General features: G+C 35.6%; 6 protein-coding genes, 4 non-coding genes and 2 pseudogenes across 10 annotated transcripts; 6 read left to right on the plus strand and 6 right to left on the minus strand.

Annotated features, from left to right (window-relative positions):
- The first annotated feature begins 6,028 nt into the window (after positions 1 to 6,028).
- Positions 6,029 to 9,954, plus strand: LOC140016952 (polyubiquitin-like). Its single transcript, XM_072071261.1, has 7 exons — positions 6,029 to 6,136; positions 7,783 to 7,842; positions 7,926 to 8,078; positions 8,231 to 8,378; positions 9,410 to 9,460; positions 9,584 to 9,758; positions 9,840 to 9,954. The coding sequence occupies exons 1-7, from the start codon at positions 6,029 to 6,031 to the stop codon at positions 9,952 to 9,954; spliced, it is 810 nt and encodes a 269-aa protein (XP_071927362.1).
- Positions 9,955 to 34,131: 24,177 nt separating this feature from the next.
- Positions 34,132 to 35,904, plus strand: LOC113720794 (uncharacterized). Its single transcript, XM_027245459.2, has one exon. It carries the CDS (start codon positions 34,132 to 34,134, stop codon positions 35,902 to 35,904), a length of 1,773 nt encoding a protein of 590 aa, XP_027101260.2.
- Positions 34,645 to 34,751, minus strand: LOC140021786 (small nucleolar RNA R71). The gene has a single exon (XR_011825767.1). It is a non-coding gene; the product is annotated as a small nucleolar RNA R71 (small nucleolar RNA).
- A 13,819-nt stretch (positions 35,905 to 49,723) lies between the features above and the next one.
- LOC140009697 (probable dolichyl-diphosphooligosaccharide--protein glycosyltransferase subunit 3B) lies at positions 49,724 to 52,946 on the minus strand (annotated as a pseudogene).
- Positions 52,947 to 68,198: 15,252 nt separating this feature from the next.
- On the plus strand, positions 68,199 to 68,901 carry LOC113720792 (histone H2B-like; annotated as a pseudogene).
- Positions 68,902 to 73,329: 4,428 nt separating this feature from the next.
- Positions 73,330 to 73,436, plus strand: LOC140021874 (small nucleolar RNA R71). The gene has a single exon (XR_011825860.1). It is a non-coding gene; the product is annotated as a small nucleolar RNA R71 (small nucleolar RNA).
- A 6,586-nt stretch (positions 73,437 to 80,022) lies between these two features.
- On the minus strand, positions 80,023 to 80,129 carry LOC113733594 (small nucleolar RNA R71). Its single transcript, XR_003459099.1, has one exon. It is a non-coding gene; the product is annotated as a small nucleolar RNA R71 (small nucleolar RNA).
- Positions 80,130 to 80,670: 541 nt separating this feature from the next.
- LOC140016954 (uncharacterized) lies at positions 80,671 to 84,837 on the plus strand. Its single transcript, XM_072071268.1, has 5 exons — positions 80,671 to 81,042; positions 81,157 to 82,243; positions 83,420 to 83,574; positions 83,759 to 83,793; positions 84,192 to 84,837. The coding sequence occupies exons 1-5, from the start codon at positions 80,671 to 80,673 to the stop codon at positions 84,835 to 84,837; spliced, it is 2,295 nt and encodes a 764-aa protein (XP_071927369.1).
- An 18,664-nt stretch (positions 84,838 to 103,501) lies between these two features.
- LOC113720790 (uncharacterized) lies at positions 103,502 to 104,160 on the plus strand. Its single transcript, XM_072071272.1, has 2 exons — positions 103,502 to 103,506; positions 103,617 to 104,160. Exons 1-2 carry the CDS (start codon positions 103,502 to 103,504, stop codon positions 104,158 to 104,160), a joined length of 549 nt encoding a protein of 182 aa, XP_071927373.1.
- Positions 104,161 to 113,683: 9,523 nt separating this feature from the next.
- On the minus strand, positions 113,684 to 118,557 carry LOC140016961 (uncharacterized). Its single transcript, XM_072071279.1, has 6 exons — positions 118,444 to 118,557; positions 115,797 to 115,856; positions 115,561 to 115,713; positions 115,381 to 115,408; positions 113,880 to 114,054; positions 113,684 to 113,798 (listed from the first exon to the last, which is right to left on the minus strand). The coding sequence occupies exons 1-6, from the start codon at positions 118,555 to 118,557 to the stop codon at positions 113,684 to 113,686; spliced, it is 645 nt and encodes a 214-aa protein (XP_071927380.1).
- A 10,450-nt stretch (positions 118,558 to 129,007) lies between these two features.
- Positions 129,008 to 129,114, minus strand: LOC113720796 (small nucleolar RNA R71). The gene has a single exon (XR_003455524.1). It is a non-coding gene; the product is annotated as a small nucleolar RNA R71 (small nucleolar RNA).
- Positions 129,115 to 135,027: 5,913 nt separating this feature from the next.
- Positions 135,028 to 137,556, minus strand: LOC140016968 (uncharacterized). The gene is made up of 6 exons (XM_072071285.1): positions 135,979 to 137,556; positions 135,794 to 135,889; positions 135,622 to 135,716; positions 135,365 to 135,457; positions 135,183 to 135,260; positions 135,028 to 135,082 (listed from the first exon to the last, which is right to left on the minus strand). The coding sequence occupies exons 1-6, from the start codon at positions 137,554 to 137,556 to the stop codon at positions 135,028 to 135,030; spliced, it is 1,995 nt and encodes a 664-aa protein (XP_071927386.1).
- Positions 137,557 to 144,179: the final 6,623 nt, after the last annotated feature.

Genomic DNA, 144,179 nt, shown 5'->3' on the forward strand with positions numbered 1-144,179 from the left:
AACGACGTCGAACTCTTACAAGTGCTTGTAGGGCTCCTCATCTGGTAGACCATGGAAAGATGGCAAGAGATGAATTAGATCAGATTTTAGTTCAAAGGGAGTGTTATCATTCAAATTTGGAAAAGTAATGCATAAAGGTTGCTAATTTAAATTATGAGCAGCCAACTCCCTTAGTGTCTATGCATTTGCCATGATGACTTGCTCTTGGTCCGAGTCACTCGAAGTGTCACCAAACAAATCTGCTGGTCCAACTTCTGGCTCAGGTCTCTGAGATGCAGCACTTGAGTGCTCTTCTCTGAGTTGTCTGGTCTCTTTTCTTGTTCTACGCGTAGTCTTTTCTACCTCGGGGTCGAAAATTAATTCACCTGTACGAGAAAAACGAGGCATACATTGAAAAGCACCAGAAAATTAGAACAAAAGTGAACTCAAAAAGAAACAAATAACTGACACCAGTCCTCGGCAATGGCGCCAAAAATTGACAAATGTCGAACCTGTGCAATAATAAAAATAGAACCTAACTACCACCAAAAGCAGTCAATAATTAATCCTAGGTACTGGAGCAGGGACTCTAGGTGTGCAATGGGTTACTTGATTCACCATGTTTCCGAAAAGTTTGCTTAATCCGATATACCAGAATTAATTAGTTGACAACATTTTCTAAATAATAGACAGTGGCAAGTAGGGTCGTCTCCTCAGGAACTGGGGATATTTGTCTCTTTGAGATTCTAATTGGTAACGGGGGATTTTATCGGAATGATACTAAAAATAATTAAGCAATTCAACTAAAAAAAATAATTAACTAACACAAATATAGACAGGAATTAAATCAAGAATAGAATAGATAAATTCTAACAAAGGATACAACTACTCAGACACAGTCCACTCATCCGATCATTAATGCAAGGTAGGTTCACTTAATTTATTAATAGGTTAGTTATAGTCGCCGATGAGTTCTGACGACCAATTTTTTCTTAATTTATTGGTAACCAAGGTACGACCATTGATTACCCCTAACCAGAAAATACTTCTAGGTACGACCGTAGGAATTAATTTTTCAATTGCATAAAGGATTGGAAAAACCTAACCCCAATCAATAACATGCTACGAGAGTTATTTAAATCAGATTGCACGTTTCCCTATTGTATAAAAACGCTAGTTGCCACTAGTATTAATCAATTTAAACAATTACGGATTTAATTGACTAATTTGGTAGGAGATTAATAAATCGTACTAAACATCGAGCCCTTGACATTCAATTAACTAAATAATCCCATAGAAATTCAAACAGACAACGTGCAAATATTAATAAATTAAGGAACGCATGATAATTAATTCGATCTCACAAGTATTCGGGACTGCGTCGTCGCGTTGATCTTTGGCTAGACTGACAGGTGTTGAGCCTGTGTAATAATAAATACCTACTCGAGAAAAATATAAATTTTCTGTGTATAGTAGTGAGCAAGGTCGAATCCACAGGGATTGGAAAAAATTCGATTCTTTTCAAGTTCGGGACACGGGGAATTTTTTATCAGAATAAAACTAAAAATAATTAAACAATTTAACCAAAAAATAAATAATTAATTAATACGAATATAAATAGCAATTAAATAAATAATAAATAAATTCTAACCAAGGATACAACTACGCAGACACAGTCCATTCATCCGATCATTGATGCAAAGAAGGTTCACTTAATTTTATTAACAGGTTAGTTATAGTCACCGATAAACTTTGACGACCAGCTTTTCCTTAATTTATTGATAACCAAGGTACGACCTTTGATTATCTCTAACCAGGAAATACTTCTAGGTACGACCGTAGGAATTAATTTCCTAATTGCATTAAAAACTAGAAAAGTCTAACCCAAATTAATAACATGCTACGAGGGTTATTTAAATCAGATTGCACGTTCCCCTAATGTGTGAAAACACTAGTTGCCACAGATATTAACCAATTAAACAATTACGGATTTAATTGATTAATTTGACAGGAGATTAATAAGTCAAATTGCACATCAGGCCCTTGATATCCAATTAACAAAATAATCCCATGAAAATTCAAATAGAAAACATGCAAATATTAGCAAATTAAGGAACACGTAAAAATTAATTAGATCTCACAGATATGTGGGACTGCGTCTTCGCGTTGATCCTTGACTAGATGAGAAGATTAGCCACGCCTCATAAGAAACTTTCCACACAATTTAATTGATTTCAAAGACATAAATACTCGCTAATAAGTTAGAATGAAACTTTGAGTCTTCGTAGATTTTTTGAAGAAAAATTGCATACCACACAACAAAAGAAGGAATAAGTTCCTCCTCTACACAAAAGACTACCTATTCTACTTTGTAGTCTCCTCGGAGAGAAAATCTTCCTTCATGCCAGAAGCTCTCTAAAAATAAAAACAAAACCAAATGGAAAACTTCACCCCCTCGTCCACACAAGAAACCATTCTTTTTTTCTATCTAATCAATCCCACCGAAAACAAAAGCAAAAGCCAATTTTTGTTTGTCGGGTTTCCTTTGACCAAATGCACACGATCACAAGAAAGCAATTATCCTACTACTGTAAGAAAGCAAACAAAAGGCACACTATCTTTAGACAATACTAATTCTTCGCGGTCCCCACCAAATTGAGATGTTGGCTAGCCAAATGCAATTCAATTCTTCTTCATCAGCAAAAGGGATGGACGTTGGTTTACACCATGCATGTGGGCCAATTGTGTAGAGCTTCACAATAATCTTCTCAAGAAGGTTTCTGCGCCAATTTCTGAAATTGGGTTTAAATACCAAATATAAATATATGTCACAATTAAAGCAATATTTGGCAAGATCAAAGAGGAAAATTAACAATAAAATTACTAACAATTGACACCCTATCATAGACGAAAAGCTTAGCCACGCCGCATAAATAAATCCCACGCAAAGTGATTGAATTCATGAACGTCAAACCATCTTTAACTAATTAATCAAGAGGTAAAAGATGATTCTCCCGTTGGGAAATTTTGTCGAACAGTAGGCGTGCGCATGACAAGGAAAAATAAAGAAAAACTAAACTATTGCTCCAAGCTATCCTACGACTAAAAACAACCTCTAACCCTCTAGTGGTTTTGCCAAATTTAGAGAAAAAGGTGCAAAAGCGGGGCCCTCCGAATTTTCTCTTGTTTCCTATTGCTAGTAGGACTTCCCGTACCAGCCATCTCTTCATCAGTCCAAAAGGAAAAGGAAATCAGCTTTGGTCCCCTCTTGTGGGCCACGTTGATGGAGCTTTGTAGAAGACTTCCACGTGTGAAGTAATTTGCTTCAGAAAGCCCCCCCCTTTTTTAGCACCTTTCAGTCCCATTTCCTGTAGATAGGTCCAAATACCAAATATAAGTATATGTTAACAATTAAACGATATTTGGCAAGGACAATGGGGGAAATTAATAATAAAAATTACTAACAATTAACACCCTATCAAATCCCCCCACACCTGAACCATGCTTGCCCTCAAGCATGAGAACAGCAATTGAACACCAAAATTTGACAATGGCTATTGCTCCAACTACCGTATTGTCAAGATACCAAGAAAAACATATATTAAGCATCAATGGTCAAGATCCAAGAAACAATACCTCAGTTAGCTTCCAAACCACCAACTCCTCCAATTTAAAGCAAACTAATATAAGAAAAAGGAATGGTTGCTCAACATTCATCAGCAAATGGTCCAACTATTAACCAAAATCTCAACATTAAATTCACAAATCGGCAAGCTGACTCTTTCACATTCTAACACAATCTTTACTTTTTTTTTTATCACGTTTTCTATTTTTCTCTTTCTTTTTTTTTTTAGAATAACAAAAGACTTAGTTTCTAGCCATTAGAGCCTTTTGACGCGAACTCCAACATTTACCAGATGGAGGAGCCTGGTCACTCAGCTCCAATCGCTACGCGACCATGCACTCATAATAACTACTATCTTTTGACGCGAGAATCGACAGTTTAGGTGAAGATCCCTGGTTACTCAGTAGTAACAACTAGCGGAGTACAGTCAACTTTTATTTACAACCATATAACACAATAACTAAAACAACACAAAAGTAACAGCAGCCAGCCTCAAATTTCCAAACATGGAGAACTAAAATTAATAACTGGACCAATTCACATGAAAAATGCCAACAATCATTCCCTATGCCTAGAAAAGTTAACCAAAAATTAGAAAAGTCAAGCCATTACTGATATTCACCAAAGAGATGTTCCTGAACTCAACCACATTAACTTGATACCCTTTTATTACTAAAACTTGGCAATAGCAACATTAATCTGTCAAGCAATGCTACCACACTCGATTGTCGAGATTGTGTCATTCATTTTCCGTCAAATTAGATGATTTCCGTCCATTTTCCAAAGAAATCCAAAGGACAATGAAATTATGTAGGTGTTTTTAAATAATGAGGAGATTTCGTGGGTAGTAAGCAAATCACAAGAGGTCAGTGTATTTTATCTTTTTTTTTTAATTTTACAAACCAAAAGAATTCTATTCTAGTATTAGCTGTAATCAACCCAAAAGAAGAAAGACAGATGTTCTATACCAAAATGGTCCTATCCTAAATCACAACAGTACGCAAAACCAAGTTGAGTTTGACATTCAACCCCCCGACACTTTGGCACTTCAAGATGCGACTACGCTGCTACCGCTCCTTAGTACAGTAAAACTCCGAGTCACCACACACACTCACACGCTAGCCACACTGACTGTGCCCCTTCTCGCCCCATTCTCGCTCTCACCTAGGGTGCGATTTAATTGAATAGCTTGACTCGAGCTCATGAATAGCTTGATAAATTATTCCATTTGAGATTGACAGGTCGCGGTTGAACTAATCAATTGAGTTTTTTGAAGCAAGTTCGGGTATGTATATTATATATTGAAAAACTTGTGGTGTTTTATGAAATACTTGATATAATATTTAATTAATATATTATAAATATTTAAATTACTCTTTTAGGTTGGTTATTTATAATATTTTTGATCCTAATCATTTGTTGAACTCAAGTAATCAAACTTCACCATAACGAACGCAATTCCTCCACCTAGCACTTTTTCCTGCCTTAGATCTTTGTTCATTGATCGTTGTGGCAAGCTCAAGAAGTTGTTCACACCAAGGTTGCTACAATCCGTGCAAAGTCTTGAAGTACTTAAGGTCTGGTGTTGTAACGAATTGGAGGAGATAGTATCAAACGATGAAGAAGGCTACTTTAGTTTTACTTCAAGCAACAAAGATTCATGCTAAAGGACCACTATCAGTTGCCTCCCAAATCTCAAGAAATTGGCTGTGCTAGGAAATCCTAAACTAAGGAATATTTGCAAGGGGCTCCTGATTTGTAACTCTATTGAGAGAATTGAGGTAATAAGCTGCCGAAATCTGGAAAGCTTACCTCCCTTCCTACCCTCCATCAATGGACAACCTTCTGCACCACCAGCACTTAAAGTGATCCAAATATCTCTACTTGGTTGGGAGTCATTGAAATGGGACAATCCTTACATGAAGAAGATCCTTCAACCTTTTGTTCGTTATGGTGAATTTTGAGAATAATGTCAAGCTTGACAAATTAGAATTGTACAAAGATTCTTAAGAATATGCCAAGGTCGGAACTCGTATTTATCCAATGTAATTTTTGCCATTAGCGTAGAGTTTGTCATTTAATAAAATTATGATGTGTTTTATTTTTAAAAAAAAAGGAAAAAAATTCGTTTACTCGTGATTTTAATCATTTAAGCTTTTCATTGTTATTCTCCATAAGAAAGTGAAAACCATGGAATTTGGGCATATCCATGCCAACAATATATATATTCCACTTACTTTGGGACCATTTCTGCAAGAGTTCCAGAGAACACATTTGAAGATTTACATTACTAAGTCCAAAAGTATAATTAAGGTCAAACATAATTAGTCAGAAGTTTTATTCAAGTCCGGAGAAAGAAATTCCAAACTCACTTCTTTGGAAACATGGTAGTTTGATACTTGATGATGAAGTTGGCAAGTTAAGATGTTGTACACTGTTCGTGATGTTAAAGCAATCGTGGAGAGCATCATTGGCTTCCCTCTTTATGATCTGAGCCTAATTTATGATGGCAAAAAACTTAATGATTCAAAGGTCCAATCTTGTCACAATATTACAGCAGAATCAACCTTACTGATGTTAGCGCAAAATTTTTTTCAGATATCTGTCGGGTACTACAATTTAATCTTGACGTGCATCAAGATTGTTTGATCAAAGCTGTGAAGAACAAGATTTTTGATAGGCTAGGATTCCCAGTTGATTCCCAGATTCTGGAATGTAGAGGAATACCTCTAAACAGTCGTCAGCATTTAGCTAGTTACAACATTCAGAGAAAGTCCATAATTCAACTGTTTAATCTTGCCCGTTAATTGAATTACCTAAGAAAGTAACATCTTCTTTGTGCAAGACTGAAAGGTCATTTTTCAAGATTTTACTTATGATGCTAATCTCTACAGTCTTTTTGCATTTTGGATTACTTTTAACTGTAAAGAAAAATATTGGGGTGTTTTTTTTTTATCAATCGTCACTTTGTCTATAGTATCCTACACTATCCTAATCTAAGAGGGAGACACAAGTCACCCAACTGGGTCTAGAGGGGCCGGTAGGGACTGAACCACCATCAGACTAGACAGATGCACTACGCACCCGTCTGATTTTTTTTAAGAAACCACTTAATGTGGTAATTGATGGGAGGCAAAGGAGCCTTAAATGGCTTAGTGGTGGCCATCAGCCCAAAGGCTGGTGGTTAAAAAAATTGGGGTGTTGATCATAGCTTTTCATTTCTTCTAATTTTCTTGTGAAACTGTTGGTATTTGTTTTGGAAATGGGCTTCTTATAGCTAAAACAAATTTATTCCTCCTTTAAACTTGTTGCATATGAGGAAAGCCTGACAAAAGATGCTAACTGTATTAAACTCAGAGATGATTTCTGATTTAATCAGGGCAACAGTTGATGCTAACTTTTCATGATATGATCAAGTTTTTGCTCATTCGAGAAGTATTACCATGCTATGTGACTGAACAAGTCCCTAGTTGTTGGACAAGAAAACAAATAAAATTACAGATGACGATGTCTCTAATGTAATATGTTGTGTTTCTTTTCCTCCAGTGCAATGTAGCTGAATAATTACTTTAGCTTTTTTGTCTAACATAATTCAATTCAATGTGCAAATTCTAAGACAATACCTCTATACCGGCTCAAGTTGTAGTAGTGTAAAACTTCTTTTTTTTTTTGAGATTATTGGTTTGCCTTTTCTTTTCATACATTGGACATTTTTTTTCTCCCCCTTTGGGTTTAGCTACACTTTGCACTCAATATTTAAATTAGCAGACCAAGCAATGGTGAGCAATTTTTTGTTATTGTTATTCAGAAGCAATATAAAAAGGATGAAGTCTTTGTAAAAAAATATTTGGGAAGTCCATCGGAAAATCACCAATTTGACAAGAAAAAAGGGAAGATTGAAAGTCATGTACAGGATCTACAGACCAAATAGATGATCAAATAGGTTCGAGGGGTGACATCATTTTTATTATTACACATTGTTCCCTTTATCCTCCTGAATTTTACTTGAATTCATGTACTTCAGATTTTTTTTTTCTTTTGATTAAATACAAGTGCTAAAAGAATTGGAGCGTCAAAATTCTTAGTTGCAAAGCAAGCAATCCAGGGTGTCACTTTCAAATTTGAATTAAGTAGATTTTCTGAGTACTCTTTTTTTGGCTGTTGTTACTGTTTTGCAGATAAATATATGCTTGCCTGTTATGAAACCGGTTGCTTTGAAAGTGAAGAAATCAGATACAGTTAGAAAAGTGAAAGCAATGTTGAAAGAAAAGAAAAGAATATGTGAATGTCTTCTGGAATTCTTTTCTGCTGGTCATGGGAGGATGATCAAAATCTGGGCTCAGTTGGGATTCAGCAGAATACTAATCTCCATTTTTTTGTTCAAAATTTGCTGTCAACGAGACTGTTTATCAAGAGAGCATCTGATCAGAAAGTCCTCCAGATTGATGCAGAGGCTTCTGATACCAACCACAATGTTTAATATCAAATGTTTAATTGAGGCCAAAGACGGGATCTGATAGGATGTAATTTGTTGCTAAATTTATAATTATTTTTCCCTTGATTTTAACCAAATATTATTTTAATTAATAGATTCTACCTATATTTGATTAATTGTGTTAATTGTAGGGAGGTGGAGTAAAAGTGACAAAAGAGGTGATTTTTCAAGAATTACTGTCAAGTCCAGATGATTCGGGAATTTACTACGCATGGGATTTCCTAATTCGAGTCAAATATGGACATCTTTGGTGGAATTTGAAAGACTTTAATTACCTTTGTTAGTTGTAGAGTTGAATTAGAAAACATGAGTTATTATTGTTTTTATTTCCTTTTTTCTAATTAGACAATAGGCCTTTGTTATGAGTAGTAGATATCAAATAGGAAGCAAAAGAATAAGGGAAGTCCGCCGAGTCCCGTTTGATTAGTACTTCTTAGGGAGGAAAAGGGTCAGTCAGCTATATATATTAGCAGACTAGTCACTTAGATTAGGTTTTATCTTTGTTTCGGTTGGCCGCATGTCTTCACGTTGGCAATTTTCCCAACAACGAAGAACTAACTTCTCGTTTTCTAGTCGAAAGTCAACTTGAAGATTCGGTTCCAAACATCTGTGAGATCGAATTATTTTTATTTATTTATTTTATTCATTGGTATTCGTATGTTTTCTGGTTTAACTTCTTATGATTGTTTTGTTATTTGAATGTCAAGGGCCCGATATTCGAATTAATTTAATAATCTACCGCCAAATTAACCGATTAAATCTGTAATTGTTTGATTGGTTAATACTAGTGACGACTAGCGTGATTGGTCCCATGTTAGGAAAACGTATAATCTAATTTAAACAAATCCCCGTAGCGTGTTTATTGATTAAAGTTGGGCTTTTCTAATTCTTAATGCAATCGAGGAATTAAATCCTACGGTCGCACCTAGGGTTATTTCTTGGTTAGGCAAATAGTTAACGATTGTACCTTGACTATCAATAAAGTAAGGAAAAGTTGGTTGTTTATCGCGTGTATAGCAACTATAACCAATCTATTAACTAATAATTGAATTATCTTTACATCGATGATCAATTGAATGGACCGTATATAAAAAGTTGCACCTTTGCCTAGAATCGTATCTATTGTTGATTAATTCCTATTTATTTTTGTGAGTTGCTTTTATTTAGTTAAGTAGTTATTTTTATATTTTTGTAAAAACCCCCATCTCTGAATTCTAAAAGAAATAAATTATCCCTAGTCCCTGTGGATTCGATACTCGCCTATATATAAAATTTGTATTTTTTTTGAGTAGGTAATTATTATTGCACAGGCTCGACACCTGTCAGGATCCCTTGTGATAAGTTCAGTCTAATTTATTCCGGTAAGCCCCTTGAGGATGATCATGAAACCTTAGCCTCTCTCGATATCCAGGGTGAATCAACTCTTCATATGGTGCTTTGGCCAAGAGATGTATTGCCAATCTCTGTGAAAATGTAAAATGAAGAGTTGTTGAAGAGGGAAGTCAAGTCGTTGTACACTGTTCGCGATGTTAAAGCAATCGTGGAGAGCATCGTTGGCTTCCCTGTGAATGAGCAGAGCCTAATGTGTGATGGACAACAACTTGATGATTCAAAGGTCCTATCTTCTTATCATATTGCTGCAGAATCCATCTTAAAGATGTTAGTGCAGAATATTTAGATACTTGTTAAGGATGGTTTCAAAACAATTACTCTTGATGTGTGTCAAGATGTTATGATCAGAATTGTGAAGGACAAGATTTTTCACATAACAGGATTGCGAGCTAATCCCCTGTTTTTGGAATATGGGGGAAAACCTCTAGATAATTTTCAGAGTTTGCCTAGATATAACATTTAGAGAGTGTCCACACTTCATCTAAGGAGGTTTGGGATGTTTTTAATTGTATTAACCAGAAAAGAATATGATGTTGTGCAAGAAAGATTGAGACATCCTTTGTCAAGATTTTGCTTTCTGATGCTAATGGATATAATCTTGGTGATTTGTCAAAGTGGAGTTTGTTGCTTTCACTACTGTCTTGTCTTCGTGATGGACTCATTTAAAGGTTATCAAAACAGTTTTGCTGTGAATAATTCAAAGCTAAAATATCCAATTTTGTCAAAAAATGTGAAAGCAATGTTTGAGTCAGGAGGGGAGAGTAATGCTTTGTTTCAGGAGCTTTTGCCTAGAGCTGGTCATAGGATTCAATTAGACTACTAAGTATGACACTAGCTAATCATAGAATTCGGAGGGATTAGTGACTTTCAAATTATCTGAAGTAGAAGATGATAATTGGTCATGGAAGGATATATTATGGTTGATACATGAATTTGTGATCCCATCTTTGTATCAAATGTTCGATTGGGGCCAAACAAAGGGTACATTCACATAACTTTGATTGAAGATGATATTGTAGAACGTTTAGCCTTTCTGGATATTCAAGGGGAAATTTTCTATGACTTGAAGTTTCTTGTTGTCACAGAACAGACAAAATCTTCAAGGCAGATAGAATTTGTTTGCATAATGGAACTTACATTTTTTGCACATTTTTGGATAATGGAACACAAAAAAGATGGACTTTCTTCCTATTTTGCAACTTTTTCTTTTTAATTGTATTTGAATCAAAAAAATAAAAGATATATGAGACTCGTTGCGTGATTGGGAAATTTTTATGAAACCTAATCATAAGGGTGTATAATAACCAAACAATTCGACTCAGCTCGTGAGTAACTCGGTCAAAGATTCGACTTTAATTTGGTGTTGATTGAGTTCAAGTAGGGTTCTGCCTACTTGATAAGAAATTTAAGTGAGTACAAATAGGAAAACCAAAACTCAAGTATCTTGTACAATATGATTTTTTATTATTTATTGTGAAATTACATTTATGAGTAAGATATATAGTTATGAAATTTACCCCAAAAAAAAAACCAAGCTTGAGAACCTTCTGTTATATATTTTGATTCTATCCAATTCCTATATCTTCATATAGTCAGATTTAGTCGCAAGAGAAGAGAAAATTACAAACAAGCACTATTTTAACTGTAACACGAAATCCAATTTAACACACAAAAGAGGATAAACGAATTATACAACAATAATGAGTAAAGAAAAAAAAATAGTTACAGTCAAGCATAAATTTGGAGCGTGTGCAAAAAATAGAGCCCTCAGTCTTAAAAGTTAAATCAGTGTTCTAATGTTCTTGATAAATCAGTGCTGGGCAACGGAGATGTTCCTTCGCTTGCAGATGTTCATAGCAAAACGCAAGAGACCATCTTGCCTATAGCCCCAGAATTCTACCACATCACCTTTCTTTAGATGATTGTCATCAACAAGCTTATTCCACCCGCTGTTGAGAGCGTACTTGTTCGCGCTCGGCCACCTCTTCAAATTCATGTCGAAACAGCGTTGTGAGCAATCCACCACCGTGACCTTAAGAGCCTCTTTCTGATTCAGCAGCATCACTTCTGGTTCAGTCAATACTTGCATGATTTCCTCGCGAATTGGAATGAGAAATCTGCTTTGAGTTGAAGCAACATCGGACGCTTCCAATCTTTTCTCGAGTATCCAACGTGCTCCATGAGGAAGTTCTCGCTCGCGTCGAGGAGGCATTGATGCACGGCTGCTTGAAGCAGTTTCTGTTCCTTGTTCTTGATTCACTAGATGATCGTCATCAGCCAGGCCATCCTCGACCATAACAACGACGTCGATAACCTTTCCGAACAGCTTAATTGTCTTTTTCATCTTCTTTTCCATGTTTTGAATTCGCTGGACGGTGGTAGGGATCAACAATTGATAGTCAGGAAGGATGGGAATCTGATAAACGAATGGGAAAAACAGGAGGAGGACTAATGGTAATGAGAAGCACGAAGTAACGTTTATGGGCTGTTTCTATATATCATGTTGCAGACCCTAGAGAAGATCGCTTCTCCTAATCCTATACAGAATCAACTTTCCAGGATGATAACCTTCTCAAAAGCGTTTTTCTTGCGGCAATAGGAAACAGTTCGAGAGATATTCTCCTTCTTCTTGTGGGATTCGGATGCTTGTTTCCTTGAAGAGGTGAACTCTCGAAACTTGCAGCACTAATTGTTAAACAAGTAGGCAGTTGTATTTCATAAAATCAGATTAGCAACAATATTACAACACGAAAGTCAATTTAAAGTAATTAGAAAGGAAAAAAAAATGAAAACGAATTGTACTGCAAAGCAAAGTAGAAACATTTTTAATTACACTCGAGCACAAATTATATATCAATATCAATTGAAATAAAATCTTTTTACCAAAAAAAAAACAAGTTTTTCTAATACAATCTTACAGTAATACACAATTAAAAATAACTCAAAAAACATCTCATCCATACAATATATCAAATATTTCAAAAAATTTTTATAGTAAAAATTTTTTATATACGTTGTTACAGTAAAGTGGATATTAGATATATTAAAAAGAAAAAAAATAACTTTTACCCAAATGGATTAGTGATAAACAGAAAATGATAAATAAAATTGAGAGAGCAAGAAAAGGAAAATGTAATAAAAATGAAAAAAATTAAGATCATGGGATTAAACCTACATTTTCACCACAAAATGAAGCGAATGAATATCTTCCAGCTGATCTTTGAATTGACGAACAAAACTATAATAGAATAAAGGCAAGGAAAGAAGTATTTACGGTTATAAAAAAAAATAAAATAGGTGAGAATTACAGCCAACTCAAATTTAAAAATATAAAAAACCAAAGAAACACCCTCACTTTCAAACACCTTGCAATTCTCCCTTCCCTCTTCCTCCCTTATAATAAATCCATACTAAATCCCATCAACCCTCTCTTTTTCTCTCTTGGCACTACCTCATATGGAGCTCCAAGTTTTACTATTGTTTTATAAAGAAAAATAAATAAATAAATCACCAAATACTTCCAAAAAAATGTAACAAAGGCAAAGGCATTTCATGAAAGTAGAACAATTACACATTCAGCCATATAAGCCATTTTATTGATGTTGTAGCCAAATCTCAGCTAATTATTTTGAGATCTAAAAAATATCTAAACTTTATTGAACGCAACAACCCTTGAAGGATGGACTGAATTTCAATCTATGATCATAAAATTTTTAGGTCCATTGCTAGATGGTGGTAGTATAGCTCACTTATTTAAAAGTTGAATCTTTTGTTGTTGGGTTCCTAGGCCAAATCTTCCCATTGGAACGTGCAACCTTTTCTTGACTGGCTTTGGCTTAGCCTTGATAACGGTAACAGTTCAAGGAACCAATGGGGGAGGTGGCAAAGCCTCACCCTCAAGAGCCCAATCCTATTTATTGAGCAGCCTATTCTTTTCTAGCTCAGACGAGTCCATGTTCTGATTTGCCACAAAATTAAAAATGTTGTCAAGCATCAACTTATAAGAGCTATGAAACTGTATTTTCAAACAACCGTACTTTTATCTCCCCAATTTTGGATGTGGAATATACAAATTGCAGTGAAATTAGTATAAAATATTGAGAAAAGAAGAAGAAATAAACTAGTGAAATGCAAAAAGTACAATGAGGCGGGGCGGGGGCGGGGCAGGGGCGGGGGGAATTTTTTCCCCCCCGTTTAGAAACGAGGCAGGGGACGGGGGTATATTCCTCCGCCCCAACCCCCGCCCCGCCACCCGTTTGAAATATATGTATGTACATAATTATACATATAATGATATTATCAATTATACTACTAATTATACGTGTTTATTAATAAAAATTATTAATTATTTATATTAAATTTATTAATACACTTATATTAAATTCCTAACTACACTTAATACAATAACACTTTTTTCTAAAAAAACACAATAATAATTTAGTAATTGTATTGGTATCAAAAGTAAAAACTTGATTATTTTAGTTATATTTTTTTATCATATTAGATTGTATTCAAATAATTTTTGTTTAATTATTTTTATGAGTTTCAATTGTGAAGTTACAATGAATAATAATTTGGTGATGTGTTAATATTTTAGTACTTGATTATTTGCTCAAATTTAATTATAATAAATTATATAATAATTTTTTTTAACACCACGGGTGCCCCCGCGAGGGAAGTGGGGCGGGGCGGGGGAAGTCGGGGGTGGGGGACGGGGGTCATTAATAGGCAATAGGGCGGGGGATGGGGGAAGGATCCCCCGCCCCATTACCACCCCTAAATATGACACTTTCAATGGGACGGAGGAATTAATTACTTTTGTGTTAAGATCAAGATGAAATACAGAAAACCCCTTGTGGTTTCGTAAAAAATCAACGAGCTGCTTTATGATTTTGAAATACCCACATAACCTTCTTGTGGTTAAATTAAATTGGAATAGCATTGTTTGACCTGCTATGGTACTGGTAGCCCATTTTTTATTGATTTTTTTCTTTTCTTTCTTCCCTTCATTTTTTTTTTTGTTTTCCTTTCCTTTTTTTATATATATTTTTCTTCACTTTCTGTCTTCCTGCATTACCACACAATCGCCACTGCTATACTACCACCACTATCTCTATCTTCTACCTACCTACCACCACCATCCGCCACCACTCTCTCTCCTTGCCTAATTTCCCTCCTTCCATTTCCTTTTTCCTCTCCCTTCTTCTCTCCCCCTTTCCTTTCTCTCTCTCTCTATCCTTTTCTTTCTTGATGATCGGATTTGGTCACTAGAGAGAAGATTTGGCTGCAACTAAATCTCTGTTCGTAACCAGATCTTCTCCGTGTGATTAGATAAGGTCACTAGAAGGAAGGGAAATGAGAGGGAGGCATGGGAACAAAGGAGCACTACAAGAAATTTGGCCTTTTGTGACAATAAAAAGTCATCACTAAAAATCAAAAAGTCGTCATTATATGAATATAGTGATGACTTTTTCCATTGTCACATGGTTGTCACTAATTCTATGTCACAAATAGGTACGTGTGTCATCACTATGTCACAAATAGGTACTGTGACAACTCTTTTAAAGTCATCACTGAATCTTATTATTTAATGACGAGAACTAAGTCGTCACTAACGGTTGTCATTCTGTGACGAATTTTCTTGTCACTGTTTCACATATTTTTTTGTCATAAAAGGTAGCAAAAGTCGTCACAAATTTGAACTCTACAGTGACGACTTGAACTTGTCACTATCATTCCTAGTATTCAGTGACAAGAATAGTCGTCACTTAGTGAACTTACAACTTTGTTTGGAAGATCTGCAATTGTTCATTACAAATATAGCATTGTCACGGCATTTCCGACAATTATAGTAAAAAATTAAATTTGCATGATAGTGACAACTTTGAAGGTTATCACTGAGTTTGTCTTAAAGAGTTGAAATTGGCCATTACAAATATAGTATTGCCATGGCATTTTCAACAATTATAGTAGAACATTCAATTTGACAAAAGGCAAAATCAACGACAAAAGGCAAAATCAACGTAGAATATATGCCGCAAATTCATATATTTGGCCATAACACATCTATAAATTAATCAAAACAAAAGTGAACCACAAATGTTGGGTCCTAAATCCCACATAATCAATTCAAGTAGTAATGGCCAATACATATCCTTCCCAAAAGATAAGAGTACTAGATTTCTAAACTAAAACATAGACTATAGCACCAATGTCATATTTCAATCATCTCTAGCAGCATATCCAACAGTCTTCTCACGATCAATATGAAGCTAGACTGCATTGAAAATAAACTTTTCTTTAGAGTTTCAACATATCCAACTATTGTGAACTTAATAAGTAAAAAAATCAGTCAAAAAAAGAGTTTCAGCCAAAATAAAAGAATATGTGAATTTTAAGAAAGCAGCCACCCCAAGTTTATAAGACTCGTCCTTTCTATTATCAAGTTTCATCCAATTTTTGTCCATGTCCTAGAGTTACAAATCCAGAACATAAGTCACAAATTTTTATCTACACATTACAACCAGAAATAAGCATAGATAAGCTAGTTATGAAACAATAGATTTCTTGAGGTGAATCTATAAAGATATAAGTGCAATTCCTAATGTGCATAAGTAGGCAAGGGGTAAAATAGGAAAATCTCTACTTCTCTGTGTTTTTTCCAGATTATATATTAAACATACACTTTTGCTAGCTTAGACAATCATCCATGAATTTCATTTTGAAGGAACAAGGAATGGAACTGTTAAGTGGCAGCAACTGCAAATCTGTTAGTGTTGTTGCAGTTGCATCCTTTAAAAGAGAGACTAATAAGTCAAAAACAATCTATTAAAACATAGTTTAAAGAAGTTACCTGACAAGTAATGAAAAATTAGAAGAACAGAGGTAAAAACAGGCCTAATTGTCTCTTGAGTCCAGTGTAAAGCAGCTGCAAAAAAGGCAATGAAAAAGCTGAGAACCATTTTTCAATTGAGGCTCCAATGAAAAAGCTGATTAGTGAACAAATATACAGAAAATAGAACACCAAACATAATGCACCAAGTGTAACAACCCATTTAATGGGATTAGATATGTTACCATCAGGAACAAAATCAGTTGCACAGAAAGTTGAGAAAAAGAATAAACTACATGCATATAGATTCTAAGATTTAGTGAGGAAAATGGATTGAAAAACATGGTACTGACAGATTTTTAACTAGGAGTGGTAGGACTGAGTGAGGAAAAAATGGGTAAAGAGAAAATTTTTACTTGAGGTTTATATAGGTCAAGTTTATGTCATGATAAGTTCTGTCACAAAGATATTCGTGCCATCGTCTTCATTTTCTCCACCTTTATGTATACTTCAGTTTCATAATGACAGAAACTCATCGAATTAGTGAACTGTGGTAGTTGTTTAGATCAATAGAGTTCCATATTGTCCTTAATAGAATATTGAGTTTGAGCAAAACTCTTATCTGGATAAAAATTTCTCCCATTGCTGACCTTTTAGGCTTTAGCTAGTCTCTTTACAATTCCAGTTAAGTGCTGTTATGAAGACATGACAAGAAAAAAGAAGCAGAAAACAAGGAAATATACAAGTCTATTATTTAGTTTGAGAATCCTATTCAATTCTTGAATGGCATATGAAGTATGAACATGAAAGTATTAATTATACTTATAGATTGAGTAGAGCAGTAATAGCATTCATGGTTCTTAAAAAGGAAAAATAAAAAATGTGCTATGACTAACAAATTTAAGAATCTTGTCCATTTCCAAAATGTTATTTCATTTTCATAAGATTCTTTCTTCTTGATGAGACATTGTCGTATATACTGTGCTCAACTAAGCTTATGAGTGGGCCGTTAATCCATTTTGCTTTTACAATATAAATTATAAGAAAAAGAAAAAGAAAAAGAAAGAGGAGAGAGAATGAGGGTAACAAGACTAATATAACAGATGTCAAAACAAAAACTCCATTACATTTTTTGGTTTCGAAGTTAAATTGTATCCCATAATAGTGGAAAGGCAGCTGGAGCCAACCTAGTGCTATCACCAAGTAGCCAAAAGTACCTCTAACAAGTGTAGTTGCATGAGTTTTATCAGCTTCAATGGACCTTGAAGTTCCAAAATCTGACACTTTGGCTATGTGCTTCCCATCCAAATGTATATTGTTGGACTCGATGTCTCTATGATAGATGGGAATTGCGGCTGCCAAGTGTAAATATGCCAATGCTCCTGCTACTTCACTTGCTATTCTTAGTCTGAAGTTCCAAGTGAAGGAGAATGAATCATCTATCTAATTATGAATGAGGTTGGAGAGGGTGCCATTAGGGATAAATTCATAGACCAATAGAGGAACTTCTGTCTCTAAGCAATAACCCAGTAGTTTAACTATATTCTTGTGGTTGACTTGTTAAAGAACAATAACCTCATTAATGATTCAGTACCATAAAGCTTCTGTCAGTACCATGTTTTTACTTTATCTTTGGCATTAAATGCTTTTATCTAAATTAGTAGAACAATATATGGACTCTTTACAGGTTAAGTGCAATCCTATATAAAGCACATCAAAACCAACTAGAGAACTCTGTTTGCTTGGCAGAATAGTCAGCAGTAGTTGTTGACAAGAAATTCTAAAACTGAAAAAGAAGCTCCATTCATTCACAAGCAGGCCGTCATCATAGCTAAACAGATTTTCTCTCTTTGGCAGAGTGGACGAGAAGAAGATACAGCACTAGGACAATCTCTATTCAAAATAAGTAAATTTTGAAAGAGTTGCAAAAATTTCTAAACTTAAGCGGGGCTGTGATTCAAAACTTGGCCCTTCGCTGTGTCTATCCTGCATATAACTAACTTAATGCAAGTGTTCTACAAGTTACCTTTGCTGTGTTGAAAACAACATTTTTGCAGTCTGCAAGAATGCTCACAGACCAAGCAGGAAGGAAATATGAATTCCTCTTGAATGTGACGTTGGCATCTACTTTCCTATCATAGTTAGCAAGAAAGGCTACACAATCGTTTGAAGTTTCATAGTACACATGTGCCTGATCAAACAAATTCATTCTGTTTTTTGGATAAATTCACTATTTTGGATAAATATACTGCATCCTTTGCCTATTTCCGAAGACATAAACTGTAATGATCATCAGAAACGTCTATTGCATACGTCCTCTTATGAAAAACTCTTTCTCTTATCACTACCCACTATTATAGTGGGGGCAATGGGGAAGAAGTCCTTGAATTAAATCAGTCGGTTCAAATGTTCAACAGAAAAATTGGCCTCAATCTACTGTTGTCCAACTCATTATAGGAATAGAAATATCGAGTCAAGAAACGGGTTCTTCATTTTCCTTTTAAACAGGAACCAACCAATATCAAATCTAAAATTACAGAATAAAAACTCTTCAGAAAATCCCTTCATTACACAATCAACAGATATTTACAGCACCCAACACTAAACTCAAATCCAAGCACAGACTGTGATAAGCCTACACATAATGGGCAGAAGACACATTAACAAACAGCCATTAGACAGAAATGTTCGAAAATAGATGGAAAATATTGAGATCATTTACCTCAAATTATGCCGTGACAACCTTAGGTCTTGTTTTCCTTCTGATTCAGTCTTCAAATTTTGGCTTTTCCCTAAAATTCATGGTACTGGCTCAATTTAGGGATATTTGCTATCTACTACTCTACTAAAGCTGCCCTATCAGCTTGGGTAGCTCTTTTTTTTTTTTTTTTTAACAAAGATGATGGGAAAGTTTATTGAGAATGATATGTGCCTCATTGCTAAATTACAGAACCAAGAGTACCAACAACTACCATTGGACAAAAATGAAATACCATATCTCAATGGAAATATTCATAAACAAGAGTTTGCAATGAAATACCATATCTCAATGGAAATATTCATAAACAAGAGTTTGCAGTTTTGAGTAACATTAGGCCAAAATTACCTCTTGTTAGGAATCTCCATTGCTTGAAACTGAATTCAGCTGCACAGGGCAAACAATAACTTGTGCAGCATTTCAACCTAAATCATCTAAAATTGCAAAACTTTTATAACTTCTTCACTATGACCAGACACTCGTTCAAAAACCTCTCAAGCTCTGATGTATATACACTGGGAAAAGTCCGATAATGGTCAACATGAGGTGATGCACCAAAGTTGAATGCCCACACATTTTTCCCACCTCTCTTCTGTTCTTCAACAAATGACTCAACTGATGAGAATGGAATGACCTTATTAGCTGTACTATACAGATAAAGATGTGGGCAAGAAGGCCGGTTTTTTGAAAGGACAGAGATTATCTTTGTCAACTGCTGTTTGACGTCGTTCAAGTTTAGGAGATAAGAGAAGAGCTTCTCAAATGCTGACAAAAGTAAGGTTTTAACGGACAGGGGCTCCTTTTCTCGCAACTTTGAGGTATCAACTCCACTTTCCAATTGATTTCTTCCTACAGCTACAACTGATGGATAAGATGATGAATTGTATTTCTTTAGCAGGGCTGCAGTAAATCCAGCAGCCCAGACCTTGGGATCTATATTAGCGTCACCTCCTGAATCAACAATAATTCCCTTGATTTTCTCCAATAAATCTGGCCTACTTTGCAAATTCTCAAGAATGGAACCATACCTCCTCAGATGCTTCGGATTCGACCCAAGCCATCCCAACAAAACTGCAGCAAAGATTGGCCCTTTATCCCCGATGACCCCATTTTCTCTAGGGTGAATTCCATCAAGAGCGTAATTCCAGTGGAAAGATTTAGCTTTTTGGTCAGAGAAAATGCGGAAGAAGATTGAGGTGGAGAAGAATGAGTTGAGGAGAAACAGTGAAGAATTGAGGGAATGGGAAAAGCCAAATGGGGTTGTTGAGGGGTGGTGGGGAATGTGGGCGTTTGAGATAATAATGGAGTGGTGATTTTGGGGGTTAATAAACGAAACTGCAAGAGTTGGAATTGGGCGATGATGATGATGATGATAGTAAGGAGGAGGAGAAGGAAGCAGTGTGGAAAAGGGCTTTAGAGGAAGCGGCTTTTGGAGAGGGAAAAGGGAGTTGGGAAGATGGTGTCCGAAGGCAAAGAAAGAGGGAAATGAGTTTTGTCTGAAATTTGGCCAAGTGTTGAGTGTTTTTCTTCCAAATCAATTTTAAATGACGTCGTTTCTGCTTCTTTTAGAACCCCGCCTCTACTCTTTCAATTTTCAGCTTCCCGCTTCCACTATTGCATACTAAAAAATACGCGTTGTCTCTAAATTGTTGAACCTTTTTTAATAAAAGTAACGCCTTCTATCTCTTTTTCTTTTCCCAATCTTTGTGTAATTAACATTGTTTATTATGTTGAGCTTTTTCATTTCACAAGTTATATTAAAACTTTGGAATATGAAAATTTAGTATTTTTTGATTTTTTTCTTTTTTTTCTAACATAGGTTTTTTAGGACCTCTACAAAAAATAATGTTCAAAAACTAAAAGGCTTATTAAAAATATATTTATGATTCAAAAAAAGACCTTTTAATGTAAATATTTTTGGTATCAATTTAATAATTTTATCAATTATGCACGAATTGTGGTTTGACAAGACCAAACAATCTGTTTAGTTGATCAAATAACCAAAATGGTTTACTAATTCTATGTCACAAATAGGTACGTGTGACAACTCTTTTAAAGTCATCACTGAATCTTATTATTTAATGACGAGAACTAAGTCGTCACTAACGGTTGTCATTCTGTGACGAATTTTCTTGTCACTATTTCACATATTTTTTTGTCATAAAAGGTAGCAAAAGTCGTCACAAATTTGAACTCTACAGTGACGACTTGAACTTGTCACTATCATTCCTAGTATTCAGTGACAAGAATAGTCGTCACTTAGTGAACTTACAACTTTGTTTGGAAGATCTGTAATTGTTCATTACAAATATAGCATTGTCACGGCATTTCCGACAATTATAGTAAAAAATTAAATTTGCATGATAGTGACAACTTTGAAGGTTATCACTGAGTTTGTCTTAAAGAGTTGAAATTGGCCATTACAAATATAGTATTGCCATGGCATTTTCAACAATTATAGTAGAACATTCAAATTGACAAAAGGCAAAATCAACCATAACATTTAATTTGATAAAAGGCAAAATCAACGTAGAATATATGCCGCAAATTCATATATTTGGCCATAACACATCTATAAATTAATCAAAACAAAAGTGAACCACAAATGTTGGGTCCTAAATCCCACATAATCAATTCAAGTAGTAATGGCCAATACATATCCTTCCCAAAAGATAAGAGTACTAGATTTCTAAACTAAAACATAGACTATAGCACCAATGTCATATTTCAATCATCTCTAGCAGCATATCCAACAGTCTTCTCACGATCAATATGAAGCTAGACTGCATTGAAAATAAACATTTTTTTTAGAGTTGTGAACTTAATTAGTCAAAAAATTAGTCAAAAAAAGAGTTTCAGCCAAAATAAAAGAATATGTGAATTTTAAGAAAGCAGCCACCCCAAGTTTATAAGACTCGTTCTTTCTATTATCAAGTTTCATCCAATTTTTGTCCATGTCCTAGAGTTACAAATCCAGAACATAAGTCACAAATTTTTATCTACACATTACAACCAGAAATAAGCATAGATAAGCTAGTTATGAAACAATAGATTTCTTGAGGTGAATCTATAAAGATATAAGTGCAATTCCTAATGTGCATAAGTAGGCAAGGGGTAAAACAGGAAAATCTATACTTCTCTGTGTTTTTTCCAGATTATATATTAAACATACACTTTTGCTAGCTTAGACAATCATCCATGAATTTCATTTTGAAGGAACAAGGAATGGAATTGTTAAGTGGCAGCAACTGCAAATCTGTTAGTGTTGTTGCAGTTGCATCATTTGAAAGAGAGACTAATAAGTCAAAAACAATCTATTAAAACATAGTTTAAAGAAGTTACCTGACAAGTAATGAAAAATTAGAAGAACAGAGGTAAAAACAGGCCTAATTGTCTCTTGAGTCCAGTGTAAAGCAGCTGCAAAAAAGGCAATGAAAAAGCTGAGAACCATTTTTCAATTGAGGCTCCAATGAAAAAGCTGATTAGTGAACAAATATACAGAAAATAGAACACCAAACATAATGCACCAAGTGTAACAACCCATTTAATGGGATTAGATATGTTACCATCAGGAACAAAATCAGTTGCACAGAAAGTTGAGAAAAAGAATAAACTACATGCATAAAGCTTCAAAGATTTAGTGAGGAAAATGGACTGAAAAACATGGTACTGACAGATTTTTAACTAGGAGTGGTAGGACTGAGTGAGGAAATAATGGGTAAAGAGAAAATTTTTACTTGAGGTTTATACAGGTCAAGTTTATGTCATGATAAGTTCTGTAACAAAGATATTTGTGCCATCGTCTTCATTTTCTCCACCTTTATGTGTACTTCAGTTTCATAATGACAGAAACTCTTCGAATTAGTGAACTGTGGTAGTTGTTTAGATCAATAGAGTTCCATATTGTCCTTAATAGAATATTGAGTTTGAGCAAAACTCTTATCTGGATAAAAATTTCTCCCATTGCTGACCTTTTAGGCTTTAGCTAGCCTCTCTGCAATTCCAGTTAAGTGCTGTTATGAAGACATGACAAGAAAAAAAGAAGCAGAAAACAAGGAAATATACAAGTCTATTATTTAGTTTGAGAATCCTATTCAATTCTTGAATGGCATATGAAGTATGAACATGAAAGTATTAATTATACTTATAGATTGAGTAGAGCAGTAATAGCATTCATGGTTCTTAAAAAGGAAAAATAAAAAATGTGCTATGACTAACAAATTTAAGAATCTTGTCCATTTCCAAAATGTTATTTCATTGTCATAAGATTCTTTCTTCTTGATGAGACATTGTCGTATATACTGTGCTCAACTAAGCTTATGAGTGGGCCGTTAATCCATTTTGCTTTTACAATATAAATATAAGAAAAAGAAAAAGAAAGAGGAGAGAGAATGAGGGTAACAAGACTAATATAACAGATGTCAAAACAAAAACTCCATTACATTTTTTGGTTTCGAAGTTAAATTGTATCCCATAATAGTGTAAAGGCAGCTGGAGCCAACCTAGTGCTATCACCAAGTAGCCAAAAGTACCTCTAACAAGTGTAGTTGCATGAGTTTTATCAGCTTCAATGGACCTTGAAGTTCCAAAATCTGACACTTTGGCTATGTGCTTCCCATCCAAATGTATATTGTTGGACTCGGTGTCTCTATGATAGATGGGAATTGCGGCTGCCAAGTGTAAATATGCCAATGCTCCTGCTACTTCACTTGCTATTCTTAGTCTGAAGTTCCAAGTGAAGGAGAATGAATCATCTATCTAATTATGAATGAGGCTGGAGAGGGTGCCATTAGGGATAAATTCATAGACCAATAGAGGAACTTCTGTCTCTAAGCAATAACCCAGTAGTTTAACTATATTCTTGTGGTTGACTTGTTAAAGAACAATAACCTCATTAATGATTCAGTACCATAAAGCTTCTGTCAGTACCATGTTTTTACTTTATCTTTGGCATTAAATGCTTTTATCTAAATTAGTAGAACCATATATGGACTCTTTACAGGTTAAGTGCAATCCTATATAAAGCACATCAAAACCAACTAGAGAATTCTGTTTGCTTGGCAGAATAGTCAGCAGTAGTTGTTGACAAGAAATTCTAAAACTGAAAAAGAAGTTCCATTCATTCACAAGCAGGCCGTCATCATAGCTAAACATATTTTCTCTCTTTGGCAGAGTGGACGAGAAGAAGATACATCACTAGGACAATCTCTATTCAAAATAAGTAAATTTTGAAAGAGTTGCAAAAATTTCTAAACTTAAGCGGGGCTGTGATTCAAAACTTGGCCCTTCGCTGTGTCTATCCTGCATATAACTAACTTAATGCAAGTGTTCTACAAGTTACCTTTGCTGTGTTGAAAACAACATTTTTGCAGTCTGCAAGAATGCTCACAGACCAAGCAGGAAGGAAATATGAATTCCTCTTGAATGTGACGTTGGCATCTACTTTCCTATCATAGTTAGCAAGAAAGGCTACACAATCGTTTGAAGTTTCATAGTACACATGTGCCTGATCAAACAAATTCATTCTGTTTTTGGGATAAATATACTGCATCCTTTGCCTATTTCTGAAGACATAAACTGTAATGATCATCAGAAACGTCTATTGCATATGTCCTCTTATGAAAAACTCTTTCTCTTATCACTACCCACCATTATAGTGGGGGCAATGGGGAAGAAGTCCTTGAATTAAATCTGTCGGTTCAAATGTTCAACAGAAAAATTGGCCTCAACCTACTGTTGTCCAACTCATTATAGGAATAGAAATATCGAGTCAAGAAACGGGTTCTTCATTTTCCTTTTAAACAGGAACCAACCAATATCAAATCTAAAATTACAGAATAAAAACTCTTCAGAAAATCCCTTCATTACACAATCAACAGATATTTACAACACCCAACACTAAACTCAAATCCAAGCACAGACTGTGATAAGCCTACACATAATGGGCGGAAGACACATTAACAAACAACCATTAGACAGAAATGTTCGAAAATAAATGGAAAATATTGAGATCATTTACCTCAAATTATGCCATGACAACCTTAGGTCTTGTTTTCCTTCTAATTCAGTCTTCAAATTCTGACTTTTCCCCAAAATTCATGGTACTGGCTCAATTTAGGGATATTTGCTATCTACTACTCTACTAAAACTGCCCTATCAGCTTGGGTAGCTCTTTTTTCTTTTTTTTTTTTATAAACAAAGATGATGGGAAAGTTTATTGACAATGATACGTGCCTCATTGCTAAATTACAGAACCAAGAGTACCAACAGCTACCATTGGACAAAACTGAAATACCATATCTCAATGGAAATATTCAGAAACAAGAGTTTGCAGTTTTGAGTAACATTAGGCCAAAATTACCTCTTGTTAGGAATCTCCACTGCTTGAAACTGAATTCAACTGCACAGGGCAAACAATAACTTGTGCAGCATTTCAACCTAAATCATCTAAAATTGCAAAACTTTTATAACTTCTTCACTATTACCAGACACTCGTTCAAAAACCTCTCAAGCTCTGATGTATATACACTGGGAAAAGTCCGATAATGGTCAACATGAGGTGATGCACCAAAGTTGAATGCCCACACATTTTTCCCACTTCTCTTCTGTTCTTCAACAAATGACTCAACTGATGAGAATGGAATGACCTTATTAGCTGTACTATACAGATAAAGATGTGGGCAAGAAGGCCGGTTTTTTGAAAGGACGGAGATTATCTTTGTCAACTGCTGTTTGACGTCGTTCAAGTTTAGGAGATAAGAGAAGAGCTTCTCAAATGCTGACAAAAGTAAGGTTTTAACGGACAGGGGCTCCTTTTCTCGCAACTTTGAGGTATCAACTCCACTTTCCGATTGATTTCTTCCTACAGCTACAACTGATGGATAAGATGATGAATTGTATTTCTTTAGCAGGGCGGCAGTAAATCCAGCAGCCCAGACCTTGGGATCTATATTAGCGTCACTGACGGGCGCGGAGTATACATATACAATTAAGTTCATCCTAATCAAGTTTTACATTTATAAACTCCTAAATACCCCACATGCGATTTATCGCAAGTATACGAATCGTGAGCGAGTATAGGGTATTAAGGGTCGATCCCACAAGAAAGATTGCAATTACCGGTACTACTAAAGCTTCTCTATTATTTAGACTATCAATTAATTATAACAAATTAAAACCTGCTAAAATTATACAAGAAAATAACAAATGAAAGCTCCTTAGGTTGTGGTATCCCTAACTACTCATGCAAGTGCTATATTTGGATCATTAATTACTACATCTAGGCTAGTTATAGTGTAATTTCCTTATGCATTTGAATCCTACTTTCGTAGTTAATCAATTATACTTATAACTAATCCATACCTATTCTCATGGTTATGAAATTAGCTACAAATTCATTTCTTCAATGAAATTACATGAAATGAATCACTAAAAACCACATAGATGCACCTCTACTTTCGTGAGTGTACTCCCTATGTTTAGCACTTCTTGAACTAGTGTTAAATCTCAATTTCCATTGCAGAAACAACACCTTAGATAATCACAATTAATGGTACCAGATTAATCATGATTTAAAGAGCCAAAGTGCTAAATAACTTGCTCAAATCGTAGCAATCAAATAACCAAACAATTAACACTAACAATCATAGAAAGTTCAACCAAACCCAAGGTATAAACTTTAGAACCACATAATGAACACAAAATCCAGAACTTGTATATTAACTAAACTTGGAATCAAATACAAAAGATAAAGAGTTTGGAAGGAATACAACCCTTGTCACTTGAGCTTTCTTCCTTGCCTTCTTCATCCTCCATCTTCATCCTAATCTAGATAATAAACAAGAATGGAAAAGCTACACTACTCTATACTAAGCTAAACTAACACTAGGGAGATGAAAGAGCTACATTTCTGTAACTTCAAGCTTCTCCCGTATCTCTCTCTCTTTTTTTCTCCTATGGACTCCCCTCTCTCCCTTTTTAATGAATTTGGCTATTTCATGATGAAAGTTGGTCAAGGAATGAAGCTTTACACTTTCTCCTTACAGCTGGTAATGTTTCTCACATGTCTAGCATCACATGTGAGTTGGTGGAGGTGAAATTGAGTTTTACGCGTACATAGCAGCCTTTTCTGACTCTGGGCTGCTACAGTGATCCGAGCTGATACAGTACCTCGGATCCGTATGGATCCGAGCTCGGTTCCACTAACCCAGAAACAGCCAAGGGTTCGGATGAATAGTGGATCCGAGTGTGGATCACTTGCTCTGTTTTTTGCTCAACTTCAACCGATCTTTTCTTGATGTTAGAGGCTGAACCAGCTCATGTCTAAAACATGAAAGTTGTAGACTTTTGAGTTATCTTTCCAATGCATCAAGAATCACCTCATTTGGATCTGTGTAGGCTGAGATATGACCGAAATACCCTTGTCTGCTCCATGCTTTGTTCCAGTTTCGACCAATAACAATTGACTCTGTACTTCGGCTTTTTGACCTGGAAAACCTTCAAACTGGATTCAGATGTCTTCACCAAAGTTATAGATATATCTCTTATCTTCAAATTGGTTCAAGAATCATCTTAATCCGATCACTGTATCTCAAGTTATGGCCGAAATACGAAAATGTGTCAAAACTGTCAAAATACACTAAAAAGTGATAAAAACCTCATTTAATCATTTAAAAGCATTTTTCACCAATTATAGCCAAAATGATTCATTTTCTTCCAATAATATAACTAAAGTGACTAAAAATAATATAAAATATTATACAATTATTACGTAAATTAGTCACTTATCAAACTCCCCCACACTTAAATCATTGCTTGACCTCAAGCAATCCACAAATAATCAATTACAATAATTCCAGTGGTGAAACAATATAATTCCTCAAGACTTGGAAAATAATCATTATATCATTAATCAAATTACACTAAATACTCATAATATTAAGTAAAGGAAAGATAATTATACCCTAAATTCAACAAATTAAACTTAATCTCTTACCCTAACTTAATTTTACAAATAAGCAAATCACATAGTCAATTTATAGCCTTCCTCCTCCTATAATCATCTTTTTCTCAAAATTCTATAATTAAGAGGGATTTATTCATACTAATTTTTACTTAAATAGTGAGAATGCCTTTTTACGCGAAAATCGACACTTTTAGGTGAAGATCCCCGGTTACTCAACATTTCACCTATTCAAGTTGCTATGCATACTCTTAATTCAAGTACCTTTTTATACGAATGTCGACATTTGTAGATGCCAACCCCCGGTTACTCGGTACGAGAATCATTGGTGTAGAACAATTTTTATTTACTTTCTTTTCTTTTCTTTTTTTTCTTTTTTTCTTTTTTTCTTTTTTATTTTTCCCTCATAGAAAAATATATAAAAATAATCAAAAGAGGAGTATAACCTTTATCGACTATATCAATCACTTACTTGCAAAATTAAGTAAAGAGAAGAAATCTCATTAAACATGTAAAATTATAGGCATAATTTTCCTCACTTTACCAAATATACTTTCTAAAATGTAAAAATTCTAATTGCATAATAACTATTTCCGAGTTAAATGAGGACTAAACCTTCCAAAATACACATAAAGTTTCAACAATTGGAAGAATAAAACACTTAAGGTTGGAATACTTTGCCCTTTTTGAATGAAAATGCAAAAATTTGAAGAACTTTTGGGCCATAGTGAAATATTGGACAAGATGTTAGAAAAATTTTGACGGAGTTTCCCCATATAAATGGAAGAAAACTCCCTGCCAACAAACCCAATTTCAGGCAAATTATCCACATGGCAAATAATTCAAACATAACTCCAATATTTCTAAGCATTTAAATTCACAAAATATCATCACATAGAAAGTATTTGCAAGTTCAAATATTTCCTCCCCCACACTTAAACTTCACATTGTCCTCAATGTGAGAAAAGGAAAATAAATAAAGTGTAAAAGAAAATACTCCCCTTATGACTTGCGCGATCCAAATCCATGGCAATGTGATGAATTTCCAACCGTATTTGAGAAAGAATGGAGAGTTCACTTATTGCACCCTTTGCAATTGAGATGATTTGCATGAACTCTTGCCATTGCCACCTACAAAACATACAAAAACATTAATAGAACAGCTAAGACTTACTAAAAACAAGCCAACAAGAAGAAAAGTGGAGTTGAAAAGTGATCCAAGCCTTCGTTTTTAAAAGGATCCGAGGTCGTTTTTGAAAGGATCCGAGGTCGGATCATTGTGAGTGAGCTCGGATCAAGAAGTTCGAATTTTTTTCTGATTGCAGAAGTGGATCCGAGGCCTCGGATCCATTGAATCTGCACTTATTGCAGAATTTTTTGCAATTTTCAGTTTGACCTCAATTCTTCAAAATACACCCTAGATCATTTCTATGTCAAAATAAACCATTCGCGCACATGTAAAATGATCTAAACATGCATTTTAAACCTCTTTAATGCATCAAAACCATAATTACTGAATTTGAGGTATTGAGATCTTTGATCAAACTTCGCCTTTTTTGCCTCATTTGGTCACTTTTCCAAAACCTACAAATGAAAAATAACAAAATTACTCAAACTTATACTTTAAACATAAAATCACTCCAAAGTAACAGCAACTTAAACAAACATTGGGTTGCCTCCCAATAAGCACTTCTTTAAAGTCAATAGCTTGACTATTTCTCCTCATTTTTCAAGGAGGTTTAGTTAACGAATAATCCACCATTTTAGGTCGTGGTGGATCATTAAATGGTGACTTTATAGCAAAAGCCACATGATCTAATGATGTGAGAGATGGAAGTGACTTACATATTCCAAGTGTTTCATAGATATTACCTTGAACATGCACCACTTGAGAACTTACCAAAGGAAATGTCATGAGAGTATCTTGGGCAGGAATACCTTTAGAACCTATACTTTCAATGCACTCCTCAAGAGGGGTGAAAAATGAGTCCTTAAAACTCACCTCTTGAGGCTCAAAGTTAGTTCCAAAGATATTACCATGTGAAATGGACATTTGCTCATTGAAACACAATTGAGATTCATCATTTTCAGCAAAATGCAACCCATTTTCACATACAACATTCCCACCATTCATGCTAGGATCATTTTGCAAATTATTAGAGGAAATAACTTCACACAATGCATTCAATTGCTCATGTATTCTACCAAAGTAAGAAGCTAATTCATCTATTCTTTCCTCAATCCTATCAAAACGGTCGGAAGTTACATTTGCTAGCTTTTCTAATGCTAAATCAAATTGATTAGAAAAATTTTCTACAGCTAGCTCCCAAGATGCATTAGAATCATTAGCTAATAGTTCACTTTCTAACTCCCAAAGTAGAGGTGCATTAGCTAACCTTTCTATTGCCAACTCCCAAGATGGTTTTGATTCATATTGGACACTTTCAGGTTGGTAATCATAAAAATACGGATAATCACTATATGCACATTGATTTTGCCAACCATAAGCAGGAGAATTGCTCCAATTAGCACTGTATTGATCAAAACAAGGATTGTAATGCTCTAATTCATCATAATAATCCATACTTTGTGCTTGCATACATGTATTAGTAGCATGATAACCTCCACACAAGTCACAAATCACATGATAAGAATTAAAAACATTAACATTCCTCCTCTGCTCAATTTCATGCATCATGGTGTCCATTTGAACTTGTAACTTAATTACATCAAATTTTGCCTTTAAGCACCTTAAACCATCTTCAAAAGACATACATTTAGTAAATTCTTGGTTACCTCTGTTGAAGGAGCTTTGCACTTGGTAACCATCCATTGTCAAACCTCCATTTCTCAAGCATTGTCCCCCCTATTTTCTACTCTCCTTGATCCCCTAAACATGCTCTCAAAGTAGCTCAAAAACAAGTTTAGTCAAGAAGAATAGATGACCTTAAACATACAAAAACAAGACATTAAACATAAAAGACTCAACAAGACTCAAAACAAACAAGACACTTAACCAACAAAAACAAGTGAAATTGTCTAAATTAATAAAGTTGCTTTTCACATCGATATTGCCAAATCTTCCCCGGCAACGGCGCCAAAAACTTGACGCGGAGTATACATATACAATTAATCTCATCCTAATCAAATTTTACATTTATAAACTCCTAAATACCCCACACGCGATTTATCGCAAGTATACGAATCGTGAACGAGTATAGGGTATTAAGGGTCGATCCCACAAGGAAGATTGCAATTACCGGTACTACTAAAGCTTCTCTATTATTTAGACTATCAATGAATTATAACAAATTAAAACCTGCTAAAATTATACAAGAAAATAACAAATGAAAGCTCCTTAGGTTGTGGTATCCCTAACTACTCATGCAAGTGCTATATTTGGATCATTAATTACTACATCTAGGCTAGTTATAGTGTAATTTTCTTATGCATTTGAATCCTACTTTCGTAGTGAATCAATTATACTTATAACTAATCCATACCTATTCTCATGGTTATGAAATTAGCTACAAGTTCATTTCTTCAATGAAATTACATGAAATGAATCACTAAAAACCACATAGATGCACCTCTACTTTCGTGAGTGTACTCCCTCTGTTTAGCACTTCTTGAACTAGTGTTAAATCTCAATTTCCATTACAGAAACAACACCTTAGATAATCACAATTAATGGTACCAAATTAATCATGTTTTAAAGAGCCAAAGTGCTAAATAACTTGCTCAAATCGTAGAAATCAAATAACCAAATAATTAACACTAACAATCATAGAAAGTTCAACCAAACCCAAGGTATAAACTTTAGAACCACATAATGAACACAAAATCCAGAACTTGTATATTAACTAAACTTGGAATCAAATACAAAAGATAAAGAGTTTGGAAGGAATACAACCCTTGTCACTTGAGCTTTCTTCCTTGCCTTCTTCATCCTCCATCTTCATCCTAATCTAGATAATAAACAAGAATGGAAAAGCTACACTACTCTATACTAAGCTAAACTAATACTAGGGAGATGAAAGAGCTACATTTCTGTAACTTCAAGCTTCTCCCGTATCTCTCTCTCTTTTTTTCTCCTATGGACTCCCCTCTCTCCCTTTTTAATGAATTTGGCTATTTTATGATGAAAGTTGGTCAAGGAATGAAGCTTTACACTTTCTCCTTACAGCTGGTAATGTTTCTCACATGTCTAGCATCACATGTGAGTTGGTGGAGGTGAAATTGAGTTTTACGCGTACATAGCAGCCTTTTCTGACTCTGGGCTGCTACAGTGATCCGAGTTGATACAGTACTGATACAACGGTTATTTGGCGTATTTTACACTGTTATTTTGTCCTAATTTTGACTATTCACGGTGCTAAGAACTGGAATTTCACTCATATTCGACATTTGTGTGAATTGTAGGTGGTCGGCATAAAAAATGATCTCACGAGGCAAATTTCCAGAAGACCTTTCATTTCAGAGCGTGGCCACGCCTTGGAAGGTGGACGAAACCGAAAGCCGGACTGCGGTCCACGTGAACCGCGAGGAGCACGGGATTAAAACTCTAAAAGTCCCTTTGTTTCAAGGAATTGGGCCAGACGTTTTTTTTGGTTGCTTGACCTCCTGCGGCGGCTATAAAAAGATAGGAAAAAGACAGATTCGGGACATCATCTACTTTAGGCTTTAGTTTTCTTTTTCTACTTTTGGGGTCAGGCGCCCTTTTTCTTGGCTTTTGTTCTCTTCTCCGGCAGCAATTGCATAGGAGATTAGATAGCTTAAACTTTTCTTATTTTAGGCCGAATGGGTCTGACGAAAAAGACTTTTCTTCCCCTTGCTTTTGTCCTTTACGTTTGACTCTTTCACTTTAGTCTTCGGATCTGTACAATTCGTGGGGGCTTTGGCATTGAATTTGGGGATTCAGTACGATTGCCAACGCAGAGATAAGGAAGACGCTTTCTTTTTTCTTTCTTCGTACTTCACTGTTCCAGATTCTTCGATGTCTGCGTGGATGAAATTAATTAATTCGCGCAAGGTTGATACGATGAGGAGCGGCTAATTTTCTCCTCTACTCAAAGGTTGACGCGAAGGCGCGGTCCATAATATCTGTGAGATCTAATCGAATCTTCATTATTTCTTCCAATTTATTGCTATTCGTGCGTTTCCTGAATTAATTGTTCATGGGTATTTTATTAATTGAATATCAACGGCCGGGTATTTGATTTAATTTAATAGCCTACTGCCACGTTAATTAAATAGAATCCGTAATTGTTCATTTAGTTAACACCTCGTGGCAACCACCATAATTGATTTTATGATGGGGAAACGCAAGATCTAATTTAAATAAATCCTCTTAGCGTGTTTATTGGTTAGGGTTGGGTTCTTCTAGGTTTAATGCAATTGGATAATTAAATTCCTACGGTCGTACCTAGGGTTGTTATCTGGTTAAAGAAGCAGTCAATGGTCGTACCTTGACTGTCAAAAAAGTAAGGAAGAGTTGGTTGTCAGAGCTTATTGATGGCTATAACCAACCTAGTGATAAATGGATGAAATATCTTTGCATCGATGATCATTTAATTGGACCGTGCCTGAGCAGTTGATCCTTTGGGTAGAACTTTTATTAATTGCTATTTTTAGTAAATTGTGCTTTGTGAATTAGTTTTGAATTTTGTTGGCTTTATTTTATTCTTATTTTCATTTGCTTCCCATTGAAAATCCCCCAATTTTGTTCTACTGATTTGGAAAGAAATAATTTCCTACCTGCTCCCTGTGGAATCGACCCTACTTGCCATTGTACGCAAAATTAGTATTTTTATAGACAAACCCGGTATATCGGATTAAGCAAACTCTTCGAGAACAGGGTGAATCAAGTAACCCATTACACACCTAGGGTCCCTGCTCCAGTACTTGGATTTGTTCTATAATTATTTAATTGAGGTGGTAATTAGGACTTTTTAGTAATTATTATTGCACAGGTTCGGCACCTGTCAATTTTTGGCGCCGTTGCCGGGGAGCAGGCATTTGGATTATTTGTTTCTTTTCAAATTCAGTTTTTATTTTATTTTATTCTTCTTGGTATTTTTGCTAGTTTATGCTCCGTTCTTCTCGCACAGGTGAATTGTTATACGATCCTGAGGTTGAGAAGGCAGCGCGTAGGCGGAGGCAAGAGACCAAGAGACAAAAAGGAGGGCACTTATTTGCTGCAAACGAGTCAGTGGAAGACGAAGTAAGCATGGCCAACACCCAAACATTAAGGGAGTTGGCTGCTCCGGAGCTGACTCACCAGCCCTTATGCATCACATTCCCTACTTTGGCTGAGAATACTGCTTTCGAACTGAAGTCGGGGCTGATTCAACTCTTACCTTCTTTCCATGGTCTCTCTGGCGAAGAACCCTACAAGCACGTTAAGGAGTTCGAGGTGGTTTGCATTAGTATGAAACCTCCTGGGGTCACTGAAGAGCAAATTAGACTGAGAGCCTTTCCGTTCTCTCTCAAGGATGCGGCTAAAGATTGGTTGTACTACCTACCAGCAGGTAGTATTACCACATTGGCACAGTTGAAAAAGAAGTTTTTGAAAAAATTCTTCCCTGCATCCCGGGCTGCGAGTTTGAGGAAGGAAATCTGTAACATTAAACAGTATCCCGGGGAATCCTTGTATGATTATTGGGAAAGGTTTAACAAGTTGTGCACTAGATGCCCGCAGCATCAAATTAGTGAACAACTGTTAATCCAATACTTCTATGAAGGACTCCAATCAACTGATAGGAGTATTATAGATGCTGCAAGCGGGGGAGCGTTGGTAAATAAGACCCCGAGGGAAGCGTGGCTGCTCATTGAGTCGATGGCGGAGAATTCTCAACAGTTTGGCTTCCGTGAGACTAACCCTACCCGTAGGGTCAACGAGGTGGAGACGTCATCTATTCAGCAACAATTGTCGGAACTAACATCCGTTGTTCGACAATTAGTGGTGGGAAATATGCCCCAAGTAAAGGCCTGTGGAATCTGCACAAATATGGGTCACCATACCGACTCATGCCCTATGTTGCGAGAGGATGAGGCCGAACAAGTGAACATGGCTGGAGGCGTGCCCGCGCCTCGTAGGCAGTACGATCCATACTCCAACACGTACAATCCGGGTTGGAGAGATCACCCCAATCTCAGCTATGGTAGTAGGCCACAAAATGCATTCTCCAATCGGCCTCCAGGTTTTCAGCAACCTTGGCAACATAAGTCTCAACCCTCGTCCTCAAGCTCAGGGAGTTCTTTGGAAGAAATTGTCAAGAGTTTGGCCACAACTACCACTCAACTCGTCACGACCACCACTCAGCTCCAGCAGGAGACTAGGTCCTTAGTTGCAAGTACTACTCAATTCCAACATGACACCAAAGCAGGCATGAAGGACATGGAGACTCGCATGAGTCAAATGGCAACTGCCATTAATCGCCTGGAGTCCCACGTCTATAGGAAATTGCCATCGCAACCTGAGGTAAACCCCAAAAATGTAAGTGCCATGACATTAAGGAGTGGCAAGGAGGTGGAGGGATCTAAGTTGACGATTTCGAAAATCAAAAGTGAAGAGCAGATAGAAAAGGGAATTGAAGAGGAAGGGCGCATTCGCGAAGAGTCTAAGGTAACATCTATTCCTTCGATCCCTATTAAATCTAATCTAGCTCCATTTCCTTGCAAGTTGGAAAAGACAAAGAGGGCAGAAAAGGAAAGAGAAATCCTGGATGTGTTCCGCAAAGTTCAAGTAAACATCCCCCTATTGGACGCGATCAAGCAGGTACCCAAGTACGCAAAGTTCTTGAAAGACTTGTGCGTTAACAAAAGAAAGCTAAGGGGTGATGAAAGAGTGATGGTATGAGAGAATGTATCAGCTGTACTTCAAAGGAAACTCCCACCCAAATGCAGAGATCCAGGTATGTTTGCTATCCCCTGTAAGATTGGTCATTCTAGTATCAAAAATGCCATTATAGATTTAGGAGCTTCTATTAATGTGATGCCTAAGTCAATCTATGATTTCCTAAATTTAGGACCTTTAAAAGAAACGGGGATAGTAATTCAATTGGCTGATCGTATATGTGCTTATCCGGATGGGATAGTTGAGGATGTTTTAGTGCAAGTAGATGGATTAATTTTTCCTGCTGATTTTTATGTGCTTTACATGGATGATAGAAGTGCCCCAAATCCATCACCCATTATATTAGGAAGACCATTTTTGAGTACTGCCCAGACTAAAATTGACGTTAGTAAGGGTACTCTCACGATGGAATTTGATGGAGAAATAGTCCACTTTAATATTTTTGATACAATGAAACATCCTGTTAACTCTCATTCTGTGTTTGCTATGTATACCACTAATCCCTCTGTGCAAGAATTTTCTAAGTTTGCTTATAGGGGTAAATCCAAGGTTGTTGCGAACAAGTCCTATAGGATGAAAGCAATTCATGAGGTAAAAATGGAGAGAAAATTTAGGAAAAAAGTTGCACTCAATGGCCATGTGGATCCTGGAGGAGGGCCACCAATTACAAGGAAAATTCAATTACATCCAAACTAAAGAGTGGTGTTGTGTCTAACCAAAGACATTAAAGAAAGGCGCTACTTGGGAGGCAACCCAAGGCTTCTTTTGTTTTAGTTTTCTTATATTTTTGAAGTTTTTGTTAAGTGTTAGTGTCATTTAGTGGGTTGTTATTTTGTGACAGGAGTTGGCAGCTAGACATGCCCATGCTAGGTCATCACACCTAAGGAATGGAGTTTTGGAATTGACGGTCAGACGACTATAACTTCTAAGGCGTGCCCACGCCTTCCAACCCTTCCGAAAAAGAAACTTCAGTCTTCTCCTTCCTGTTGGTGTTGCGTCCGCCGCCACCACACCACCTTGTGCACGCAGCCGTCTCACCCCCCTCCGCCTTAGTATCTCATTTTCCCTCCCCGGAGCCAGGAAAGTTTCTCTTCTTTCCTCCTATTACTTTATTTTGTCTCTTCTACATTGAGGACAATGTAGGTCTTAGGTGTGGGGGGAGTGGCTTCCATTAGTTCTTTTTGCTTTGTTTTTCAAAAAAAAAAAATGAAAACATGGGATGAATGAAAAAAAAATGAAAAACATTGTAGTTAGTCGGCTTTTTGGTTATTTATATGCTTGTTAGTGTTGGGGTATGTTACTGTGATGAATGACATAATCAAAGTGAGTGGGTATGTTGTCGGATATGCTAGCTGTGCATTTTGCTTCCCTTGGCAATGTCGTTCAATGTTGAATATGCAGGAATTGACCCATTCTTGTAACTTTTGGGGAGTTTTTGAGCCTTGCTTGAGCATATTATTCTTGTTTGCTCTATTTTGTTTGATTGAGTGGGTATCACTCATGGTATTGGCATTCTAGAACTTGCTAGTTTATGCATGTCGAGGCCACATTTTTGTTGAATTGGATGCATTTGAAATGATAAGGGCATTTAGGATTTAACCCTCTTCAGCTATCTAAAAAATCAAGCCCTCATCTTATCTCCCAATAGTGAACTAATTTGAGCTTTTGTCCTTCGTTTCTGGTTGATATCCGTGTTTGTTAACCCAAAACCTCTTTAAACTTTCTTGTTTACCCCTGTGTTGTCAAGGGATGCCTGAATTCCATCATTTGTACAAAGCAAACAGAAATGGGGTTGCAAGTGCTGATAGATTAGGAGGTATATGATACTATCCTTGTGTAAAGGAGGGGAAATTGGAAAAAGGCCACTGACCAGAGAACTTTGGCTTACAGGGCGTGCCCACGCCTTACAGGACTGTCTCTTGAAAAAAAAAAAATTCCTGAAGAGACCTCGTGACCAGAGGACTATGGGCTACAAGGCGTGCCCACGCCTTGCGAGCAGTATTAAAAAAAAAAAAAAAGAGAAAGAGGAAAATTGGGGGCACTTGTACAATGGGCACAACAAATGAAAATTGCCTTGTTAGTGAAACTCCTCCAATAAAGCACTGTGGTTATTGGTGAGTTTCGGACATTCTCTTGACACTTTTCCCCCTATCTATACCTTCTTAACCCGCCTTTCACCTGAGCCCCATTACAACCCTATTAAAGTCCCTTTGATTTATGTGTTTGGTTCACTTTTAAGTGGTGGAGATGTGATAAATGTGCAAGCCTATGGTAATGGCATTCCGTGCTGTTGAATTGAGCGTTCCTAGTATTCATATATATTTTTTGAATTACAACATGTCCGGTGTGTTCTACCTTTGGTGATATTGTCAGGGACTCTAGATGCTTGTGTTAGTATAGACTACTACATGACCTCTGCTCTCTTGGTTGTACTTCTGAGCTCCGAAATGCTTGAGGGCAAGCATTGTCTAGGTGTGGGGGGATTTGATAGAACGGTTATTTGGCGTATTTTGCACTGTTATTTTGTCCTAATTTTGACTATTCACGGTGCTAAGAACTGGAATTTCACTCATATTCGACATTTGTGTGAATTGTAGGTGGTCGGCATAAAAAATGATCTCGCGAGGCAAATTTCCAGAAGACCTTTCATTTCAGAGCGTGGCCACGCCTTGGAAGGTGGACGAAACCGAAAGCCGGACTGCGGTCCACGTGAACCGCGAGGAGCACGGGATTAAAACTCTAAAAGTCCCTTTGTATCAAGGAATTGGGCCAGACGTTTTTTTTGGTTGCTTGACCTCCTGCGGCGGCTATAAAAATATAGGAAAAAGACAGATTCAGGACATCATCTACTTTAGGCTTTAGTTTTCTTTTTCTACTTTTGGGGTCAGACGCCCTTTTTCTTGGCTTTTGTTCTCTTCTCCGGCAGCAATTGCATAGGAGATTAGATAGCTTAAACTTTTCTTATTTTAGGCCGAATGGGTCTGACGAAAAAGACTTTTCTTCCCCTTGCTTTTGTCTTTTACGTTTGACTCTTTCACTTTAGTCTTCGGATCTGTACAATTCGTGGGGGCTTTGGCATTGAATTTGGGGATTCAGTACGATTGCCAACGCAGAGATAAGGAAGACGCTTTCTTTTTTCTTTCTTCGTACTTCACTGTTCCAGATTCTTCGATGTCTGCGTGGATGAAATTAATTAATTCGCGCAAGGTTGATACGATGAGGAGCGGCTAATTTTCTCCTCTACCCAAAGGTTGACGCGAAGGCGCGGTCCATAATATCTGTGAGATCTAATCGAATCTTCATTATTTCTTCCAATTTATTGCTATTCGTGCGTTTCCTGAATTAATTGTTCATGGGTATTTTATTAATTGAATATCAACGGCCGGGTATTTGATTTAATTTAATAGCCTACTGCCACGTTAATTAAATAGAATCCGTAATTGTTCATTTAGTTAACACCTCGTGGCAACCACCACAATTGGTTTTATGATGGGGAAACGCAAGATCTAATTTAAATAAACCCTCTTAGCGTGTTTATTGGTTAGGGTTGGGTTCTTCTAGGTTTAATGCAATTGGATAATTAAATTCCTACGGTCGTACCTAGGGTTGTTATCTGGTTAGAGAAGCAGTCAATGGTCGTACCTTGACTGTCGAAAAAGTAAGGAAGAGCTGGTTGTCAGAGCTTATTGATGGCTATAATCAACCTAGTGATAAATGGATGAAATATCTTTGCATCGATGATCATTTAATTGGACCCTGCCTGAGCAGTTGATCCTTTGGGTAGAACTTTTATTAATTGCTATTTTTAGTAAATTGTGCTTTGTGAATTAGTTTTGAATTTTGTTGGCTTTATTTTATTCTTATTTTCATTTGCTTCCCATTGAAAATCCCCCAATTTTGTTCTACTGATTTGGAAAGAAATAATTTCCTACCTGCTCCCTGTGGAATCGACCCTACTTGCCATTGTACGCAAAATTAGTATTTTTATAGACAAACCCGGTATATCGGATCAAGCAAACTCTTCGAGAACAGGGTGAATCAAGTAACCCATTACACACCTAGGGTCCCTGCTCCAGTACTTGGATTTGTTCTATAATTATTTAATTGAGGTGGTAATTAGGACTTTTTAGTAATTATTATTGCACAGGTTCGACACCTGTCAATTGAGTTTTACGCGTACATAGCAGCCTTTTCTGACTCTGGGCTGCTACAGTGATCCGAGCTGATACAGTACCTTGGATCCGTATGGATCCGAGCTCGGTTCCACTAACCCAGAAACAGCCGAGGGTTCGGATGAATAGTGGATCCGAGTGTGGATCACTTGCTCTATTTTTGGCTCAACTTCAACCGATCTTTTCTTGATGTTAGAGGCTGAACCAGTTCATGTCTAAAACATGAAAGTTGTAGACTTTTGAGTTATCTTTCCAATGCATCAAGAATCACCTCATTTGGATCTGTGTAGGCTGAGATATGACCGAAATACCCGTGCCTGCTCCATGCTTTGTTCCAGTTTCGACCAATAACAATTGACTCTGTACTTCGGCTTTTTGACCTGGAAAACCTTCAAACTGGATTCAGATGTCTTCACCAAAGTTATAGATATATCTCTTATCTTCAAATTGGTTCAAGAATCATCTTAATCCGATCACTGTATCTCAAGTTATGGCCGAAATACGAAAATGTGTCAAAACTGTCAAAATACACAAAATCCCACTAAAAAGTGATAAAAACCTCATTTAATCATTTAAAAGCATTTTTCACCAATTATAGCCAAAATGATTCATTTTCTTCCAATAATATAACTAAAGTGACTAAAAATAATATAAAATATTATAAAATTATTACGTAAATTAGTCACTTATCAGTCACCTCCTGAATCAACAATAATTCCCTTGATTTTCTCCAATAAATCTGGCCTACTTTGCAAATTCTCAAGAATGGAACCATACCTCCTCAGATGCTTCGGATTCGACCCAAGCCATCGCAACAAAACTGCAGCAAAGATTGGCCCTTTATCCCCGATGACCCCATTTTCTCTAGGGTGAATTCCATCAAGAGCGTAATTCCAGTGGAAAGATTTAGCTTTTTGGTCAGAGAAAATGCGGAAGAAGGTTGAGGTGGAGAAGAATGAGTTGAGGAGAAACAGTGAAGAATTGAGGGAATGGGAAAAGCCAAATGGAGTTGTTGAGGGGTGGTGGGGAATGTGGGCGTTTGAGATAATAATGGAGTGGTGATTTTGGGGGTTAATAAACGAAACTGCAGGAGTTGGAATTGGGCGATGATGATGATGATGATAGTAAGGAGGAGGAGAAGGAAGCAGTGTGGAAAAGGGCTTTAGAGGAAGCGGCTTTTGGAGAGGGAAAAGGGAGTTGGGAAGATGGTGTCCGAAGGCAAAGAAAGAGGGAAATGAGTTTTGTCTGAAATTTGGCCAAGTGTTGAGTGTTTTTCTTCCAAATCAACTTTAAATGACGTCGTTTCTGCTTCTTTTAGAACCCCGCCTCTACTCTTTCAATTTTCAGCTTCCCACTTCCACTATTGCACACTAAAAAATACGCGTTGTCTCTAAATTGTTGAACCTTTTTTAATAAAAGTAACGCCTTCTATCTCTTTTTCTTTTCCCAATCTTTGTGTAATTAACATTGTTTATTATGTTGAGCTTTTTCATTTCACAAGTTATATTAAAACTTTGGAATATGAAAATTTAGTCTTTTTTTCTTTTTTTCTTTTTTTTCTAACATAGGTTTTTTAGGATCTCTACAAAAAATAATGTTCAAAAACTAAAAGGCTTATTAAAAATATATTTATGATTCAAAAAAAGACCTTTTAATGTAAATATTTTTGGTATCAATTTAATAATTTTATCAATTATGCACGAATTGTGGTTTGACAAGACCAAACAATCTATTTAGTTGATCAAATAACCAAAATGGTTTACTAATACATGCATGAAACACTAAATCTATTTGATACAAGTACTGATTCATACACCATAAAAAATTTGATTATTGTAAATTGTAATACATAACAAACGCCAGTCATGCAATTGTCAAGATTTTTACTTAATTTCATATTAAATTTTATTATTCTTTGCCATTATTTTCACACTATGTTAATCAATAATTTTCCATATGTTGTCAAGAGAACTAAATAATGAATTCATGATATTTTTTAACTTTATAACAAGGTATTAGCTAAATTTGGAATAATTAAAAAATAGGTATACATTTTTTTTACAATACCTTCCTTATTTTGCCAATGATAAACACAAAATAAAGTGTAAAGCATAGGGTGCCATAATAGAATTAATAAAATTGGTTTATCACGTACGAGGCTAAATTGCAAAAGATAAGGTGTCATGGTAGAGTTAATGAGATTAGTTTACCACATACGGGGCTAAAATATAAAAGTTCGGTTGTCATAACATAATTAATTAAATTTATTTACAGCATATGGGCCATATAGAAAAAATTAGGGTGGCATATGGGGCTAAAATGTAATAGTTAGGGTGTCATATAGTAGAATTAATAAAATTTATTTACAACATATGGGCCATATTGAAAAAATTAAAGTGGTATGTAGGGTTAAAATGTAAAAATTAGGGTGTCATAGTAGAATTAATAAAATTTATTTACAACATATATGCCATATTGAAAAAATTAGGGTGACATAGTAGAATTAGTGAAAGTAAGTTGGGAATAAACACTTTGGACAGTGACGACTAGTTGTTGTCACTAATTTAGAACTGACAACTATATTGTGACGATATTTTAAGTTATCACTGTAGGACCAATTTCAATGACAACCTATTTTCCAGTCGTCACAATGGTGATCTCCCGCCACACTGGCTAGTTGCGCGCCATCCATATTGTGACGACTTATCCCATGTTGTCACTGTTGCCGGGTGAACCCACGATCAACTATGACGACATTAAAACTCGTCACTAAAGTTTTCAATTGTGACAAGTTTCTCTGTTGTCACAGAGAATGTTGTCACAAAAGACCAAATTTCTTGTAGTGGAGAGAAGAGGAGAGAGGACGAGGGAGGGAAAGGGAAAGAGGAGGAGGGAAAGGGAAGTGGAGAGAGAGAGAGAGATATGAGAAGACGGTGGTGGTGGGTAATGGTGGCAGCTGGTGGAGGAGGGGGGGAGGAAAAAAGAAGATGGGGGATGAATACTTTCTAAAAATTTTATAAGTATCTCAAAAATTTTAAAATTTGTAAAAGCATCCAAGATAGTTTAGGCAAAGGAATTTAAGCGCCAAATATAAAAAGAAAAAAATTAAATAATAATAATAATAATACATCACTTGTAGGTCACATATAGGTTACAAGTGAAATTCCATATTGTTTAAAGTTTAAGAGGATTATATGGACATTTCAAAATCATAAGGTGTCCAATTGATTTTTGCCAAAACCACGAGGAGGTTTTCTGTATTTTACCTTTTGTATTACCGGTTTATTTGGGATTTTATAATAAGTTGACACACATCCCACCATTTTTTATAATTATTGAATAGTTACCAATTCCTTTGAATATGAATTTATCTAAATTTAAACTTTATTAATAAATTTCCATACTTTTGATGACCATATTCTATTTTTTTTCAAAATTCTTTTGATATTTTTGAATTGACATTAAATTTGAAAACCATGAGTGTACTTAATAAGTTCAACATTAGTTGGACAAGTATTCAAACATGTGACAACTGGAAAGAACAAGAATCCATTCATTTAGTTTATGCTTGTAAAGAGCTAATTGTGATTTCATAATGCACAAATAATGCACGTGCAAATCCTACTACTTATTTTTTGAAACTTAAGGTATTGTTATGTAGAGAGTTACTTCAACATTTTTGTACTTGTTAACGAGTAAACCTGATATCTTTAGGATGCAACCATTCTAAACATGTCTTGATGTTTTAGAAAGACACATAATTTGAAGTATATAATTTGTTGGCATAGACTAATGTAGAACTTACCATTGAAAAGAGAAATTTTAGTGGCATAATTGGATCCTTAAACAATCTAATAAAGGCATGGCTTACCATTTTGCAACCGTATATCATTACAAATTGAGGAGCTAGTACACTATCCCACTGGAAACAAATCTAAAACACTAAATAGCCTCAATCGGACAACTATATGTTTACCAAATGTAAGGGAAATAATTGAAATAAGTGGAATCTCCTACACTTATCCCAAAAATTTACCACATGATTAATATTTGTACATGAAGAGGTAGTTATCCAAGGGTTTAATCCTCTGGTTGTGGAAAATAAATAAATAAATAAATATATATATATTGAAAACAACTTTCCAGACTCCAGCTCTTAAAAAGCTCCCAACTACCCATCTCTTTTTCATAGAATTTGTAAGGACCCAAAAATTTTCTTATTTATCGGATATTACAAGTTTACTTAAGCATTTATTTACTCATTTTCTCCGAATTATTCATTTCGACCATTTACAAATCCATTGATATGGAACAACGCCTCTTTTATATTTTAAAACATTTTGTTGGAAAATTCACTTTTCAAAAATTCGTTTAGTTCGAAATAACAAGTACACGTTTTCGAGGCTATACTTGAATCAGGAGTGTATTAATATTGGAGAATTAAAAATGATCAATAGTAGATTAAGAAAAGTTAATTGAGGAATTAATACTAGACTCCTGTGAGGACTCGCAAAATTTATTATTTTAAATTCCTATTTCGAGCTCATTGTATATTTAATTGCCCATTTATTCCGAATAATATTTTCTAGCCTTTTCAGACCTAAGTGACGGGTATTTTACATACGTGCAAGCTAAAAAATACCGAATTACACCCGTTCACTGCAAGTATACAGATCAACTAGTAGTTTAGGGTATATATCGGGTCGATCCCACAGGGAAGAGTGAACAATTACCGGTATTACTAAAGTTTCTTTATTATTTAGACTATCAATTAATGATAAGAAATTTAACTTACTGCACTTATACAAGAAATTAACAAATAAAAGCTCCTTAGGTTGTGGTATCCCTAACTACTCATGCAAGTGTTATATTTGGATCATTGAATACTACATCTAGGCTAGTTATGGTGTAATTTCCTTATGCATTTGAATCCTACTTTCGTAGTGAATCAATTATACTTATAACTAATCCATACCTATTCTCATGGTTATGAAATTAGCTACAAGTTTATTTCTTCAGTGAAATTACATGAAATGAATCACTAAAAACCACATAGGTGCACCTCTACTTTCGTGAGTGTACTCCCTATGTTTAGCACTTCTTGAACTAATGTTAAATCTCAATTTTCATTGCAGAAATAACACCTTAGATAATCACAATTAATGGTACCAGATTAATCATGATTTAAAGAGTTAAAGTACTAAATAATTTGCTCAAATCATAGCAGTCAAATAGCCAAATAATAAGCACTAACAATCATAGAAGGTTCAACCAAACCCAAGGTATAAACTTTAGAAACACATAATAGACATAAATTCCAGAACTTGCATATTAACTATGTTTAAGAATCCAATACAAAAGATAAAGAGTTGGAGAAGAGATAACCCATGTCACTTGAGCTTCAACTTCTCTTTCTTCATCTCCATTTTCATCCTATTCTAGCCATTATACAAGAATGGATGAACTACACTTACTACACTATCCTACACTAAGGAAATGGAAGAACTACATTTCTGCACTCTTCAAGCTTCTCCCGTATATTTCCCCCTCTCAGACCACCCAAAATGTCTCTGCATATAAACTGCTTAAGAGCTCCATTTTTCCAAGTCAAATTCCACATTTTGATTCCCAAATCTCAACTTTGTTAGGATAGTCAATAACAAATGTTTTTGACTTGAAAATAAGCCACCTTGTCTGCCCTTTTGTCTTCTGAAGCATGTGCACCGAATTTTCTTGCAACTTATAGCTGGAAAGTGGTATGAACACAAGAGAATTGACTGAGCAAATTGCAGAATTTCGGCCAGAAAACGCGCCTTTACAAAACGCGTCTACAACTCGCGTTTTGTGCACTCGCGTTTTCACTTTGTTCTTACTTCAACTGCGATTTCCTCCATGATGCAGGCCGAACTGGCTTTTGTACAAAACATCAAAGTTGTAGATCTTTGAGTTAGCTTTCCAATGCTTCAAGAATCATCCAAATCGGAGCTTTGTAGACTGAGATATGATCAAAATACTAAACACTGGTCGGAACTCTGTTTTCCACTTTGGACAGCTGAGTTGAATTTCAGTATTTCAACTTTTGGACTATGAAAACGGATGAATTGGACTTTGGTGTCTTCATACCAAATGTAGATATATCTCTTAGCTTCAAAATGGTACCAAGATCACCTTGATCCGATCATTGTAGCTCCTGATATAGTCAAAATACGAAAATATGTCTGAGTTGTCAAAGCTGACTTTTCTTGATTTTTGTCCTCAAATTGCATTTCTTCCTTTTACACTTCATATTTTATTTTCCTCACTTTAATCCATCTTCAATCATCCAAATATCTTCTCAATGCACTTCATTTGATGATTGAATCATTAAACCTACAAAATATGAAGTTTTTCCCATAAAAATCCATAAAATGCAATATTTAGCCACTTTAATATAAAATGTAGATTTTTACCAAAACCTTAGTTATTTTAGTTATAAAACTAAATAATCAAACCAAAATTAACTAATAAAACACACTAAAAATACGTAAAATAAACCCTTGTCACTAAGTACATGGTTTTATAGTTTCGTTATATTTCTAAAGTGTCTCATTTTAAAGATAAATAAAAAAAAATAAAAATATAGATAAATAAACAAATATTTTCTTACAAGCTTATTTAGCGAAAAAGTGAAAAACGTGTCTAAACACTTTAGCCAATTGGGAGTACAATAAGCTCAAAATTTGAGACCTATACAATGGTCCTAAAATAGACAATTTTAGGTTTAAACACACAAGTAATAGCTAGTGGTACGATCGTTATAAGAATTTCTCTCACTACAAGAATTTTGGTCTTCAATGACAACTACTTTTCGTCACAAAAAAGCAAAAAGTCGTCACTGATGACTTTTATTGACAACATTTCGGTTGTCACAGAGTCGTCACTGAATCTCCGTCGGTAAAAGTATACAGTGACGACTTTAAAGTCGTCAGTGAATAAAAACTTTTTTATGACAAGATATGTTGTCAATAAAAGCTACAAATTTAGTGACGACATGCTTTCTTGTCAATGATGCATGAAGCAACATAGTCAGTGTATATATTAATTAGTGACAACTTTGTTGTCAATAAACCCCTTATCAACTGTGACAACAACTTCTTATCAATGAATAGTTTTGATTCAGTGACAACAACAATTGTTTCCTACTACAATAATATCTAAAAAATGAAAACATCAGCAATGTTTAATAAATAACAAACGTAGACACCCGTTACAATAGGAAATGCCATAATAACATATTAAATATTCAAATGTCATAAATAAGTGCAACATCACACTACAAATAGTTTGATAAGTTTCAATAGAGCAAATTTTGCCATATAAGTCAAGGCTACACTAAAAAACAATTCCAAGTCCCAAAACATTTTCCGTGCTACCGAAACATTTTCTAAACTTAAGATAGCACTATAACCATAGTTTTTGAGTCGACACGTAAGCCGTACTGCTAATCTTCCAAACCTCTAAAATGAGCAATATATCTGCAATAAAATAGTAAAGTTATTAGTAGATGATAGAAAAATTAAAACAAGGAAAATTAGTTAAGGAGTCACCAAAAAATAAAGTGAATCATTTGTTTTAAGTCTCATCTAGATAGTGGCTATACAAAGAGTAGAAAAAGAGACATTATATGGGTAGTTCGGAAACAGAGTCTACTAGAGGATGGAAGTTTAATAACATTCATTAAGAGCCAAGGATTATATGGGCAGAATTGTTCCACTTCTTTATTTTAATATTAAGATGTCAAAGGACAGCAACAAACGATTCCACATTTATGAGAAACAACTTTGCAAACTTCACTGTGTTTTAGACCAAAAGTAGTCTTTGAAGCTTTGAATGTCATAGGATTTCATATATCTAAAAATATGTAACTATACATAAGGTCTAATAAACAAGAAAAAGCAGCCTTATCACCTACCAAGCACTTTTGAGGCTTGATACTACAAGTTAATATTGTCACCTACCAAGCACTTTTGAAGGATACTAATTTGTCCATTACTTGAGACATGAATCCAACTACTGCCTACAAGAATAGTGAATCAGCATATACAGCAACAAGATAAAAAGCAAGTCCAAGCACCGTACACATGATTGCAAGTTGGCTAATTGAAGAGACAAATTGGATATCCTAATAGCTGGAAGCTATAAGAGCTACACCTAGAGCCAAAAAGTCAAACTTTATCCGAGTCCATGTTAATAGTAACCTGTGGACTTATTGCCAGAATAATTACTTTTAAGACTCCAACAGTGGCAGGGGGAGAGAAAGTGCTACTACAAGAAGCAGAAACATATTCAAAACTATCATCTTTTAACTAAAGTGAGTTAGCAACTAGTGTTCATTAAGCACATTTGTCAATATCATAATTATGCAGACACAATACTTTGGTTAGGATACACAGGAATGTCAAAGCCATTATTTACAAGTGACAAATCACATACAACAAATTGTAGTGACCAAACTTGTAATTCATTGTTTGAAAACCACAAATTGATTACCAAAAAACATGAAACAGTAATCATTTTCAAGATTTTTGAGACTTTAGGCAGGCAAAAGCAAGCCCTGAGTCTTAAATACGTTTGGAATTTTTTTAATCTAGTTTTTCATTTTCTTGCCTGTACTCTGCTACCAATGGAACGCATTGCAAATTCCAGTAGTTCAAAGAAGTAGTACAACATACATGACTAATTTGTGCTGTGACATCTGCCAAAGATTGTCTTCATGACACGATTTTGTGCATTGACAGAATGATTTAGACTCATGCAGGACATATTTGCTTCATTTCGAATGTCTTTCCCTTGTTTTTCTGTCTTTAGTTTAGATAGAATCAGGATATCAACTAGCTTCACACTCAATTTTGTATCGCAAGTGGAGATTCTTCACCAAGATTCTACTCATTCTAAAGCACTTACCAAAAGATACTTCATATGAATTAAATATACATCATCAAAGCAGCCATTCAATCGAATTACTTGCCGCATGGGAAGTTTCTACTTCAATTTTAGCAGAGTCAATAGCACTTCAGAATGGATATTGCTTCAGAAAAATTAACACAGTAGAAGCAGAAAATGCAATAAACTTTAGAGATTCTTATGCAACCCAGCAAGTATTAACCATAAAACAGATAGAAGGCATTCATTCAAATTACTTGCTGCATGGGAAGTTTCTCCTTCAATTTTAATAGAGTCAATAGCACTTCAGAACAGAAATTGCTTCAGAAAAATTTGCACAGTAGAAGCAGGAAATGCAATAAACTTCAGAGGTTTTTACGCAACTCAACAAGTATTAACTGCACAACAGATAGAAATGAGACGTAATGTCAAAGTACTTACCACTTTCAACTCCATCAATCCATCAAATGGCTGATAAGTTGCTATTCCACTAATACTCATGTCCTGTCCCAATATTGATTCCTTGGCATTCTCTGCTAGCCATTCTTGAACCAAATCTAGTGACAACTGGTACAATAAACAAAAAAAATCTTACAAGTAATTACACTCCATCCTTAAACTTAAAATCAGCATATAAACAAAAGCGAACATTTAAGTGCAACTATATATTGTTATTAATGAAAAATTCTGATTCAATGATAACTCTTTATCACCATGAAAATTGAAAATTTTCCTACAACAATTATATCTATAAATGGAAAAAAATGACAATGATTTATAATTAGCAAATGAATGCATCCATTGCATTACGAAATGTCAAAATATCATATAAGCATTCAAATATCATAATGAAGTTCAACAACACCCTATAGCCAAGGTTGCCAAATTTGTCAAATCTGGGACAACTTTTAAGAAGAAAGCCAAGAAGATCCGGACCAAAGTTACCTTCCATCGTCCTAAGACATTGAAAAAGGACGGGAACCCGAAGTACCCACGCATCAGTGCTCCTCCTAGGAATAAGTTGGACCATTATCAGATTCTCAAATATCCTTTGACTACTGAATCTGCCATGAAAAAGATTGAAGATAACAATACCATGGTATTCATAGTTGACATCCGTGCTGATAAGAAGAAAATCAAAGATGCAGTGAAGAAGATGTACGACATACAGATCAAGAAAGTGAACACTATGATCAGGCCTGATGGAACAAAGAAAGCATATGTTCGGTTGACTCCAGACTACGATGCTTTGGATGTGGCAAACAAGATTGGAATAATATAAACGAATTTAGTCATTGTTTTGTTCCGATAAAAGATACTGTCTTTTAAGTGTGACAATTTGCTAGGCTGTTTTGTCGTGAAAAAAAAATACCAAATTTCAACACAAGGGGGAATTTTTAACATCAGACAAAATTTCACTAAACCTTGCCATTTCCCAATTTCACTATATCTCTTGTAGTTCGGTTGCTTAGCTAAAATTTGCAATCCAATAAGAACCTCAATAATTAAAGCTGGACATTCAAAATCAGCCCCAAAGAAAATCAAAATCAGGCCCAAACTAATGCACCAAATTAGCTCAAGAAATAAGTACTGCTATTAAACTTCAGCCTCAAAGGAATAATATAACAAGTTGATAAGGCAACAAGCACTACTATAACAAGTACTGATATAAGTACTGCTATGAACAATATAACCAGTTGATAAGACGATAAGCACAACACTAAAGGAAAAGCAACTTCAGTTCACTTGCTTAGCTAAAACATTCAAATAAACTAAACTAAACTAAACCAAAACAATCCAAACTAATGCACCACAGAGGATACAAGGTGTCAAGTATGATAACCAAAGTAATGTCGATCATGATATAAGGTGTCAAGTAGGAGCAATGTGTACCAACATAACTAGAATGTTTCTTTGCCATTTAAAAGCAAAAAACAACTTTCTTGTTCTAGATCTCTGAAATTACTTTTGCTGTTTGTCATGGTGTATTAATTCCATAGAAAACCAGCACCCCTTAATATTGTATTCCAATCAAACTAGTAAGTTAGGCAAGTGGCGGGACATTGCAAAACATTCACAATGAAATTTACTTCAAGAATGGCACCAAAAATGGGAACCATTCATGTGAAAAGAAAAGGTATTACCTCAAGGAATGCCTTCAAAACCCACATAAAAGTTAGTATTATTACTCCGTTAACAGAAAATCCAACCTACATCCAGCAAAAAGTTTGTGATTATATAGTATAAAATAATGCTATATGGAGAACAAACTACCATGTAAGACATGAAACTTAAATTCCAGGAAAGCAAGCAAAACAGATTTTACAAAGTACTTATTCTTACTCGAACTAGAAAACTACCATAAAGATCACCGTTGTGCAAGTTGATTGAGAATTACTTATATCACAAATAATATAGCAGTATCCTCTTGCACTAAGCTCTAGCACTCAAGCATCATCCTCTCTAGTCTAATTACTGAGTACGTAGTATAGCCTTTTAAAATGTTATGGAATTGTGAATCAAATTCTTCCAACTCCTGAAGAAACACCCACTACCAACTGCAAATGCCAACTTATAGCTCTAGTTCATAATTTGGCATGTGATTTGCAATTTGGCCGCAGGTTTACCATTCAAAATTGCACCTTTCCTCATTTAGTCGGAAACTTATCTCAACGCCATATCTACATGTGAAAGAAGATCTAGAACAGATACCATAGAAAACGAGAAAACAAGTGATTGCTATGCTTATTACAAGCATTTCACCAAGACAACACCAAAAAGATACATAAATCACTGCCAATTACATGATTCAATTTTTTTAGCAACAGTTGCAAATACAGAATATGAGCACAAAAGCAAAATAAAAGGTACATTGTTAATTTACACCAAAAATAAAACGTCAATTTTCCTTATCTGAAACACTAACAAAAACTAACACGGTAGAACAAACTAAAATCAAGAAACCAGAAATGCGACAAGAATGCCAACAAAAATCATCTGAACAGCCCAGGAGGAAATAAACATCACCAACCTCTGAGCATTCCTATTCCTCACATAGACAATAACATGAGTAACAAAAGCCAGCAACAATCCCACCACAGTGTACAAGAACCCAACCGCGAACCCTTTAGCTCCCAATTGCATCCCGGACCCCCTGATAAAAGAAAACCAACTTCCCAGGGTCATTCCTATCAACCAAAAACATGGGTATTTTCCTAATTATGTTATGCATTGAACCGGAGACACTGAAAAAGTAGACAAAAATCTCTCCGGTCATCCAAATACTCTTATTGTGCAAAAGGGTGTTCCCATAAATCACTTTTTTCACCAAGAATGGAGCCGAAATCAGAATAACAGCAATGAGAAACATCAATTGCTTCTTAGAAATCAAAGAGGGGCGATCAATTGGCCCAATGCTCAGCTTCGTTTTGGCCTTGACAAATTCAGCCATGGATTCGGCGAGCCTCGAGAAATCTGATGCATTTATCTGGACGGAGTCTTTCTTGACATCGGTGTGGGGCAGAGAATTTACTCCGAAAAGGGCGAAAAAGGACTGGAATTCTTGAAATTCGATGTCGAAGAAGAAGAGTTTTGAGTGAGAAGTTGGAGGGTTGTTGGCTAAAAAGGATTTAGAGACGAGGGAGAACTCGGATTTGAGAGAAGGGAGGGAGAGTTCGGGTTTGGAGTGGAGTTGTTGGGCGTCGAAGAAGACGAGGAAAGCACAGGGACGATGAGTTGGAATGGATAGAATCCGTTTGAGGGAATCAGTGAGATGGATAACGCCGCCTTTGGGGGACTGGGATTGGAGGGATTCGAGCTGCAAGAGCAAATCCGAACTGGGGTCTTGAGAATTGGTGGAGATCGGGAGGAGGGTGATGAGGAAGAGGATGATGAAGATTGGGGCTTTTGTGAAGGCCATTTTGCAACCTACTATAAGTTAATGTCCGTCTAAATTCTTTTTTGGGCGAAAAGGAAAAAAATTGGTGGTAAAAAAATGGTGGGAAAACGAAAACTTTTCCTGATGAATTGACGTGGGCAAAAGTAGAAAAATATGTTTAAAGTAGCATTGCCTTTTGAAGGATATTTGCCTGACGAATTGCCTTTTAATGCTATAGTATTATTCTTTATTTTTTAGCAAAAAATAAAAATTTTCATCAACATAGGTGGCAAAATTTGTTAATTTCATATAATTGAAAATGTACTTTTATAATTTGCTAATATTTTATACTAATTTCTTATAATTGCAGCACTAAAGAACATTATTGCAGCAAGCGGGATTCTGTGTTTTTTCTATTTCAAGGTTAGCTCGCATGCGGGTTAATGTTATATTTGAGCGCGAGAAGAAAAAATTGGTAATTAGGCTCTTTGGGCATTATAAGTAAATATTTAAATTAATGGCAGTTTTATTACATCAATATTATTGTATTATCATTATTATGATTATTGTATTATTTCTTATGCAAATATAACATTTAATTATTTAAATTTGATTTTATTTTTACAATTTATAAAATTTTTATCACTTATATAATATTTTTAAAACCCTAATACATCTAAATTTGATTTTATTTTTCAAATTTATAAGATTTTTATTTAAAAAAATGGGATACGGATAAGATATCCGGTTGGTTCGATTTGCATAGGTGCATATGAGAATATCCGAATACTCTTTAAACCCGCATGCGGGTTTAAGGAGATTATGGCAACTCTCTGACACACTAGTTACCCATCCAACTTGTGTGTAACTAAAATATATTTAAATAATATATTTCATATTTTTGTTATTTAGAGTTTAACAAAACATTAATATTGGGTAGATTTGAGGGATATGCATAATTTTGCATATTTGTAGGAATATTAGAAAATGGAAAATTTGGGTAAATTCCCAAATTTTGGAGGTAAGGTGCAATCCAAGAACTAAAACAGTCATTTATAAAACCTTAACAGTAATAAGGTGCAAACCAAAACTGCAATCCAAGAGTAATATCATTACAAATTTCATAACCATACATTAAATAAATAGAAATGCAATCCAATACTATCCAAAACACAAAATGTCTTGGGTATAATAGTAATTTTGCATTATATGATGTCAGCAATTGGGTCCCAAGTTCTGCCAGGGGAGGTCAGTGTAATTGTGGAAACCTCAGGGGAGGTCAGTGAAATTGTCAGAAACCTCAGGGGAGGTTTCTGAAATTATCCCTTTTTAATATTGTCAATTGCTAGTTTTTAATAGTTTTGTGAAAATATTGATAATGGTTGAGAAAATTTTGTTACATTACTGCAAGTAATAAATGTGCTTTTGTTCTTTTTCAAACATTTATTTTAATGTTTAATTTTGTTTAAAACTATTGTACTAGTATAGATTTGCAAGACAAAACTTAAGTTCTCAATAGTTAAAAAATTCATTACAGAGAAAACACAAAGTAGTAGTTGCAAAATGTGTATAAATTACAGATATTTTAATGTGTATAAATTACAGTTTATTTTAATGTTTAATTTTGTTTGAAACTATTTTACTAGTTTAGATTTGCAAGACATAGATTTATGGGTAATTTTTTTTTTTTTTTGCTTTCACATATTTAATTTATGTTAAATACAAAACCTACCAGTTTCCCTTTCAAAAAAATATTAGTGCAACACTTTTTGAATTTTACTTACAAACATTTATGTATTTAACATAAATTAAATGATTCAGAGTGAAATGCCCATAAAGAGCAGAATATTTGTTCATGTAATGGAGGAAACCCACAAAGAGTTGGTACTTTATGGGTCATTTCTTTTTTAAAAAAAATTTAATTTATGTTGAAAAGATAACCTGCCAGTTTTCGTTTTGTAAGAAATCAGTGTAACACTTTTTGAATTTTACTTACAAACATTTATAAATTTATCATAAATTATATGTTTGAAAGTAAAATACCCATAAAAAGTTGGTACTTTGAATAGATAATGCTCATTTGCCCATAAACTACACTCTCTGAAGGCTATTTTGTTAATTACTTTGTAGTACTTTGTTATTCCTTTGCTAATACTACTTGGCATGTAGTACAAAAGATAAATCTGGCATAAATTTCTTATTCCATTGATAAAAAGACCTGCCTGCCTTATAACTATTGTAATGAAAGATATATCTTTAGAGTTTATAACAAATTATTACTTAAGTTTGAGAAAATTATAAAATATTTATGCATAGTTTATCAAGATACCATTCGCAATTTCCTAATAAAAAAATAGGGGCTAAATTGTAAAAGTTAGGGTGCCATAATAGAAATAATAAAATTGGTGTATTACATATGGGGGTTAAATTGCAAAAGTTAGAGTGCCATAATAGAATTAATGAAATTGGTGAATTACATATGGGGCTAAATTACAAAAGTTAGGGAGTAATAATAGAATTAAAGAAATCGGTGTACTACATATGGAGCTAAATTGTAAAAGTTAAGGTATCATAATGGAATTAATGGAATTTTTTACAACATTTGGGGCTAAATCGCAAAAGTTAGGGTGACACAGTAGAATTAATGAAAGTGACTTAAAAATAATTACTTTAAACAGTGACAATTAATTCTTGTCACTAAATCCGAATCGGTAGAGTGACAGTGACGATATTAGAAGTTGTCACTATAGAGATCATTTTAGTGACAACTTTTTCAAGGTCGTCACTGAAGACTTAGTTGCTTTGAGCAATTATGACAACTTTTCTTGTCGTCACTAAACAACCACGTTTTGTGACGACTTTTGTCGTCACTAAAAAATGTTGTCACTAATGACCATATTTCTTGCAGTGTAGTTTGTGACGAAAATAACGGGTCGTCACTAAACATTTGGTTGCTTTGATGCAATTGTGACAACTTTAGGTGTCGCGACTAAAGAAGCTCCTTTTGTGACGACTTATTGTCATCACTACAAAATGTTGTCACTAATAACTTTTTTTTTCGTGATCAGTGACGACAACAAAAAGTCGTCCGTAAATAACTTAAATTAATATTTAAGTAACTATGACTAGTTTAATAAATCATCAAATTTTAAAAAAAAATTAAATTAATATTGAGGCTCACAATTAAATAAAGTCATAGTTAATAAATCATCAAATTTAAAAAAAATAAATTAATATTGAGGTTCACAATTAAATAAATGCATTAGAGATGTTCAAGTTAGTGATGATACTTATGTTGTCACTAACTACACTATAGTTTTATTGACAAAAATTGGTCGTCAATAAACATAAACAGTGACAACAACGAAAAGTTGTCAAAGAAAGTGGTAGAATTACTGACAACTTTTATCAAGTCGTCACTATCACAAAACTCGCGCCTTCCAAGTCCCATGGCGCGAAGTAGTTTTGTGACGACAATTAAAAGTTGTCACTGAAAACTCAGTTGCTTTGAGTCAATTGTGACAACCTTCAAAGTCGTGACTAAACAACCTCATTTTGTGACGACTTTTTGTCGTCACAAAGAAATGTTGTCACTAATGACCTTTTTTCTTGTAGTGTATTAAACAAGAAAATTCCTAATAAATCTTACAAGAAGTCTAGGACGAGAACATATTTGTTTTGTTGAATTACTCTTTTAACAATTTTTAGATAGTAGTACTAAGTGAAGAAATCAAATTGTGTATAAATGGAATGATTTGCCCATAGATAATTAGATAACATTAGCTGCTCAAGACCACAAATTCCTATTTGACATATTTGATTTAGAACAAACTTGAGCATCTACTGTAGTAGAGACCAATACTTTTAACGTGTTAAAAAAGGCTAAGCAACTAATCCTTTTCAAATGAGAGTAAGCTTATTTACAAGCTGTTAAATGTATGGAAAATAATTAAAAGCTTTACATGTGCAAAATTAGTGCTATAACTCAGACTCTCACATGTTGTAGACGAGTATAGTTGAATCGTCTGTGCCAATAGCAACTAGGTTGTTATCTTGTGGGGCTAGAATGCCATACATGTAGCTGCAGGTGGAGCCAATGGGAAGCTTCTCACTTTCTGCAGTTGCAGTTGACAAATCAAACTGGTCATGTAAAATGGTAATCTAGTAATAGACATAGCAGTTTAGTTTTTTCAAGTGTTCAAGAATTTGGAAACTTTGAGTTGCCCTTCAGTAATAGCTATTAGATTGATAGGATATCTGTGGAAGTCAGAATAAGCATTTGTTTACATTACTGAAGTGTTTTGGTTTATATTTTCTGCATGCATTTTGCTTTTTTCTCTACCTTTAGCACTAGTTAATAAGCGATGAAATTTTCACAAATAAGTTCCCACGAGTTCTTATGTTAGTATGATTCAGTTTGATTAAATTTCAATATACCTTTTGACCTAAGAAATGCGATCACCTCCTAAAGATGTTAATCACATACTTACCTCAAAGGTTATTGTGTTGAACAAAGAAACTATTTCTTCCTGATGCTAATATGAGATAAGAGTCATTCCTGGATAAAGCAAAGCATGGTGAAACTATTTGAAATGGATCATCACTAAGGCTGTTGGTTATAATTATTCCACTTTTTGGATGCCATACACAAGGGAGATGATTTCTTATTGCCTAACAATTTTGTTTTTTTCCATTTGACAAATTAGAAAAAATAATTAGAGTCTAACAGAAAATCAACACATAAGAAAATAGTGATGCACATATACAATTGGGAAAAGATAAATATACAAATGAAAATAGAATCGATTAACTTTTCTATCTAGCCATAATTGTTATACCCGCTTCCTAACCACTTCCAATTGTTTTTTGATACAATTACTAATAGCATGATAACAATGCAACTTGTTGACGACGTTTATTGAGCACGATTTATTGATATTTGTTGATTTTGATAATAATCAATCTATATGGGAAGGCTATTGTTTAGCATGCAAATATTAGGAAAACTCCATAAAGGATCAATAATGATCTATAAGAAATTTATTTAATAGGAATGATGAGGAGATGACCTCTCCATTTCAAATCATAAATCCATTCCAAGAATGTTTTACTTCAGCACATTTTAGTAGGTTGTTATTTGCTTTTGTAGTTACATCCAATAGATTAATTTCAAAACTTATGGCAGGGTAATTCGTGTAAAATTGTACTCTAGCAATAGCAATAAGAATTTAATGTTTCCAAATGTTCAAGGATTTGGCAACGTTGATAAAGGATAATGTATCTATATAGTCCATAGGAAAAAATTAAGAAACAATACTTGTCATTGTTATTGCAAAAAAAAAAAAAAGACTTATCATTTCTCATTCATCAATTTCACCTTTTATAGAGGCATATGAACAAATTTAATGTAAATATCCGCTAAACAATGTCATTAAAATACTAGAAATTGTAACAAACTAAAACTAGTCAAAATATTGAAAAAGTGGAACAACTCTAACAATTTACTAACAACTTCACTTATTCAACTAAATTGATCTATTCTAAAGTTTCAAAGCTGCGACCAAAGTTGCATCATTCCAACAGTGTTCCTTAGTTGTCAGTAGATTGTTTAGATCTAAAGTTATTAGACATTTCATGTTTTCTTCCTGTTTTCAAATCGTTGAAATTTGCATATCAACTATGCTAGAGCGAAAAAGTTCATGCAAAAGAGGACCAAGTAAAATTCAATGATTCATAAGGGATGAAAAGTGAATCATAAGAGACAAGAATATCCAATACAGACCTCCTTAGACCACACCCCAGGGCAATGGGGTTGTTTTCATCCTCAAGTTTAATTCAGGCGAGAGTTGAAATGGGCCTTATTGCTGGCTAATCTTTAGTTACATTGATAATGTAGAGAACAATTACTTCAAGAAATATAGAACAAGGTTTCCGTTGCTGACCTTCCACAATGATTTAGAGAGGTGTCCTATTGAATTAACTGAACTAAGAGTTGAATTTTGTAGCAACAGACTGCCAATTACATTATTTGCCAAGATTTTGACCTTACTATCATCAGAAAAACAACCAAAAGAGTGTCTTCCTTGTTGAAGCAAACATAAGGCTTTGCATTAAAATAGAGAAAGAAGCCAACAAGTAAATGAAACACCATTTTTATAGTCGTAGATGATTAGAAATGTATAATCCTTATATGCAAGTAAAAGCATATCTATACTATACATAAAAGTGCATTAAGTGTTTCTTACTTTTTTATGTACCTATTTTTCCCTTAATGGAAACGCTATTCTCCTATCTAATTAGCTTACTCTAAGATACATTACCTGATAGTTAAAATTGCCTGATAGTTTAAGTGTGGATGTATACAAGAATATAATGCTTAATTTAAAGTTTGATTTTAACTTAGAAAATGCAAGCTTCATGCTAGATCAAAAGCTGAGAAACATGCTACTAACTGAAAAAAAAAACATGTTTTAACATGTCTTATATTGCATGTGTGAGGACTCGTAAAATTATTATTTTTCGACTCCTAATTTTGCTCATTTAATTATTTATTCAAATATTTGCTTCGATTATTATTTTCTAGCCTTATTAGACTTAAATACATGGAATTATGACTTCATTATATTTTTAAAGTGACTCGTTTCAAAAATTAATTTTTTGGAAGCTCGATTAATGAAAATAGTGAAAACGTGTCTGAAAACTTTAGCCATTTGGGAGTACAATAAGTTCAAAACTTGGAGACATGTACAATGGTCCTAAAATAGGTAATTCTAGGTTTAAGTACTCAAGTGATAGTTAGTGGTACGATCGTTACAAGAATTTCTCGAAGATTTCACTTTATCGCGCCTAAATTGGAAATACGCGTTTTCACGCGCGCGCTTAATTGAGGGACTTTAGACCATTATTTTGAGACAATTAAGAGTGAATAATATTTATATGAATATAAGTGTACTAGAGGTTTAGTGCACTAGTGAAACAAATGCAAGAGGAATCGAGCACAAAACGCGCGCATACGCGCACTATTGGAGAATTGACTTTTGTACACTTAAAACCAAAATTTGCTAAGCTTCTCACGGAAGTTTTATCATCAGCAAACACTCCTTTTTCCTTCTCATTTGACCGAACCAGCAGCAGTAAAAACAACCAAGGCTTCTCAAATTTTTTTCATCTCCAAATTCTTGCACCAAACCTTCATAGATTCACACCAAACTTCACATACACTTAGCTCTACACTTGGACACCTCTTTGAGCTGCAAAAGGGAGCTAAAACTCACGGTTTTTCTGGAGCAACAAGGGCCGAAAATCACTGCCTTGGACATTAACTAGAGTAAGTAAAGATCAAGCTTATATGAATGCAAGGTTATATACATATGGTGTAGTGAATGCAAGGTTATATACACCTCCCAAGTAAGCATCAATCTTTAGAGTTAAAGCTAGTATGGAAGCTAACATGCTTTAGAATTTTAGTAAGAAAAAAGACAATAGAAATAGCTCCAATTGTTTCTTGATGTAATTACTGATAGCATGATAACAATACAACTGGACAATGTTTTTGAAATATGCAACACCTATTACACTGGATATAAGGAATTATATTTTTAGCAAAATGAATACTTAGAAGATAGATATCACATAGGAAGTTTGTTTCCTACATACTTACCAGAGAATGAACCATATGGCCTCCATAAAACATGATATACTGATATTTGTTGATTTTGATCATAATCAAACTGTATTTGAAAGGTATTATTTAACATGAGAGTACCAAACTATATTGAAAGGGTATTATTTAGCATAAAAGTATTATTTACCAGATAATGAACCATATGTCCTCCATAGCCTTCAAAGTCACAACTTAAAAATGTCAGCTGATGATCACTAAAGCATATCAAAACGCATAGAATAAATATATGTATACATATGGGATCAAAAGATGCCTAGTTATTTTTAATTGCAGGATTGATGGTACTAGATGAAATTTGAGAATCGAATATCATTAATGGGGAAAACTATTGAGTTGCCAACAAGTAAAAAATTTTGATGTTAAAGCCACTAGAAAAGACTAAAATGTGGGAAGAAAAGGATTAGTTAGAAAATGAAACTTAGAGGCAAAGATATATCCAGGCTGAAATAGCTAAATACTAATGCGATTTGCTCTTTTAATTTGATTGACTAGTATGCTTGTAATAAAAAAAAGGGTATTGATTTGAGGCAAGAACTCAGAACATCCAAATTGATCATGGTGCCAATTCAAACTATAGGTTAAGATAACTTTGAATTAAAAATATTAAGTAAAATAGAATTTTCCATGAAATATTAACCAATGTTAAATTAAGAAAAATGACAAATGTTAAACCTATCATTGGGAAACTTCCAAATTGAAAAGAAGTTATCCTTATTATTTCAGTATTGCCCTAATAGTAGTTATCCTCAAATATTAACTTTTCTCTTTATATAAAGGTCTGTGTAATCCTTTTACCTCTCAGTTTTGACCACTATTGTTGTTTTAAATTTATGCATTTGCTTCTTGTAGTCTTTGTATTCAACAACAGTTCTGGAAGCATTTTGTAAAACCAAACACTGCGACGTCCATTCAAATAGTAGGCGATTTGGTTAAATCAAATGCCATTACTAAGAATTCATAGTGTACACATCTAGTGCACGAAGCTTTCTTTGGTCTATCATCAACCTTAATCTTCTACTTGTGATCCCCATCTTTTTAATTACTCCTTACCTAGATGAATTAAGACCTTTTTCGAATTGATATCCCTTGACTTGTCATTCACCTTCAGATTTGGGAAATCATCATGATCTTGACACCCTCTGTCAACCTTGATGCTTTCTATACATTAGATAGTTGACAAAGAAACATCTGTCATGGGTTCCTCTTAATTTCCTCCATAACATTACCCCTATTGATAAGATACAAAGAATCAAAACTATAGATACACTACACATTAACCAATTATAACCCACAATTTTAGATGAGGTGTGAAATGAGCTTCATTTTTTTCATTTTACTTGAGTTCAATAATTTTTTTAGGAGGCAGAAACATATAGCCACTTACATAAGATCATAACTTCAGGTGCCTCATATATTAAGGAGTATTCTTTATTGGATGCCTTTACAACATCTATTCAATGATTCAAGATTTTTTTAAATAAAAAATGTTGATATAAAAATTGATACTAAATTCATTTTTAAAAATTTAATTATTTTTTCCATTTGTGCATAAAATATTAAAGATGTAATCAATTTGTTTTCACTTTAATAGTTTCACGATTTTTGCACGAAGACACTTATGTATATGTCTTAAGTTTTTGTGGTTTCATGCTAGAGGATTCAGTAACTTTCAAAGCGAATAACTTTGCTGGCTAGGGAAGAAGATGAGACAAATGGTGTAAGCAACTGGTTATTTTTCCCATTGTGAATAATAAATTAAAGATGAAATCAATTTATTTTCACTTTGATGGTTTCATGATTTTCGCATGAAGACACTTATGTGTATGCCTTAAGTTTTTCTGGCTTCATGTTAGAGGATTCAATAACATTCAAAGAGAATAATGACAGGTGCCGAACCTGTGCAATAATAATTACTAAAAAGTCCTAATTACCACCACAAATAATTATAGAACAAATCCAAGTACTGGAGCAGGGACCCTAGGTGTGCAATGGGTTACTTGATTCACCCTGTTCCCAAAGAGTTTGCTTGATCCGATATACCAGATTAGTCTATAAGAATATTACTTTTGTGTACAATGGCAAGTAGGGTCGATTCCACAGGGAGCGGGTAGGAAATTATTTCTTTCCAAATTAGTAGAATGGAATTGGGGGATTTTCAATGGGAGGCAAACAAATAAAATAAAAATAAGAATAAAAATAAAGCGAACTAAATTCAAAACCAACTTACAAAGCACAATTCACTAAAAATAGCAATTAATAAAATTCTACCCAAAGGATTAACTGCTCAGGCACGGTCCAATCAAATGATCATCGATGCAAAGATATCTCATCCATTCATCACTAGGTTGGTTATAGTTATCAACAAGTTCTGACAACCAGTTCTTCCTTACTTTTTCGACAGTCAAGGTACGACCATTAACTGCTTCCCTAACCAGATAACAACTCTAGGTACGACCGTAGGAATTTAATTACCCAATTGCATTAAAGCTAGAAGAACCCAACCCTAACCAATAAACACGCTAAGAGGGTTTATTTAAGCTAGATCTTACGTTTCCCCATTATAAAGCCAATTATGGTGATTGCCACGAGGTATTAACTAAATGAACAATTACGGATTCTATTTAATTAACGTGGCAGTAGGCTATTAAATTAAATCAAATACCCGGCCGTTGATATTCAATTAATAAAATACCCATGAACAATTAATTCAGGAAACGCACGAATAGCAATAAATTGGAAGAAATAATGAAGATTCGATTAGATCTCACAGATATTATGGACCGCGCCCTTGCGTCAACCTTTGAGTAGAGGAAAAAATTAGCCGCTCCTCATCGTGCCAATCCCGCGTGATTTAATTGAAATCATTCAATTATTCAACGAAGAATTGGGAAAGGGGAATTAATTGCAGTAACAACAGAGAAGGCCCTGCCTTCGTCTTTGCTTTAGAGCCGCAAGTGTACGAACAAAAGCTAACGTAAATTGTGCAGAGTCAAAACAAAAGCCAAGGAGTCAAAGTGTCGCAACTGAAAAGCTACAAAAGTTTGCAATCGCCTGACCCCTCTCGAAAAGAAAATATAAGCTAATCTCTCCTCTGCCTGCGTCCCCTTTTTTTGTTGTCTTATATAGCGCCGCAGGGGAAATCCACGCGGAGCAGAGCTCTTCTCTTCATTGGAGTTTTTATCCCGTGTAGCTGGTCCATGTGGACCTAGTTTCCTCATTCTCATTCCCCCGACGTCTGGCCCTTTCTTTTCTTTTTTTAATTGAAGCCTCTAAGAGCCGAGTCACGTCTGACCTAATTGACTGAAACAAAAGCTAGCCTTTTGGAGTTTTAATCCCGTGCTCCTTGCGGTTCACGTGGACCGGGGTCCGGCTTTTCGGTAACGTCCGCCTTGTTTGGCGTGGCCACGCCCTGAAATGAGAAGTCTTCTGGAAATTCACTTCAAGATATCATTTTTAATGCTAACCACCTACAATTCACACAAATATCAAATATGAGTGAAATTCCATTTCTTAGCACCATGAATAGCCAAAATTAGGACAAGATGACAATGCAAAATGTGCCAAATAACTGCTCTATCAAATCCACCCACACCTAGACAATACTTGCCCTCAAGCATTTCGGAGTTTAGAAGTGCAACCGAGAGAGCAAAGGTCATGCACTAAGCTATACTAACACAAGCACCTTAGATCCCTGACCGTGTCGCCAAAATAAGAATACACCGGATAGGTTGTAAGTCAAAGAAGAGATATGAATACTAGGAACGCTCAAATCAACATCACGGAATGCCATTACCATAGGCTTGCACATTTATCACATCTCCACCACTCAAAAGTGAACTAAATACATAAATCAAAGGGACTTCGATAGGGTTGTAATGGGGTTCAGGTGAAAGGCGGGGTAAGAAGGTAAAAATAGGGGATAATGAGTCAAGAGAATATCCGAAACTCACCATATAACCACAGTGCTCTACCGGAGGAGTTTCACAAACAAGGCAGTTTTCATTTGCTGTACACACTGTGCAAGGGTCGAATTTTTTTTTTTTGTATGACGGCTCGCAAGGCGTGGGCACGCCTTGTAGGCTGGAGTCTTCTGTTCACGAGCCCCCCTTTAACTAATTTTTTTTTTCTTTTTTTTTGATCTCAGATATACAGAAACAGCGCCATACAGCATCTACTCTGGAAGCACTTGCGACCATAGATTTATTTGCCTTGTATAAGTAATGAATTTCAGACATCTCTTAATGCCTCAAGGTTGAACAAGAAAGTCTAAAAAAAAAGAAAGGTCATGGGTTATCAAACACAGCTAACAACCGAAAGTAAAGGATAAAAGCTCAAGTTGGTTCACTATTGGAAAATAAGATGAAGGCATGGTTTGTAGAAAGTTAAATCCTAAATGCCCTTATCATTTTCAATGCATCCAGTTCAACAAAATGTGGTTTTGACATGTATAAAATAACAAGTTCTAGAATGTCAATACCATGTGCGATACCCACTCAATCAAACAAAAATAGAGCAAACAAGAATAATGTGCTCATGCATGGCTCAAAAGCTCCCAAAAGTTTCAAGAATGGGTCAAGTCCCGTATACTCAATATCTAACAACACAGTCAAGGGAAGACAAAAATGCATAGCTAGTATAATTAACCACACACCCAAGTACTGTGATTGCAAAATTCGTCATAGCAAACAAAAAGTCAACTAACTATCTTCCTTTTTTTTTTTTTAATAGAGAGAAATAATAGAAACCACCCCCCCCACACCTAAAACCTACATTGCCCCCAATGTAGCAAGGATAAATAAAGTGCAAAGAAAAATGGAGCAAAACTTCCCTGACTACTGGGGAGGGAAAGCGAGACACTAAGGCGGAGGAGGGTGAGGCGGCGACGGACGCAACACGAACAGGAAGGAGAAGACTGAAGCTAAAACAAAGTGAAAAGGGATTAGACAAGACAGGATAAAAAAAAAAGTAGAAAAGTGGGGCTAGGAGAAAATTTTTTTCTTTTTGACTTTCGTTTTCGGAAGGGTTGGAAGGCGTGGGCACGCCGTCTTCTGACCGTCAATTCCAAAACTCCATTCCTAAGGTGTGACGACCTAGCGTAGGCATGTCTAACTGCCAACTTCCTGTCACAAAATAACAACCCACTAAATGACACTAACACTTAACAAAAACTTCAAAAAATATAAGAAAACTAAAACAAAAGAAGCCTTGGGTTGTCTCCCAAGCAGCGCCTTTCTTTAATGTCTTTGGCTAGACATAGCACCACTCTTTAGTTTGGATGTAATTGAATTTTCCTTGTAATTGGTGGCTCTCCTCCGGGATCCATGTGGCCATTGAGTGCAACCTTTTTCCTAAATTTTCTCTCCATTTTCACCTCATGAATTGCTTTCATCCTATAGGACTTGTTCGCAGCAACCTTGAATTTACCCCTATAAGCAAACTTAGAAAATTCTTGCACAGAGGGATTAGTGGTATACATAGCAAACACAGAATGAGAGTTAACAGGATGTTTCATTGTATCAAAAATATTAAAGTGGACTATTTCTCCATCAAATTCCATCGTGAGAGTACCCTTACTAACATCAATTTTAGTTTGGGCAATACTCAAAAATAGTCTTCCTAATATAATGGGTGATGGATTTGGGGCACTTCTATCATCCATGTAAAGCACATAAAAATCAGCAGGAAAAATTAATCCATCTACTTGCACTAAAACATTCTCAACTATCCCATCTGGATAAGCACATGTACGGTCAGCCAATTGAATTATTATTCCCGTGTCTTTTAAAGGTCCTAAATTTAGGGAATCATAGATTGACTTAGGCATCACATTAATAGAAGCCCCTAAATCTATCATGGCATTTTTGATACTAGAATGACCAATCTTACAGGGAATAGTAAACATACCTGGATCTCCGCATTTGGGTGGGAGTTTCCTTTGAAGTACAGCTGATACATTCTCTCCTACCATCACTCTTTCATCACCCCTTAACTTTCTTTTGTTAACGCACAAGTCTTTCAAGAACTTTGCGTACTTGGGTACCTGCTTGATCGCGTCCAATAGGAGGATGTTTACTTGAATTTTGCTGAAGACATCCAGGATTTCTTTTTCCTTTTCTGCCCTCTTTGTCTTTTCCAACCTGCAAGGAAAAGGAGATAGATTAGATTTAATAGGGATCGAAGGAATAGATGTTACCTTAGACTCTTCGCGAATGCACCCTTCCTCTTCAATTCCCTTTTCTATCTGCTCCTCACTTTTGCTTTTCGAAATCGTCAACTTAGATCCCTCCACCTCCTTGCCACTCCTTAATGTCATGGCACTTACATTTCTGGGGTTTACCTCAGGTTGCGATGGCAATTTCCCATAGACGTGGGACTCCAGGCGATTAATGGCAGTTGCCATTTGACTCATGCGAGTCTCCATATCTTTCATGCCTGCTTTGGTGTCCTGTTGAAACTGAGTAGTGCTGGCGACCAAGGACCTAGTCTCTTGCTGGAGTTGAGCAGTGGTCGTGACTAGCACTACAAGAAATTTGGTCATTAGTGACAATATTTCTCAGTGATGAAAAAAAATCGTCACAAAATGGGGTCCTTTAACCACAATACGGCAAGTTGTCACAATCGAGTCAAGGAAGCCAACACATCAGTGACGACCTTGCATTGTTGTCACAATTCGATTCCCGCCAGGAGTCATGAAGAGAGCGGGAACTGCAATAGTGACAACTTTCTAAAAGTCGTCAGTAATAATAGCACCTTTCTTTGACAACTTTGCTATTGTTGTCACTGATAACATTATATAGCTGTTAGTGACAACTAGTTTTATCACTGTTTGATTTTAAATATTTATTGTTTTTTGCAACTATTACTCTTAATTTTTTGTAATCATTATGTGTTCTCTAATGATTTTTAGTTGTTGTATACTTACGAGCCTCCTTATTAGTTTAATTTTCTTGTATATGTAATAACTTCATTAGAATAAAAAATAATTAAAAAATAAAAAATTCATTAGTGTAAATAAACTTGTGACTACTTAACTTAGAATGATTATTAGTTAATTTGATATGAATTTAAATAAGAGTTTTCAAATTGAATCGGTTATCGAAGTGGATAAATCATAAACTCCATAGTTAATTAACTAACACACTTTATGTATTAGTTGAATTGTTCATTTTTTTCTTATTTGAAGATAATGGATTAATAGTGAAGTTTTATAAATAGTAGTTATAATTGATATAAAGTTTTAGCACTTATAAGAACTAGTTAAATTTTATCAAAATGCTTTTCCATTTATATGAATTTAAAAAATTTTGCCACTCATACTAAAATTTTTAATCATACTAAAATTTTAAAATTGTGACACAAAAATAATGAATAAAAATGAAATCTATATTTCAAATACAATTATAAAAGACAAAATTGCACCAATTTTTCTTGTGTAAAAAGGGGGGGAATTATGATGTCCAAATCTAGTTAAAATTCAAGACAAAAACAAAGTGGCGCAATTTTAAAATTCAAGGCAAAAAAAAAGGCGCAAAATTGTCCAAGTCTCTTGTACTACGTAGATGCAAAATAATAACTTTTCTAAGTGTTGAACTCTCTCTCAGACATCTCCCCTCTCTAGTCTTTAAATCGAAGTCCGTTTTTTATCCTTCCCGTCAAAGTCTCTCTAATTTCAGCTTCAAAAGCAGCGATGGCACCAAAGGCGGAGAAGAAGCCGGCTGAGAAGAAGCTCGTGGCCGAGAAAGCCCCAGCAGCCGAGAAGGCTCCGGCAGAGAAGAAGCCAAAGGCCAGGAAGAAACTCCCGAAGGAAGGCGGAGCCACTGCCGGCGACAAAAAGAAGAAGAGAGTCAAGATAGCAGCGAGACCTACAAGATCTACATCTTCAAGGTGCTGAAACAAGTCCATCCCGACATCGGGATCTCCAGCAATGCCATGGGTATCATGAACAACTTCATCAACAATATTTTCGAGAAATTGGCTCAGGAGGCTTCCAGGCTCGCCAGGTGCAATAAGAAGCCGACGATTACGTCGAGGGAGATTCAGACTACTGTGAGACTTGTACTTCCCGGTGAATTGGCCAAGCACGCCGTCTCCGAAGGCACTAAGGCTGTTACCAAATTCACTAGCTCTTGAGGAAATTGAAGAGAAAACGGTTGATTTCTAGGGTTAGTTCTTTCGGTTGATTTTTAGGGAAAATTTTTTACCTAGTTATCGTGAATCCCCTAGATTAATTGTATCCTCTACTTCTTGGCCCACTTGGGAAGGACTTGCTACTTCCCAAAGATTTTTGGTACAAAATCAGCTACAGCTGGACTTGGTAGGGGGAGAATTGAATAATAATGACCAAATTAGATGAGGCAATTAGACAAGCTTTAAATGAGGCATAATAGCATACTCATTTACCTCAAAATATTTATTGCTCTGGCTGAATGATTTTTCCTCCAGAACTGCGTACTTCAATTTTCTCCAAGGTTGCAACACGAAACATTCGTTCCGTTTCCAAGAGGGTAATCACTTCTATTTCTTCTTCCCGTCTCTTTTGTGCTTTGCCCGGAGTGATAACTATGGGGCTATTTTTGGTTAATTGAAGGGAATTTTTTCTTTTCATTTTTGATTGTAGTTTGGATTTACTTTTCTTCTTTGTTTGGTACAATGAATCTGTTCTACTTCTAGCATCTTAGCTCAATCTGTTTTTGTGTAACTACATCTCATAGCATTCTTAATTATTGGTAAATGCTAAAGTAATGTTCTTTAATTGTTTGTGTTAGTGAAATAGAGTTCTTTCCTGCGTTCATATATGGTTCCTTGGTGTTTCTGGTGAAGTAATGACTTGTGGGAAAAGTTCCCTTTTCTAATCTAGGTATAGATTGTATATTCCAGGTGTTATGTGTACATCAAGTTGTCTCATACAATAACACTAAATACTCAGATTTGGATTGGAAGGCATTTTCTGTAAGGTTGATTCAGGAAATGAAAACTTAATGCTTCTTTTTTCTTTGTGGAAATAATGTGTATGCTTCTTTTTTCTTTGTGGAAATAATTTGATGCATGGAGAATTACTTCAAGTTATGTTTATCGAACGCTTAGTCCTGACAATTGGCTTGTTCAATCTGAAGTTTTCTTCTTTCACTTCCAATATTCAGTGGCTCTTTGTTTACTTTTTCTTTACTATTGCATCACAGACTCACAGTTGTATGTCTTCCTATGTTATCTAGAATCTTTTAGAGATTTGCATCTGGCCCGCATTTTCCACTGTTGACGTTAAATGAAAGGAGAGTTTGCTATAGAAGATAAAGTAGTGAAGCTGTCGAGCTTGTGTAGTTTGCTCTGCTTCTGAGAAGTTTTGATGCCTATGTGCTCTAGACTAGTGATTGACGAGTTTCAGTCAGCTTTTTGTTGCACTGATTACAGTAGCCAGTTGAATGTCAAAAGGGAGATTTAAAAAAAAAACTCAGATTTGGATACTTTTCTTAACATAACTAGTTGGACTAGTCTTTGTGTTTAAACCTGAATTATGTAATTGTCTTGCTATAAAAGTGTGTACTAAGCTTTCATGCTAGGATATAAGTTGAACTTAGTGATAAGTAGGGAATAAACACGGACATCATCTCAAAAGTTTGTAATATGATCTATGAACTCTGTTTGATTTGTGGGCTTTGGTTGCACGAGTTTTAGTTACACGGGCAATGTATTCATGTGACTTTCCAGATTTTATTCTTATGAAATTTCAAAGTGGTTGTCACATGGGTGAAAACAAATTTTGCATAAAAGAATACCATAAATTGACTGGTCTGTATTCTTCTAATTAGATGTCATGGCTGATTACTGTGTAGGCGAATTGTCTATAGTTATAATATGTGGATATATTGTGGTGAAAGTTTGTATTATCTTAATGGATTATGACACTGTAAGTATTTATTTGCAGTAGCATTTTTTTAATGGGTTGCAGTTCCATGGTTGATTTTGTGCATTAATTTAATTTAGTTGTATGGTTTGACAGCTTTAATTTCATAAGGATGATAATATTCTTGCTTTTGTTTTACTCAAGTGTTTTAGCATGGTGTGCTGAATACGTTTTTCAATCAAAGCTAAATTAGAGGTTCAAAGCAGTTGATTATCATGCTCTTTTCATTTCTATTGCACTTGTTTCTGAGCTTTATAATGTTATGGAACTTATCTGCTATACTTGCTATGTTACTGATTTCATTATTATTACTACACCGGTACTTGGATACGATTGTAATCATTCATACATAAATTTTTTGTCATTACATTTGATTGTTATTACTTGATAATACATTTTCATTTTAGTAGTACTTGTACTCCGAGCATGTGTGTCCAGTCTTTGAAATTAGTGAGTTTTTGAAGCCAATCTGAAGCTTTCTTGAGTTCTAAAGTTTCAAGTGCTTTATCTCTTACTTTGCTCTTGTTCAGTCACTGTCTAGACGATACATAAAAGAAATGATTCAGCTTATTTTCTTGCAAATTTCTAAGTTCTCTTTCTTGTCTCAAGTTTTTATTATCACCTACTAATAATTGAAGTACTTCACTGCAGATATGTCGCTCATTTTAGATTTTTGGAAGATCAGCAGCCAGAGTTGCTAATTGACTCAAGAACTGTAGAGAAAATCCTATACTCAAGAAATTTTTCGACGACACATTAAAGTCATCACTGATAAGTTTTATTGACAACTTGACTAAAGTTGATGCTCGTAATGCATGGCAATAAAACTTAATAAGGTAGATTTGTACTCCAGAGTTGCTAATTGATGCTCGTAATGCATGGCAAAACCTTTTTCTGATCATACTTTTAATAAGGTAGATTTGTAATAGTACAAATCAAGTGCAATATGAATCATGGGCATAATTTTCTGCCCAATTGACTTAATGAGGGCATTTATATAGATGGTTTAATTTTGGGTAGTAAGCTAATTTAAAATAACCTTTTACGGGTTGAAGAATGAACTTAATCAAGTTATTGTAGCACATCAATTTGCAGCGAATCATTGTTTTATGTTATCCATGGCTAATTTTTATAAGTAACAATCCTTTGTCTTCAGTAGAACATATAGAATATAAATAAGTTATTGACATTACTAATACTTTAATAGCTAACTTTTGAGTTCATTTGGGATATTGTTCTTGTTATGACAATTCTTCACCTTCTTTATTCTTTTCCTTAATAATTTCCTACTCATTATTTGAGTTTGTGATAAGTAAATCTAAGATTTTTTCCTTTTCAAAATGCTTGTTACTTACTATTGTTATACTACTTTATGCAGCCAAATGCTACTATGTCAGATTTTGTGCAAAATTCACAGCTACTAAGTGGACTCAAGAAGGATGAAGATAAAGCTTCTTTTTTGGCTCGTGAAGTGTTTTGGAAGTTTTTATGACTTTTGAGGCTCGGATGCTTTTTGTAAACTTGATTGACTTTGCATGAACAATTTGGGTTACACAGTACCACTTCTATTGTAGTATTTGTAGGATGACATTGAACTTAAACATTATATTTTGGTCCTTTGTAGCATAATGGGTGCTTTTAGCTATTAATTAGCAGGCCTTTTATGGTTCTTTTGATTTGATGAATTGTTGGATTCCTTTTTAGTATAATGGATGCTTTTAGATATTAATTAGCAGGCCTTATATGGTTCTAATTTGATGTACTGTTGGATTGGTTGCTTTTAGGACAATCGTTTGTATCAGGTTTCATAGTGACAATATATTGTTACTAATCAGATTTCTCCACTAACAACAAAAAGTTGTCACTAAATAGGGTGTATAACAAAAAGGTATATAGTGATGATAAATGTTGTCAGTAAAGAGCCATTTTTAGTGACGACTCTAAAGAGTTGTGAGTAACCAATCAATACCAACGGCAACTATGAAAAGGTTTTATTGACGACACTACTACGAGCATCATTGATAAGGTGAAATGTCGTCACTATATATGTATTTATTATTGACAAAAAATATTGTCACTAATGAATAACATTTATTGACGACATTTAATGTTGTGACTGTGTACCTTTACCGACAGAGATTCACTGACGACTTTGTGACAACTAAAATGTTGTCAGTAAAACACGTTAGTGACGACTTTTACATTTTCTGTGATAATAATCAGTTGTCACTGATGACCAAATTTCTTGTAGTGTAGGGTTCTAGTCTCCTGCTAGAGCTGAGTGGTAGTCGTGGCCAAACTCTTGACAATTTCCTCCAAAGAACTTCCTAAATTGGAGAACGAGGGTTGGGACTTCTGTTGCCAAGGTTGCTGAAATCCTGGTGGACGATTGGGGAATGCATTTTGTGGCCTATTACCATAGCTAAAATTGGGGTGATCTCTCCAACCAGGGTTGTACGTGTTGGAGTATGGGTCGTACGGTCTTTGAGGCGCGGGCACGCCTCCAACCATGTTCACTTGTTCAGCCCCATTCTCTTGCAACATAGGGCATGAGTCAGTGGGGTGGCCCACATTTGTGCAGATTCCACAGGCCTTTGTTTAATGCATGTTTCCCACGGCTAATTGTCGTACAAAAGATGTCAGCTCCGATATCTGCTGCTGAATGGACGACGTCTCTACCTCGTTGACCCTACGGGTAGGATTACTCTCACGGAAGCCAAACTGTTGAGAATTTTCTGCCATCGACTCAATGAGTAGCCATGCTTCCCTTGGTGTTTTGTTCGCTAATGCTCCCCCACTTGCTGCATCAATGATACTCCTGTCGGATGTCTGTAGTCCCTCATAGAAGTATTGGATCAATAGTTGTTCACTAATTTTATGCTGTGGGCATCTAGTGCACAACTTATTGAACCTTTCCCAATAATCATATAGGGACTCCCCGGGATACTACTTAATGCTACATATTTCTTTTCTTAGACTTACAGCCCGGGATGCAGGGAAGAATTTTTCCAAAAATTTCTTCTTAAGTTGGGCCCATGTTGTAATACTACATGCGGGTAGGTAGTATAACCAATCCTTCGCTGCATCCTTGAGGGAAAAAGGGAAGGCTCTCAGTCTAATTTGCTCTTCAGTGACCCCAGGAGGTTTCATACTAGAGCAAACCACCTCGAATTCCTTGACGTGTTTGTTGGGTTCTTCGCCAGAGAGATCATGGAAAGAAGGTAAGAGATGAATCAGCCCCGACTTCAGTTCGAAAGCAGTATTCTAAGCCAAAGTGGGGAATGTGATGCATAAGGGCTGGTGAGTCAGTTCCGGAGCAGCCAGCTCCCTTAATGTTTGGATGTTGGCTATGCTTACTTCGTCTTCCACTGACTCGTGTGCAGCAAATAAGTGCCCTCCTTTTTGTCTTTTGGTCTCTTGCCTCCGCCTACGCGCTGCCTTCTCAACCTCAGGATCGTATACCAATTCACCTGTGCGAGAAGAATGGGGCATAAACTAGCAAAAATACCAAGAAGAATAAAATAAAATAAAAACTGAATTTGAAAAGAAACAAGTAATCCAAATGCCTGCTCCCCGGCAACGGCGCCAAAAATTGACAGGTGCCGAATCTGTGCAATAATAATTACTAAAAAGTCCTAATTACCACCACAAATAATTATAGAACAAATCCAAGTACTGGAGCAGGGACCCTAGGTGTGCAATGGGTTACTTGATTCACCCTGTTCCCGAAAAGTTTGCTTGATCCGATATACCATATTAGTCTATAAGAATATTACTTTTGTGTACAATGGCAAGTAAGGTCGATTCCACAGGGAGCGGGTAGGAAATTATTTCTTTCCAAATTAGTAGAATGGAATTGGGGGATTTTCAATGGGAAGCAAACAAATAAAATAAAAATAAAGCGAACTAAATTCAAAACCAACTTACAAAGCACAATTCACTAAAAATAGCAATTAATAAAATTCTACCCAAAGGATTAACTGCTCAGGCACGGTCTAATCAAACGATCATCGATGCAAAGATATCTCATCCATTCATCACTAGGTTGGTTATAGTTATCAACAAGTTCTGACAACCAGTTCTTCCTTACTTTTTCGACAGTCAAGGTACGACCATTAACTGCTTCCCTAACTAGATAACAACCCTAGGTACGACCGTAGGAATTTAATTACCCAATTGCATTAAAACTAGAAGAACTCAACCCTAACCAATAAACACGCTAAGAGGGTTTATTTAAGCTAGATCTTACGCTTCCCCATCATAAAGCCAATTATGGTGGTTGCCACGAGGTGTTAACTAAATGAATAATTACGGATTCTATTTAATTAACGAGGCAGTAGGCTATTAAATTAAATCAAATACCCGGCCGTTGATATTCAATTAATAAAATACCCATGAACAATTAATTCAGGAAACGCACGAATAGCAATAAATTGGAAGAAATAATGAAGATTCGATTAGATCTCACAGATATTATGGACCGCGCCCTTGCGTCAACCTTTGGGTAGAGGAGAAAATTAGCCGCTCCTCATCGTGCCAATCCCGCGTGATTTAATTGAAATCATTCAATTATTCAACGAAGAATTGGGAAAGGGGAATTAATTGCAGTAACAACAGAGAAGGCCCTGCCTTCGTCTTTGCTTTAGAGCCGCCAGTGTACGAACAAAAGCTAACGTAAATTGTGCAGAGTCAAAACAAAAGCCAAGGAGTCAAAGTGTCGCAACTGAAAAGCTACAAAAGTCTGCAATCACCTGACCCCTCTCGAAAAGAAAATCAAAGCTAATCTATCCTCTGCCTGCATCCCCTTTTTTTTGTTGTCTTATATAGCGCCGCAGGGAAAATCCACGCGGAGCAGAGCTCTTCTCTTTATTGGAGTTTTTATCCCGTGTAGCTGGTCCATGTGGACCTAGTTTCCTCATTCTCATTCCCCCGACGTCTGGCCCTTTCTTTTCTTTTTTTAATTGAAGCCTTTAAGAGCCGAGTCACGTCTGACCCAATTGACTGAAACAAAAGCTAGCCTTTTGGAGTTTTAATCCCGTGCTCCTTGCGGTTCACGTGGACCGGGGTCCGGCTTTTCGGTAACGTCCGCCTTGTCTGGCGTGGCCACGCCCTGAAATGAGAAGTCTTCTGGAAATTCACCTCAAGATATCATTTTTAATGCTAACCACCTACAATTCACACAAATATCAAATATGAGTGAAATTCCATTTCTTAGCACCATGAATAGCCAAAATTATGACAAGATGACAATGCAAAATGTGCCAAATAACTGCTCTATCAAATAACACTGTTGGCTAGGGAAGAAGGTGAGACAAATGGTCCGAGCAACTGGTTATGAATACTAAGGCTCCTAGAAACATACTGAGAAGACTATACTTTATTGTGATGGTAAATCTTTGACACGACGGTAGAATAGAATACCTCTATTGAAGGCTTACTCATTGGTACCATAACCATACAGTTGGTAGGACAGGAACAACCAAGCTCAAGTGCTTGATATTGATATTGCCATTAAATACTAAGGCTCCTAGAAACATACTGAGGAGACTATACTTTATTGTGATGGTAAATCTTTGACATGAACATAGAATAGAATACCTCTATTGAATGCTTAATTATTGGTACCAAAACCATATGGTTGGTAGGACAGGGAACAACCAAGCTCAAGTGTTTGATATTGTTATTGCCATTCCATCTATTACGAACCATTACAAACTCCTTTCAAAACTAGTAATACCAATAACTGCCCTTTCCATATTTCTTTCTAGTTTTCATTATTAAAATATTGAAATCTTGGATTCATTACTAGCCAGACTGGAAATCAGCAAAAATGTAACTCCCTTTTGGGCTCAAAATCAAGTTAATGAGATTGATAATCTTCTTAAGTAAGCTTCTAACCCCCTTCTACAATTGATGTTTACTAAAATTTTGACAGTCAAGATACACTAAAAATCGGGATTATAGGTTTACAAGGCATGTGGATCAACACCTATGAGAAGGTTGCTGCAATAAACATGTTTTGGATGAAAAGATAATGAAGTTACTTATGGATGGAATAAAGCACTAGACGCGGTACTATGGAAAGCAAACTTACCATGCTAAACAATATTTGCAAATTTTTTTAGTTATGTCAAAATAAATTAGACCTACTTGCACGCATGCATTTAATAAGTACCAATACTTGATTAAAATTTTTTTTCGACTATCCAACAACATACGTTCTCTTAGTGGATGCATGTGAAAAGATGTTCACAAGGATTGCTTAAAATCCCCCCCCCTTTTTTCCCATAACTTAGGCCTTGTTTGGAAGCTATGTCTTTTGCCCTCTTTTTAATAAGCAAGTTTTTTTTTTAACAATTTTGTCGATATTAACTCTTAAGAAACACTCCAAAATTTTTAAAATACACACTCAAAATACCAAAAATACACAAGTTTTTTCTTCCCTTCCTCACTTCTTCTTCTTCATCCTCCTCACCTTAGACCACTCGCCTGCTGCCATCGGCACCACCACTGTCGGCCACCACTCTTTCCCTCCACTTCTTTTTTTTTTTTTGCTTTTTTTTCCTCATCTCTTTCCTTTCTTCTCTCTCCACCCCTTCCCCCATAAAACTCCATACTTTATGCTGCATTTCTCCCCTCCCTTCCCCCCACAATACCCCCTTCTTATCTTCTCTGCCCAATTTTTCCTCTTTAGAGAAAAATCCCCAATTTTCCCTTCTTGGATCATATTTTCCTCTTATAATAATTATTCAAATTTAATTTACAAAGGTTTTTTAGTTGATTGTCTATTGAATTTGTTTTTTTTTTAAATAAATTTCATGGCCTGAAAGGCTGAAAATGGCCTAGAAGATAGAGAAAGAACAGATGGAATTCAAAGTCATACCGGAGATCGTCACGCCTTGTGTTAATAACTGCAATGATACTGGAAATCTAGCGACAAATAATATGTGCTAGAAATTCGTCAATGCCACATCATCTGCCTCCACATTGTTGCCATTTTCATCAACATCTTTGTTCGTAACCTCCCCCGTATTATAAATAAAATAAAGAGGTTTTTGGTAAAATTATATATTTTTGGTAAAAGTGGATAATATTGCATTTTTAGTGATTTTAATGGTAAAACCTTCATTTTTATGCAGGAATGATGACTCAATCACCAAAGGATGGCAAATGAGGTGAAAAATAGAGATTTGGTGATGAAATTAAGTGGTGAAAAGAAAAATGAAGTGAAAAACGTTCAAATGAAGAATTGCACTTCAAGTCAGTTTTGACACTCTTCAGTATTTTGACCATATCTGGAGCTACACTTATCGGATTGAGGTGATCTTTATACCATTTTAAAGCTAAGAAAGAGACCTACAATTCGTATGAAGACATCGAAATCCATTTCTGCCATCTTCATGGGCAAAACGTTGGAATACAGAAGCTGCATTCTGTGGTCGGAAGTTAAAACAGAGGTTTGAACAGGTGACAGTATTTCGATCATATCTCAGGGTACAAAGCTCCGATTTGGATGATTCTTGAAGCATTGGAAAGCTAACGCAAAGGGCTACAACTTTTGTGTTTTGCACAAAAGCTAGTTTGGCCTGCATCATGGAGAAAATTGCAGTTGAAATAAGGCCAGAGTGAAAACGCGAGTAGACAAAACGCGAGTTATGCCGCGTTTTGTGTAGGCGCGTTTTATAGCCGAAATTCTGCAATTTGACTCAGTCAATTCTCTTGTGTTCATACCACTTTCCAGCTATAAGATGCAAGGGAATTCGGTGCACATGCTTCTGCAATAAAAGAGAAGACCAAATGAGTGTGGACAAAAGGAAACATCATATCTTTGACTTCTTTTTACAAAATCTGAGTGGAGGAAATTATGAAGTGAGAGGAATGGAATTTCTACCACCTTTTATGCAGAAATATGGGGAGAGGTCTGGGATCCATTCGTAGCTTAGCTTCTTACAGAAAAACATATTCTCTCTACCTAGGACTTGCAAGGGGCAATTGGGATTTCATCTTGTAATCATCTAAGTTCAAGACAAAGGAGATTTTTGGAAGGCTTCACCATATCTTGGCTAAGACTTTCTTTACTCTGTTTGTATTTGTAATTCATGATGATTTACATTAATGAAGTTATGAGTGTTTTATCATTCATGAGTAGCTAATTTTCTTTATCTAGGGAGTAGATGAAGCTTATGGCCAAATGATATGAAGTGATTGTTATTCATTCTTGTTATGTCTTGTATTAACTTATCTACTTGTGTATGTTGGATTACTTGTTGTTGCTTGATCACCAATAGCAGGTTTATAGTTATTTTTATTCATTGAGAAATGGTAAAAATAATGGAATGACACAAGTAGAACTTGAGTTGTATATTCATGAGAATAGAAATACGTTCAAGTGGATGAAATCTGCATTTCATGTGTGAATAAGAACAGATTTAGTATTTACCAAGAGATTAGGACAAACTAATCTGTTTTAACCCATTATTATCATGAGAATGTGATTTTGGTATTTCTGGAAATGAATCCTTGGTTAAACAAGAGCAGTAACAAGTGTTGAATTAATTCATTTTAGATCTTTTGTGTCATAAGTGGAATCTACATCCCTAGATCTTAATATTTAGTGAATTCTACTCCCCTTGAGATATTGCATTTATCTATTTAAGAATTTTTGTAGTTGAATTAAAATCTGAAGTTTCTGCTCAAATTAATTGTGAGTCTAAATAATAGAGTAAATTAGTATCTAATAATTGTTTTAAATTGCTCCTCGTGGGATCGACCCGATACACATCTCGTACTACAATTGCGACCTGTATACTTGCAGTCCAACGGGTGTAAATTCGGAATTAAACTTGCACTTAAAGTAAAAACCCGTCAAGTTTTTGGCGCCGTTGCCGGGGAGCGGCAATATTAGAGCCTAATCATCTTTATTAATTTAGACAGCTTTATTTTTTAGATTATATTTAATCTTGTATTGTAATCAGTTTTTTTTTTACCATTGAAGTTGCATAATATCCCTTATTTCTGTTTGTAGTGTATGCACCGGGAGTCTCGAGAAGTCGCACCTTTCAATCCAGAAATTGAGAGGACACTACATAGACAAAGGAGGCACACACAACAGCAAGAGGAACAAGAGATTTGGCAACCGATAGAGGAAATTTTGATAGAACTACCATTTGCGGAAGAGATGGCCGAAAATGACCCAAATAGGCGAGTTCTACGAGATTATACTCTACCGGGAACACAAGGATCTCAAACAAGCATAGTAAGGCCTACGGTAAATGCTAACAATTTTGAGATTAAACCATCACTTATCCAAATGGTTCAACAATCTCAATTTGGAGGTAATGCAGTAGAAGATCCTAATACACACTTAGCTACATTCTTGGAAATTTGTGATACAATTAAAATGAATGGAGTTAGTGATGATGCCATAAGGCTAAGATTGTTCCCATTTTCATTGAGAGATAAGGCCAAACTTTGGCTACACTCTCATGCTCCTAATACTTTCACTGGATGGGATGAACTATCAAGAGCATTCTTAAATAAGTATTTTCCACCAGGTAAGACTGCTAAGTTTAGAATGGATATCACTAGTTTTAGCCAATTGGAAGGAGAATCATTATATGAGGCATGGGAAAGGTTTAGAGATTTGCTTCGGAAATGTCCACATCATGGACTGCCGGAATGGTTAATCATACAAACCTTCTATAATGGTTTAGTTTTTTCTACTAAAACTATGATCGATGCAGCTGCAGGTGGAGCTTTAATGGGTAAATCACCCCAAGAGGCTCATAATTTGATAGAAGAAATGGCAGCAAATAACTACCAATGGGCCAATGAGAGAGGTAATACAAGACGTCACGCAGGTATGATCGAAATGGACACTCTCAATATGTTGAGTGCTCAAATGAATAATGTGATGAAATTGCTAAGTAGACAAGGTGGAGTTGGTCCAAGTTCATCTAATGCACATGTAGCATGTTGTTCTATATGTGGAGGTGAACATGATAGTAATGAGTGTGTTGATTCTGAACAGGTACAATTCGTCAATAATTACAATCGTAATGCTCAAAATAACCCCTACTCGAATACTTACAATCCGGGGTGGAGAAATCATCCAAACTTTGGATGGAAGGATCAAGGAAATCAACCAAGGCCAACCAATCCACCGGGATTTCAATCAAGGCAACAACAAGCTGAAACTAAACCTGGTTGGGAGATGGCAGTGGAAAAGCTTGCAAAAGTTACCTCGGACAGATTTGAGCGAGTAGAAGGAAGGTTGGACCAACTCACTACAATGTACAGGAATGTAGAGGTCCAAATTGGTCAAATTGCTAGTTCTTTGAATAATCGAAATCAAGGAGAATTACCTAGCAAAACAGAGGTCAATCCTAAGGAGCATGTGAAAGCCATTACTCTTCGTAGTGGTAGACAATTAGAAGATCCTCCAGTGAAGGAAGTTGAGAAAGATGAGAATGAAAAACAAGAAGAAAAGCAGAGGAACCAAGAGGCGATTGTGGAGGAAAATAGTCGGGAGAATCCAAGAGAAAAGCAACCATCATCTTCCACTACCATTCCAATACCCCCTGCGGTTCCATTTCCACAAAGATTAAAGCAAAATAAGTTTGATAAAGATTTTGAAAAATTTGTTAAACTTTTCAAACAATTGCACATTAACATTCCTTTTGCCGATGCTATTTTGCAGATTCCATCTTATGCGAAATTTCTCAAGGAAATCATGACTAGAAAAAGAAAGTTGGAAGACTGCGAAACAATAGCATTAACGGAGGAATGTAGTGCAATTATTCAAAATAAGCTACCACCGAAGTTGAAGGATCCGGGGAGTTTTTCTATACCTTGCACCATAGGTAACGTTGATTTTTCTAAGGCATTGTGTGATCTTGGTGCTAGTGTATCATTAATACCTTTAACGGTGGCTAGACAATTGGGTTTGCATGAGCTTAAACGCACTAATATCACTTTGCAACTAGCGGATCGGTCTATTAGATATCCATTGGGAGTGTTGGAGAATGTATTGATAAAAGTTCAAAAATTTATCATTCCAGTGGATTTTGTGGTATTAGATATGGAAGAAGATATATCTATGCCAATTATTCTAGGTAGACCATTTCTAGCTACTGCAGGTACTATTATTGATGTAAAAAATGGCAAGCTTAAGTTTCAAGTAGGTGAAGAAGAGGTAGAATTTAATTTGAATGAAATGGAAAAATACCCTTCTTTTACCGATCATGCTTATTCTATTGGCACAATTGATAAACTAACCCAAGAGATGAGTCAAGTCAACTTTGACTTAGATCCTCTTGAGTATTGTTTAATGAGTTTAGGTAAGCAAGAAGATGTTTGTGAAGAAATTGAAGAATTGGCCAAATACTTGGATTTTCAAGCACCTTATAAAAGGGGTAATTTGTATGAAAGTCTTGGCCAAGGAAAAGGGTTTTCACAACCTTCAGAAATTGAACCTCCAAAGTTAGAGCTCAAGCCACTTCCGACTCATCTAAGGTATGAATTTCTTGGAGAAAATAAAACTTTACCTGTAATTGTTAGTGCTGACCTTGATGATGAACAGTGTGCAAAGTTGTTAAGAGTTCTAAGAAGGCGTAAGAAGGCAATTGGATGGACAATTTCAGACATTAAAGGTATAAGTCCTTCTATATGCATGCATCGAATTTTATTGGAGAACGGTTGCAAACCAGTGGTGGAAACACAAAGAAGACTCAATCCAAACATGAAAGAGGTGGTAAGAAATGAAATTCTTAAATGGCTTGACGCAGGTATAGTTTTTCCTATCTCCGATAGTGTTTGGATTAGTCCAATTCATGTGGTACCAAAGAAAGGTGGAATGACTACAATCGTGGGTAAAAATGATGAATTAATTCCATCTAGACTTGTGGTAGGGTGGAGAGTGTGTATCGATTATCGTAAGTTAAATACGGTAACAAGAAAAGATCATTTTCCCCTACCATTTCTTGATCAATTATTGGAGCGAATAGCCGGATATGAATTTTACTGTTTTCTTGATGGTTTTTCAGGATATAATCAAATAGCTATAGCTCCAGAGGATCAAGAGAAGACCACATTTACATGTCCTTATGGCACTTTTGCCTTTAGAAGAATGCCATTTGGGTTATGCAATGCTCCCGCAACTTTTCAACGATGCATGATGGCTATTTTTTCTGATTATATTGAGAAAATTATGGAGATATTTATGGATGATTTTTCTGTGTATGGTTCATCTTTTGATCAGTGTCTTCATAATTTGGAATTGATTTTGCAGAGATGCGAGGAAACAAATCTTGTACTGAATTGGGAGAAATGTCATTTTATGGTAAAAGAAGGAATTGTTTTAGGACACAAGATTTCCTCCAAGGGAATTGAGGTGGATCAAGCCAAAATAGAAGTCATCGAAAAATTGCCACCCCCAAGCAATGTCAAGGGGATAAGGAGTTTTTTAGGACATGCTGGCTTTTATAGACGTTTTATTAAAGATTTTTCTAAAATAGTAAAGCCATTATGTGATTTATTATGTAAAGATACTCCTTTTCAATTTGATGACAATTGTTTGGTTGCATTTGAAAGGTTGAAGAAGGAATTGATTTCGGCCCCAATTATAACTTCGCCTGATTGGTCACTACCATTTGAATTGATGTGTGATGCAAGTGATTATGCGGTTGGAGCAGTTTTGGGACAAAAGAAAGAAGGACGGTTGCACGTCATTTACTATGCTAGCAAGTTGCTAAATGAAGCACAACTCAATTATGCAACCACAGAAAAAGAGCTATTGGCAGTGATATTTGCTTTGGATAAATTTAGATCTTATCTAGTAGGATCTAAAGTTATTATATATACGGACCATGCGGCTCTTAAATATTTGTTACATAAAAAAGATGCAAAACCAAGACTAATTCGGTGGATTCTTTTATTGCAGGAATTTGATGTGGAAATAAAAGACAAAAAGGGAACAGAGAATCTAGTAGCGGATCATCTATCACGCCTAGAATATATTCCAGTCAAGGATCAAGTTCCTATTCAAGAGAATTTCCCGGATGAGTTTGTCCTAGCAATTATCAATTCTCCATGGTATGCTGATATTGCTAATTTTTTGGTAAGTGGAGAGATTCCAAAGGGAATTAATTACCATCAAAAGAAGAAATTCTTACATGATGTCAAAAGTTACTTTTGGGAGGAACCATTGCTGTATAAACATTGTGCCGATGGTATGGTACGTAGATGTATTCCCGAAAACGAGGTACATAATATTTTATATCATTGTCATAACCTTGAAACAGGTGGACATTTTAGCACCTCAAAAACTGTGGCAAAGGTATGGCAATCAGGGTTTTATTGGCCAACTATGTATCGAGATGTTCGGGAATATGTTAAAAGTTGTGATGCATGCCAAAGAACTGGAAATATATCTCGAAAGAATGAAATGCCCCTAACTACCTTCTTAGAAGTTGAATTATTTGATATATGGGGTATAGACTTTATGGGACCATTTCCAAGCTCTTTTAATAATAAGTACATCTTAGTAGCAGTGGATTATGTTTCTAAATGGGTAGAAGCAATCGCTTCACCTACTAATGACTCTAAGGTTGTACTCCGATTCCTTAAAAAGAACATTTTTTGTAGATTTGGCATACCTAAGGCCATAATAAGTGATGAAGGAAAACATTTTTGTAACAAACAACTGGATTCCTTATTGTTTAAATATGGTTGTAGGCACAAGACATCACTCCCGTACCATCCTCAAGCCAATGGACAAGCGGAGCTAGCTAATCGTGAGATAAAGCTCATTTTGGAGAAAACTGTGAATAAATCACGCAAGGATTGGGCTACAAAGCTAGATGACACACTATGGGCTTACCGAACGGCATTTAAGACTCCCTTAGGGATGTCGCCGTATCGTTTAGTCTATGGAAAAGCTTGTCACTTACCTGTAGAGATTGAACATAAAGCTTATTGGGCTATTAAAGCAATTAATATAGATTTTAATCTTGCAGGTGGAAGGAGATTACTTGAGCTGAGTGAATTGGAGGAACACCGGTTACATGCATATGAAAATGCCAAAATTTACAAAGAAAAGATCAAATATTGGCATGACAAGCACATTATTCCTAAACAATTTCAGGTAGGGCAAAAAGTGCTTTTATTCAATTCACGCCTGAGGTTATTTCCAGGAAAATTGAAGTCAAGGTGGTCTGGACCATTTGAAGTCACTCAAGTATTTCCCTATGGAGCGGTTGAAGTGGCAAATTCAAGAAATGAAAGGTTTAAGGTCAATGGACAACGATTGAAACCTTACTTGGCAGGTGAAATCGTACCCAAAGGACTCATATGTCTTTTGGGCGACTCTTCTTCAATTTAAGAAACTGAATGTGTGAGTCGAGCCAACGACTATAAACAAAAGCGCTAATTGGGAGGCAACCCAATATTTAGGTTATATTTGTTAACTTGGTGTGATTTTGTGGTTTGAATCAATGTTTTAGCTAAATTGTTGTTTTTGTAATGTAGGGTTGGCAATTGAAGGCAAGGATGACCAATTGAGTACAAAAAAGGCGAACTTTGATCAAACAACTCAACCCCTCGATTTGCGTTAAAGGTGTTTTTGATTCATTATAAAGGGGTAAAATGCATGTTTTTAATGTTTTACATTTGTTCCAGCCATTAAAATTGGCAAACAAATGATCTATGATGCATTTTGAGTCATTGGGGTACCTTTTGTAATTTTTCAAAAGTTGAAATTCTGCTAAAAATCGAAGCAGAAAACGCGTTTTCAAAGAAAACGCGACTAAAAGTCGCGTTTCTCGGAATCGCGTTTTCAATTCTGCACCTGCAGAACAGAAAACGCGCCTTCAAAACGCGACCTAAAGTCGCGTTTTAATGGAAGTCGCGTTTTCAAGCCTGGATCAAGACTCAAAAACGCGACTTCAGAAACGCGACTCAAAGTCGCGTTTTCCAACACAGTCGCGTTTTCATTCCTGCAAGATTTGTGCAGGAAACGCGACTTCAAAAACGCGAGTTGAAGGCGCGTTTTTAGTCGCGTTTTATGTGTCTGAATATAGCCTTCAGAAACGCGATTTCAGCCTTTCTTCTTCACTTCTCCAATTTTTCCAGCCGCGTTTTTCCCTCTTCCTTCTACCCAACTCACAAATTTTCATTTATACTCCATAATCTTGCTAGAAATCATCACCCCAACACCTTTTGAGCTTCATACAACCTTTTTAACCGATTAAAATCCAAGAAAAACACCTAAAATCAGGTTTTTGAGGGATTGAAGGTTAGGGTTCTTAAACTCTAATTTCTTCAATTGGAGGTCAATTGGAGGTTGTTTCATAGGGCTTTTTGCATTTTTAGCATCACCAAACATCCTTCTATGTGATTGAGGTAAGTTTCTTCATCAAATCTTTTGATTTTAGAAGTTCATATTTTTTATCCTGAGCTATCTGACATCTTTTAATTTCGAAAATTTGATGAGGTTCATGGCTATTTTTGATTTTATTCATGATTATTATGATTGTTTAAGCATGTTTAAATGTTTAAATGTAGCAATTTATTGGTTTTCAAGTACTTTAAAATTCACAATTGCTATATTTAGATGAAATTGGAAAAAGGAACTAGGATGTTTTCGAGCCATTGGTGATGTTAAATTATGGTTAAAAATGGTTAGTTGATGATGTTTAAGCATGTGCATTGTGTATAGTGAGTAATTTGGTTGATTTGGGGAGTTAATTAGTTTAATTTTTGCCTAAACATGATTATAGCTAAAAGCATATTATTATTGTTAATTCTAAATAGTTATAATCATAATTGTTCCTATTTTCACTAATTAAATTATAATTGATACATATCTTGTGTAATTTGGTGATTTTGGGCAACTTTAGGCATAAAATATGTCTTGTACGATCATTGAATGATTAGAACTTGAGCAATTGTATTTGAGGTTATTTGGATTAATGCTGAACTTTTGTTGCCAAATAATGAGTTGTAGTACATGTGGATAATTGAAATATTTTTTAGGTACTATGCCAAGGGGAAGAAGAGCGGTACTTTCATCCTCTAGTAGTGAGGAGAGGGAGGTTAATGAAGAGATGGAGGTGACTGAAGAGGAGAATTCACCTTCTCCTCCACCAGTTAACCGTCGACCTGGTGAGGGCACCTCCCGTGAAGCGGGTAGATCGATTTTTGACAGTGCTAGGTTCAATACTCGCAGGAATCAAGAATGGCATGAGGAGCGTGCTAATTTGGAGTTCCTGTTTGAGATGCATGTGAATCCAACAGTTGAGATGATGTACAACATCTCAGAGGCTTTTGCTCAGCTAGGATGGGCTCCTATTCTCACCCTTCCAAACCATTACTACCCAGACTTGGTGCGCGAGTTTTACGCCAACATTGAAAGTAAGGCGCGCCATAGTGGAGAAATAGTTGAGTCCTGGGTGCGTGGAAGACGAATCACCTTGTCACGGCAAGATTTGGCTGCTATTTTGGGGTGTATGGATGACGGACGTCCAGTAGACTTGAAGAAGGAGTTTGTTCCCCCGAATAGGAGGTGGGATCCCTCATTGGCCATGGCTAGGTTTGGTCTCGAGTACCAACCTTTTCGCTCTACCAGAAAGGAGACTATATTGGCGAATGTATTCGAACCTCGTCATCGTCTTATCATTTACATGATGGCTCACAATGTCATCCCAAAGAAGACGGGGCACACGGAGGTCCGCAAGAGCGATATCTACTTCTTGGATTACATGTTCCATAACCGGACATCTCCATATGCTCGGATTTCATTGCCTAACATCATCATCAGCCACATTAGGTCTACGGCGAGGCGTAAGACAACTTCCTTCAAACTATCATTTCCTCGTCTACTGACTTTAATCTTTCCCCGTTTTGAGGTTCCCTTGGAAGGCATGCGGCGGGAGTATGTTCCACCACGTGCTGAGATGACTATCACTACTCTTCGCCGCCTTGGTATTGGCACGGGAGACATTCCACGCCCTGTTCAGGAGCGGAGACAAAAGGCTAGACATGGTCGGGATGAAGCTGGACCTTCTACTGCAGCACCACCTCCTCCTCCACCACAAACTAATTGGCAGCGACTTTTTGATCATATGGAGGACTTTGCATTCCAGTTCGCTGACGTTAGGAATCGTCTAAGCCGAATTGAAGATCATTTGGGCATTCATCCACCGCCCAATCGTGATGCACAGGATGACGATGATGCTGAGGGGGATGACTGACTTGGCACACTGCAGAAGCTATCTTTAGTTGATGAACTTGCTTGCCTAATTATCTTAACTTGTGGAACTTAAGATGTTTAACTTCATTTTATTTTTCTGTTTTCTATGTGGTAGGTACTTGTATTTTGACAGTGGTTCGTGATTAGTGGCTGATAAGGATCTCAGCCATTGACTTGGGGAGTACTTCTTTCTTTTCTTTTCTTCTTTTGTTTCATTTCTTTCCTACACATTGAGGACAATGTGTAATTTAAGTGTGGGGGGAGAAATATGTGTGATACTTGTGGTTTTAGTTGTGTTTGATATAATTCTTGTGCTTAAATGGTGTTTCTTGTGGTTGCTGGCAGGGAGTTTTAGTCCACTTTTAAGGGGAGATTCTGTCAAAATTTTTCCAAAACCTTATACACATATATGTTATTAACTATAATAAATAAATAAAATGTTGTCACTTATCCTTTTAAAATAAATATATGCGGTTTTGATACTTCTTTTCTCATGAAATTTGGAAATGATTTTTATGTGATTATAATTTTTACATCTATAGGAAAGTATATCTAGTAAAATGGAGAAAATTATGCCTACATTTTGTATATTTGATGAAAATTCTTCTTTTTATCTAATTTTATAAGATAAGAAATTAATATGGTTAATAAGTGTCATACTCTTCTCATGATTACTCTTAGAGGGAATTTTATTATATATATATATATTGAAAAAAAAAAAGGGTTGTTCGACTCCAATGATTCTCATACCGAGTAACCGGGGGTTGGCATCTACAAATGTCGACATTCGCGTAAAAAGGTACTTGAATTAAGAGTATGCAAAGCAACTTGAGTATGTGAAATGTTGAGTAACCGGGGATCTGCATCTAAAAATGTTGATCTTCGCGTCAAAAGGCATTTTTCACAACTTAAGTAATATTTAACCCTTAAAATATATAAAAAAATAATAATAAATAAATAAATAAATAAATAAAAAATTAATTAAATCCCTCTTTAAGAAAAATAAGAAGTTGATCATGAGATTAGTTAGCATTTTTATTGACTATAGGAGTTGCTTGCTTGCGAAATTGGATAAAAATAAGAAGTTGAGTTGAATTGGTAAAATTATGGTATACTTGGCTCTTCTTTGCTTGATATTATGAGTACTTGAACTTAATGGAAAGATCACATAAGAGTTATTTACCTTGATTCAAGGAAATGGAGTTGAAATACTACATATGTTTATTTTCAATTTTTTTGGATCATTGATGGTTAGAATTTTATATTGCTTGAGGACAAGCAATGATTCAAGTGTGGGGGTATTTGATAAGAGTTTATTTTACGTATTTTTAAGTGCATTTTATTAGTTAATTTTGAGTTGATTATTTAGTTTTATAAATAAAATAAAGAGGTTTTTGGTAAAATTATATATTTTTGGTAAAAGTGGATAATATTGCATTTTTAGTGATTTTAATGGTAAAACCTTCATTTTTATGCAGGAATGATGACTCAATCACCAAAGGATGGCAAATGAGGTGAAAAATAGAGATTTGGTGATGAAATTAAGTGGTGAAAAGAAAAATGAAGTGAAAAACGTTCAAATGAAGAATTGCACTTCAAGTCAGTTTTGACACTCTTCAGTATTTTGACCATATCTGGAGCTACACTTATCGGATTGAGGTGATCTTTATACCATTTTAAAGCTAAGAAAGAGACCTACAATTCGTATGAAGACATCGAAATCCATTTCTGCCATCTTCATGGGCAAAACGTTGGAATACAGAAGCTGCATTCTGTGGTCGGAAGTTAAAACAGAGGTTTGAACAGGTGACAGTATTTCGATCATATCTCAGGGTACAAAGCTCCGATTTGGATGATTCTTGAAGCATTGGAAAGCTAACTCAAAGGGCTACAACTTTTGTGTTTTGCACAAAAGCTAGTTCGGCCTTCATCATGGAGAAAATTGCAGTTGAAATAAGGCCAGAGTGAAAACGCGAGTAGACAAAACGCGAGTTATGCCGCGTTTTGTGTAGGCGCGTTTTATAGCCGAAATTCTGCAATTTGACTCAGTCAATTCTCTTGTGTTCATACCACTTTCCAGCTATAAGATGCAAGGGAATTCGGTGCACATGCTTCTGCAATAAAAGAGAAGACCAAATGAGTGTGGACAAAAGGAAACATCATATCTTTGACTTCTTTTTACAAAATCTGAGTGGAGGAAATTATGAAGTGAGAGGAATGGAATTTCTACCACCTTTTATGCAGAAATATGGGGAGAGGTCTGGGATCCATTCGTAGCTTAGCTTCTTACAGAAAAACATATTCTCTCTACCTAGGACTTGCAAGGGGCAATTGGGATTTCATCTTGTAATCATCTAAGTTCAAGACAAAGGAGATTTTTGGAAGGCTTCACCATATCTTGGCTAAGACTTTCTTTACTCTGTTTGTATTTGTAATTCATGATGATTTACATTAATGAAGTTATGAGTGTTTTATCATTCATGAGTAGCTAATTTTCTTTATTTAGGGAGTAGATGAAACTTATGGCCAAATGATATGAAGTGATTGTTATTCATTCTTGTTATGTCTTGTATTAACTTATCTACTTGTGTATGTTGGATTACTTGTTGTTGCTTGATCACCAATAGCAGGTTTATAGTTATTTTTATTCATGGAGAAATGGTAAAAATAATGGAATGACACAAGTAGAACTTGAGTTGTATATTCATGAGAATAGAAATACGTTCAAGTGGATAAAATCTGCATTTCATGTGTGAATAAGAACAGATTTAGTATTTACCAAGAGATTAGGACAAACTAATCTGTTTTAACCCATTATTATCATGAGAATGTGATTTTGGTATTTCTGGAAATGAATCCTTGGTTAAACAAGAGCAGTAACAAGTGTTGAATTAATTCATTTTAGATCTTTTGTGTCATAAGTGGAATCTACATCCCTAGATCTTAATATTTAGTGAATTCTACTCCCCTTGAGATATTGCATTTATCTATTTAAGAATTTTTGTAGTTGAATTGAAATCTGAAGTTTCTGCTCAAATTAATTGTGAGTCTAAATAATAGAGTAAATTAGTATCTAATAATTGTTTTAAATTGCTCCTCGTGGGATCGACCCGATACACATCTCGTACTACAATTGCGACCTGTATACTTGCAGTCCAACGGGTGTAAATTCGGAATTAAACTTGCACTTAAAGTAAAAACTCGTCAGTACATTATCCTTTATCAACGTTTGGAAATATTAAATTCTTATTGCTATTGCTAGAGTACAATTTTACACGAATTACCCTGCCATAAGTTTTGAAATTAATCTACAAAAGCAAATAACAACCTACTTGCTATTGACATGGATGATTCTGCTATACTCATCTACAACGTATGGGCCTATGGTATAACACGCATTTTGCACATGTAATGCTTTTAACATGATGAAATAGTAGTGATCAACTTAAATATTTCTTGTCAATTTTACAGCTTATGAACAAGTTTACTGGGCATTTTGAAAGGATTAGCGGCTTAGCCTTTTCTAATGCATTGAAAGCACTAATTTAATTATAACTAAAGTAATTATGAGGTAGTTGAGAAATTTGATTTTACAAGATTTAACATATATCTGGAAATGTGCATCTTCTTCTACCAAAGATTTAGTGCTTTTTTCTCCTTTGGATTTAAACTGCTTATTGACTAGCACGGAATTTTATCCTTTGAAAGGGACTCCTCTATTAGGTTGATTGATATACAACACAAGTTACTTGTCTAAAATTTGATTTTTTGCATTTAAGTATATTATTGGTCTAATTTTTCAGTTGGGAACATCCATGTGACAGAATTGTGGGACATCTGTGCTGAAGTAAAACATTCTTGGAATGGATTTATGATCTGAAATAGAGAGGTCATCTCCTCATCATTCCTATTAAATAATTGCATCAAAAAACAATTGGAAGTGGTTAGGAAGCGGGTATAACAATTATGGCTAGATAGAAAAGTTAATCGATTCTATTTTCATTTGTACATTTATCTTTTCCCAATTGTATATGTGCATCACTATTTTCTTGTGTGTTGATTTTCTGTTAGACTCTAATTATTTTTTCTAATTTGTCAAATGGAAAAAAACAAAATTGTTAGGCAAAACTTTGAGCTACCATATCTTGGTGCTCGAAACTCCGATTCTTGAGACGCTTGCTCTGTCCAAAACTTTACTTGCACTTCTAATTGAGTTATAAGTTTCAAGGGCCGGTTTGCAACGAGTGATTTTTGCCGAATTTCCAAAGTTAGCGAAAAACCAACCCCGGCTCAATCCTGGTAATCTAGAACAGCAACTTTAGGCTCATTTTTTAATACCTTCCACTTAGATTCATGGAACAATGTCTTCTAAGGACTTTTAGTACTTTGGAAGACGATTCCAACGGTACCAAATTTATCAAGTTTCGATTTGTAGAAAAGAAATTATGATTTTTCAAACATTTGACCAAAAATCGAAAATTCTGAAATTTCAAAGGAAATCCGCGAAGGAACTATTCCACAGAATCCGGCCTTGAATCCGGCCAGAAACTGGCCGGATTGTCGACCGGATTAGTGGTGAAGTTTGAAAAAAAGGAGGTTAGCCACTGCCTCCAATCCGGCCAGAAATCCGGCCGGATATCCGGCCAGGTTCCGGCCAGATTGTGACGTGGCCAACCCTTCTCCGATTTCGATCGTCCGTTTTGCAATCTTTTCGCTCGTACTCGTTTTCAACCAATGATTTTAAGGATAATAATCCGATATTCTTTTACTTGAGTCTTACACCTTTTGAGAATCCAACTTCAAAGGCAAGTCAAATGAAGTTTCAAATATTTTCGAACCTTACTCGTGTTCAATCTTTCTCACCACTTGGGGACCTATAGTAATTATCTAATACTCGATGTTCAGGCACGCACGAGAACCTCCAAGAGGACCCTACCGTGGAAGTTTGAACTCTCCCTCCAACTTACTTGCTTGCATAACTTGGTGAGTGTCAAGTGTATGATTACTTGAACTCTAAGGACTTGATTCATGCTTGACTTACCTGATTACATGCGTAGCCTATTCGATTTTGACAAAAATGGAGTCGAGTGTGTACTTGATCGCACTCGTTCTCATTTGAAACGAATGACTCATGCTTAACATGATTTGCCTGGTTACATGACTTGAAATGCCTGCTTAAACCTGTCAAATGCTTGAATACATGACATGGTATGCTATGATTGCATACGTCGTTGGAGTGAATCTCCTCGACACTTACATGATACATGGGGGACGCCCAAACTCATAGGCCGACCTTGGAACTCGAGCCGGCATGGGCTTGGTCGGGAACCTTGGTGAGCCATGAGAATTACATGATAAGTTTGATCTATTTGAGAGATCTTGCTTGGCTTACTCGTGGAGTATAGCCTTCTAAATGTCGTGCGGGCCCGAAGTGGTGTATGGTGGACGGATGAGAAGTAAGTGGTGAACTACGGATATGAAAATATCAACCCGGTTGACGGAGAGTCATCACGGGGAGATATACAAATGACATCGGCAAATGTGGAACTTAGCTCCTGAGAGCTTCCATATCCTTGAATTGTTTCTAGTTACATTTTATCGGCGTTATTAATTACTTGCAAGCTATTACCTGAATTGTATTTGGGCTTGTTATCTGAACTATGTGTCTGCATGTGTGTTCTTGGCCTCACGAGCGTTTTGCTCACCCTGTAGATTTGTTTTCCTTAACAGGTTTGAACTCGGAGGTAAAATGGAGAAGCCCTCTTGATGTACTTTTGTTTAGGGCTTGTTATTACTTTTGGTTATGCCTTTGGTTTTGGAATTGTACTTTTGGTATGGAAATGTCACCCTGAGAACTATCACAGTTGGTATCAGAGCCATATGCCGACAGTTGGGACCTTAAGTCCTTCGTCTGGAAAAGCCCCGAGCCTCTCGTTCGTGAAGAGTCACGAAGCGAAACTCTCCGTAGGGGATGCTCGCGTGCGGGTGGCAAGCTGATAGATACCCCGTGATGTGACCCTTTGGACGAAATGTAATCTGTATTCTGACGTGTGGTTTGGAGAATGGATGACTATTATTAAGTTTGAATACTTCCGCATTTATTGTATCTAAGTTATTGGCGTGTGTTGTGTGGTCCGGCTATAAGTTGAATGGAATTGTTTGAGTCCTGGCGAGAGTTAGGCAGGCGTCCCGCGGATACCCTTTGGTTCGCCTTAGGGAGAAGTGGGGGCATCACACTTTTGATCCCATATGTATACATATATTTATTCTATGCGTTTTGATATGCTTTAGTGATCATCAGCTGACATTTTTAAGTTGTGACTTTGAAGGCTATGGAGGACATATGGTTCATTATCTGGTAAATAATACTTTTATGCTAAATAATACCCTTTCAATATAGTTTGGTTCTCTCATGTTAAATAATACCTTTCAAATACAGTTTGATTATGATCAAAATCAACAAATATCAGTATATCATGTTTTATGGAGGCCATATGGTTCATTCTCTGGTAAGTATGTAGGAAACAAACTTCCTATGTGATATCTATCTTATAAGTATTCATTTTGTTAAAAATATAATTCCTTATATCCAGTGTAATAGGTGTTGCATATTTCAAAAACATTGTCCAGTTGTATTGTTATCATGCTATCAGTAATTACATCAAGAAACAATTACTAGGCATCTTTTGATCCCATATGTATACATATATTTATTCTATGCGTTTTGATATGCTTTAGTGATCATCAGCTGACATTTTTAAGTTGTGACTTTGAAGGCTATGGAGGACATATGGTTCATTATCTGGTAAATAATACTTTTATGCTAAATAATACCCTTTCAATATAGTTTGGTACTCTCATGTTAAATAATACCTTTCAAATACAGTTTGATTATGATCAAAATCAACAAATATCAGTATATCATGTTTTATGGAGGCCATATGGTTCATTCTCTGGTAAGTATGTAGGAAACAAACTTCCTATGTGATATCTATCTTCTAAGTATTCATTTTGTTAAAAATATAATTCCTTATATCCAGTGTAATAGGTGTTGCATATTTCAAAAACATTGTCCAGTTGTATTGTTATCATGCTATCAGTAATTACATCAAGAAACAATTACTAGGCATCTTTTGATCCCATATGTATACATATATTTATTCTATGCGTTTTGATATGCTTTAGTGATCATCAGCTGACATTTTTAAGTTGTGACTTTGAAGGCTATGGAGGACATATGGTTCATTATCTGGTAAATAATACTTTTATGCTAAATAATACCCTTTCAATATAGTTTGGTACTCTCATGTTAAATAATACCTTTCAAATACAGTTTGATTATGATCAAAATCAACAAATATCAGTATATCATGTTTTATGGAGGCCATATGGTTCATTCTCTGGTAAGTATGTAGGAAACAAACTTCCTATGTGATATCTATCTTCTAAGTATTCATTTTGTTAAAAATATAATTCCTTATATCCAGTGTAATAGGTGTTGCATATTTCAAAAACATTGTCCAGTTGTATTGTTATCATGCTATCAGTAATTACATCAAGAAACAATTACTAGGCATCTTTTGATCCCATATGTATACATATATTTATTCTATGCGTTTTGATATGCTTTAGTGATCATCAGCTGACATTTTTAAGTTGTGACTTTGAAGGCTATGGAGGACATATGGTTCATTATCTGGTAAATAATACTTTTATGCTAAATAATACCCTTTCAATATAGTTTGGTACTCTCATGTTAAATAATACCTTTCAAATACAGTTTGATTATGATCAAAATCAACAAATATCAGTATATCATGTTTTATGGAGGCCATATGGTTCATTCTCTGGTAAGTATGTAGGAAACAAACTTCCTATGTGATATCTATCTTCTAAGTATTCATTTTGTTAAAAATATAATTCCTTATATCCAGTGTAATAGGTGTTGCATATTTCAAAAACATTGTCCAGTTGTATTGTTATCATGCTATCAGTAATTACATCAAGAAACAATTGGAGCTATTTCTATTGTCCTTTTTCTTACTAAATTCTAAAGCATGTTAGCTTCCATACTAGCTTTAACTCTAAAGATTGATGCTTACTTGGGAGGTGTATATAACCTTGCATTCACTTCACCATATGATCAAATTCTTGTAATAACATATGGAGAGAACAAACTCATTCAGGTCTAAACAATAAAAAAATTAAATTCTAGTAGTTTTACTCATTAGAGAAAATAGACTAATTATCTCTATATTATATGTTAGGTATGGGGTACAGTGACTGGTACAAGCAATACACATTTGAAGGTCATAGAGGCCCTTTAAACTCGTTATGTGCACATCTCAAGGAAGATATCCTTGTGTAGTTTCTATACTTGTTACCATTAAAGACTTTCTTTTTATTTTTGGTACTTCATTCGGTTTACTTCTTCTTCTTCTTTTCTTCTTGTTTTATTTTTTTGATTAATGCTTGCAGTTTGAATATGCCACATCGACAAATAGAGAGACAAAAACATGGTTATTTGATTATATAGAACCAAGGGTTGTCTTTGATGCAATAGTTATTTTCGCATAAGAATGGCCTATGGTGATGATGGTAAAAGACAAGTGCTTAATTATAGAACTGTACTTGGTCATTCTTTTTTTTTTTTTTTATTCCCTGTTCACTAAGTGAGCATTAAAAACTTGTTAGGCTCTTTTCTTGTGGCACAAACAAAGATGGAGACTCATACTTAGTTGAATGGAACTATACCCAAGGCTATATAACCTGAAGTTATGATTGGCTCTCCAAATCTTCTACAGGCATAGTGCAATTCAATACAAGTAGAAACAACTTTTTGGTCATTGGGGATGAATATTTACTCAAGTTTTGGAACGTAGGCAATGTCAAGATTTTAACTCTCTCTTGATGCTAATGGGGGCCTTTCAATTTGGGCTTTACACATTTTTAGAATAATTAGAAATTAAAATGCACGTGCGTCGCACGTAATTATTGATTGGAGAAATAAATCACTAAATTAGTTGTAAATTTTGATTGTTGTAATTGGATTTGAACAAATGATAGATGTGAATATCAGTAAAAGAAGGAAAATGTATTAATTTTGTGAAGAACTTAGCATATGGCTATCCCTCTACTCTTTATCTCGATTTCATAATCATGCAATATAAGATATGTTAAAACATGTTTTTTTTTTTCAGTTAGTAGCATGTTTCTCAGCTTTTGATCTAGCATGAAGCTTGCATTTTCTAACTTAAAATCAAACTTTAAATGAAGCATTATATTCTTGTATACATCCACACTTAAACTGTCAGGCAATGTTAACTATCAGGTAATGTATCTTAGAGTAAGCTAATTAGATAGGAGAATAGTGTTTCCATTAAGGGAAAAATAGGTACATAAAAAAGTAAGAAACACTTAATGCACTTTTATGTATAGTATAGATATGCTTTTACTTGCATATAAGGATTATACATTTATAGTCTACGACTATAAAAATGGTGTTTCATTTACTTGTTGGCTTCTTTCTCTATTTTAATGCAAAGCCTTATGTTTGCTTCAACAAGGAAGACACTCTTTTGGTTGTTTTTCTGATGATAGTAAGGTCAAAATCTTGGCAAATAATGTAATTGGCAGTCTGTTGCTACAAAATTCAACTCCTCATCCATGTGACAGAATTGTGGGACATCTGTGCTGAAGTAAAACATTCTTGGAATGGATTTTTGATCTGAAATAGAGAGGTCATCTCCTCATCATTCCTATTAAATAATTGCATCAAAAAACAATTGGAAGTGGTTAGGAAGCGGGTATAACAATTATGGCTAGATAGAAAAGTTAATCGATTCTATTTTCATTTGTACATTTATCTTTTCCCAATTGTATATGTGCATCACTATTTTCTTGTGTGTTGATTTTCTGTTAGACTCTAATTATTTTTTCTAATTTGTCAAATGGAAAAAAACAAAATTGTTAGGCAATAAGAAATCATCTCCCTTGTGTATGGCATCCAAAAAGTGGAATAATTATAACCAACAACCTTAGTGATGATCCATTTCAAATAGCTTCACCATGCTTTGCTTTATCCAGGAATGACTCTTATCTCATATTAGCATCAGGAAGAAATAGTTTCTTTGTTCAACACAATAACCTTTGAGGTAAGTATGTGATTAACATCTTTAGGAGGTGATCGCAATTCTTAGGTCAAAAGGTATATTGAAATTTAATCAAACTGAATCATACTAACATAAGAACTCGTGGGAACTTATTTGTGAAAATTTCATCGCTTATTAACTAGTGCTAAAGGTAGAGAAAAAAGCAAAATGCATGCAGAAAATATAAACCAAAACACTTCAGTAATGTAAACAAATGCTTATTCTGACTTCCACAGATATCCTATCAATCTAATAGCTATTACTGAAGGGCAACTCAAAGTTTCCAAATTCTTGAACACTTGAAAAAACTAAATTGCTATGTCTATTACTAGATTACCATTTTACATGACCAGTTTGATTTGTCAACTGCAATTGCAGAAAGTGAGAAGCTTCCCATTGGCTCCACCTGCAGCTACATGTATGGCATTCTAGCCCCACAAGATAACAACCTAGTTGCTATTGGCACAGACGATTCAACTATACTCATCTACAACATGTGAGAGTCTGAGTTATAGCACTAATTTTGCACATGTAAAGCTTTTAATTATTTTCCATACATTTAACAGCTTGTAAATAAGCTTACTCTCATTTGAAAAGGATTAGTTGCTTAGCCTTTTCTAACGCGTCAAAAGTATTGGTCTCTACTACAGTAGATGCTCAAGTTAATTTGTTCTAAATCAAATATGTCACACTCACATGCTAATAGGAATTTGTGGTCTTGAGCAGCTAATGTTATCTAATTATCTATGGGCAAATCATTCCATGTATACACAATTTGATTTCTTCACTTAGTACTACTATCTAAAAATTGTTAAAAGAGTAATTCAACAAAACAAATATGTTCTCGTCCTAGACTTCTTGTAAGATTTATTAGGAATTTTCTTGTTTAATAGGAACTAAATGTAGGTTTTGTTGAGTATTTGGTCTAAGATTGATAATTGAACCAGTAATGAAGAGGTATAAAATGTCATATGTAAGGAAAAAAAAACTGACTACATCATAGTTTGCTTTGTCATACATAGGAAAGAGTCAAATTTCATCAGCACCAATTTGTAGTAATAACTATTGTTAGCAAAACACTAAACCAAGCCATTTCCATTGGTTAAGATAGGTTTCGTGATTTATTGTTTAGTTAATAGCATATGGTTGCAAGATTGGCTTACCCTTTCCTTCATTTGCTCCTTTTGCACCACCCATTTTCCTTTTATTTATTTATTTCTCGCATCTTGATTATGCATGTTGTTTGTGCAAATTATGAAAAATTTCCAAAAAACTGTTCCTGCTATGACCCCTCATGTATAAAATTCCTGAATCGTATGATTCCTCTTTGTTGAAAATCAATGTCTGGAATACAATTAGGCAGGAGAAAAAGAAAAGCATTTCAATTAAGATATTAATTTGGTGGTGGTTGTTGTTGCAAACATCAGAGACTGATATCCAATTTCACAAGGATCAAATGCACTTTCTTGCCACCACGTGACTCAACTTGCAATGTATGAATCAAAAAAGCCTGGAACCCATCAGCAGTGCAGTTTTTTTACCACTTCATCCTCCACAAACACTTGGAGAGGAGATATTTGTATTTGACTTCTTTAGACGATCATTTCTCAAATACTTGTAGTGGACCATTAGAGACTTCTGTTTAAGGATTTCAAATGGAAACATTTTAATTCATGTCGCAACTAGGTGGTATTTGCTACCATGAGAAATGGAGTTGTTATGGTACTCAACGCTTTAGATCTGAGTCCAAGATTAGAGATTGATCCCTCTGCTTTATCTTCCACCGAACAATGGGTACGTAGAACTAGCTACAAGGTAAGATATGGACATACTAAAACATTCACCTTGACTACATTGTATTTCTCACATCACTTATGTCTGTAAGAGGTTGCTTTTCAATCTACTACACTTTTATACTCTAGACACGCACAAAACTAATTCGTCATACATCTACTTTCTGGCAAGTTTCGATAAAATCTTGGAAAGTTCTGTTTGTAAACGCTTTTAGTTTCCTATTCATGATATTTTCTTTAATCTTAAGAATGCCCATTACTTTTGTACATTCTTAATTATTTGAATTATCTTGAGATTACTAATTTGCTTTTCTAGACTTTTTAGTTATGGTCATTTATATCTTTCTGAATTATAGTCATATATAAGTTTGCTAAGATTTCAATTTGAGGTCATATGTAAATTTAACATGAATTAGTCAACTTTAGGAAATGCTAATAATTGATAGCTTCAATATCATAAGTATATAGTCAAATATTAAGTAATTTTATCTAATTAAAATAAATCAAATTCTATGAAAAAGAGATGGGTAGTTGGGAGCTTTTTAAGAGCTGGAGTCTGGAAAGTTGTTTTCAATATATATATATATATTATTTATTCATTTATTTTCCACAACCATGAGGATTAAACCCTTGGATAACTACCTCTTCATGTACAAATATTAATCCTGTGGTAAATTTTTGGGATAAGTGTAGGAGATTCCACTTATTTCAATTATTTCCCTTACATTTGGTAAACATATAGTTGTCCGATTGAGGCTATTTAGTGTTTGAGATTTGTTTCCAGTGGGATAGTGTACTAGCTCCTCAATTTGTAATGATATACGGTTGCAAAATGGTAAGCCATGCCTTTATTAGATTGTTTAAGGATCCAATTATGCCACTAAAATTTCTCTTTTCAATGGTAAGTTCTACATTAGTCTATGCCAACAAATTATATACTTCAAATTATGTGTCTTTCTAAAACATCAAGACATGTTTAGAATGGTTGCATCCTAAAGATATCAGGTTTACTCGTTAACAAGTACAAAAATGTTGAAGTAACTCTCTACATAACAATACCTTAAGTTTCAAAAAATAAGTAGTAGGATTTGCACGTGCATTATTTGTGCATTATGAAATCACAATTAGCTCTTTACAAGCATAAACTAAATGAATGGATTCTTGTTCTTTCCAGTTGTCACATGTTTGAATACTTGTCCAACTAATGTTGAACTTATTAAGTACACTCATGCTTTTCAAATTTAATGTCAATTCAAAAATATCAAAAGAATTTTGAAAAAAAATAGAATATGGTCATCAAAAGTATGGAAATTTATTAATAAAGTTTAAATTTAGATAAATTCATATTCAAAGGAATTGGTAACTATTCAATAATTATAAAAAATGGTGGGATGTGTGTCAACTTATTATAAAATCCCAAATAAACCGGTAATACAAAAGGTAAAATACAGAAAACCTCCTCGTGGTTTCGCCAAAAATCAATCGGACACCTTATGATTTTGAAATGTCCATATAATCCTCTTAAACTTTAAACAATATGGAATTTCACTTGTAACCTATATGTGACCTACAAGTGATGTATTATTATTATTATTATTATTATTTAATTTTTTTCTTTTTATATTTGGTGCTTAAATTCCTTTGCCTAAACTATCTTGGATGCTTTTACAAATTTTAAAATTTTTGAGATACTTATAAAATTTTTAGAAAGTATTCATCCCCCATCTTCTTTTTTCCTCCCCCCTCCTCCACCAGCTGCCACCATTACCCACCACCACCGTCTTCTCATATCTCTCTCTCTCTCTCCACTTCCCTTTCCCTCCTCCTCTTTCCCTTTCCCTCCCTCGTCCTCTCTCCTCTTCTCTCCACTACAAGAAATTTGGCCTTTTGTGACAACATTCTCTGTGACAACAGAGAAACTTGTCACAATTGAAAACTTTAGTGACGAGTTTTAATGTCGTCATAGTTGATCGTGGGTTCACCCGTCAACAGTGACAACATGGGATAAGTCGTCACAATATGGATGGCGCGCAACTAGCCAGTGTGGCGGGAGATCACCATTGTGACGACTGGAAAATAGGTTGTCATTGAAATTGGTCCTACAGTGATAACTTAAAATATCGTCACAATATAGTTGTCAGTTCTAAATTAGTGACAACAACTAGTCGTCACTGTCCAAAGTGTTTATTCCCAACTTACTTTCACTAATTCTACTATGTCACCCTAATTTTTTCAATATGGCATATATGTTGTAAATAAATTTTATTAATTCTACTATGACACCCTAATTTTTACATTTTAACCCCACATACCACTTTAATTTTTTCAATATGGCCCATATGTTGTAAATAAATTTTATTAATTCTACTATATGACACCCTAACTATTACATTTTAGCCCCATATGCCACCCTAATTTTTTCTATATGGCCCATATGCTGTAAATAAATTTAATTAATTATGTTATGACAACCGAACTTTTATATTTTAGCCCCGTATGTGGTAAACTAATCTCATTAACTCTACCATGACACCTTATCTTTTGCAATTTAGCCTCGTACGTGATAAACCAATTTTATTAATTCTATTATGGCACCCTATGCTTTACACTTTATTTTGTGTTTATCATTGGCAAAATAAGGAAGGTATTGTAAAAAAAATGTATACCTATTTTTTAATTATTCCAAATTTAGCTAATACCTTGTTATAAAGTTAAAAAATATCATGAATTCATTATTTAGTTCTCTTGACAACATATGGAAAATTACTGATTAACATAGTGTGAAAATAATGGCAAAGAATAATAAAATTTAATATGAAATTAAGTAAAAATCTTGACAATTGCATGACTGGCGTTTGTTATGTATTACAATTTACAATAATCAAATTTTTTATGGTGTATGAATCAGTACTTGTATCAAATAGATTTAGTGTTTCATGCATGTATTAGTAAACCATTTTGGTTATTTGATCAACTAAACAGATTGTTTGGTCTTGTCAAACCACAATTCGTGCATAATTGATAAAATTATTAAATTGATACCAAAAATATTTACATTAAAAGGTCTTTTTTTGAATCATAAATATATTTTTAATAAGCCTTTTAGTTTTTGAACATTATTTTTTGTAGAGATCCTAAAAAACCTATGTTAGAAAAAAAAGAAAAAAATCAAAAAATACTAAATTTTCATATTCCAAAGTTTTAATATAACTTGTGAAATGAAAAAGCTCAACATAATAAACAATGTTAATTACACAAAGATTGGGAAAAGAAAAAGAGATAGAAGGCGTTACTTTTATTAAAAAAGGTTCAACAATTTAGAGACAAGGCGTATTTTTTAGTGTGCAATAGTGGAAGCGGGAAGCTGAAAATTGAAAGAGTAGAGGCGGGGTTCTAAAAGAAGCAGAAACGACGTCATTTAAAGTTGATTTGGAAGAAAAACACTCAACACTTGGCCAAATTTCAGACAAAACTCATTTCCCTCTTTCTTTGCCTTCGGACACCATCTTCCCAACTCCCTTTTCCCTCTCCAAAAGCCGCTTCCTCTAAAGCCCTTTTCCACACTGCTTCCTTCTCCTCCTCCTTACTATCATCATCATCATCATCGCCCAATTCCAACTCCTGCAGTTTCGTTTATTAACCCCCAAAATCACCACTCCATTATTTTCTCAAACGCCCACATTCCCCACCACCCCTCAACAACCCCATTTGGCTTTTCCCATTCCCTCAATTCTTCACTGTTTCTCCTCAACTCATTCTTCTCCACCTCAACCTTCTTCCGCATTTTCTCTGACCAAAAAGCTAAATCTTTCCACTGGAATTACGCTCTTGATGGAATTCACCCTAGAGAAAATGGGGTCATCGGGGATAAAGGGCCAATCTTTGCTGCAGTTTTGTTGGGATGGCTTGGGTCGAATCCGAAGCATCTGAGGAGGTATGGTTCCATTCTTGAGAATTTGCAAAGTAGGCCAGATTTATTGGAGAAAATCAAGGGAATTATTGTTGATTCAGGAGGTGACGCTAATATAGATCCCAAGGTCTGGGCTGCTGGATTTACTGCAGCCCTGCTAAAGAAATACAATTCATCATCTTATCCATCAGTTGTAGCTGTAGGAAGAAATCAATTGGAAAGTGGAGTTGATACCTCAAAGTTGCGAGAAAAGGAGCCCCTGTCCGTTAAAACCTTACTTTTGTCAGCATTTGAGAAGCTCTTCTCTTATCTCCTAAACTTGAACGACGTCAAACAGCAGTTGACAAAGATAATCTCTGTCCTTTCAAAAAACCGGCCTTCTTGCCCACATCTTTATCTGTATAGTACAGCTAATAAGGTCATTCCATTCTCATCAGTTGAGTCATTTGTTGAAGAACAGAAGAGAAGTGGGAAAAATGTGTGGGCATTCAACTTTGGTGCATCACCTCATGTTGACCATTATCGGACTTTTCCCAGTGTATATACATCAGAGCTTGAGAGGTTTTTGAACGAGTGTCTGGTCATAGTGAAGAAGTTATAAAAGTTTTGCAATTTTAGATGATTTAGGTTGAAATGCTGCACAAGTTATTGTTTGCCCTGTGCAGCTGAATTCAGTTTCAAGCAATGGAGATTCCTAACAAGAGGTAATTTTGGCCTAATGTTACTCAAAACTGCAAACTCTTGTTTATGAATATTTCCATTGAGATATGGTATTTCATTTTTGTCCAATGGTAGCTGTTGGTACTCTTGGTTCTGTAATTTAGCAATGAGGCACGTATCATTCTCAATAAACTTTCCCATCATCTTTGTTAAAAAAAAAAAAAAGAGCTACCCAAGCTGATAGGGCAGCTTTAGTAGAGTAGTAGATAGCAAATATCCCTAAATTGAGCCAGTACCATGAATTTTGGGGAAAAGCCAGAATTTGAAGACTGAATCAGAAGGAAAACAAGACCTAAGGTTGTCACGGCATAATTTGAGGTAAATGATCTCAATATTTTCCATTTATTTTCGAACATTTCTGTCTAATGGCTGTTTGTTAATGTGTCTTCTGCCCATTATGTGTAGGCTTATCACAGTCTGTGCTTGGATTTGAGTTTAGTGTTGGGTGCTGTAAATATCTGTTGATTGTGTAATGAAGGGATTTTCTGAAGAGTTTTTATTCTGTAATTTTAGATTTGATATTGGTTGGTTCCTGTTTAAAAGGAAAATGAAGAACCCGTTTCTTGACTCGATATTTCTATTCCTATAATGAGTTGGACAACAGTAGATTGAGGCCAATTTTTCTGTTGAACATTTGAACCGACTGATTTAATTCAAGGACTTCTTCCCCATTGCCCCCACTATAATGGTGGGTAGTGATAAGAGAAAGAGTTTTTCATAAGAGGACGTATGCAATAGACGTTTCTGATGATCATTACAGTTTATGTCTTCGGAAATAGGCAAAGGATGCAGTATATTTATCCAAAATAGTGAATTTATCCAAAAAACAGAATGAATTTGTTTGATCAGGCACATGTGTACTATGAAACTTCAAACGATTGTGTAGCCTTTCTTGCTAACTATGATAGGAAAGTAGATGCCAACGTCACATTCAAGGGGAATTCATATTTCCTTCCTGCTTGGTCTGTGAGCATTCTTGCAGACTGCAAAAATGTTGTTTTCAACACAGCAAAGGTAACTTGTAGAACACTTGCATTAAGTTAGTTATATGCAGGATAGACACAGCGAAGGGCCAAGTTTTAAATCACAGCCCCGCTTAAGTTTAGAAATTTTTGCAACTCTTTCAAGATTTACTTATTTTGAATAGAGATTGTCCTAGTGCTGTATCTTCTTCTCGTCCACTCTGCCAAAGAGAGAAAATCTGTTTAGCTATGATGACGGCCTGCTTGTGAATGAATGGAGCTTCTTTTTCAGTTTTAGAATTTCTTGTCAACAACTACTGCTGACTATTCTGCCAAGCAAACAGAGTTCTCTAGTTGGTTTTGATGTGCTTTATATAGGATTGCACTTAACCTGTAAAGAGTCCATATATTGTTCTACTAATTTAGATAAAAGCATTTAATGCCAAAGATAAAGTAAAAACATGGTACTGACAGAAGCTTTATGGTACTGAATCATTAATGAGGTTATTGTTCTTTAACAAGTCAACCACAAGAATATAGTTAAACTACTGGGTTATTGCTTAGAGACAGAAGTTCCTCTATTGGTCTATGAATTTATCCCTAATGGCACCCTCTCCAACCTCATTCATAATTAGATAGATGATTCATTCTCCTTCACTTGGAACTTCAGACTAAGAATAGCAAGTGAAGTAGCAGGAGCATTGGCATATTTACACTTGGCAGCCGCAATTCCCATCTATCATAGAGACATCGAGTCCAACAATATACATTTGGATGGGAAGCACATAGCCAAAGTGTCAGATTTTGGAACTTCAAGGTCCATTGAAGCTGATAAAACTCATGCAACTACACTTGTTAGAGGTACTTTTGGCTACTTGGTGATAGCACTAGGTTGGCTCCAGCTGCCTTTCCACTATTATGGGATACAATTTAACTTCGAAACCAAAAAATGTAATGGAGTTTTTGTTTTGACATCTGTTATATTAGTCTTGTTACCCTCATTCTCTCTCCTCTTTCTTTTTCTTTTTCTTTTTCTTATAATTTATATTGTAAAAGCAAAATGGATTAACGGCCCACTCATAAGCTTAGTTGAGCACAGTATATACGACAATGTCTCATCAAGAAGAAAGAATCTTATGAAAATGAAATAACATTTTGGAAATGGACAAGATTCTTAAATTTGTTAGTCATAGCACATTTTTTATTTTTCCTTTTTAAGAACCATGAATGCTATTACTGCTCTACTCAATCTATAAGTATAATTAATACTTTCATGTTCATACTTCATATGCCATTCAAGAATTGAATAGGATTCTCAAACTAAATAATAGACTTGTATATTTCCTTGTTTTCTGCTTCTTTTTTCTTGTCATGTCTTCATAACAGCACTTAACTGGAATTGTAAAGAGGCTAGCTAAAGCCTAAAAGGTCAGCAATGGGAGAAATTTTTATCCAGATAAGAGTTTTGCTCAAACTCAATATTCTATTAAGGACAATATGGAACTCTATTGATCTAAACAACTACCACAGTTCACTAATTCGATGAGTTTCTGTCATTATGAAACTGAAGTATACATAAAGGTGGAGAAAATGAAGACGATGGCACGAATATCTTTGTGACAGAACTTATCATGACATAAACTTGACCTGTATAAACCTCAAGTAAAAATTTTCTCTTTACCCATTTTTTCCTCACTCAGTCCTACCACTCCTAGTTAAAAATCTGTCAGTACCATGTTTTTCAATCCATTTTCCTCACTAAATCTTAGAATCTATATGCATGTAGTTTATTCTTTTTCTCAACTTTCTGTGCAACTGATTTTGTTCCTGATGGTAACATATCTAATCCCATTAAATGGGTTGTTACACTTGGTGCATTATGTTTGGTGTTCTATTTTCTGTATATTTGTTCACTAATCAGCTTTTTCATTGGAGCCTCAATTGAAAAATGGTTCTCAGCTTTTTCATTGCCTTTTTTGCAGCTGCTTTACACTGGACTCAAGAGACAATTAGGCCTGTTTTTACCTCTGTTCTTCTAATTTTTCATTACTTGTCAGGTAACTTCTTTAAACTATGTTTTAATAGATTGTTTTTGACTTATTAGTCTCTCTTTTAAAGGATGCAACTGCAACAACACTAACAGATTTGCAGTTGCTGCCACTTAACAGTTCCATTCCTTGTTCCTTCAAAATGAAATTCATGGATGATTGTCTAAGCTAGCAAAAGTGTATGTTTAATATATAATCTGGAAAAAACACAGAGAAGTAGAGATTTTCCTATTTTACCCCTTGCCTACTTATGCACATTAGGAATTGCACTTATATCTTTATAGATTCACCTCAAGAAATCTATTGTTTCATAACTAGCTTATCTATGCTTATTTCTGGTTGTAATGTGTAGATAAAAATTTGTGACTTATGTTCTGGATTTGTAACTCTAGGACATGGACAAAAATTGGATGAAACTTGATAATAGAAAGGACGAGTCTTATAAACTTGGGGTGGCTGCTTTCTTAAAATTCACATATTCTTTTATTTTGGCTGAAACTCTTTTTTTGACTGATTTTTTTACTTATTAAGTTCACAATAGTTGGATATGCTGAAACTCTAAAGAAAAGTTTATTTTCAATGCAGTCTAGCTTCATATTGATCGTGAGAAGACTGTTGGATATGCTGCTAGAGATGATTGAAATATGACATTGGTGCTATAGTCTATGTTTTAGTTTAGAAATCTAGTACTCTTATCTTTTGGGAAGGATATGTATTGGCCATTACTACTTGAATTGATTATGTGGGATTTAGGACCCAACATTTGTGGTTCACTTTTGTTTTGATTAATTTATAGATGTGTTATGGCCAAATATATGAATTTGCGGCATATATTCTACGTTGATTTTGCCTTTTGTCAAATTAAATGTTATGGTTGATTTTGCCTTTTGTCAAATTGAATGTTCTACTATAATTGTTGAAAATGCCATGGCAATACTATATTTGTAATGGCCAATTTCAACTCTTTAAGACAAACTCAGTGATAACCTTCAAAGTTGTCACTATCATGCAAATTTAATTTTTTACTATAATTGTCGGAAATGCCGTGACAATGCTATATTTGTAATGAACAATTGCAGATCTTCCAAACAAAGTTGTAAGTTCACTAAGTGACGACTATTCTTGTCACTGAATACTAGGAATGATAGTGACAAGTTCAAGTCGTCACTGTAGAGTTCAAATTTGTGACGACTTTTGCTACCTTTTATGACAAAAAAATATGTGAAACAGTGACAAGAAAATTCGTCACAGAATGACAACCGTTAGTGACGACTTAGTTCTCGTCATTAAATAATAAGATTCAGTGATGACTTTAAAAGAGTTGTCACACGTACCTATTTGTGACATAGAATTAGTGACAACCATGTGACAATGGAAAAAGTCATCACTATATTCATATAATGACGACTTTTTGATTTTTAGTGATGACTTTTTATTGTCACAAAAGGCCAAATTTCTTGTAGTGCTCCTTTGTTCCCATGCCTCCCTCTCATTTCCCTTCCTTCTAGTGACCTTATCTAATCACACGGAGAAGATCTGGTTACGAACAGAGATTTAGTTGCAGCCAAATCTTCTCTCTAGTGACCAAATCCGATCATCAAGAAAGAAAAGGATAGAGAGAGAGAGAAAGGAAAGGGGGAGAGAAGAAGGGAGAGGAAAAAGGAAATGGAAGGAGGGAAATTAGGCAAGGAGAGAGAGTGGTGGCGGATGGTGGTGGTAGGTAGGTAGAAGATAGAGATAGTGGTGGTAGTATAGCAGTGGCGATTGTGTGGTAATGCAGGAAGACAGAAAGTGAAGAAAAATATATATAAAAAAAGGAAAGGAAAACAAAAAAAATGAAGGGAAGAAAGAAAAGAAAAAAATCAATAAAAAATGGGCTACCAGTACCATAGCAGGTCAAACAATGCTATTCCACTTTAATTTAACCACAAGAAGGTTATGTGGGTATTTCAAAATCATAAAGCAGCTCGTTGATTTTTTACGAAACCACAAGGGGTTTTCTGTATTTCATCTTGATCTTAACACAAAAGTAATTAATTCCTCCGTCCCATTGAAAGTGTCATATTTAGGGGTGGTAATGGGGCGGGGGATCCTTCCCCCATCCCCCGCCCTATTGCCTATTAATGACCCCCGTCCCCCACCCCCGACTTCCCCCGCCCCGCCCCACTTCCCTCGCGGGGGCACCCGTGGTGTTAAAAAAAATTATTATATAATTTATTATAATTAAATTTGAGCAAATAATCAAGTACTAAAATATCAACACATCACCAAATTATTATTCATTGTAACTTCACAATTGAAACTCATAAAAATAATTAAACAAAAATTATTTGAATACAATCTAATATGATAAAAAAATATAACTAAAATAATCAAGTTTTTACTTTTGATACCAATACAATTACTAAATTATTATTGTGTTTTTTTAGAAAAAAGTGTTATTGTATTAAGTGTAGTTAGGAATTTAATATAAGTGTATTAATAAATTTAATATAAATAATTAATAATTTTTATTAATAAACACGTATAATTAGTAGTATAATTGATAATATCATTATATATATAATTATGTACATACATATATTTCAAACGGGTGGCGGGGCGGGGGTTGGGGCGGAGGAATATACCCCCGTCCCCCGCCTCGTTTCTAAACGGGGGGGAAAAAATTCCCCCCGCCCCCGCCCCGCCCCGTCCCGCCCCGCCTCATTGTACTTTTTGCATTTCACTAGTTTATTTCTTCTTCTTTTCTCAATATTTTATACTAATTTCACTGCAATTTGTATATTCCACATCCAAAATTGGGGAGATAAAAGTACGGTTGTTTGAAAATACTGTTTCATAGCTCTTATAAGTTGATGCTTGACAACATTTTTAATTTTGTGGCAAATCAAAACATGGACTCGTCTGAGCTAGAAAAGAATAGGCTGCTCAATAAATAGGATTGGGCTCCTGAGGGTGAGGCTTTGCCACCTCCCCCATTGGTTGCTTGAACTGTTACCGTTATCAAGGCTAAGCCAAAGCCAGTCAAGAAAGAGTTGCACGTTCCAATGGGAAGATGTGGCCTAGGAACCCAACAACAAAAGATTCAACTTTTAAATAAGTGAGCTATACTACCACCATCTAGCAATGGACCTAAAAATTTTATGATCATAGATTGAAATTCAGTCCATCCTTCAAGGGTTGTTGCGTTCAATAAAGTTTAGATATTTTTTAGATCTCAAAATAATTAGCTGAGATTTGGCTACAACATCAATAAAATGGCTTATATGGCTGAATGTGTAATTGTTCTACTTTCATGAAATGCCTTTGCCTTTGTTACATTTTTTTGGAAGTATTTGGTGATTTATTTATTTATTTTTCTTTATAAAACAATAGCAAAACTTGGAGCTCCATATGAGGTAGTGCCAAGAGAGAAAAAGAGAGGGTTGATGGGATTTAGTATGGATTTATTATAAGGGAGGAAGAGGGAAGGGAGAATTGCAAGGTGTTTGAAAGTGAGGGTGTTTCTTTGGTTTTTTATATTTTTAAATTTGAGTTGGCTGTAATTCTCACCTATTTTATTTTTTTTTATAACCGTAAATACTTCTTTCCTTGCCTTTATTCTATTATAGTTTTGTTCGTCAATTCAAAGATCAGCTGGAAGATATTCATTCGCTTCATTTTGTGGTGAAAATGTAGGTTTAATCCCATGATCTTAATTTTTTTCATTTTTATTACATTTTCCTTTTCTTGCTCTCTCAATTTTATTTATCATTTTCTGTTTATCACTAATCCATTTGGGTAAAAGTTATTTTTTTTTCTTTTTAATATATCTAATATCCACTTTACTGTAACAACGTATATAAAAAATTTTTACTATAAAATTTTTTTGAAATATTTGATATATTGTATGGATGAGATGTTTTTTGAGTTATTTTTAATTGTGTATTACTGTAAGATTGTATTAGAAAAACTTGTTTTTTTTTTTGGTAAAAAGATTTTATTTCAATTGATATTGATATATAATTTGTGCTCGAGTGTAATTAAAAATGTTTCTACTTTGCTTTGCAGTACAATTCGTTTTCATTTTTTTTTTCCTTTCTAATTACTTTAAATTGACTTTCGTGTTGTAATATTGTTGCTAATCTGATTTTATGAAATACAACTGCCTACTTGTTTAACAATTAGTGCTGCAAGTTTCGAGAGTTCACCTCTTCAAGGAAACAAGCATCCGAATCCCACAAGAAGAAGGAGAATATCTCTCGAACTGTTTCCTATTGCCGCAAGAAAAACGCTTTTGAGAAGGTTATCATCCTGGAAAGTTGATTCTGTATAGGATTAGGAGAAGCGATCTTCTCTAGGGTCTGCAACATGATATATATATAGAAACAGCCCATAAACGTTACTTCGTGCTTCTCATTACCATTAGTCCTCCTCCTGTTTTTCCCATTCGTTTATCAGATTCCCATCCTTCCTGACTATCAATTGTTGATCCCTACCACCGTCCAGCGAATTCAAAACATGGAAAAGAAGATGAAAAAGACAATTAAGCTGTTCGGAAAGGTTATCGACGTCGTTGTTATGGTCGAGGATGGCCTGGCTGATGACGATCATCTAGTGAATCAAGAACAAGGAACAGAAACTGCTTCAAGCAGCCGTGCATCAATGCCTCCTCGACGCGCGCGAGAACTTCCTCATGGAGCACGTTGGATACTCGAGAAAAGATTGGAAGCGTCCGATGTTGCTTCAAGTCAAAGCAGATTTCTCTTTCCAATTCGCGAGGAAATCATGCAAGTATTGACTGAACCAGAAGTGATGCTGCTGAATCAGAAAGAGGCTCTTAAGGTCACGGTGGTGGATTGCTCACAACGCTGTTTCGACATGAATTTGAAGAGCTGGCCGAGCGCGAACAAGTACGCTCTCAACAGCGGGTGGAATAAGCTTGTTGATGACAATCATCTAAAGAAAGGTGATGTGGTAGAATTCTGGGGCTATAGGCAAGATGGTCTCTTGCGTTTTGCTATGAACATCTGCAAGCGAAGGAACATCTCCGTTGCCCAGCACTGATTTATCAAGAACATTAGAACACTGATTTAACTTTTAAGACTGAGGGCTCTATTTTTTGCACACGCTCCAAATTTATGCTTGACTGTAACTATTTTTTTTTCTTTACTCATTATTGTTGTATAATTCGTTTATCCTCTTTTGTGTGTTAAATTGGATTTCGTGTTACAGTTAAAATAGTGCTTGTTTGTAATTTTCTCTTCTCTTGCGACTAAATCTGACTATATGAAGATATAGGAATTGGATAGAATCAAAATATATAACAGAAGGTTCTCAAGCTTGGTTTTTTTATTGGGGTAAATTTCATAACTATATATCTTACTCATAAATGTAATTTCACAATAAATAATAAAAAATCATATTGTACAAGATACTTGAGTTTTGGTTTTCCTATTTGTACTCACTTAAATTTCTTATCAAGTAGGCAGAACCCTACTTGAATTCAATCAACACCAAATTAAAGTCGAATCTTTGACCGAGTTACTCACGAGTTGAGTCGAATTGTTTGGTTATTATACACCCTTATGATTAGGTTTCATAAAAATTTCCCAATCACGTCAATGAGTCTCATATATCTTTTATTTTTTTGATTCAAATACAATTAAAAAGAAAAAGTTGCAAAATAGGAAGAAAGTCCATCTTTTTTGTGTTCCATTATCCAAAAATGTGCAAAAAATGTAAGTTCCATTATGCAAACAAATTCTATCTGCCTTGAAGATTTTGTCTGTTCTGTGACAACAAGAAACTTCAAGTCATAGAAAATTTCCCCTTGAATATCCAGAAAGGCTAAACGTTCTACAATATCATCTTCAATCAAAGTTATGTGAATGTACCCTTTGTTTGGCCCCAATCGAACATTTGATACAAAGATGGGATCACAAATTCATGTATCAACCATAATATATCCTTCCATGACCAATTATCATCTTCTACTTCAGATAATTTGAAAGTCACTAATCCCTCCGAATTCTATGATTAGCTAGTGTCATACTTAGTAGTCTAATTGAATCCTATGACCAGCTCTAGGCAAAAGCTCCTGAAACAAAGCATTACTCTCCCCTCCTGACTCAAACATTGCTTTCACATTTTTTGACAAAATTGGATATTTTAGCTTTGAATTATTCACAGCAAAACTGTTTTGATAACCTTTAAATGCGTCCATCACCAAGACAAGACAGTAGTGAAAGCAACAAACTCCACTTTGACAAATCACCAAGATTATATCCATTAGCATCAGAAAGCAAAATCTTGACAAAGGATGTCTCAATCTTTCTTGCACAACATCATATTCTTTTCTGGTTAATACAATTAAAAACATCCCAAACCTCCTTAGATGAAGTGTGGACACTCTCTAAATGTTATATCTAGGCAAACTCTGAAAATTATCTAGAGGTTTTCCCCCATATTCCAAAAACAGGGGATTAGCTCGCAATCCTGTTATGTGAAAAATCTTGTCCTTCACAATTCTGATCATAACATCTTGACACACATCAAGAGTAATTGTTTTGAAACCATCCTTAACAAGTATCTAAATATTCTGCACTAACATCTTTAAGATGGATTCTGCAGCAATATGATAAGAAGATAGGACCTTTGAATCATCAAGTTGTTGTCCATCACACATTAGGCTCTGCTCATTCACAGGGAAGCCAACGATGCTCTCCACGATTGCTTTAACATCGCGAACAGTGTACAACGACTTGACTTCCCTCTTCAACAACTCTTCATTTTACATTTTCACAGAGATTGGCAATACATCTCTTGGCCAAAGCACCATATGAAGAGTTGATTCACCCTGGATATCGAGAGAGGCTAAGGTTTCATGATCATCCTCAAGGGGCTTACCGGAATAAATTAGACTGAACTTATCACAAGGGATCCTGACAGGTGTCGAGCCTGTGCAATAATAATTACCTACTCAAAAAAAATACAAATTTTATATATAGGCGAGTATCGAATCCACAGGGACTAGGGATAATTTATTTCTTTTAGAATTCAGAGATGGGGGTTTTTACAAAAATATAAAAATAACTAATTAACTAAATAAAAGCAACTCACAAAAATAAATAGGAATTAATCAACAATAGATACGATTCTAGGCAAAGGTGCAACTTTTTATATACGGTCCATTCAATTGATCATCGATGTAAAGATAATTCAATTATTAGTTAATAGATTGGTTATAGTTGCTATACACGCGATAAACAACCAACTTTTCCTTACTTTATTGATAGTCAAGGTACAATCGTTAACTATTTGCCTAACCAAGAAATAACCCTAGGTGCGACCGTAGGATTTAATTCCTCGATTGCATTAAGAATTAGAAAAGCCCAACTTTAATCAATAAACACGCTACGGGGATTTGTTTAAATTAGATTATACGTTTTCCTAACATGGGACCAATCACGCTAGTCGTCACTAGTATTAACCAATCAAACAATTACAGATTTAATCGGTTAATTTGGCGGTAGATTATTAAGTTAATTCGAATATCGGACCCTTGACATTCAAATAACAAAACAATCATAAGAAGTTAAACCAGAAAACATACGAATACCAATGAATAAAATAAATAAATAAAAATAATTCGATCTCACAGATGTTTGGAACCGAATCTTCAAGTTGACTTTCGACTAGAAAACGAGAAGTTAGTTCTTCGTTGTTGGGAAAATTGCCAACGTGAAGACATGCGGCCAACCGAAACAAAGATAAAACCTAATCTAAGTGACTAGTCTGCTAATATATATAGCTGACTGACCCTTTTCCTCCCTAAGAAGTACTAATCAAACGGGACTCGGCGGACTTCCCTTATTCTTTTGCTTCCTATTTGATATCTACTACTCATAACAAAGGCCTATTGTCTAATTAGAAAAAAGGAAATAAAAACAATAATAACTCATGTTTTCTAATTCAACTCTACAACTAACAAAGGTAATTAAAGTCTTTCAAATTCCACCAAAGATGTCCATATTTGACTCGAATTAGGAAATCCCATGCGTAGTAAATTCCCGAATCATCTGGACTTGACAGTAATTCTTGAAAAATCACCTCTTTTGTCACTTTTTACTCCACCTCCCTACAATTAACACAATTAATCAAATATAGGTAGAATCTATTAATTAAAATAATATTTGGTTAAAATCAAGGGAAAAATAATTATAAATTTAGCAACAAATTACATCCTATCAGATCCCGTCTTTGGCCTCAATTAAACATTTGATATTAAACATTGTGGATGGTATCAGAAGCCTCTGCATCAATCTGGAGGACTTTCTGATCAGATGCTCTCTTGATAAACAGTCTCGTTGACAGCAAATTTTGAACAAAAAAATGGAGATTAGTATTCTGCTGAATCCCAACTGAGCCCAGATTTTGATCATCCTCCCATGACCAGCAGAAAAGAATTCCAGAAGACATTCACATATTCTTTTCTTTTCTTTCAACATTGCTTTCACTTTTCTAACTGTATCTGATTTCTTCACTTTCAAAGCAACCGGTTTCATAACAGGCAAGCATATATTTATCTGCAAAACAGTAACAACAGCCAAAAAAAGAGTACTCAGAAAATCTACTTAATTCAAATTTGAAAGTGACACCCTGGATTGCTTGCTTTGCAACTAAGAATTTTGACGCTCCAATTCTTTTAGCACTTGTATTTAATCGAAAGAAAAAAAAAATCTGAAGTCCATGAATTCAAGTAAAATTCAGGAGGATAAAGGGAACAATGTGTAATAATAAAAATGATGTCACCCCTCGAACCCATTTGATCATCTATTTGGTCTGTAGATCCTGTACATGACTTTCAATCTTCCCTTTTTTCTTGTCAAATTGGTGATTTTCCGATGGACTTCCCAAATATTTTTTTACAAAGACTTCATCCTTTTTATATTGCTTCTGAATAACAATAACAAAAAATTGCTCACCATTGCTTGGTATGCTAATTTAAATATTGAGTGCAAAGTGTAGCTAAACCCAAAGGGGGAGAAAAAAATGTCCAATGTATGAAAAGAAAAGGCAAACCAATAATCTCAAAAAAAAAAGAAGTTTTACACTACTACAACTTGAGCCGGTATAGAGGTATTGTCTTAGAATTTGCACATTGAATTGAATTATGTTAGACAAAAAAGCTAAAGTAATTATTCAGCTACATTGCACTGGAGGAAAAGAAACACAACATATTACATTAGAGACATCGTCATCTGTAATTTTATTTGTTTTCTTGTCCAACAACTAGGGACTTGTTCAGTCACATAGCATGGTAATACTTCTCGAATGAGCAAAAACTTGATCATATCATGAAAAGTTAGCATCAACTGTTGCCCTGATTAAATCAGAAATCATCTCTGAGTTTAATACAGTTAGCATCTTTTGTCAGGCTTTCCTCATATGCAACAAGTTTAAAGGAGGAATAAATTTGTTTTAGCTATAAGAAGCCCATTTCCAAAACAAATACCAACAGTTTCACAAGAAAATTAGAAGAAATGAAAAGCTATGATCAACACCCCAATTTTTTTAACTACCAGCCTTTGGGCTGATGGCTACCACTAAGCCATTTAAGGCTCCTTTGCCTCCCATCAATTACCACATTAAGTGGTTTCTTAAAAAAAATCATACGGGTGCGTAGTACATCTGTCTAGTCTGATGGTAGTTCAGTCCCTTCCGGCCCCTCTAGACCCAGTTGGATGACTTGTGTCTCCCTCTTAGATTAGGATAGTGTAGGATACTATAGACAAAGTGACGATTGATAAAAAAAAATTTAGTTTTTCACTTATATTCATTTTCTTTTACTCGAAATTTGAAAATAAAAAAGACATTTAATCCTAAATATTATCGAGTGTTTATATCGAATTAAATTTGGATAGAAAAAATAAACAAAAGAAAAGTATGATAAAAAGAAATAAGTGATTGGCATTTTCAAATTTTAAGACAATCACAAGACAAGTAATTCAACTGTTGGTCTTAAAAGTGTCGAGTAGAAATTTCATATTTAAACTGAAATTTGTTAGCACAATTATAGAATTCGAGTTAGGACCCATTAAATAGATGACCTTATTATACAATTCAATAAATAAATTATTACCAAAAGAGAAATGTCACTAATATTGAATAGATTCAAATGGTGAAATCATATACATATATACATGGGTTTCAAATAAAATTATTAGTTTTAAGTCCCTATATATATTTATTGAATAGCATGTGTATAACTACGATTAGCATATTTAGATGAAATCCAATAGAGATAAATTGCATGTTATTCATACTATTCAGGTAAAATCAAATAGATATATACGTGGGTTTATAGAAAAAAAGCTATTCATACACATGATCAATGAGGGATGAAAAAATTCATTTTGAAAAATGTGAGGGATGGAAAAATTCATTTTTTGAAATGTGAGGAACGAAACAATTCATTTTGTAAAATATCAAGGACGCAAAAATTCATTTTTTGAAATATGAGGGACTATGAATCAGATTATGTAAAAATTTGATTTGACAATTTTGCTCTTAAAAAATGATCACATGCAAGTCACGTGGTGGATTCTAACCAAAAACTAGTCAGAAACCTAGGTAGGGACCAAATTTGATCAATGTGAATTTGTAAGGGACGTAAAATTACACTTTTAAAAGTGAAGGACGAAAAAAGTCATCTTGTAAAATGTAATGGACGTTTTAAACGATTTTCCCTAAAAAAAAAACACCCCAATATTTTTCTTTACAGTTAAAAGTAATCCAAAATGCAAAAAGACTGTAGAGATTAGCATCATAAGTAAAATCTTGAAAAATGACCTTTCAGTCTTGCACAAAGAAGATGTTACTTTCTTAGGTAATTCAATTAACGGGCAAGATTAAACAGTTGAATTATGGACTTTCTCTGAATGTTGTAACTAGCTAAATGCTGACGACTGTTTAGAGGTATTCCTCTACATTCCAGAATCTGGGAATCAACTGGGAATCCTAGCCTATCAAAAATCTTGTTCTTCACAGCTTTGATCAAACAATCTTGATGCACGTCAAGATTAAATTGTAGTACCCGACAGATATCTGAAAAAAATTTTGCGCTAACATCAATAAGGTTGATTCTGCGGTAATATTGTGACAAGATTGGACCTTTGAATCATTAAGTTTTTTGCCATCATAAATTAGGCTCAGAGTCAGATCATAAAGAGGGAAGCCAATGATGCTCTCCACGATTGCTTTAACATCACGAACAGTGTACAACATCTTAACTTGCCAACTTCATCATCAAGTATCAAACTACCATGTTTCCAAAGAAGTGAGTTTGGAATTTCTTTCTCCGGACTTGAATAAAACTTCTGACTAATTATGTTTGACCTTAATTATACTTTTGGACTTAGTAATGTAAATCTTCAAATGTGTTCTCTGGAACTCTTGCAGAAATGGTCCCAAAGTAAGTGGAATATATATATTGTTGGCATGGATATGCCCAAATTCCATGGTTTTCACTTTCTTATGGAGAATAACAATGAAAAGCTTAAATGATTAAAATCACGTGTAAACGAATTTTTTTCCTTTTTTTTAAAAATAAAACACATCATAATTTTATTAAATGACAAACTCTACGCTAATGGCAAAAATTACATTGGATAAATATGAGTTCCGACCTTGGCATATTCTTAAGAATCTTTGTACAATTTTAATTTGTCAAGCTTGACATTATTCTCAAAATTCACCATAACGAACAAAAGGTTGAAGGATCTTCTTCATGTAAGGATTGTCCCATTTCAATGACTCCCAACCAAGTAGAGATATTTGGATCACTTTAAGTGCTGGGGGTGCAGAAGGTTGTCCATTGATGGAGGGTAGGAAGGGAGGTAAGCTTTCCAGATTTCGGCAGCTTATTACCTCAATTCTCTCAATAGAGTTACAAATCAGGAGCCCCTTGCAAATATTCCTTAGTTTAGGATTTCCTAGCACAGCCAATTTCTTGAGATTTGGGAGGCAACTGATAGTGGTCCTTTAGCATGAATCTTTGTTGCTTGAAGTAAAACTAAAGTAGCGTTCTTCATCGTTTGATACTATCTCCTCCAATTCGTTACAACACCAGACCTTAAGTACTTCAAGACTTTGCACGGATTGTAGCAACCTTGGTGTGAACAACTTCTTGAGCTTGCCACAACGATCAATGAACAAAGATCTAAGGCAGGAAAAAGTGCTAGGTGGAGGAATTGCGTTCGTTATGGTGAAGTTTGATTACTTGAGTTCAACAAATGATTAGGATCAAAAATATTATAAATAACCAACCTAAAAGAGTAATTAAATATTTATAATATATTAATTAAATATTATATCAAGTATTTCATAAAACACCACAAGTTTTTCAATATATAATATACATACCCGAACTTGCTTCAAAAAACTCAATTGATTAGTTCAACCGCGACCTGTCAATCTCAAATGGAATAATTTATCAAGCTATTCATGAGCTCGAGTCAAGCTATTCAATTAAATTGCACCCTAGGTGAGAGCAAGAATGGGGCAAGAGGGGGCACAGTCAGTGTGGCTAGCGTGTGAGTGTGTGTGGTGACTCGGAGTTTTACTGTACTAAGGAGCGGTAGCAGCGTAGTCGCATCTTGAAGTGCCAAAGTGTCGGGGGGTTGAATGTCAAACTCAACTTGGTTTTGCGTACTGTTGTGATTTAGGATAGGACCATTTTGGTATAGAACATCTGTCTTTCTTCTTTTGGGTTGATTACAGCTAATACTAGAATAGAATTCTTTTGGTTTGTAAAATTTAAAAAAAAAAAGATAAAATACACTGACCTGTTGTGATTTGCTTACTACCCACGAAATCTCCTCATTATTTAAAAACACCTACATAATTTCATTGTCCTTTGGATTTCTTTGGAAAATGGACGGAAATCATCTAATTTGACGGAAAATGAATGACACAATCTCGACAATCGAGTGTGGTAGCATTGCTTGACAGATTAATGTTGCTATTGCCAAGTTTTAGTAATAAAAGGGTATCAAGTTAATGTGGTTGAGTTTAGGAACATCTCTTTGGTGAATATCAGTAATGGCTTGACTTTTCTAATTTTTGGTTGACTTTTCTAGGCATAGGGAATGATTGTTGGCATTTTTCATGTGAATTGATCCAGTTATTAATTTTAGTTCTCCATGTTTGGAAATTTGAGGCTGGCTGCTGTTACTTTTGTGTTGTTTTAGTTATTGTGTTATATGGTTGTAAATAAAAGTTGACTGTACTCCGCTAGTTGTTACTACTGAGTAACCAGGGATCTTCACCTAAACTGTCGATTCTCGCGTCAAAAGATAGTAGTTATTATGAGTGTGTGGTCGCGTAGCGATTGGAGCTGAGTGACCAGGCTCCTCCATCTGGTAAATGTTGGAGTTCGCGTCAAAAGACTCTAATGGCTAGAGACTAAGTCTTTTGTTATTCTAAAAAAAAAAAGAAAGAGAAAAATAGAAAACGTGATAAAAAAAAAGTAAAGATTGTGTTAGAATGTGAAAGAGTCAGCTTGCCGATTTGTCAATGTAATGTTGAGATTTTGGTTAATAGTTGGACCATTTGCTGATGAATGTTGAGCAACCATTCCTTTTTCTTATATTAGTTTGCTTTAAATTGGAGGAGTTGGTGGTTTGGAAGCTAACTAGGGTATTGTTTCTTGGATCTTGACCATTGATGCTTAATATATGTTTTTCTTGGTATCTTGACAATACGGTAGTTGGAGCAATAGCCATTGTCAAATTTTGGTGTTCAATTGCTGTTCTCATGCTTGAGGGCAAGCATAGTTTAGGTGTGGGGGGATTTGATAGGGTGTTAATTGTTAGTAATTTTTATTATTAATTTCCCCCATTGTCCTTGCCAAATATCGTTTAATTGTTAACATATACTTATATTTGGTATTTGGACCTATCTACAGGAAATGAGACTGAAAGGTGCTAAAAGGGGGGGGGGGCTTTCTGAAGCAAATTACTTCACACGTGGAAATCTTCTACAAAGCTCCATCAACGTGGCCACAAGAGGGGACCAAAGCTGATTTCCTTTTCCTTTTGGACTGATGAAGAGATGGCTGGTACGGGAAGTCCTACTAGCAATAGGAAACAAGAGAAAATTCGGAGGGCCCCGCTTTTACACCTTTTTCTCTAAATTTGGCAGAACCACTAGAGGGTTAGAGGTTGTTTTTAGTCGTAGGATAGCTTGGAGCAATAGTTTAGTTTTTCTTTATTTTTCCTTGTCATGCGCACGCCTACTGTTCAACAAAATTTCCCAACGGGAGAATCATTTTTTACTTCTTGATTAATTAGTTAAAGACGGTTTGACGTTCATGAATTCAATCACTTTGCGTGGGATTTATTTATGCGGCGTGGCTAAGCTTTTCGTCTATGATAGGGTGTCAATTGTTAGTAATGTTATTGTTAATTTTCCTCTTTGATCTTGCCAAATATTGCTTTAATTGTGACATATATTTATATTTGGTATTTAAACCCAATTTCAGAAATTGGCGCAGAAACTTTCTTGAGAAGATTATTGTGAACCTCTACACAATTGGCCCACATGCATGGTGTAAACCAACGTCCATCCCTTTTGCTGATGAAGAAGAATTGAATTGCATTTGGCTAGCCAACATCTCAATTTGGTGGGGACCGCGAAGAATTAGTATTGTCTAAAGATAGTGTGCCTTTTGTTTGCTTTCTTACAGTAGTAGGATAATTGTTTTCTTGTGATCGTGTGCATTTGGTCAAAGGAAACCAGACAAACAAAAGTTGGCTTTTGCTTTTGTTTTCGGTGGGATTGATTAGATAGAGAAAAAGAATGGTTTCTTGTGTGGACGAGGGGGTGAAGTTTTCCATTTGGTTTGTTTTTATTTTTAGAGAGCTTCTGGCATGAAGGGAGATTTTCTCTCCGAGGAGACCACAAAGTAGAATAGGTAGTCTTTTGTGTAGAGGAGGAACTTATTCCTTCTTTTGTTGTGTGGTATGCAATTTTTCTTCAAAGAATCTACGAAGACTCAAAGTTTCATTCTAACTTATTAGCGAGTATTTATGTCTTTGAAATCAATTAAATTGTGTGGAAAGTTTCTTATGAGGCGTGGCTAATCTTCTCATCTAGTCAAGGATCAACGCGAAGACGCAGTCCCACATATCTGTGAGATCTAATTAATTTTTACGTGTTCCATAATTAGCTAATATTTGCATGTTTTCTATTTGAATTTTCATGGGATTATTTTGTTAATTGGATATCAAGGGCCTGATGTGCAATTTGACTTATTAATCTCTGTCAAATTAATCAATTAAATCCGTAATTGTTTAATTGGTTAATATCTGTGGCAACTAGTGTTTTCACACATTAGGGGAACATGCAATCTGATTTAAATAACCCTCGTAGCATGTTATTAATTTGGGTTAGACTTTTCTAGTTTTTAAGGCAATTAGAAAATTAATTCCTACGGTCGTACCTAGAAGTATTTCCTGGTTAGAGGTAATCAACGGTCGTACCTTGGTTATCAATAAATTAAGGAAAAGCTGGTCGTCAAAGTTTATCGGTGACTATAACTAACCTGTTAATAAAATTAAGTGAACCTTCTTTGCATCAATGATCGGATGAATGGACTGTGTCTGCGTAGTTGTATCCTTGGTTAGAATTTATTTATTATTTATTTAATTGCTATTTATATTTGTATTAATTAATTATTTATTTTTTGGTTAAATTGTTTAATTATTTTTAGTTTTATTCTGATAAAAAATTCCCTGTGTCCTGAACTTGAAAAGAATCGAATTTTTTCCAATCCCTGTGGATTCGACCTTACTCACTGCTATACACAGAAAATTTATATTTTTCTCGAGTAGGTATTTATTATTACACAGGCTCGACACCTGTCAGTCTAGCCAAAGATCAACGCGACGACGTGTGAGAACCCGAAAATTTTCTTATTTTTATAGAATATTACTGGAATATTTAAATGTTTTTCACTCATTTTCTTCGAATTACTTATTTCGACCAGTTTAAATCCATTTATATGGAATGACGCCTTTTTATATTTTTAAAGCGTTTTGTTGAAAAATTCACTTTTCAAAAATTTGTTTAGTCCGGAACGACGGGTGCACGTTTTTCTAGGCTATACTTGAATCGGGAGTGTATTAATATTGGAGAATTAAGAACGATCAATAATAGATTAAAAAAAAAGGTTAATGGAGGAATTAATACTCAATTCACGTGAGGACTCGTAAAATTATTATTTTTAAAACCCCTAATTTTGGCTCAATTAATTATCTATTTGGATTTTTGCCCCGAATATTATTTTCTATCCTTATTAGACCTAAGTACATGGTTTTATAGCTTCGTTATATTTTTAAAGTATCTCGTTTCAAAAAATTATTTTCTTAGAAGCTTGTTTAGTGAAAAAGTGAAAACGTGTCTAAACACTTTAGCCAATTGGGAATAAAATAAGTTCAAAAATTTGAGACATATACAATGGTCCTAAAATAGACAATTTTAGGTTTAAGCACACAAGTGGTAGCTAGTGGTACGATCGTTATAAGAATTTCTCGAAGGTTTCATTTTATTACGCCTAAATTGGAAATACGTGTTTTCACGTGCGCGCTTAATTGAGGGACTTTGGACAATTATTTTGGGACAATTAAGAATGAATAAAATTTATATGAATGTAGCCCTAGAGGTTTAGTGCACTAGTGCAACAAACGTAAGAGAAATCGAACACAAAACGCGCGCGTAGGGCACTAGTTGTAATTGATTTGACGTATTTAATATATTAGACGTCAAGCGTCTTATGTATGCAAAGGAACCAGCAATCTCGTTTCATTTCTGCAAAGCTTCATGGACGGCTAGACTGCAACAAAGAACAACCGAAACCTTCAACATTTCCTCTTTCAAAGCTCATGCAAATCACCACCAAATCTTCTCAAAATTTAGCACCACTTAGCCTAAGCCTTGGAGTTCACATCTAGCTAAAAAGGGGAGGATTTGCACGGCTCACTTAGGAGCAAGGAAGAACCGAATCTCTGCCTTAAACATCAACCAAGAGTAAGTCTTAATCTAGCCTTCTAACTTTGATTTTTGGAAGTCTAGCATATCTTTTAGCTCTTGATCTCTTATGGGTTGTTGTGGATGTTGGAAAATTGTTAAACATGGGCTCTATGAACTCCCACTTTGGGTTGATGGCTGTGATGATGTTTGATGATGGTTTTGTTGCTGAATTAGAGCTTAAGGAAGTAGATTAAAGGTGCTTTGTTACCAGAAACGTTATTGAACTCTTGAAACAAAAAGTTCCCATTTTACCCCTGCTCTGTTCGGTCACTTTAATGCAGAAATTTGAGGATTTAATGGCTTGATTATGTTTTTTACATGTTGTAGAAGTTGTGTACAAAATTTCGTTGAAAAATATTGAGTTTTGGTTGATCAAAAGAATTTATTTTCCAAAGCTAGTAATCTGGGAAATGGTTGCCGTCGTAACCAGACCAGTGTTCGTGTTTCGTCCATAACTCCGTACTCCGACGTCGAAATCAAGTGCCGTTAGCGGCATTTGAAACTAGACATTCCCATGTTTCCAAGGGTGTATAATGCACATTTTGGTTTCATGTGTGTGAGCCATACCATTCATCTGAAGTCGGCTGTCCTGTTTCTCCGTTCTGCCGAAATGATTTGATGATGCTGCAACTTTAGGGTTAATTTCGAACCAGTTGCATGCTGAAACTTGAAACGATTTCTTCTGTGAAATTTTAGCCTTGTGAATTTATTTTCTAACACTATCAACCATTCCCAATTCTGAGTTAAATTGAGGGAGTTATGATCAAAATACGGCGACTGCCTCGTTTTTGAAACCTTAGATTTGGACAGATTGCCTTAAGGATTTTTCCAAACTTTGGTTGATTGATTAACCACCTTTCCGAGGGTATTTTTCCATGAAATTTGGTAGAGATATACCCTTCATATGGGAGTATTATACTGCAAAATTTGGTATCAATCCAAGTCCGTTTCGACACTTAATAAAAGGTCCAAAGTCGGAACCAAATCTGGAAATTTTGTAACCGTCTTGAATCTTTCCCAACTTTGAGCTACCATATCTTGGTGCTCGAAACTCCGATTCTTGAGACGCTTGCTCTGTCCAAAACTTTACTTGCACTTCTAACTGAGTTATAAGTTTCAAGAGCCGGTTTGCAACGAGTGATTTTTGCCGAATTTCCAAAGTTAGCGAAAAACCAACCCCGGCTCAATCCTGGTAATATAGAACAGCAACTTTAGGCTCATTTTTGAATACCTTCCACTTAGATTCATGGAACAATGTCTTCTAAGGACTTTTAGTACTTTGGAAGACGATTCCAACGGTACCAAATTTATCAAGTTTCGATTTGTAGAAAAGAAATTATGATTTTTCAAAAATTTGACCAAAATTCGAAAATTCTGAAATTCCAAAGGAAATCCGCGAAGGAACTATTCCACAGAATCCGGCCTTGAATCCGGCCAGAAACTGGCCGGATTGTCGGCCGGATTAGTGGTGAAGTTTGAAAAAAAGGAGGTTAGCCACTGCCTCCAATCCGGCCAGAAATCCGGCCGGATTGTGACGTGGCCAACCCTTCTCCGATTTCGATCGTTCGTTTTGCAATCTTTTCGCTCGTACTCGTTTTCAACCAATGATTTTAAGGATAATAATCCGATATTCTTTTACTTGAGTCCTACACCTTTTGAGAATCCAACTTCAAAGGCAAGTCAAATGAAGTTTCAAATATTTTCGAACCTTACTCGTGTTCAATCTTTCTCACCACTTGGGGACCTATAGTAATTATCTAATACTCGATGTTCAGGCACGCACGAGGACCTCCAAGAGGACCCTACCGTGGAAGTTTGAACTCTCCCTCCAACTTACTTGCTTGCATAACTTGGTGAGTGTCAAGTGTATGATTACTTGAACTCTAAGGACTTGATTCATGCTTGACTTACCTGATTACATGCGTAGCCTATTCGATTTTGACAAAAATGGAGTCGAGTGTGTACTTGATCGCACTCGTTCTCATTTGAAACGAATGACTCATGCTTAACATGATTTGCCTGGTTACATGACTTGAAATGCCTGCTTAAACCTGTCAAATGCTTGAATACATGACATGGTATGCTATGATTGCATACGTCGTTGGAGTGAATCTCCTCGACACTTACATGATACATGGGGGACGCCCAAACTCATAGGCCGACCTTGGAACTAGAGCCGGCATGGGCTTGGTCGGGAACCTTGGTGAGCCATGAGAATTACATGATAAGCTTGATCTATTTGAGAGATCTTGCTTGGCATACTCGTGGAGTACAGCCTTCTAAATGTCGTGCGAGCCCGAAGTGGTGTATGGTGGACGGATGAGAAGTAAGTGGTGAACTACGGATATGAAAATATCAACCCGGTTGACGGAGAGTCATCATGGGGAGATATACAAATGACATCGGCAAATGTGGAACTTAGCTCCTGAGAGCTTCCATATCCTTGAATTGTTTCTAGTTACATTTTATCGGCGTTATTAATTACTTGCAAGCTATTACCTGAATTGTATTTGGGTTTGTTATCTGAACTATGTGTCTGCATGTGTGTTCTTGGCCTCACGAGCGTTTTGCTCACCCTGTAGATTTGTTTTCCTTAACAGGTTTGAACTTGGAGGTAAAATGGAGAAGCCCTCTTGATGTACTTTTGTTTAGGGCTTGTTATTACTTTTGGTTATGCCTTTGGTTTTGGAATTGTACTTTTGGTATGGAAATGTGACCCTGAGAACTATCACAGTTGGTATCAGAGCCATATGCCGACAGTTGGGACCTTAAGTCCTTCGTCTGGAAAAGCCCCGAGCCCCTCGTTCGTGAAGAATCACGAAGCGAAACTCTCCGTAGGGGATGCCCGCGTGCGGGTGGCAAGCTGATAGATACCCCGTGATGTGACCCTTTGGACGAAATGTAATCTGTATTCTGATGTGTGGTTTGGAGAATGGGTGACTATTATTAAGTTTGAATACTTCCGCATTTATTGTATCTAAGTTATTGGCTTGTGTTGTGTGGTCCGGCTATAAGTTGAATGGAATTGTTTGAGTCCTGGCGAGAGTTAGGCAGGCGTCCCGCGGATACCCTTTGGTTCGCCTTAGGGAGAAGTGGGGGCGTCACACGACGCAGTCCCGAATACTTGTGTCGAATTAATTATCATGCGTTCCTTAATTTATTAATATTTGCACATTGTCTGTTTGAATTTCTATGAGATTATTTAGTTAATTGAATATCAAGGGCTCGATGTTTAGTGGGATTTATTAATCTCCTACCAAATTAGTCAATTAAATCCGTAATTATTTAAATTGATTAATACTAGTGGCAACTAGCGTTTTTATACAATAGGGAAACTTGCAATCTGATTTAAATAACTCTCGTAGCATATTATTGATTGGGGTTAGGTTTTTCCAATCCTTTATGTAATTGAAAAATTAATTCCTACGGTCGTACCTAGAAATATTTTCTGGTTAGGGGTAATCAATGGTCGTACCTTGGTTACCAATAAATTAAGAAAAAATTGGTCGTCAGAACTCGTCGGCGACTATAACTAACCTATTAATAAATTAAGTGAACCTACCTTGCATTAATGATCGGATGAGTGGACTGCGTTTGAGTAGTTGTATCCTTTGTTAGAATTTATCTATACTATTCTTGATTTAATTCCTGTCTATATTTGTGTTAGTTAATTATTTTTTTTAGTTGAATTGCTTAATTATTTTTAGTATCATTCCGATAAAATCCCCCTTTATCAATTAGTATCTCAAAGAGACAAATATCCCCAGTTCTTGAGGAGACGACCCTACTTGCTACTGTCTACTATTTAGAAAATGTTGTCAACTAATTAATTCTGGTATATCGAATTAAACAAACTTTTCGGAAACATGGTGAATCAAGTAACCCATTGCACACCTAGAGTCCCTGCTCCGGTACCTAGGATTAATTATTGACTGCTTTTGGTGGTAGTTAGGTTCTATTTTTATTATTGCACAGGTTCGACATTTGTCAATTTTTGGTGCCATTGCCGAGGACTGGTGTCAGTTATTTGTTTCTTTTTTATTTCACTTTTGTTCTAATTTTCTGGTGCTTTTCAATGTATGCCTCGTTTTTCTCGTACAGGTGAATTAATTTTCGACCCCGAGATAGAAAAGACTACGCGTAGAACAAGAAAAGAGACCAGACAACTCAGAGAATAGCACTCAAGTGCTGCATCTCAGAGACCTGAGCCAGAAGTTGGACCAACAGATTTGTTTGGTGACACTTCGAGTGACTCGGACCAAGAGCAAGTCATCATGGCAAATGCATAGACACTAAGGGAGTTGGCTGCTCATAATTTAAATTAGCAACCTTTATGCATTACTTTTCCAAATTTGAATGATAACACTCCCTTTGAACTAAAATCTGATCTAATTCATCTCTTGCCATCTTTCCATGGTCTACCAGATGAGGAGCCCTACAAGCACTTGTAAGAATTCGATGTCGTTTGCAACAGTATAAAACCCCGAGAATCACAGAAGAGCAGATAAAAATGAGGACCTTTCCCTTCTCTTTGAAGAACTCCGTAAAAGATTGGTTGTACTACCTAACACCTGATAGTATCACCACGTGGGACCAGCTGAAGAAAAAATTCTTGGACAAGTACTTTCAGGCGTCTCGAGCTACAAGCCTAAGGAAGGAGATATGCGGTATCAAACAACATCTAGGCGAGTCTCTCTATGAGTATTGGGAGAGATTTAAGAAGCTGTGCATCCAATACCCTCAGCATCAGATAAATGAGCAACTGCTCATCCAATATTTCTATGAGGGGCTACTCTTCAGGGACAGAAGTATAATCGATGCTGCAAGTGGAGAAGCGTTAGTAAATAAGACTTCTCGAGAGGCGTGAGAGCTAATTGAAGGAATGGCTGAGAATTCGCAATAGTTTGGTACAAGGGAGGATGTCCCAACGCATAGGGTGAATGAGATAGAAACATCCTCCATCCAACAACAAATCTCTGAATTAACGTTCTTCGTGCGACAACTAACTGTGAGAAGTGCCTCACAAGCCAAAGTATGTGGGGTATGCGTTGCCTTGGGTCATTCTACGGAGATGTGTCCGCTAATTCAAGAAAAAAATGCAGAACAAGTTAACATGACTGGCCACGCGCCCGTGCCAAGAAAGCAGTATGACCCATATTCAAGTACCTACAATCTTGGTTGGAGGGATCACCTTAACTTCAGTTATGGAGGAAATAGGCAGTCCAATTTTGCGCCAAACAAATAGCAAGGGTATCAACAGCAGTATCAACCTCGCCTACCACCACCCCCTTCGAACTCAAGTCCGTTCTTGGAATAGATGATGAAGCAATTGATTGCAAATCAACAGAAGACAGATTCAGGTCTACAAAATATGAGAAATCAACTGGGACAGATGCAATCCATGCAAAATCAAATGAATCAAATGGCCATCACGAACAACCGTTTGGAGTCCCAAGTTCAAGAGAAGTTGTCATCTCAACCAGAGTTGAATTCGAAGAATGTTAGTACAATGACCTTAAGGAGTGGCAAAAAAATTCGAGAACGAGAACCGGTGATTCCTAAGAACAAGGATGATGAACGAATTGAGAAAGAGTTGGAAGAGGAGGGCAGAGACAACAAAGATCAAAAGGTACTCCCGCACCTAATCACTAAAGCTAAAACTAATCTACCTCTCTTTCCTAGCAAGCTAGAGAAACCAAAGAAATAGGACAAGGCAAAAGAGGTCCTGGAAATCTTCCGCAAGATGGAGATTAACATTCCCCTACTGGACGCGATTAAACAAGTGCCTAGATACGCAAAATTTTTGAGGGACTTGTGTGTCAACCGAAAGCGGTTGAAAGGAGATAAACGAGTTATAGTGGGGGAGAACATGTCAGCAATCTTACAAAGAAAACTGCCACCGAAATGTTGGGATCCAGGTATATTTACCATTCCCTGTAGGATAGCTAATACCTTAATTGGGAAGACCATGTTAGACCTAGGAGCTTCGATTAATGTCATGCCCAAGTCCATATATGCTTCTTTGAACTTAGGTTCTTTGAACGAAACGTGAATAATAATTCACTTAGCTAACCGAATCAATGCACACCCTGACGGGTTTGCTGAAGATGTTTTAGTAAAAATTAATGAATTGATTTTTTCCACCGATTTTTATGTGCTAGACATGGAGGATGAACACTCCCACAACCCATCACCTTTACTGTTAGGTAGACCCTTCTTAAGCACAGCTCGAACCAAAATTGATGTTAATAAGAGCACCCTGTCTATGGAATTTGATGGTGAGATTGTTCATTTTAACATTTTTTAAACCATGAAATATCCTTCAAAATCATATGCTGGCTCTATTTTCTCTATAAATGTTATTGACCCTGCTGTACAAGAAGTTTTTAAAATTGAAGGCAGGCATGAGTTAGAAGTCGCCTTGACCAGACATTTCGAATCAGAGATGATCCTTGGGGTAGAGTTGAGTGAAAAACTCAAATGTGTGATTGGAGCGTTACAGATGTTGCCAACCACAAAAACAAGGTATGATCTCGCACCCATTTTTACACCCGAACCTCACCAGAGATTACTTCCATCTGTGGTGCAGGCACTTGTTTTGGAATTGAAACCCCTGCCGAAACACCTAAAGTACGCATACTTGGGTGAAGGGGAGACACTCCCAGTGATCATCTTCGCGAGTTTATCAAAGGTTCAGGAGGACAAACTATTTCGAGTTCTCAGGGAATATAAGCAGGCGATAGGATGGACCATTGCCTGTATCAAGGGAATTAGCCCCACAGTGTGTGTGCATCGAATTCGACTCGAGGAGGGTGTTAAACCTATTCGGTAGGCTCAAAGGAGACTGAATCCCCTAATGATGGAGGTACTGAAGAAAGAGATCCTGAAACTGCTGGATGTGGGGATAATCTTTGCAATATCAGATAGCCCCTGGGTGAGTCCAGTACAGGCGGTCCCGAAGAAAGCAGGGGTGACGGTTGAATCAAACCAATAGCGTGAACTCGTACCAGTTCGAAAGCCCACTGGGTGGCGGCAGTGTATAGACTATAGGAAGTTGAACGCCGTCACGAAAAAAGATCATTTTTCCCTTCCTTTCATTGATCAGATGGTAGAGCGATTAGCAGGTCGAGTTTACTATTATTTTTTGGATGGATTCTCAGGTTATTTTCAAATTGCTATCACACCCGAGAACTAGGAGAAGACGACTTTTACGTGCCCGTTTGGAACTTTTACATACCGAAGGATGCCATTTGGGTTGTGCAATGCACCTGCTACCTTCCAAAGATACATGATAAGTATTTTTTTTCGAGTATGTTGAGAAGATTATCGAAGTTTTCATGGATGTGTGTATGGTGAGAGTTTTGACAACTGTCTAGATAACCTGAAATTTAATTTTGGTAAGGTGTATAGAAACTAATCTCGTGCTTAATTGAAAAAAATGTCACTTTATGGTCGAACACGGAATAGTTCTGGGGCATGTAGTGTCGTTTAAGGGTATTGAGGTTGATAAGGCAAAAATAGATGTTTTATCTATTTTACCTTATCCTGCCAGCATGCGAAAAGTGCGTTCTTTCTTGGGTCATGCAGGTTTCTACCGAAGGTTCATTAAAGACTTCTCAATAATTGGAGCACCCCTATTCCAACTTTTACAAAAAGAAGTGCCCTTCGATTTCGATGAAGCATGTAAGAGGGCGTTTGATAGGATGAAAGAGCTATTGACCTCGCTACCTATTATACAACCTCCTGATTGGAACCTACCGTCCGAGATCATGTGCGACGCCAGCGATTATACCATGAGCGTGGTGCTGGGTCAACGAGTAGGAAAGGCAACTCATGCTATATACTATGCATCTCGAGCCTTGAACGGATCTCAATTAAACTATTCCACCACTGAAGAGGAGCTTTTGGCTGTAATTTTTGCTTTAGAGAAATTCAGGTCTTATTTACTAGGTGCTAAAGTTATTATTTTTTCTGATCATGCAGCATTGCGGTATCTGTTGACCAAGAAAGAGGCAAAACCACGACTGATAAGGTGGATAGTATTGCTACAAGAGTTTGATCTGGAGATCAGAGACAAGAAAGGGGCGAAAATCTAGTAGCAGATCACTTGAGTCGAGTACAAGTCGCCGAAAATGACCTCCCGTTGAGAGAAACTTTTCCCGATGATCATTTATTTTCTGTTAATTTATCCTTGCCTTGGTATGCGGATATTATTAATTTTCTAGTCACTGACAAGTTTCCTGTAGGATGGCCTAAGGCGAAGAGAGACAAGTTGAAGAGTGATGCAAAATCTTACATCTGGGATGATCCTTACCTCTGGAAGTAGGGTGCCAACCAAGTCATCCGTAGATGTGTAAGTGAAATTGAATTCCAATTTATTTTAACTTATTGTCACTTTTTTAAGTGTGGAGGTCACTTTGAACCAAAGAGAACGGCTCGTAAGGTGCTAGAGAGCGGGTTCTATTGGTTGACCCTCTTCAAAGATGCCTACTCATTTTGTAACTCCTGTGACAAGTGTCAACGAGTAGGTAATATTTTTCGTAGGGATCAAATGACCTAAACCCCAATGATTTTTTTTGAAATTTTTGACGTTTGGGGTATTGATTTTATGGGTTCTTTTCCTTCATCTTATGATTTTTTGTATATATTGCTTACTGTGGATTATGTCTCAAAATGAGTGGAAGCAAAGGCCACCCGTACTAATGATTCTAAAGTGGTTGCAGAATTCATAAGGTCTAATATTTTTGTCCGTTTTGGGATGCCGCGAGTGATTGTAAATGATCAAGGTAGCCATTTCTGCAACAAGACAATTGCTGCACTTTTTAGGAGGTACGGCGTCTTACATAAGGTATCCACACCCTACCATCCTCAAACAAACGGTCGGGCGGAAGCGTCGAACCGAGAGATCAAGTCGATCTTAGAGAAGATGGTTCGACCCGATAGGAAGGATTGGAGTATGAGATTGGACGATGCACTATGGGCATATAGGACGGCGTACAAGACACCCATTGAAATGTCCCCTTACCGGTTGGTATTTGGGAAACCATGTCACCTCCCGGTCGAGTTCGAGCATAGAGCGTTTTAGGCGGTCAAGCAATGCAATATGAATATCGAGGAGGGCGGAATTCAAAGAAAGTTGCAATTACAAGAATTGGAGGAGATTCAAAATGAAACATACGAGAACGCAGTGATTTATAAGGAGAATAATAAGATATTTCATGACCAACAAATTTCTAGGAAGACATTTGTCTGCGGGCAAAAAGTTCTACTGTACCACTCAAAATTGAACCTATTTCCAGGTAAATTACGTTCTTGTTGGATTGGTCATTTTGTTATAACTAATGTCTTTCATTATGGTGCAGTCGAGATCCAGAGTTTGGAAATGGAGAAGAAATTTGTAGTGAATGGTCACTGTCTCAGGCCGTATCATGAAGGGTTTCTGATTGAACGGGTGGAGATGGTGCAACTGGAAGACCCGATTCGCTTAGTTTAAACAAATCTTGAGCTATGTCTAGCCAAAAACATTAAAAAAAGATACTCTTTTGGGAGGCAACCCGAACATGAATTTTATTAGGGTAAAATACATAAAACCCCCCTGTGATTAAGGAAATTGACACGAAACCTCCTCATTGTTTAGAAACACCCACTTAACCCCCCTGTGCTTTGGACTTCTTTCGATTTTACCTGCTGACCGGTTGGGAAGCTAGCGAGTGGTATTGACGCGACTTAATGGTAACTTGTGGCTAGAAGAAACTGGTTTCATTCCAATTTTGCCCTCCATGTCTCTTACAAATGAAATCCACCATAATTGTTGTTCTGCAAATGATAAATTCGACAGAGAGATGCAAAACGAAAACCCAAAAACGTAAAGAGCAACACAACTTTGGATGGGAGAAAAAGAGCTTTGGAAGGGCTAAATCAGCTATCATTTCAAGGGAGAACCAAAAAATTTCAAGCTCCCAAAATTTTGGCGGTGGATCGAGGGACCTAAGGTACCAAAACCGGCGATACTTCTACAACAATAAAGCAAAGATTAAAGTAGTAGAATCTGAAAAACCATCAAAAAGTATGTTGTATTATGTATGTGAAACTGGTGCTTGTTCATTTTGGGCATGGTGCAATCCAATTAGTAGAGAGGGAGGCACTAATGAATCATTCTGCCAAAATCCATACGTTGAAGGGGTTTCACCAATTGGACCTGCAACAGCGAAAAGATTTATCATGTCTGGGCAAGGAATGAAAAGTAATAACTATAACATCATTATAGGATTACAATCGAAGATTCACAATGTCGAAGCAACGATGGGGCTGATGAAGATGATGATGATGCTGACTGTACTTGTGTCTCTTTTGTCACTGGTTGTTATATGTATGAGATGAAGTTTGGGCAAAATTTGTAATGTAAAAGTAGTATAATAGAATTTGGAGTTGGGACAAATTGTAGTGCAAAAACCACATCCTGGTTTCAATCTAGAGTTGATTTTCATGTTTCAATTACAAATGAGCGAATGAAGCTGCTTTTGTTGAAGACATTGAAAAAACCTGCTTTTATTCAGGACATTGAAAAGACCCTGAAATACCCATTTAAATGCAATGAAGTTGTTAGATTAAGTCATCAGATGCAAAGATATAACCAGCAATTATTATTCAAGACACTTGACAGATTTAATCATTTTCAGCAAAGATATGGCCAGTAATATTGCCATCCATATTACCACAACTAGATATGATAAATCATCAAAGATGTGGCTAGTAATATTGCCATCCATAAATACAAAAACGTGACATATTATCACAATCATACCACAATGGTATCCTACCATAACATGGCCAAAAGGTTCACCAGCATAGCAATACAATCACAAATGCCACAGTTAACCAAAACATAGCCATCAAATCTGAGTACAATACCACAATGGCATCAGTCAACCAAAAGATAGCCACAATCAACCAAAACATAACCAAAAAATTTGAGACAAAAAATTCATAATGGTATCAGTACCCCAAAAGATAGGCAAAGTCAACCAAAACATAGCCAAAAAATCTGAGTACAATACCCATGAAAGTATTAGTCAACCAAAAGACAGCCAAAAATCTGAGTACAATGAAAAATATTGCAACATCCATACCATAATGGTATCAGTACATTCAACCAATAAAATCGACATATTCTACTTGGCATAACCAGTACATTCAACCAATAAAATCAAAAAAATAGCAGTTCATTTTCTTGGTCTCTTGGAGCCACAATGTCGCAACCTTGACATCCTTGCAGTTGCAGCTGGTTGCTTTCTCTTTGAGGATCTACTTTGATGGCTTTTTTGGTTGGTACCACTTATAGGCTGATTTGGCTCCTGTATGTAAGTTCTCATGGTTAGTATGTATGTAAGTATATTCCAGCACCCAAAAATAGATAATTACTTTTTAGTACCTGTGAAAGTGTAGTAGCAGTAGTACTTGAGACACTAGCCTGAGTTGTAGAAGCTACGGATGTTGCATTTGAAGCTGTTGGACCAACTTTAAGTGCCTATAGTTCAAATCGAATTTAATGAGTGTATAAGTAGCAACAAAACACACTAAACCATAGTGACAGTAGAATGTAAAATGTTACATTACTTTGTAAAGTTTAGACTTAGGGTGAATCCCTAATTTGCAAGTTCGTATGTTATGTCCAGATTTCAAACACCTCCGATAGTAAACTGCAAGACCTTTCCTACTTGCTTTCTGCTGATTTGTAGGCTCTTCTGGACCTTTCTTCCTCTGTTTTTTTGGCCTACCAGGCTGTTTTTTCACCAATGATGGGTTCAAATATTGCATTTTCCTATCTACCCAGAACTGCTTCGAAGGAACGGGACCAATTGTGAAGTTGTAGGCCCTTAAATATGCCTCCCTATGGTTACAAGCATTAACATAGTCCTCAAATTTCAACTTTCTACTCTGAATGCAGGCAACCGCATGCACGCAAGGAATGCCACTAAACTGAAAATGATCACAGGTACATGTTTTCATCTCCAAATTGACAACATTTGTCCTTCCATAGCCATCAACTTCCAAATTCCCATTTCCTCCATAAATCGCAACACAATTTCTTGCCTTTATCTTAAACTTCTCTAACTTCTCATAAATGTTTTGACATAAAGTGCCACCATGTTTCAGCATGCCCTCTCGTTTGGTTACCAACCTTTGCATTAATCTCCTCCGAATCCACTCCAGCATTGTAATTATTGGCTTCTCTCTAGCTTTTAGAATGTAATTATTCCATGACTCACTCATATTGTTAACGCAAGTGTCACTCCTACAAGCTGTACTAAAATGAGCTATGGACAACAATTTTGGAGGCAACCGTTTGAACCATCCCGCAGTTGTTAGCTTGTCACCTTCCTGTGGGTCAGCCCTCGCAAGATTTGCTATGGCAGTTTCATGCTCCGGCATGCTTGTTGCTGCAGCAACTTCCCAAAACATGTTTCTAAGGTCTTGATTCTTGAATCTTTGTTTGAAGTTCTCGAACATATGTTTCAAACAGAATCTGTGCTTTGATTCAAGAAACAATTCTTCAATTGCATGGACAAGACCCTTTTGCCTATCTGAAATGAAAGTGTAAGCCACTCCTTTGTTTTCTCTTCCAATTTGGCTGATTAATTCCCGCAAAAACCAACTCCAACTATCGTAATTCTCTACCTCAACAACAGCAAAGGAAATAGGGAACATATTTTCATTGGCATCCCTACCCAAGGCTGTAAGCAGCTGACCTCCAAAGGGACTCTTAAGGAAGCAGCCATCTAGTCCTATGATAGGTCTACATCCTTTTAGGAAACCATTTTTCAAAGCACCTAAACCATAATATATCCTCTGAAATGTAGCTCTTTCCTCAACATTTCGCCTATCAATTTGCAATGAAATATGACTATCAGGATTTGAATTTTTAACAGTAGCTACATAATCCCAAAGTCTGTGGTATTGCTCCATGTCATTGCCCCTAAGTGCCTCTAATGATTTTTGCTTTGTTCTGGCAGCTATTTTTTGACTAATGTCTAACATAAATAATCTTCTTGTCTCATTCACTATGCCAGGAATACTATATCCAGGATCATCCCTCACTTTAGCTTGAAATTTATTACTCAGATATGTTGAAGTGGCATGTCGATTGTTGTAATTCCTGCCATAATAGTGCTCTCCCTTAAGAGTTTTGATCATAAATGTCTTTGTTTTCTGGATTCTGCTTGCATGAATCCTCCAACTGCACCCCTTTGCACATTTAGCTGTGATTCGAGAGCCTTCATTTCTGATGTAGTTGTGCTCATATCCCTCTCTAATTTTTCATTCCACCAAAGCCTCTCTAAACTTATAGAAGCTAGTAAATTTATGATCAACCTTTAGTTCAAAGTGCTCTTTCCTAAACTCTTCATCCGCATTGAAGTAACTGTAGACAGGGATGCTTTCATCATCAGATCTTATTCCTCTGTCAAGCAGGTTTTCATCATCCTCTATTGCTTCATTCCAGTCCTCTTCCTGCTCATTGGCATGACATCTATCATCCCTCTCTGATGTTGGATGACTTCTTGAATCTTCATGTTGTTTTTTTGAATTGGGTTTGCTGCTTATGTTGTCCCAAATTAGCTTCTGGTGTATCTTTTGGTTGCTGATTTTCTTGTTGCTGTTGATTTTCATTTAAATCAGCTTGTTTTGATGCTTTTGCTTGCTGATTTTCTTGTTGCTACTTTGAACCAATGCCAACCGAATTTGCAGATCCAATATTTATAGATGCTTGTGTTGATCCTTGACCATGTAAACCTGCAAATATCTCATCGTCTTCAGGCAGGTCTACTGCTTCTCTTAGCCAGTCAGGAAGATCTGAATAATCTAGTATGACTTCATCTTCTTCTCCGTCTTCATGAACTGTTCTTTCTCCCCTACAATCAATCTGCTCTTCTGTTGGATCTTTCTCTGCATGTGTTGTTGGTTCTCCCTTACAATCAGTCTGCTCTGATGTTGGATCTCTCTCTGCTTGTGTTGTTTCTTCTGTTGACTTCCTTATAGGAGACTGCTGAGGTTCTAAGGATGTATCACCGTCTTCTTTGTCTTTAAATAACCGCCTGACTAACTTCCTTGCACTTAACTTTACTCTTTGTGACTTAGCTTTTTTATCATTTGTTGCCTTCTTTCTCTTGGACTTGTTACCAGAATCATGTATCTTCTCTCTATGTGGTCCCACAAAAGTTGGATCCAACTCCATTTGTGATGACTCTTCTTCACAGATGTCCTTTGCTTTACAGTTAATATGTGAATTGTCATTATTGTCCTCACTCCCAATTACTAAAGGGTCAATTTCATCCATGCCTTTAACAGTTGAGGACGAACTAATCTCAGCCTGCTAGCCATCATGATAGGGAAGTGCAAGTACGCCATCACCAGTCACTCTCTTGTACAGTAATTTTCCTTCCGGGGACACAATTTCAATGGGATCAGGCCCCCTCTCAGCATATATGTGCATTTTTGTAAGCTCCTCATAACATGTTGTCAATAATTTGATGTCAACATCATCCTTGATGGGAACCACACCAACATCAAGGTCATGAAAGAGAATGGGGTACCAGAAATTCATATTTGTTACGCCGTGGTCAATTGTTTGGTACATTTTTATAAACTCAAATATAGATAATTCATCAGGGTCACGTGTTCACCAGTGTATCTAATTCTCGATTTTCATTTGAAATATCTACCATAATGCATGTGTATGTCTATGGTCTGCCACGGATTATCTCCCATTCTTATGCACCTAACCCAAAGTAATCGAGATTATTTTACTAATTCCATTTTCAGATGTGTCAAAAAACAGAGATTCATTTACTCATTTGCTTTTCAGATGTATCAAAAAGGACAGACAATATTTCATACGCTCAGTTTCAAAAAAAAAAAATCAACATCAACACACTTATCTAGAAGGATGAAAACATAATCAATACCAGTATGGACCACAATAGTTCTAATTACTCCAAATAGACCCATACTTTTTGTAGTATATTGCAATTTTTTTAAAAAATTTCCCCCAAAAATTGTCAGACAAGCTTCTGACTAAGCCAAACCTTGACATTTTGCGCATTTAGCAATTTAAACAAAAATTTTCCCACAAACATTGTCGGAAGTTTGTCGGAAAAGCTTCTGACCAAGCCAAAACTGACATTTTGCAATATTTACCAAATTTTAAAAAAAAATTTCCCACAAACATTGTCGGAGAAACTTCTGACTAAGCCAAAACTGACAATGGTGGTTCCTTTACCAAGTTTCAAAATATCCCCAATTTACTACCAAAACACCTGCCATCAAACAAATCAACTCGTCTAATGCCTAAGGTTCAGATATGTATTTTACCTGGTTAATAGCTATGCTCAATGCGTTGTGACTCTCGATCGATCTGTACAGAAACGCCGACCGATGTTGTCTAATGTTGTTGACCTGCAGCACACAAACACCTTCTTCTTGACTGTAGGTTTAGGGTTTCTCTCTCAAAACATGAAATGTAGCTCAAGCCCGATCGATCTTCACCATAACTCACACCGCTCAGCAATACAGTCACCTTCTTCTTCGTTGTAAGTTTAGGGTTTTTTCTCTCATTTTCAAAAGTCCACTCCATATTGACTAATTACATCTGTAACTTTTCACATATTATATATAAGGGTATTTTTGGTATTTCATATTATTACCGGCTTCCCAACCGGTCAGCAGGTAAAATTCAAAGGAGTCCAAAGTACAAGGGGGTTAAGTGGGTGTTTCTAAACAATGAGGAGGTTTTATGTCAATTTCCTTAACCACATGGGAGTTTTATGTATTTTACCCATTTTATTATTTTTCGTTGTTTATTTTTTTTGTTTTATCGTTTCTTAGTCGGGTAGTAGTCGGTCGTAATATTTTCCTTCACTGTGATCAGGAAGTGCAATTTTGGCGTTCTCATGCCGTGTTAATGTCTCCCGAGGTCAGTAGACGCTTACCAATCTTGGCGTGGTCACGCCATGTTGGTAAAATCTCAACATTTCACGACGTTGGTAGGAAGTGTAATCTTGGCGTGCCAACGCCGTGTTGGTGCCTCCCGAGATCAGTGGACGTTTTATAATTTTGGCGTGCCCAAGCTGTATTTAACAACCCAAAAACAAAGGAAATATTTTTATATTAAAAAAAATTTTCTTTTTTTTATTATTTTTGAAATTTTTGAATTTTTTTTTACAAATAAAATTATTTCAGCAATTAAATTTTTGAAATTTAAATTCTACAAAAAAAATTTTTTTAAAAGAAATGGAAATAAAATTAATTTCCTTTTAAACCTTCAGCCTTGTTTTTCTTTTCAAAAATTCAAATTTTGGAATTTCAATTTAAAAAAACTCAAAACTATTTTTTTTCTCTTTTCTTTTCTTTCTTTCTTTTTCTTTTCTTTCTTTCCTTTCTTTCTTTCTTTCCTCTTCTCCCTCGCTTCCCTTTTCTCCCTCGCTTATAATTTTCTGTCTATCTAATTTTTTTTTCTTTCCTTTTCTCCCTCGCTTCTCTCAATAAAAGTTACAAAATAAACAGCACCACCAAGAGACTTATCTTTCATATAGCAAACATCAGTTTGCACCAATTCTAATGGATTCAATTTTCTATATGGAAGAAAATTTTTGAATGCAATTTTGTGTTGTTTCCCATAAATGCAGTCAACACAAGGTTTAAGTGCATTACCTCTAACTTCAGTTAGAAGCTGTTTGCGAACAAGTGTCTGAATCCCTTTTTCACCCATGTGTCCAAGTCGCCTATGCCACAGGTCAATTGATGAATCACGAACTTCATTGACTTCTCCCTTCCCCAACTTGGCTTGCATTAAGTAGAGGGTATTCTGCTTCTTTCCTCTAGCAACAATGAGATTTCCTTTGCTGAGTTTTCATTTGCCTCCACATTGCAAGTTATGGTAACCCTCATCGTCAAGTTTTCCTGTAGAGATAAGATTAAGGCGAACATCAGGGATATGTCGAGCATTTTTTAATATCAGTTGGCACCCTGTATCTGTATCCAAATATATGTCTCCCATGCCAATCACTTTGCATGAGACCTCATTTCCCATCCTAACATATCCAAAATCTCTTTCGGTGTAGGTTGAGAAGAAATGCCTGTGAGGAGTAACATGGTAGGATGCACCCGAATCAACTACCCAATCACTGTCATAATAAATAATATTCATTTGACCATCATCACAGAACACAAACATATCATCATGAGCTGCCGCAACTGTTGTAGTCTCTTCATCACCTTTTTCCTTTGCCTTACCATTTTTCTCAGTTTGTTCCCGTTTTAGGATTCTGCACTCCTTCATATAATGTCCATTCTTTTTACAATAATAGCATGCAATATTTTTTCGCGACTCAGACCTGCCTCTGGATTTGTCATTCCTGTTGTAGGGTCCTCTACTTTTGCTTCTCCCTCTTCTTTTTTTCTTTTCTGTCATTAGGGCCTGGGTCTCATAGACAATTCCTTGTTCCTTCCTCCTGAACTCTTTATTCATCACGGCCTCTTTTGCAATAGCCATGGTCAACACACCATTCGGAGCTGATTTGCTGACGGAGACTACTATGGTTTCCCAACTATCCGGTATTGAACTGAATAGTAATAAAGCCTGCACTTCATCATCCAGATTCAAATTTAATGTAGTTGCCTGGTTTATCAATCCCTGAAAATTACTCAAGTGTTCAGTCATATCTTTCCCATCTTTATATCTCATTCGAGCAATCTGCTTCAAACAGCTAGCCTTGTTCAAACAGATTTTCCTTTCATACATACTCTCAACCTTTTTCCATAATACATCAGCTCTGGTGTCATTGGCAAAATGTTGAAAAATATTTTGACCAATCCATTTTCTAATATTGCCAACAGTTTTCATGTGCATAACGGTCCATTTTTCATCACTCACATCACTTGGTTTGCTTTTATCCCCTAGAACAGGTTCAAACAAATCTCTACAATACAAGTAGTCTTCCATTCTAGGCTTCCAAATTGAATAATTAGTGGCATTCAATTTTATCATGCAACCACTATCCGAATCATCCATTTTTAAACAGTACAAATGAGCAGCCTAACCTGACTGCTCTGATACAACTTGTTGGAAAAGAGGTACCAGTACAAGCACAAAATATCAGAGTTAGCCCAGGACAAATTTCTCTTTCCCCAAGTACCAGTTAAAAACAGGAACAAACCAAATCACCAAGTAATAATACCAGCAGTGATAATAAAATGCAAGAAAATTAAAAGGCACAGGATACCAAGATTTTTACGTGAAAAACCCAAATTGGGAAAAACCACGGGACCTAGTTTAGTCAAAATCTCCACTATCACAATAATGGGAATACACAGGTCCATTCGAAATATTCGGACGACAATAATAGTACCAATATCAACCAAGCAAATTGCTACAAAATTACCCCCAAAAACTACAACTGTCAAAAAAAGTGAGTTTGGAAAGGTGTTACCAAACGAAGAGAAAATCAGAAATCTGAATCGGTAGATAAGGAAAGCTTGACGAGAGGATCGCGTGGGTAAAATTTCGTCTTAATCGGGTTTCGAATCGCCCTCCAATCAAGACCTTGAAGTCTCTCTCTCTAGCCCTTTCTCTCTCTTCGTCTCACTCAAAGGTGGCAGCTGGCCTTTTTTCCTTTCTTTCTCGCACGAGGACCGAAGCTTGAATCTGTTCTTGCGGCTGCTTTTGCTTTTTATTTAAGCTTGAGAAGCCCTCAAGCTTTTGCATAAGTGGGTTGGCCCACAAATGGGTTAGCCCACACCCAACAGTATCTATGTCTATGACATCATATATATAGTTGCAAAAAGAAAAGGGAATATGAGCAATGTTAGGAGTTTAGAAGACAATCTAAAAAGGAAATGAAATTTCACTAAATTCAATGGCACAGATGTAAGGCAAATTAATGCAATTAAAGGTTTTAACAAGCTAATGTAAGGCAAAATTCCAATGTTGTTTTTCACATGCAAAAAGGCATGCTTATAAACATAGAAAAAACTAGTTAAACCATAGATAAATTGCTTCACACACCTATTTTGAGTTTTCAACATTAAATTGTAACTATTTAAGAATTAAGCGTTCCATTTACCTAGGAGGTTCACTTTGTACAAGGCATAGAGATTCTTTTTTTTTTTCATTTTTTTTTACATTTTTATGAAGGCATTAGATTTAAATATAGCAAAAAGATAAGTAGCGGATGGCAAAGAAATGTAAAGCATTATAAGCAATAAATTTACGAGAAAATGTAATATTGATTTATGCAATTTGTCAAAAAAATTATTTTATGTAAAGACAGACTATCCTCATGATTGATGCCTAATGAAATCTTATATGATGCATTGAAGTCTTATTTGAAACGCTATATAATCTTATTATTTTGAAATCCTCTTTTCACATGTTAATAAGAATTCTTATTTGAATTGATGCCTAATGTGCATTGATATAGTACATATAGTTTTTAAAATTGATGTACACACTCATATTTATTAAATTTCACATTTCCTTATATATTTATAAAGGATTTTGGTTTGGAGTAGTTGTTCTGATGAAGCAAAGGGGAACATCAAAAGCCTGGTTTCAGGGCTGAAAAGGATACATTGAACAAAGTTACCTGTGAAGTTTTTACGTAGTGGAATGTGGAGTTATTTTGGTTGCAGACAACTGATTCCATACACTTAACGCCCCCACTTGGGTGACATGCCCACATTACTGAGCCTGGTCCCTGAAGTGCTTTAAGATTCTTAATTTAGCCATCATAGTTTTTTAGTATTTTATTGTTTTTCTAGTC

Source organism: Coffea arabica, chromosome 1e (assembly GCF_036785885.1).
Source record: "Coffea arabica cultivar ET-39 chromosome 1e, Coffea Arabica ET-39 HiFi, whole genome shotgun sequence".
NCBI lineage: Eukaryota > Viridiplantae > Streptophyta > Magnoliopsida > Gentianales > Rubiaceae > Coffea > Coffea arabica.

Coding starts and splice junctions, on each gene's coding strand:
- LOC140016952 (XM_072071261.1), top strand. CDS start 6,029: ATGTTGTACACTGTTCGTGATGTTAAAGCAATCGTGGAGAGCATCATT. Junction 8,379..9,409: donor GAAAGACTTTAATTACCTTT/GTTAGTTGTAGA, acceptor ATTATTGCACAG/GCTCGACACCTGTCAGGATC. Junction 9,461..9,583: donor GTTCAGTCTAATTTATTCCG/GTAAGCCCCTTG, acceptor TGTAAAATGAAG/AGTTGTTGAAGAGGGAAGTC.
- LOC113720794 (XM_027245459.2), top strand. CDS start 34,132: ATGCTCCGTTCTTCTCGCACAGGTGAATTGTTATACGATCCTGAGGTT.
- LOC140016954 (XM_072071268.1), top strand. CDS start 80,671: ATGGCAGTGGAAAAGCTTGCAAAAGTTACCTCGGACAGATTTGAGCGA. Junction 81,043..81,156: donor CCATTCCAATACCCCCTGCG/GTTCCATTTCCA, acceptor GCTATTTTGCAG/ATTCCATCTTATGCGAAATT. Junction 82,244..83,419: donor TCTTAAATGGCTTGACGCAG/GTATAGTTTTTC, acceptor TGGAAATAAAAG/ACAAAAAGGGAACAGAGAAT.
- LOC140016961 (XM_072071279.1), bottom strand. CDS start 118,557: ATGTTGTACACTGTTCGTGATGTTAAAGCAATCGTGGAGAGCATCATT. Junction 115,857..118,443: donor AAAAACTTAATGATTCAAAG/GTCCAATCTTGT, acceptor ACTGTTTTGCAG/ATAAATATATGCTTGCCTGT. Junction 114,055..115,380: donor AGTAAAAAGTGACAAAAGAG/GTGATTTTTCAA, acceptor TGTAAAATGAAG/AGTTGTTGAAGAGGGAAGTC.
- LOC140016968 (XM_072071285.1), bottom strand. CDS start 137,556: ATGATCAAAACTCTTAAGGGAGAGCACTATTATGGCAGGAATTACAAC. Junction 135,890..135,978: donor CTAAGTCTAAACTTTACAAA/GTAATGTAACAT, acceptor TTTGAACTATAG/GCACTTAAAGTTGGTCCAAC. Junction 135,083..135,182: donor AACCTTTTGGCCATGTTATG/GTAGGATACCAT, acceptor TATCATATCTAG/TTGTGGTAATATGGATGGCA.